Source organism: Mauremys reevesii, linkage group 25 (genome assembly GCF_016161935.1).
Source record: "Mauremys reevesii isolate NIE-2019 linkage group 25, ASM1616193v1, whole genome shotgun sequence".
Taxonomy (NCBI): Eukaryota; Metazoa; Chordata; order Testudines; family Geoemydidae; genus Mauremys; species Mauremys reevesii.
Genome location: NC_052647.1, coordinates 9221974 through 9345718, shown reverse-complemented (window position 1 = coordinate 9345718; position 123745 = coordinate 9221974). Strand labels below are relative to the sequence as shown.

Below are 123745 nucleotides of genomic sequence, written 5' to 3'. Positions count from 1 at the left end.
TCCAGCTGAGTCACACACAGTCTGTATGTGAAATAACAAAGCAAACCCCTTCCGGGGTACAAGTCCAACAGGGGCCTCTTTCAAGTTGTCCCTGCCACTTTATAGAACAGTGGCCCAGGGCTCCCTCCCTGGAGGCAATGTCTTCACCCTCTCAGGGTCTTTCAGGCCACAGCTCTTCAACTGGGCCACTACAGTTCAGTTTCCTTTCTGGGGTGCCTCAAAGTCCAGGCCTCTTTCCCAGTGGCTGGTGGGGGAACCTAGGCCTGTCCACCCTCTACTCTGGGTCCCAGCCGAGGGACCCTATAGATTGCAGTCATCCACTATGTCCCTTTAAATAAACTGTGTTGCTGTGACAGTTCCCTGGATCACTTCCCCTTGGTTCCTGCACACTCTTCACCCTTACCTCAGTGCCTTGTCTTGGTGGAGTCCAAGCAGCCGGCCTGGAGCACCGTCCATTCTCCTCCATCTCTACCAAGGAACTGATCTCAGGCTGGCCCTGCAGCTCTTCTTATACTAACCTGCTGGGCCCTGATTGGTTACTTCCCACACAGCCACTTTAGACCTCTCTACTGCCATTTTCTGGGGGAGGGTGTGGCAGGGCCACAAGGCCTCCAGCAGGGAGCCTCAGGGCCTAGTCCACCCTGTCACAATCATTATACCCATTTTACAGATGTATAATTATAAATAAAATTCTGGCACCATTTGTTTTTAATTGTAAGTTTGTCCTGCATGTATGTGGTGTGTATCACATGACTAGTTTTTAATTTGTTTGTTTTTATTTTGTTGCAACACAAGTCAATTTTATACTTTAATTTGAGTGGTACCACACTATTTTAATATTGTGATTGGGGTATAACCATCATAATATTTTTAATACCAATTTTTTTGCAAAGTTCTAAAAGGCATCAATTATAAATATATGTACATATATTTTTTGCCTACACAAATAATGCAATTGCAAACAATTTTTTTTTATTCAAAGAAAAAAATGTAAGGGAAAACCACAACATTAAGGTAAAGGTAATATTAACAAAACATCAGTTTCTTGTGTGGATTTTAATAAACTTATTTGCACTTTCAAATGAGGTTATAAGAATGTTATAGCAAAAATGATTTTAAAAAAACAACAACAGTTTATGCTATGTCTGGTTATGCTGCAAAATGTTAAAGCTAACCAAACAATTTCAGCAGGTTTCCACCTTTGTCTCCCAAACAGATTGAAGTATCATGAAAGTTTAATACATCAAAGTATTTGCATACCTGTATTTAAAATTCATTTTGGTTTATTTTTTGTTCTCTTTTATTTTATGTTCAATGGAAGTAGTGGTTGTTAAAGTTTATGCGTCTAAACAGTTAACAAAAGTGGAATTGGTATCACAAGCAAATTAACAATTGTGATAGACCCAGGCCAGGTGGGTACAGCAGACTAGCAGAAGGCAGATATACTGGCCACTGGATTAACAGTTTTCTGTTCCCTGACTGACCAGAGCAGGGGCTGCTCCAGGCTAATGAGAACACCTGACTCTAATTAACCTGTAAAGAGCCAGGTGAGGCCATTCAGTTAATGTGACCACCTGACTCTAATTAAGGCCCTGCTGATACTATAAAAAGGGCTCACTCCAGTCAGGCAGGGGAGCCAGAGGAGAGGAAGTGCAGCTGAAGGGCTGGTTACTGAAGACACCCTCAAACCATTGTTAAAGAAGCCCTAAGGTAAGGGTGAAGAGGAGAGAAGCAGGAGAGCTGTGGGGAAGTGGCCCAGGGAAATGTAGCAACTCTGGCAGTGAAAGGTTGGCTGCCAACAACTGCTACCATTAGGGTCCCTGGGCTGGAACCCGGAGTAGAGGGCGGGCCAGGGTTCCCCCCAACCCACCACTACAGGAACTGCTCCTGGAAGGGGAAGTCAGGTCCCTGTCAGGACAGGAGGCTGAACAGAGACTGTGGGAGTTCTCTCACCAACCTCCTTGCAGGCCTATGATGAAAAGGGCTCAGTAGACTGTAACCCTGGCCCTAGAGAGGGAAGGGCTGCGTGGAGGGTCACAGTGAGCTACTGAGGCTGGCATAAACCGTCTAGAAGCGCAGGACCCATGGGAGCAAGGTCAGAGCTCTGCCACTGTCATGGGATCTCACCCCCACTTTGAGCTTGTGGGTTCAAATATTCTCCCCACCCTAAGCCACCAGTCAGGTTAACGCTGACGCACGGCCTGTCCCCCAAGCTTGGGAACCCAGATTCAAATCCCTTGAATCTCCACTTCCCCTCCCTCTCCTGCTCTCTCTCTGCTTGGAGACAACCCTTGTCTCCACCGAGTGGCGCCTAGCTTCCTTCCCCTGAATCCACAGGTAAGGAACTTAACCAAGTCCTGAACTTAAAGAGTTTATTAAAAGAATAAAAGAAAGAAGAGAAAAAATACACAATCTCTATGAATCCAAGATAGACATTCATAGGGTCTAATCTTATTAATCCTGAGAAATTCTCCTTTTCCTCAGTACAACAATACAGGCAAAATTACGAATAATCAATGCAAACACACAGAATTGCAGACACAGGATTCTTATATGCAATTACCCAGTTCTTCTAATACTCACTAGCTTGAATAGAAGAAATTAGTTCAGAAAGATGAGCAGACTTGGTTAAGCGTCTGGGCTGGTGTAGGTCCAGACGGCTAAGAACTCAGAACAAAGAACACAGAGACCCAAGTTCCCGCTCTCTGGGATTTTCAAATTCTCTTTCCTGATTGGTCCTTTGGTCAGGTGTTTCACCAGGTCTGTGTTAACCCTTTACAGGTAGACCTTAACCCTTAACTAACTACTTATGACAGCCACACAATATAAAGCTTGGGTAATATTTCTTTTACTAACTCTTTTGCTAAAACAGAGTGCTCAGCAGGGGAAAGCAACACACCTTCTCAGAGAAGACTGTGAGCATCTATTTGAGCAGTTAAGCGTTATATTTAATATAAAATATTAGTAATGCACCTCAAGTGAAAATAAGTGTCTATATAACAATTGCAAAAGCATGGTTTGTGTTATAAAAGATGTGGTCCCCATTACAAACTAAGTTAATCTGTGTATTAAATTTGGATTACTGAAAACAAGAGAAATTTAAACAAACAAGCAAAAAAATTATCATCTTAACTAACTTGAAGCTGTTGAAGGTTGCATCCCACAGACCGAAGACACCAAAAGATATTACACCCCGTAGACACCAGAAGATAGCAGTATACAGTCAAGATACCCTCAAGCATCAAAAAAAGAAAAATGAATTGCTTTATAAATAACAGAGTGGTCAACTACACCTCATTCTACCATATATGGACAATTAAGTAGACAATCAGCTAAAAACCATTAGCTGGACCAGGTCTAATTGTCATTTAAATTGTGTACTATTAAGCAAAGTGAATTCGTGTGCCTTTGGTTTTAAATCTTTAGCATCAAAATATGGATGAATTTGACTACTGTGTAAAAGCAACTGGCTTATGGCTGTATTACTGCGTTATTGCTGTACACATTTACAAAGTTCATAACATTGTTAAACCGTTTCACCAACACCACAGGCAGGGCTGGCTCCAGGCACCAGCCGACCAAGCACGTGCTTGGAGCGGCACCTTGTAAGGGGCGACCAATCTTCGGGTGGCGAGGCAGTGCTCGGGGGTGGGGAGGTTGGTTTTTTTTGGTTCGGTGGGGCAGTGCTCGAGGGGTTTTTGGTTTGTTTCGGCAGGGCGGCACTTGGGGGTGTTGTTTCGGTGGGGCAGGGTGGTGCTCGAGGGGGGTTGTTACAGCAGGGTGGCGCAGCGCTCGGGGGGGCTGTTACAGCGGCGCGGTGCTTCGGGGGGTGTTTCGCCAGGACAGTGTTGGGAGGGTCATTACAGCGTGGAGGGGCAGCACTCAGGGGGTGTTTCGGCAGGGTGGCACTGGGGGGGTTGTTACAATGTGGCGGGGCGGTGCTTGGGGGGTTGTTACAGTGGGGCGGCACGGTGCTTGTGGGGGCTGTTATGGTGGCGTGGTGCTTGGGGGGAGGTTGTTTCGGCGGGATGGGCGGTGCTGGGGGGGTTGTTACAGTGCGGTGGGGCGGCGCTTTGGGGAGGTTGTTTCAGTGGAGCGGTGCTTTTTTTTTTTTTTTTGCTTGGGGCAGCAAAAAAGTTAGAGTGGGCCCTGACCACAGGTAAAAATTAACAAACGACTGACAGCAAACAACATGAAGGCAAGAGAAACAAAAATCAAATTGGCAAAGAAATTATTATTAAGTTACACAATAACTACGATTTGGATAAACAAATTCCCTGTTAGTACCAATCATAATTTAAGTCAATGACACTGCATCCTAACTGAGCACCTGTTACTCAGAACAATCTGGTTCAATGTCTGGGTATCAATACTAAATCTCGACAAAGCAATATTTGATCAATTGGTTACTGTCCATTCAGTAGGTTATCTGGAAGACGGCATCCATAAGAAACAACTGGATCTACGTCAGAGCAATGCAACCAGTGGAACAGAGAAGCTAGCCGACTTCCTGTTTCCTGTCCAGCAAAGCTTACCAGAGGGGTTGGACAGTATTGTGCAGTAACTAATAACAAGAATTTACACGTTAAGGCCTCATTTGTAATGTCACTACTCCAAATTTCTGTTTTACTTCTTTATATACATAGCACTGTGGGGACACTGTAATAATGCCTGTCAAAACACTCGCCTACTGTTAATTACAGCCCTGCCAAATTGTTGGGGAAGGTACACACCCAGTTGGATTTTAGGGCATTGTTTATTAGGTGGCCATCTTGGTCTGGATAAGAACAAGGTGACCTCCATGTTGTGAGAGTTTCTAGTTCCTCTATTCTGGGCAAAAGGCGGGAAACTGAAAACAGCGTGAATCAGTTGTTGCTAAGTAATCGGTTTCTATATAAACAAATGAAGGGAGGGGCCAGGGGCTCTTGAGCGCTGGAATCTTGGGGGCTCAGGCGTCTAAAAGCTCTCCCTCCGTGGTGTGGTACACCTTCCACATTGGTTACTGGCCTGCAGTAGCCACGCACTGAACGAAGCTGTCATCTTGGGGTTTATTTGTTATTTTCTTTTGGGAAGCAGACGTGCACTCTCGGACTAGTTCCAGCTAGTTAGATCTGACAGTCACCCATAGATGACGCAAAGAGGGAGAGAGTGGGTCTGAGATAGGGTTACTTACCTGTCTTCAACACCTGTGATTCACCGTTGGTGTCTATCGCTGATCTCACCAGTCCCGATTCTGCAGCTTCACCCCTAGCAGTACCTGAAGGAGGTAGAAAAACACCTTTGCTTTACTGAGTGTGTGTGTGCATGTGTATGCTTGTATTCCAAATCTCCAGTGTCCTTAATCCACCCCCCCTTCTCCTTTAGTAAATAAAGTGTTGTTGTGAGTTCATATCTGTGAAGTGGTTTCTTTTGTTATGGCTCTGATAGATGGGCTTAAGGGGGGGACCCAGCAGGAGGCATATTTTAAGCTCCCCAAAATCTTCTGGTTAGATAGGCTCCTTAAAAATCCTTACACTACTACTAATGATAATACAGGTGGTAACTGTAATTGCCCTACTAGGGGTATGTTGCTATCTGCACCACCAAAGTAAAGGGCCAGACTACCACAGCAGACTGGAAAAACATTGTTATGCTTGGCTATAAGGTGGTGTCATATGTACACACACATGCTATATCTATATATACTACACATATAAATCCCATATCCATATTATTCACATATATTAATGATTTGGGAGTGCCCCCAAGGTTCAATCATAAAACCACATTCCTCAATCAAAGTCCTGGGCCTAACATTTCCAGGCTCACCGTAAGAGACTATAAACCATGGGAAAATAAAATCTGTCCATCAGTTGTAAGAGGGAACGTACAGACTAAGGGACAGATGGAGCATGAATGTATGGATGGTAAAGTAAGGTGACAAAAAACAGTGTTTAGCCCACTGGGTCATTTTCCATCCGTGCATTATGCTTTTCCAGGATGATGGGTAAATGTCCTCCCCATAAAAAGACAAAAAGTGGAGGAAAGGTTGCCAACTTTCTAACTGCAGAAAACCAAACACCCTTGCCCTGCCTCCTGCCCCACCCCTTCTCCGAGGCTCCATCCCCACTCACTCCATTGCTTGCTCTCCCCCACCCTCGCTCATTTTCACCATGCAGGGTGTTGGGGTGCGGGAGGGAGTGAGAGCTCTGGATGGGGGGGTGGGCTTTGGGGAGAGGGCTCTGGTCAGGGGCGGCTCTAGGCACCAGCAAAACAAGCTGGTGCCTAGGGCGGCAAAATCTAGGGGGCGTCCCCTGCCGCCGGGGGGGGCGGGAGGCTGGGCCGGCGGACCTGCCGCAGTCATGCCTGCGGGAGGTCCACCGGAGCCCCAGGACGACTGGACCTGCCACAGGCATGACTGCGGACGGGGCGCTTGTCCCGCTGCTCGGCTGGACCTCCCGCAGGCATGACTGCGGCAGCTCAAGGGGAGCCGCCGGACCCGCGAACCGTCCGCAGCCGCGGGAGGTCCAGCCGAGCCACGCGGGACCAGCGATCCCTCTGCAGTCATGCCCGCGGGAGGTCCGCTGCTCCCGCGGCTCCGGGGCGCCTCCCGCGCATGACTGCTTGGGGCGGCCAAAAACGTAGAGCCGCCCCTGGCTCTGGTAGGGAGTTTGGGTGTGGGAGGGAATTCTGAGCTGGGGCAGGGGGTTGGGGCACGGGAGGGGGTTTGGGGTGCGGGCTTCATGCAGCGCTGACCTCAGGCAGCCCAGGCATTTTCCAGGGATGGAGGAAGTCCAGGCAGCTCCCGGGAAGCTGCGGTATGGCCCTCTGGCTCCTAGGCAGAGGGGTGGCCAGGGGGCTCCGGGCTCTGCCTCCGCCTGAAGGCACCACCCCCACAGCTCCCATTGGCCGCAGTTCCCAATCCCGGCGGGGCAGCACGTGGCATCTCCCTGGCTGCCCCTCCAAATAGGAGCAGGAGGGACATGCCAGCCACTTCCTGGGAGTCGCATGGAGCCGGGCACAGAGCCTGCCTGCCCCGCCGGTGCTGCAGCCAACTAGACTTTTAGTGGCCTTGTACAGGGTCCCTTTTTGACTGGACATTCCTAAAGAGAGCCTGAGACATGAGGCCTTGTATCAGAGGCCTGGTGTGAGGCCTGAACTAAAGTAGTGGTCAAACCTTGCTAATATAAAGCAAAGTTAGCAAGAGGCAGGCTGTGAGCAGAAGTCAGACTCTGCCTGTGTGCAGGCTCACAGAAACTGGCAAACACAGGGCCGGTACTGCAAAAACACACACATTCCTGAGAAGTGCTAGGCACAGGACACTCCCACAAACACATTTCAGAAGGGTGGTACCAGAACATCCCGATGCCAAATATGGTATGAACACACTCCCCAAAGATAATACAAGGATACAATGACCCCCTCGGAAAGATAAAGTCAGATGACAGTGTGATGGACAGAGATGTTTTGATTGAACCAACATGTACAAGGTAAAGGGTGGTAACGAACCATGTTGGAGGAGCAATGTGTAATTTCTTTGTATTGGTGTGTAAAAAGGAGTCTCAGACGGAGTGTCTTTGTCTGGCTGGGAGCAGTGGAAAGTACCACCACTGACTGAGCTGGTCCATTGTCATGGGCCTATGTGTGCTAGTGAACCTGTAGACATTGATCCCTCTCAGCCACACCTCCTCCCCCATTTTCATGTGCTCCTGAACCCCCACTCAGCCAGCCCCCTCCCTCACATCTCTGCACCCACCCCCTGTCCTATATGGCCCAGCACCCCCACTCAGCTACCCCACCCTGTTTTCCTGCACCCCTCTCCCTCCTGTACCCATGTGTTCATGCACCCCCACTTCCATTTAGCACCAGCCTGTCCTCCCACTAGCCCTTCTGAATGCTTGTCTGTAATCCGCTCCCTCGGCAGCCTCATGTGCCCCATGCTGTCTGAGCCCCCATATCCTGTGCCTCATGACCTGGCCCCACAGGCAGAGTGCTGTGAGGAACAGCTTCTTCTCTTCCCTATCTGCAGTTAGGGCTGCTCCCACTCTGGAGCATTCGCGCTCTCTTCTGGCAACACAGCAGCCTCTGGTGGGCAAAGGGGACCATAACACTCAGGTGGAGACATCTCCACTCAGAGTCCCAATGCTGCTGACACTTGCCGCTAGCCCTGTCCTCTTTGGGGGTTTCTCTCCCCTTTCTTCTTATTGTTTTTAGATATATAAAGGGCTGATTTCTTACCCTGGCCTGCTGTGTGACTTTTTACCAATCTTTACATAGTCTGCAATATAGCTTTATACGTAACCAACTACTAGGATCATGGGTGCATGAGAAACACCTTAAATTAGCTTAGGATGGACAAGCATGAATGAGTCGCTAGATATGCATAGATGGATATTTGAAAGTGAGTCTTTTGTACCTATGTGTGCCTAGGGTGACCACACATCCCCTTTTGGCTGGGACAGTCCCTTTTTTCAGCCCTGTCCCGGCCAGCTTGACTTTTTGTCAAAAAACATGGGGGGTGCAAAGGAATGTGCAGGGAGGGGGGGGAGTGACGATGCCAGCCCTGCACAGGGTGTGTGTGTGTGAGGCACGACTTGCACAGGGGGAAAGCAGGGCTTGGGCCCTCCCCAAATACAATAATCTGCTGTCAGTGGGAGTCCTGCTTTTGACTTCAAGGGGAACAGAATTAATCTCTTAGTCCCTGTCAGGGTTCCCTCCCCACTCTGAACTCTGGGGTACATATGTGGGGACCTGCATGAAAGACCCCCTACGCTTATTTCTATCAGCTTAAGTTAAAAACTTCCCCAAGGCACACATCCTTTCCTTGGACCGTATTGCTGCTGCTACCAAGTGATTTAGACAAAGATTCAGGAAAAGGACCACTTGGAGTTCCTATTTCCCCAAAATATCCCCCCCAAGTCTCTTCAGCCCCTTTCCTGGGGAGGCTTGAGAATAATATACCAACCAATTGCCTTTAATACAAGTACAGGCCAGACCCTTTATTTTTAGGATACTAAAATCAATCAGGTTAGTAAAAGAAGAACTTTATTATAAAGAAAAAAGTAAAAGAAGCACGTCTGTAAAATCAGGATGGAAGGTAATTTTACAGGGTGATAAAAAGATTTAAAACACAGAGGAGTCCTCTCTAGGCTCAACTTCAAAGTTACAAAAACAGGAATAAACCTCCCTCTGAGCATAGGGAAAATTCACAAGTGAAAACAAAAAATAATCTAACACATTTCCTTGCCTTTACTTACAATTTCTGTAATTTTATATGTATCATTTCGAGGTATCTTTTCAAGAGATGGTTTACTTGCTTGGTGTCTCTCTCTCTCTCTCTCTCTCTCCAGAGTGAACAACAAAGAGAGCACAAACAAAACCTCCACACCTCCCACCCCCCCAGATTTGAAAGTATCTTCTTTTCCCATTGGTCCTTCTGGTCAGGTGTTAACTATGTTAATTGAACTGTTTAACCTCTTACAGGTAAAATGATTCTGCACCTCTGCATCTCTGGCCAGGAGGGATTTTATGTTACTGGATATATAAAGGTTGTTACCCTGCCCTTTCTATTTATGACAAAGGTGTTTAGGCACCTAACTCCTATTGAAACCAATAGGAATTAGGCTCCTCAAAGCCTATGAGAATCTGGGCCTCAGTGCAACTCTGGAAGCACTAGCACAAACGTGAGGTGGAAACAAGAAGTTGCACAAAGTGGCAGATCTCAGAAGCTTGAAACACTTGGCAAATTTTTCACATGGATCCCTTTTATTATTTTTTATTGTGGCAGCACCTAAAACCCCCAGTCACAGACCATAGACCCTGTGCTAGGAGCTGTATGAACCAAGAACAAAACCACAGCCCTGGCCCCAAAGAGTTTCCAGTCTAAACATGTTTCAAACCATGCAGTTTGAACAGAGGATCTAAGGGGGGGCTGAGACTTTGATGCTTGGAAAGCTCAGTCCGTAGCTAACCAAGAGGCAGCTCCCCCACCTCATGACCACATAAGTCCTGAGGAGCAAGCTGATACCAGCCCGGCTGGATACGTTACAGAATTCTGTCTAAGCAGCTGCTCGGTTCGCACAAAGCACTAGGTGGCAGCGAGTATGACATCATGATGGCTCTTGACCATGGGTTCCCATATCCAGTAGCTGTTTTAAGCTAAGACAAATCCCTCTTACTGGAGTCAAATTGAATCCTTGTGGATGAAAACCCTTGAGAGGCAGGTAACAGGTTTTTGAGGAGACCAATTATGTAACAAGCACGGCCAGGAGCCCAGCAGAATCTCAGAATTATGGACTCCTCAGGATTGGAGGCTGTTCGTAACTCTGAAATGTTTGTAACTGTGAACAAGCCATTATAGGCTGCTCCTCAAGGATGACTGCTCGGAGCGGGGGCGCACAGCTCTGCAGGGTCTGCCTGGCAAGTGGGGGTGGGGACAGGCAGCTGGTTCTAGCCCCCCGGCTGCAAGGGTGGTGAGTGAGGCACCCTGGGGCACCGCCGTGTCAGTGGGTGCACAATGCAGGCTGTGGCCCTTTAAAACAGAGCTGCTCCTCCAGAGTGCAGGGTCCAGGCAGGAGCTCCAGCTCTGGCTCTAGCAGCAAAACACTCCAGGCCAGGTTTCGGTAGCAGCTTGGGAAGTTTCTTTCCTGGGCTCAGAGCCTGCAAGCTTGTCCCCTCCCAGCCAGGAGAAGCCTAGAAGATCACCGGTCTAGATAACATCAGATTGGAATGTCACACTAGGACTCCTGGGTTCTCTGCTCTAAACACTGGACAATATTCCCTCACTGTTCTGAGAAGAGAACCCAGGAGTCCTGACCCCTAGTTCCCTTTTTCAACCAGTAGACATCCCACGTACATGGACATAGCTTCCCACACTCAGGAGCATAACCCAGAGACCTTTGTCTCCTGCTTTAATTATCCAAATAAATCAGACAATTTGCACTTCTTATGTTTATATAATTTTTTTTGGCCTATATGTTTTGCTTTTCTTTCTCATTCTTTGCGTCTGTATTTTTATGTCTAGCCTGTTTGTCAGAGCTGTTTTAGTTATGTTCACAGGCAAGAAAGAGGCTACAATGTATCTTCTTTCTTTTTTTGCAACCGGAGAAGACAGCATCACATTGCAGCAATCTGCAAGTTCAGATTATGTATTAGGTATATTACAGTGGCTCGTAGGAGTTGGCCCCCCTTCATTGTGCTAGGCGCTGTACAAACAAAAACCAAAAAGTCCCTGCCCCAAAGATCTTACAGTCTGATTATTTATTCTGTGTATCAGGGGAGCACCTAGAGGCCCTGATCAAAAATGGGAGGTACCTGGTTGTAGGTGCTGTACACCCATATAACAAAGAGACAATCCTTGCCCCGGAGAGCAACGTAACTCTGGGAGAGGGACGTGTCAGAGTTGGAAAGTTAAGCACATGAGTGTTTGCCGATCCAGGGCCTGAGTATTAGGGCTGTTTACCTGGGCTTCAGCTTTGGCTTTGAATTTCTTGTCAATTTCAGGGGTAAATTTGGGGCAGCTGGTGCTGTATCCCCCAGACACAAAACTGTGGTTACCTTCTTTCCACCTTGCAAACATTCAGTGCTTAGAACGGTCCCATTGCAACAGCCCTTTTGTGGGGCGGCTTACTCCCATGCACCCCCTCATGGCCTCAAGCCAGTCCAGCAGGCAGCCCCCTGCCCCAGTTTCCCCCCACCTGCAAGACTGTAGCTTAGCAATTTTAGGCCTTGGAGACAAGAAATGAATGTGCAAGTCCATGACCAAGAAATAACCTGAAAACTTATGGGAAAGAGGTACCAACTGGTAATATTGCAAAAGTATAAGGTCTTAAATTTAAATAATAAAATGCTGTAACAACAGATATCGTCTCTAACACGTGCCTTAATCGCAAGGTAAAGGTGGTATGCCAATGTTAATGAGAACCTACACAGCCTATAGAATTCGGGGTCCTGTTGGTTATGGACTGTTGTATTGTTCTCTGGTTCATTACACATGGTTTATTAAATTACGTGTGGGTATCAGACCCAATGATCAGTGATTTTAAGGACACTGTGGCAATCCAAGATGGAGCCTGAAAACTGTCATCTTGTGACTCCATCTTGTGACCTTCTGTTCACTGTCAGCCCGGTCTGGATAAAACTAGTCTGAACTGGTTTTTCCCGCCACTGGGCGCTCCCCAAGGTTCCATCACCTCAGCCTGTTTCCCGCCTTTTTGCGGATCGTACCATGTTTTCCCGTCGTAGAGTCTGTAAAAGAGCTGGACGGTGCCATCAACCTGTGACCCCAACACAGCGACCGTGTGTGCGGTGTCGGGGCTCCGTGGCACTCGTGCGTCAGGGAAGATCACCATTCGTGCCTGGAGTGAAAGGGAAAGAAGACGACACGTTACCCTCTCACCTGTCCTGTGCCTGGGGAACGTCACCATCCAGCGGGTTCCTGGTCTGCGGGTTCCTGGTCCGCATCTTCCGCCCTGACGTCACCGAGGGACTCCCCAGTGCTCCTCCTCCCGGGGTTTCAATGACCGGCGGAGTAGAGGTCCTGGACGTCACCCTGCCGCGCCAGGGCTGGGAATGGAGTGAGAAAGCAATGGGGGTTTCTACGCTGGGGGTCAGATTTCCTGAACGCCAGGTGGGTTTAGTTTCGTTCTTGGGCCTGAGCCTCACGCTGGCAGGGCAGAGCTGCTGTGTCACTGGGCTGGTTTGTTATTTAGCTCTGAGTCATTTACATTTACCCCTTCGCGATCTGTGTAATTCTCTCCCCTCAGACATTTACCTCTTTGTTCTGAACCTTCTCTCTTGTCAGTTCGATTTATTGTGCCCCACGCCGGGGAGAGGGCGGATCTGCTCTTTTGAGAAACAGGAGCTTGTTTCTATGCGAGGAGGGGAGGGATAGCTCAGTGGTTTGAGCATTAGTCTACTAAACCTAGGGTTGTGAGTTCAATCCTTGAGGAGGCCACTTAGGGATCTGGGGCAAAAATTGGTCCTGCTAGTGAAGACAGGGGGTTGGACTCAATGACCTTTCAAGGTCCCTTCCAGTTCTAGGAGATTGGTACATCTCCAATTATTACCTACAGCACTTTCCACATTCAGAGTTATCTTGGCTCCCCTTTGAGATAACAGTCCCTTGTGTTTCCAGGGGACACAGACCAGTAATAAAGAGCGGGTTGGGATTTCAGGGTGCCCAGAGCAGGAAATTGAGCTTCCTATGGGAAACCCCCACAGGAACCACTCCCATATTGATCAATCCATGAGCCAACAGACTCTAACACCATCTTGGACAGGGGTGGGCAAACATTTTGACCTGAGGCCCACATCAGGTTTCCGAAATTGTATGGAGGGCCAGTTAGGGGAGGCTGTGCCTTCACGAACAGCCAGGTGTGGCCAGGTCTCCGCCCCTATCTGACCCCACCCCATTTCTCATCCCCTGACGGCCCCTCGGACTCCTGCCCCATCCATTCCTCTGTGTCCCCTGACCGACCCTGGACCCCCTGCCCCTGACTGCCCCCTGCTGTCCCATCCAACCCCCCCTCTCCTTCCTGACTGCTCCCCTGGGACCTCTGCCCCATCCAACCCCCGCCACCCCATTCTCTGTCCCCTGACAGCCCCCCTGGGACACTGCCCCATCCAGTGCTTCCCTGTCCCCTGACTGCTCCCCGGAACCCCTGCTCCTGACTGCCCCTTGCCACCCCATCCAACCCCACTCTCCTTCCTGACTGCCCCCCCAGTACCCCTGTCCCATCTAACCACCCCTTCTCCCTGTCCCCTGACTGCTCCCGGAACCCCTGTCCCTGACTGTCCCCCTTTGCCCCATCCAACCTCACCCTCCTTCCTGACTGGCCCCCCAGGACTCTGTCCCCATTCAATCCCCTGTTCCCACCCCAATCGCCCTGACCCCTGTCCACACCCCTGCCTCCTGACCACTACCCCAAACTCCCCTGCCCTCTATCCAACCCCCCCCGCCCCCTTACTGCGCTGCCTGGAGCACCAGTGACTACAGCTGTGCCGCCCAGAGCACCAGGACAGGAGCCAGCCATGCCACTGTGCAGCACAGAGCACTGAGTCAAGCCGTGACTCTGCAGCTGCGCTGCCCAGCAAGACCTCGCAGCCTCACGGCCCACAGCATTGCATTGGTGGCACAGTGAGCTGAGGGTGCGGGGGAAGGGGAACAACAGTGGAAGGGCCAGGGGCTAGCATCCTGGGCCAGGAGCTCTGGGGCCGGGCAGGAGGGTCCCATGGACTGGATGAGGCTTGCGAGCTGTAGTTTGCCCACCTCTGATCTAGGAGGATGTGAGTATGTCAGTAGGTATAACTAGTACATGGTACTTATCTCTAGGAATTGTATACGCTGTGACATTTATAACTTTGTTGGTAACTTTAATAAAACTACTAAAAGATAGACACTCTTGTAAGAGTCGGTGCTATTTACCTATGATTTCATGTGTTCCTATGAACTCTAGATCCAGAACAAACAGAGATAACTCTGTTGAACTTGAACTCTCATGATTTTCCTGCAAGGCTCACAAGATTTGTGGTTGGCCTTGAAGCTCCAGCTTCCCTGAGTCCTGTGAATGGTGAGGATCTCAACTTTAATTGACATCAAATGCAAGTTTCTAGCAGCACTGATCAGTGACGAAAGCTTGAAAACGCAGCCTGAGCATGACCCTAAAAGGCTCAGAAACCCAAAGATAAATAAAAAGAACCCCCAGCTTGTTTTTATAAAAATCTTGTGAGTGTCCAACCAATCCCGTGATTTTGGAGGCCTGACTGGTCTTTTGAAGGCTTGGTGTGGGCACTGCTGTGCCATGTCCAGGGACCAGATTTTTCAGCAGAGACTAAGCACCTTTATAAGGGGTCTTGGGTTTTTGAGCACCCGCCCCTCTGAAAATCAGGCCTCGAAGGTGCGTGAAGTTGGGCACTTAAAAAATGCAGCCCCCAAACTCTCCATTGTGGATTTTGGCCAGGGTCTTTTCAGGGGAATGCCCCATTCCCACAAATATGTAAGGGGTCCCCTTACTAAAACTCAGTGGGGGTCTTTTGGTTGGCTAGCTCCCAGTAGCAAAAGAAAGAGGAAGGGTTGATGGGAAATGAGGACCCTGAGACTGACAGTCCCCAGGAACAATGGGGAGAGGCCAATGCTCCCGGTCAGCCCGATTGATGGGGGCCAGGCTAGTCAGGGAGTCAGGAGGCCAGGGAGGTCCCGTCCTCCCTGTTAGCTGGAATTGCCTGGGTCAGTCAGAGTGAGGCCGAGCTAAGGAGAAAGCAGGGGCCCAAGCTGAGCTGGGAAGCAGAGCCGTGCCAGCCAGAGGGGCCAGAAAATCAACCCAGGAAGCAGGTCAGAGCTGGGAGCAGAGTCACAGAAGCAGCCCAGGGAGCTGGAGGCAGAGCAGCCTGGAGTGGCCAGTATTATTTTTTAGAATCCTTGTGGGTCCCCATCTTCTGCACTCAAAGTGCCAGAGTGGGAAATCAGCCTTAACAGGTGTGTACACTGGGACTCGGAATTCCTAAGTTCTATCTCTGGCACTGGGAGGAGAGTGGGGTCTGGTGGTTAGAGTGGAGATCTTAACAACGGTTTCCTATAAAAAGTTGATTTAACAACGGTTTCCTATAAAAAAAAAGTTCTTTAAAGGATGTGCGACGCATGTGAGTATATATTAATACTTGGAACGCCCAGTTTCTATCCCCAGCACAGGGAGGAAAATCATGTCCAGTGGTTAAAGCAGTGTGAATACTGGGACTCAGGACTCCTGGGTTCTATCCCCAGCACTGAGAGGATAATGTGGTCTAATGGTTACATCAGTGTATATACTGGGATTCAGATCTCCTGGGTTGTATGCTCAGTAATGAGAGGAGAGTGCAGTCTAGTGATTAGGGTGGTGTGTATACTGGGACTGAGAACTGCTGGGTTTTCTCCCCAGCACTAGGAGGAGAATGGGGTCTAATGGTTAGAGCAGTGTTTATACTGGGACTCAGGACTCCTGGGTTCTATCTCCAGCACAGGGAGGAGAGTGGGGTCTAGTGGTTAGAATAGGGACATGAGAGTCAGGACTCCTGGGTTCTAATCCTGGCTCTTGATTTGGAGTGGTTCCTACTTTACTTTTCACCCACATAGCTCAGAAGATACTTTGCATGTTCAGTGCCCTTTACAAACAGGGTCACTGCCCTGGGAGGAAGATGGGGTGGGGAAATTGTATGCAGGGCTGGGGCAAGGGGTTGGGGTGTGGGACAGGGTGCAGTGTGCAGGAAGGGGCTCAGAGCAAGAGATTGGGGCAGAGGATGGGTGTGGGGAGTATGAGGGGGCTCAGGGAAGCAGGTTAGGGTACAGGAGAGGTGTGTGGTGTACGAAGGGGGTCAGGGCAGGAGTGCAGGAGGGGTGCAGACTGCAGAAGGGGCCTCAGGGCAGGGGTTTGGGGTGCAGCAGGGGGCTCAGGGCAGGGGTTTGGGGTGCAGCAGGGGTGCGGGGTGCAGCAGGGGGCTCAGGGCAAGGTGTTGGGGTGCCAGAGGGGTGCAGGGTGTATGAGGGGGCTCAGGGCAGGGAGCTGGGTGACAGGGTGCAGGCAGGGTTTGGGCTCTGGCCTGGTGCCGCTTACCTAAAGCAGCTCTGGGGTGGCAGCGGAGGGCACTGGGGCCAGGGCAGGCTTCCTGCATGCCTACCCTGTCTCCAGCCCTGCACCACTCCAGGAAGCACTACGGCCCCTGGGACAAGGGGGTTGGAAGACTCCCCATGCGCTGCCCTTGTTGCGCCTCCAAGTACCTCCCCCGAAGCACCCATTGGCCGCGGTTCCCCCTTCCCAGCCAATGGGAGCTGCAGGGGGCGGTGCCTGGAGGCAAGGGCAATGCAACGGAGCCCTCTGCCCCCCCGCCTGGCCACATCTGAGAGCAGCATGGGGCCCATGGCCCCACAATGAGGGGGTGGATCCAAAGCCCTGAGGGGCTGGATCTGGCCCGCGGGCCGTAGTTTGCCCATCCCTGCTCTAGTTGCAGCCCCCCAGGACTACTACAATCGCTTGCTCATTACTCATTGCTAAGGTTAGACCAAGTAGCAGGAGATGTTGTGTGACACAGCTACGAGAGCGGGTGAGCTGTAAGGCCGTCCAGATGCTAGCAAACTGGCATGTAAATAATCCGATCTGCAAATAATGGGGCATGCAGTTAAACACAGTGGTATGACATGCCAATAAACCAATATGCAAAAAAAATTGGTATGCAAATCAGCAGCATGCAGCAAAGCTAATGGGATTCTTCCAGCTTTACTCTGAGCACAGTAACAGCAGTTTTTAGCCCCTGGTACTAAGGCACTGCCTTTCACTGAAAATCCCCACGGGTTTCCCTTTCTCATGTTCCCCTTTGTTTGCAAATTGCAGCAGGGGCCTGTTGCCCAATAAATCCTTCCTCGGTCGAGTATTGAACCTAGTTCTTTATCCAACCGAGATCACAGTCCATCCATGTGTTTGTTCAATAACTTGCGCAGGTTATCTGTGGGTTGGAGGGTCAGGGCCATGTTCATCTGAATCTATCTAGTATTAAATTATTCAATGTTAAAGATGGCATTTTCCAGAAGCCTGTGTCTGAAATTCAGCAAGTGTGCCTAGACGTGTGCCTAGTGGGGAGGGATAGCTCAGTGGTTTGAGCATTGGCCTGCTAAACCCAGGGTTGTGAGCTCAATCCTTGAGGGGTCCACTTAGGAATCTGAGGCAAAAATCAGTCTTTGGTCCTGCTAGTGAAGGCAGGGGGCTGGACTCAATGACTTTTCAGGGTCCTTTCCAGTTCTAGGAGATAGGTATATCTCCAATTATTAAAAAGCATGCAGTTCCTGGATATTTCACACAGCAGCTACAAGGTGGCTCACTAATCCTGTAAATCACATGTCTTGGGCACACTGCATTTCTTTTATGTTCTTTCTGTAGCAACTTGTGGCAAATAGTATAAAGTGCAGATCTTAAACTACAGTTCCTGGAGGTCGCCTCAGGCTAAACTTACTGTTATGACATTTCTTTCTATTTCCCAAGTTGCACTGTTTGGCTTTTGTGTTTTCGTGTTTCACTTTTCATCATCGCTCTGATTTCACTGAGAGCATTGTTTTCATGTGTTGTCGAGCAGCGATTTAGTGTGCACTTGAGTGCAGGCTTTGCGAAATGGGGCCCAGAAATAGTTTTTGGGAAATACCTGGACTCCTCCTACCTAATCCCCTGATTTCCAATTACATTTTTCAGGAGTTCCTTTCCTGACCTTTCAGAAGTATGCGCTGAAATGAACCAAATACTTTATTTCATAAATTGAAATACACCCCTTGAATTCTGCTTGCAGCTCTGGTCACCCCATCTCAAAAAAGGTGTATTAGAAATGGCATAGGAATAGAGAAAGGCAACAAAAATGATTAAGAGTTTAAGCTTCCATATGCGAAGAGATTAAAAAGTCTGGAGCTCTTCAGCTTGCGGAAGAGATGGCTAATGAGCAATAGACAGAGGTGTGTAGAATCAGGACTGGTTTGGAGAAAGTGACTAAGGAAGTGTTATTTACCCCTTCACATAACACAAGAACCAGGGGGTCACCGGATGAAATTAATAGGCAGCGGGTGTGAAACAACCAAAAGGAAGCACTTCACACATCATGCAGTCAACCTGTGGAGCTCATTGTCAGGGGATGTTGTGAAGGCCAAAACTATAACAGGGTTCAGAAAAAGAACTACATAAATTCATGGAAGATAGATCCATCAATGGCTATCAACCAAGATGGCCAGGAATGCAACCCCATGCTGTGGGTGTCCCTAAGCCTCTGACTGCCAGATGCTGGAACTGGATGACAGGGGATGGATCACTTGATTATTGCCCTGTTTTGTTCATAACTTTTGAAACACCTGGTGTTGGCCACTCCCAGAAGACAGGATACTGGGCTAGGACCATTGGTCTGACCCAGTATGGCCGTTCTTACCTTCTTATCTTAATAATCCTCTTTCCACTGCTGGGAAGTCATCGTTAGGACAGAAAGGGCAAGATTAACCCTTTCATTGCAGGGCCACTTATCCCCCACCAGTCCTAGAATAGTCAGAGAATTACTGTATAGGACAGCCTGGCAGAGTGGTCACGGTCCAGCCTTTGTCTGGCTTCCTTATTCAGATTGTAAACAGTCTCTCTTAATAAATCCGTGCAGCACCTGGCACAATGGGCCCTGATCTCAGCTGGGGCTGGGGCTGTCCCTCACTAAGCTACTGTGCAGCGGGGCCTTGATCTCAGCTGGGGCCTCCAGGCACTGCTGTGATACAAATAATAACAAATATTCATTAATGAGGGCACAAAATCTACTTGCCCATTGATAGTGGGACAACTAATGCCATTTTACCTTCCCGTTAAAATAAATGTGCAAGGCTGGTGTGTGGATTATGGATTAGATCTTGTATACTCACCCCCAAATCAAGACTTTCTGGAAGGTATATACTTTAGTGGGTCACCAGTTATTGGGCTCAATACAGGGGGAACTGAGTGCAATACAATAGCCTGTGCTTTGCAGGAGGTCAGACTCCATGATCAAATGGTCTCTTGAAAATCTGTGCGTTTTGGACCAGATGTTGCCTCCGCCAGTGTAAACAGGTGTCGTTCCACTGACATGAGTGGGGGTAAATGGCTTGACATCAGCTGAGGGTCTGTTCCATTCAATACTCACTACTCATTCAATACAGTAACTCCACTGAGACCAGCCTGTGACCTGACCCTGAGTGTATAAATTAACCCTTTGGGGCAGGGACTGCATCTTGCTGAGTGTAGGTACAGTGCCAAGGACACTGGGCCCCCAATCTCAGCTGGCGTTTCCATAATACCAGGCCACAAACACGACTTGCTCCCTGTCACCCTGATGGAAAAATTAAAATCTTGCTTGTAAAACAAAGGGCGAGGCTGATTATTACAGTAGATGCAAGTCTTAGGCCTTGGGCTCACACACGGATTTGGGGCCAGCGCCTCGGCTGGTGCAAACCAGCATTGCTCTAACGAAGTCAGTGGCAGTAGGGCCGTTTACGCCAGCTGAGGAGTCGCCCTTGGGTTTAAAATGGAGCTAATGATGGAGCATCTGCCCAGCTCTGTATTTATTATTCATACGGCATTAGCACCTCGAGGGCCCAGCATGCTAGGCACTGGTCATACATAGGAAGAGGCAGTGGCTCTGTCCCAGAGATTCATCATCCAGAGGCAATGCTGCAGGTCACACCGCAGGTCAGGGGCAGAGCCTGGAAGAGAATTCAGATCTCCTGGATCCCAGGCGACTGCTTTAGCCATGACACCATGTTGCTTTTACTTTCACCGCTCCCATTCTATTGGTTCCTCCTTGGCCCCGCTAGCCATATGGCATTGTCACCGCTCAGACTTGTGAGACCGTTGTTAGGTAAGCCCACTCAGCTTTTTAGCCATAAGTAAATATGTTGCAACTGGATGTCTTTGCATACTGTCCAGACTGAAGCCCTGTCCAAATACCACTGCCAGGAAAAAAAACCTGTTACTGGAAGCCAGCTGATAACCTGCCTTCCCCCATTAACCCTTCCCTGGTTTACAGTGGTTTGCTTTTACCCAGAGGAAGGAAAAAACAGACTCTGTGCTAGCTGCTGTGCAAACATAGAGAGCAGGTGTAGATGATGGATGGTTGAACATGCTGGTGCCCTGTCTTTATTAGTACTCCCACCATTGTTACCAGCAGTGTAGATTCCCTAATAGAGTGTAGAGGAGTCCTAGCCTAAGAGACAGTTTCTGCCCCAAAGGTTTTACAATCCAAATGAGTGGGATAGACAGAGAGATCCACCCTTCTGGGGCTCCCTTCACAACTGGGACCGCTTTCCCTACTGAAACATCCCAGGACTTGCCCAAGGTAAAACAGAGTCAAAAGGCAGATCCAGAACCCAGGAGTCCTGATTCTCAGCCTGCACTCTTGTTGTAACTCAGTAGGTCCCACCCAAGCATCCTGACTCCTAGCCCTCCCTTCTTTAACCCACTTGATTCTATTCCTCCACAGCTGGGAGCAGAACTCAGGAGTCCTGACTTCCAGCCCTCTCCCGCCCTCCATGCAAAACTGAACTGCAGTATTTATCAGCACCTCAGCATTCTGATCAGTGGCTATCAGCTGGGCATGGAGTAAACACAACCACAGCATCAGGTCCCTAATTCCAACTCCCCCGCTTGGAAAGACTAATAAACTCTTGTGTCAAGGGAGTGAAGAAAATATCATTTGTTCTGAAATTTTCAGGTTTCCTGGGCTCCTCCTGGTCACTGACCAGCCCACCCAGCTGTTTGCACAAGGGCTCACCTTACAGGCAACTCTGAGGATAAATAGCCCAGGAGGAGCTACTTCTCCTGACTCTCCTGTCCTCACCATGGGGGGCTCTGCTCTCTACCTGGTGGCCGTGTTTGCTTTCTACTTCCCGGCTGTTTCTCACAGCCAACTGTAAGTACCCCCCGCGCTTCTGCCATGGTGATGAGGATATTAACCTGGGTTGGTTACATGGCTGCCAATGGAAACCAAGCTCAATTTTCCTCTCTTCTCTGCTACTGTGTGTGAGTGGGAACAAGCTGCAGAAATTCTCTTCCTCACCTGGTCCAACCCTCTTCTCCCTTGCTCAGTTCTGAGGTTAATTTTGGGGTTTGGAAGATGGAATTTTTTAAAGAATAAACTGGATTTTGAGCCTCACTTGGTCTAAATGAACCAGGTGTAGACTGGGAGTAACTCTATTGAAAACAATGGGGTTGCACCCTCCTGAAATGCACTGAAATCAGTGGGGTTGTCTTTTCCTTGGTTTCAGTGGGCTTTGATTCAGGCCCTAAAAGGAGACCAGAATCAGGTTCTATAGGCCACATCTTGAACTCCTTGCTCAGTTTCTACGTCTGCAAGACACCCAGTGGGGCTAAATTCTATTTTCAGTGTAAACTGGTGCAAACCTGGAGTAACTCCACTGACTTCAACAGGTAGTTACTCTGGTAGTTAGTTACACTGGAATAACTCCATAACTGCGGGGAGGGGGCTTCTTAAAGTTTCATCCTACCTCAGGGGCCTGCTGAGCCAGTGAGAAGCCAGAAGCTGCATGAGAGATGCATTGATCTGTCAGGATGATCCAACTCACCTACGGAGCCTGGCTCGGGTCCCCACCCTCCCCATGGGGCTGCCGTCCGGGTGCCAGACTTCGGGATGATAGACAGATGTCCGGATGTGGGGCTGGGTTTTGCAGCTTGACCCCACTGGGAATGCACCATGGTGGGCTGCAGGCCAGACACGCAGACCTCGGTGCAGCTTTCCCCGAAGGGTTCCAGAGATTTATTAAACCTGTTTCTGAGCCTGGGCCAACTTTCAGGAAAGGAGGAGTGAGCGTTCCCCCAGGAGGGAGAGAGGAGATTTGGTAGCCACCGTGCAGCGCTCACTTCAGGTGTCAACCCTGACCTGCGTCTCTAGGATTTCTAGGAGAAACATTAGGAGCCTACCTGGTCCATTTTGACAGCGCTCTGGTGGGCGGCTGGTACCAAGCACACGCCCTGCATAGGTGCTCCTGGTATTGCCTGCGGAGCAGATGAGCAGTAAACATGGCCCATGCTAGACGACTCCCCAGCACAGCATGCTCCTCTCTAGGCAGGGTCAGGCCGTGTAAAGGGCAGCACATTCCAGAGGGCTCCGTAACAGGGTCACACACGTTGGCTGCTGACCGTACGATCGCAGTTGGTGGAATGCAGGAGGACACAGTATCTCCCTCTCCAAGGGGCGCTGGGGTCAGCACTGGCTCAGATGGGAGAGCTCCTTCTACTGAGCCCCCTACCCTGCTCCCTGCAGCACAGCACCCCCTAGCACCACACTGGGGCATTGGGGTTAGCACTGACTGCTGGGGGGATAGTGCCCCCTTCTGAGCCCCACACCCTGCTCCCTGCTGCACAGCACCCCTAGCACCACACTGGGGCATTGGGGCCAGCACTAACTGCCAGGGGACAGCGCCCCTGCTGAGCCCTCATCCCCCACAGTGCCAGATTAAAGAATTTTGTGGCCCTGTGTTCACTATGGCAGTGGTTCTCAAACTTTTTTTTTCACGGACCACTTGCAAATCACTGAGGGTCTCGGCAAACCACTTAATGATCTTGCCAAATGTTGTTTGTACTGTTAGATAAATATTGTAAAGCACTTTGGATAAAAGCTCTCTATAAAAAAAACCCTCATATTTTAACATCAGTAGTATTACCTTCCTAATGTGATGGATGTGCCCTCTCTCCCCCGCCACGGCTGCCCCCGAGCTGGGCCTGGGAAGGAGTGGGGTCTCTCCCTCTCTTCCCTGCCACAGAGCTGAGACTGGGAAGGAGGAGGGTCTCTCCCACCGTGGCAGCGTCTGAGCTGGGGCTGTGAAGAAGCGGGGTGAGACGTTGCACTCCATATACTTTATAAAAATATGTTTATAAGTGTGGATATGATGTAATTGGAATATGCTTTATGCAAAAGGTCTCTTGTAAGGTATCATTACAAAGCTTCTAATCCACTGAGTGTGGTTATCCTATTTGTATGAATGTATCATTCTTGTATCTGAAACTAGGAATATGAAATATCACTCTGAGGTCCTATTGTAATTATGCAAAGTGTGGGCCATTAATGGTGGTTTGGAATCTTGATGGCTCCCATGAAGTCTTACAGTGACGTGATCATGTCACCTGAACTGGAATCCATCTTAAACCTGGTGCTTTTCCATTGAGAAGGAGAGGTAGGGACCCAGAGAGACAAAGGATTCCCGCCATGGACCAAAGCTATAAAAAGGCATTGAACAGAACAAAGGGGGCTGCCAGTCATGAAAAATCCCTGAGTTACCATTGAGCTGAAACTAACAAGAGCTCTACCAGGGGAAAGGATTGGACCCAGACTAGGAAGGAGTCTAGTCTGTGTAAGAAGCTCATTGAAACATCTCTAAGGGTGAAATTTACCTGTATTCAGTTTCTTAATGTATTAGGCTTAGACTTGCGTGTTTTGTTTTATTTTGCTTGGTAACCAGGGGTGGCTCTAGCTTTTTTGCTGCCCCAAGCATGGCAGGCAGGCTGCCTTTGGTGGCATGCCTGCGGGAGGTCCGCCGGTCCTACAAGTTTGGTGTACCTGCTGCCACCGAGGGGACCGGCGGACCTCCCGCAGAAATGCCGCCGAAGGCTGCCTGACTGCTGCCCTCGCAGGGGGCGACCCTCGTGGCTTGCCGCCCTAGGAACGCGCTTGCTGTGCTGGTGGCTGGAGCCACCACTGTTGGTAACTTACTTTGTTCTGTCTGTAATTACTTGGAACCACTTAAATCCTACTTTTTATATTTTTGTTTATTAATTAACCCAGAGTAAGTGATTGATACCTGGGGGAGCAAACAGCTGTGCATATCTCTCTATCAGCATTATAGAGGGCAGACAATTTATGAGTTTACCCTGTATAAGCTTTATACAGAGTAAAATGGATTTATTTGGGGTTTGGATCTCATTGGGAGCTGGGGGTCTGATCAATCAGAGCTAGCACCTTTGTGCCCTAGTCTACATTTAACATTTAGGTCAACCTAGCTACATTGCCCAGGTGTTTAAGCAACACTGTAGTTAAGCCAACCTAACTGCTGGTGTAGATGAGGCTAGGCTGATGGAGGAACAGATGGTGCATTATCTACACCGACAGAAAAACCCCTTCCATGTAGGAAGCGTCTATGCTACTGTCGCACATTGTGTAGACAAGCCCTATGTCTATCCAAATTGGGAGTCACGCCTCCCAGTGGCTGTGTACACATAACCGTAGGGGCAGGAACTATTTCTTACTCAATGTTTGTACTGTGCCTCAGTCGCTGTTGGGATTTCGAGATGCTGCTGTAAAGCAAATAATAAATTGTAAACCGTGGCAACAAGCTTGGTATAAAACCTCGCTGAGGATGTGGGAATCGCAGTCAGTGGGGTTTTAAATACTGACTGAATTAATCACATTGACCTTTTACCATTCACAGCTACTCCCTGATCACACCCAACGTCCTGCGGGTGGAGAGTGAAGAGAAGGTCGTGGTGGAAGCCCATGGCCTCAGTGCCCCAATTGTGGTTACAGTCACCGTGCTTGACTTCCCATTTAAGAAAAACATCTTATACCAGGTCCAAACCAACCTCAACCCTGCGAATGGGATGATGGGCACAGCCGTAATAAAGGTGAGTAAAACTCCAGTCTCAGGTCATCCAGTGAAACAAACGGTATCGTTTTCAATAGGAGCCTCCAATATTTTGGCTCCCCAACTCTGCAATACCGAGACGTTCAGACCCTGTCCAGGTTGGATGTCGTTCTAAAAGACACTCTAGCCCAGCATGAAGTTATGAGCTGGAATTGCTGGGTGAAAGTCTATGGCCTGTGTTATACATAGGGCCCTACCAAATTCACAGCCATGAAAAACACATCATGGGCCATGAAATCAGGCCTTGTCTGTGAAATCTAGCTATTGGAGGGGAGGAGAAGGGGCAGGGCTGGGGGCGCCCCAGCCGGGGGCTCCTACCATGCCCCTGGCTCCAGCTGTTAGTCCCCTCAAGGCTGGGGAGGGACAGGACTTACTGTTACCCTGCACAGCTGCTCTCTGGGGGAGATCAGACCCACCTCTGGGGACCTCCCCTGGCTGCAGGAAGCTCTAGTGCTGGGCAGGAGCCCCAGAGCTTCGTGTAGCCACAGGAGGTTGCCAGAGGTGGAGGTGGGTCTGATCTCCCCCAGCCAGGGGAAGTACACAGAGGTGGGTCTGATCTCCCCCCAAGGATTGTGCAGGGGAAAAGGAAGTCCTGTCCCTCACCAGCCCGGCCAGGACTAGCAGCTAGGAGCCCCTGGCTGGGGCGCTCCCAGAAGCACGGGGAAGATCAGACCCACCTCCACCTCTGGGAAGCTCCTGCTGCTGCAGGAAGCTGAAGGCAGTGCAGAAGTGAGGATGGCAATCCTATGACCCCTCTATAACAGATTTGCGATCCCCCCCCCCATGAATCCCTTTTGGGTCAGGATCCTCACGGTTACAACATTCTAAAATTCAGATGTAAACAGCTGAGAACATGAAATTGACTAATTTTCAAATCCTATGGCCATGAAATTGACCAGAATGGACTATGAATTTGGTTGGGCTGTAGGTATACAGGAGGTCAGACTAGCTGATCACATTGGTCCCTTCGGTCCATAACATCTAGGAATCTATTAGTGATGGGGGCATAGAGCTAACTAGTCAGATGAGCACTGGGGGGGGGGGTCTCTTGTTGGGGACATAAAAACTGAGGTGCCCCAAATTTGGAGGTAGAAGAAAAAGTTGAGAGGAAGGGTGGTCTGGTGGTTAGGGTGCTAGATTGGGACTTAGAAGACCTGGATTTGATTTCCAGCTCTGTCACAGACTCTCTCTGCATCCTTGGATAAGTTGTTCTGTGCCTCAGGGTTTCCCCATCTCTGAAATATAGATAATAGCACTTCTTCTTCGAGTGATTGCTCCTATGCATTCCAGTTAGGTGTGCGCGCACCACGTGCACGGTTCGTCGGAAGATTTTTACCCTAGCAACACTCGGTGGGTCGGCTGGGCGCCCCCTGGAGTGGCGCCGCCATAGCACTAGATATATACCCCAGCCGACCCGTCCGCTCCTCAGTTCCTTCTTACCGCCCGTGACGGTCGTTGGAACAGTGGAGTGCTTAGTTGACCTCCACAGCCCTAGCTTTCACTGTTTTCTATTTCATACTTGCTGTATATAGTTCTTAAATAGTTAGATTAGTTTAAACAGTTTGTTGTATTTAGTGTTAGTTAGTTAGGGGAAATCGAGGGGCTTAGCCCTTCTTTTTCCCAACCTGGTGCGGGCTTATGCCCAAGGCACCGGGATTTAAGCCGTGCTCGGCCTGCCAGCGGCCTATGCCAATTGGAGACCCTCACGACTCCTGCCTGCGGTGCTTAGGAGAGTCTCATCTTACCAATAAGTGCCGCATTTGCAAGTCCTTTAAGCCAAGGACAAAGAAGGAGCGGGACTTTCGTTTAAAGCAGCTCCTGATGGAGTCGGCACTTAGCCCTGCGGTGCCGACACCAGCCGCTCCACAGACCTCTTCGGTGCGGAGTGCTCCAGCAGTTCCTGGCCGTTCCAGTACCAAGGCCATGAAGAAGCAGCAGCCGGCACCGGCACCCCGGCACCGTTCCCTCTCTCCCTCGAGGAAACGTAAGCCAGCGCAGACGTCCTCCAAGGTCTCTGCACCAGGACCTATCGCCCAACCACCGGCTCCGGCACCGGCGCCCCCGGCACCGACTCCGGCAGCACATAAACCATGCGCTGTACCGTTGACTCCGGCACCGCAAGGGCCGTCGAGTCCGGTACCTCCTGGCTCCCCGGTGCATACTGCGGTCGAGCTCGCTCTCCCGTCGACTCCGGAAACCTTTTCAATGGCGAGAGAGCCGATAGCGTTGACGGAGCCAACACATACTCAACCCCCCGGCACCGCCGGTGCGGATTGTTAAGTCAGTGGGCAAGCCGGCTATCATGCGGCCTCCTTCCCTTGACAGGCAGGACAGATGCTACTCCAGGTCCCGGTCCCGGTCCCGGAGGCGTTCCAGATCTCGGCACCGCTCGCAGTCCCGGTACCGCTCTCCATCGTGGTACTGGTCGTACTTGCGGAGACGATCCCGGTCCCGGTCTCCTGACAGACGCTATCAGCACCAATCCGGCTCTCGGTACCATTCCCGGCACCGGTCCTTCCGTAGCCGCTCCCACCGTCGGGACTCGAGATCCCGGTCGACCTCCCGGCACCGGCACGGTAGATGGTCCCGGTCTCATTCCCGGCACCGCGAAGACCGGCACCGCGAAGACCAGCACCGTTCCCCGGCACCGTCCAGAGACCGACCAGCGGCATCGACGGCACAGTCACAAAGTCTCTCGGCACCACTGTGGCCTTCGAGACAGCCGTCCGTCTCCTTTCAGGCAGACAGCGCAGTTGATCAGTGCACAGAGCCTCAAGGGCAAGACCAGGGTCCTCCTCAATGGGGCTTCTGGACTCCATGGGCCTACCATGAGACTCAAGGAGTGCCCCTTTCCACTCAGCGCTCCAGGGCATCCGACCACAGAGCGCCTTAGGCTACGGTCAGCAGGCCTCCTTCCACGGCTGTGGTAGAGGAGCTGCTGGCATCCACGGATGCGGAGCATCCCCCTGTCACTGAGGCCCCGCAGCAGCTCGATGAGCCCCCACCGGACACGTTGCTCCTGGGCCTATCATCCTCTTCCTCGCCGGATGAGGCCGTGGCTGGGGCGTCCTCCTCGGGCCCTCCACCAATCGATCTCCGGGCCCATCAGGACTTGTTACGACGGGTGGCCCAAAACATAAACCTGCCTGTGGAGGAGGTAGCAGAGGATGATGATCCCGTCGTCAGCATAATCGGAGCAGATGCGCCTCTTCGTGTGGCCCTGCCCTTCATCCGCACTATCCAGCGGAATGCGGACACTGTCTGGCAGTCCCCAGCATCCATCCCGCCCACCGCTCAGGGAGTAGAGAGAAAATACTCGGTCCCATCCAAGGGATACGAGTATCTCTACATGCACCCAGCTCCATGCTCATTGGTGGTCCAGTCCGTTAACGACCGTGAGCGACATGGCCAGCTGGCGCCAGCGCCCAAGTCCAAAGAAGCGCGGCGTATGGACCTTTTGGGCCGTAAAGTCTATTCGGCCGGAGGCCTCCAGTTGAGAGTCGCCAACCAGCTGGCTCTCCTCAGTAGGTACACCTATAACACCCTGGTGTCTCTCTCGAAGTTCTCTGAGCTTGTGCCATCCGACTCCTGGCCTGAGTTCACGGCCCTTGTTGAGGAGGGTAAAAGGGCGTCCCGCTTGGCCCTCCAAGCCTCTCTGGACTCTGCAGATTCAGGAGCCAGGACTTTGGCCTCTGGAGTGACCATGCGGAGAATTTCGTGGCTTCAGGCCTCCACGCTGCCCCCGGAGGTCCAACACACCATCCAGGACTTGCCGTTTGATGGCCAGGGTCTTTTTTCTGAAAAGACAGACTCACGACTGCAGACCCTCAAGGATGGTCGGATCACCATTTGCTCCCTGGGCATGCACACGCCTGTTACCCAGCAGAGATCCTTCTGGCCACAGCCGTACCGCCCGTTCAACCAGCCCAGACCGCGGCCTGATAATAGGCGCAGGGGCAGAGTGAACCGGCGCAGGCAGTCGGGCAACCAGGGAAACCAGTCCCAACAGCCCTCTAAGCCTACCTCGGGACCCAAACAAAACTTCTGATGGGACGCCTGAGGACGGCCCACCAGTTTCTTTACCGGATCCTTCCCCATTGTTTTTCAACCGTCTCTCCCAATTCCTACCGGCGTGGTCCCAGATAACAACCGACGACTGGGTACTTCGCACGGTGGAGTCTGGTTACCGCCTCCAGTTTATTTTGCCCCCTCCCTCCCACCCACCCTACCCGTCCCTCTTCAGGGACCCCTCTCACGAGCAATTCCTCTTGCAAGAGGTCAAGACTCTGTTGAGTTTGGGTGCCATAGAGGAGGTGCCGGAAGGCATGCAGGGCAGGGGATTTTATTCCCGATATTTCCTAATCCCCAAGGCGAAGGGAGGTCTGCGACCAATCCTCGACCTCCGAGAGCTCAACAGATTTCTGGTCAAGTTCAAGTTCCGCATGGTAACCCTGGGGACCATTATTCCCTCCCTGGATCCGGGAGACTGGTTTGCTGCCCTCGACATGAAGGACGCGTATTTCCATATTTCCATTTACCCTCCTCATCGTCGCTACCTGCGCTTTGTCGTCAACCACGAGCACTACCAGTTTACGGTGCTCCCCTTCGGTCTCTCCACAGCACCGAGGGTCTTCACCAAGTGCATGGCGGTGGTCGCCACGACCCTTCGGTGTCGCCGGATACATGTTTACCCGTATCTCGATGACTGGCTGGTCCGCGGAACGTCCCAGCAGCTCGTAGCGCAGCAAATGGCCGAGATCCTAGGTCTGTTCCAACACCTAGGCCTTATGATCAATGCCGAGAAGTCTACCTTGACTCCAACGCGGAGGATAGAATTCATCGGCGCGGTCCTGGACTCCAATCTTGCCAGGGCCTGCCTCCCTTTGCCTCGACACCAGGCCATGGCTTCCATCATCCAAAGCCTGCGGTCCTTCCCGACGACAACGGTGCGCACCTGCCTCAGCCTCCTAGGCCACATGGCAGCGTGCACTTTCGTGACCCCATATGCGAAACTCCACCTTCGCACCTTTCAAACGTGGTTGGTGTCGGTTTACCGCCCACACAGGGACTCGATAGACACGGTGGTCACGATTCCGCAACCAGTCCTCGTATCGCTCAACTGGTGGTTGGACCCAGGGGTGGTGTGTGCCGGGGTTCCGTTCCGCACCCCTCCATCACTTTAACTACGGACGCCTCGGCCATGGGGTGGAGTGTGCACCTCGGCGGCCTACACACCCAGGGCCTTTGGTCACCCCGCGAGCTGACCCTCCACATCAACGTCCGGGAACTGCGAGCGGTTCGCTTGGCATGCCAGACCTTTCACTCCCAACTCCAAGGTTGCTGCGTGTCCGTCCTCACAGACAACACGACAGCGATGTTCTACATCAACAAGCAGGGCGGAGCACGTTCCTCCCGGCTTTGCACGGAAGTGATGCAACTGTGGGACTTTTTCATAGCCCACTCCATCCATCTAGTAGCATCGTTTCTCCCGGGAGTGCAGAACACACTGGCAGACCGCCTCAGCCGGTCTTTCCTCTCCCACGAGTGGTCGCTTCATCCCAATGTGGTGCATTCAATTTTCCAGAGGTGGGGTTTTCCCTGGACAGACCTTTTTGCCTCCAGGGAGAACAGGAAATGCCATCTGTTCTGCTCTTACCAGGGCAGCTCCCAGGGCTCCCTCTCGGATGCATTCCTCCTCCCGTGGAAGGATCGCCTGCTGTATGCCTTCCCTCGGTTCCCCCTCGTACACCGGGTACTGCTCAAGCTCCGGAGGGACAGGGCCCACCTCATTCTCATTGCTCCGGCGTGGCCGAGACAGCACTGATACACCCTGCTGTTCGACCTCTCAGTAGCGGATCCTATTCCCCTCCCGTTATGGCCAGACCTCATAACGCAGGACTTCGGCAGGCTTCGCCACCCGGACCTGCAGTCCCTCCACCTGACGGCTTGGCTCCTGCATGGCTAACCCGAGCAGAGCGGGACTGTTCTGCTGCAGTGCAGCAGGTGCTGCTAGAGAGCAGAAAACCTTCCACTCGGTCGACCTACCTCGCTAAGTGGAAGTGTTTCACGCTCTGGTGCAGTCAGAAAGATCTCAACCCTCTCCTGATCCCTATTCCCAAGATCCTGGACTATCTCTGGTCCCTCAAGGAGCAAGGCCTCGCAATCTCCTCCTTGAAAGTGCACCTGGCGGCAATTTCCGCCTTTAGGCCCAGCATAGGGGAACGTTCCATCTTCTCCAATCACATGGTTTCCCATTTTCTAAAGGGACTAGAACGCTTATTCCCCCCGGTACGGCGCCCAACTCCTACCTGGGATTTGAACTTGGTCTTAGCCAAGCTTATGGGAGCCCCCTTTGAGCCCTTGGCCACGTGTTCCCTTCTCTACTTGTCCTGGAAAACGGCCTTCCTCGTTGCGATTACTTCGGCGCGACGGGTCTCTGAGCTTCGTGCCCTAACGGCTGACCCGCCGTATACTATCTTCCATAAGGACAAGGTGCAGCTTCGGCCACACCCCGCCTTCTTACCTAAGGTGGTGTCGGCTTTCCATGTGAACCAGGACATCTTCCTCCCTGTCTTCTTCCCGAAGCCGCATGCATCTTGTAGGGAGCAGCAGCTTCATAGCCTCGACGTGTGTAGGGCCCTCGCTTTTTACATAGAGCGTACGAAGCCTTTCCGCCGGTCGCCTCAGCTCTTTGTGGCGGTAGCAGATCGCATGAAGGGCATGCCAGTCTCTTCCCAGCGGATTTCGGCCTGGGTGATGTCATGTATCAAGACATGCTACGAGCTCGCTCAGATTCTGGCTGGTCATCTCTCCGCTCACTCTACAAGAGCGCAAGCCTCTTCTGCCGCCTTCTTGGCCCATGTCCCCATTCAGGACATCTGTCGGGCGGCGACCTGGTCTTCCGTTCACACCTTTGCTTCCCACTACGCACTGGTGCAACAGTCCAGAGACGATGCAGCCTTTGGCTCAGCAGTCTTACACTCTGCCACGTCTCACTCCGACCCCACCGCCTAGGTAAGGCTTGGGAATCACCTAACTGGAATGCATAGGAGCAATCACTCGAAGAAGAAAAGAAGGTTACTCACCGTTGTAACTGTTGTTCTTCAAGATGTGTTGCTCCTATCCATTCCAGACCCGCCCTCCTTCCCCACTGTTGAAGTAGCCGGCAAGAAGGAACTGAGGAGCGGATGGGTCGGCTGGGGTATATATCTAGCGCTATAGCGGCGCCACTCCAGGGGGCGCCCAGCCGACCCACCGAGTGTTGCTAGGGTAAAAATCTTCCGACGAGCCGTGCACGCGGCGCGTGCACACCTAACTGGAATGGATATAAGCAACACATCTTGAAGAACAACAGTTACAACGGTGAGTAACCGTCTTTTCTTTATTCTGGGCGCAGGGGGAGGGCATGCTGTGAGGGAAAATGCATTAAAATTGAGGCACTTGGGTAATAATATACTGACATGGTAATAGGGCCATATAATAACTTAAATAGATAAACTGAATCACAGTGAGATCTAACATCAAACCACATTGGACAGATATTAGTTCCGTTGCTTAATGCCGACTAGGAGATACTCAGGTATTGCAGTGGTGGGGGTAGTACAAGAACCTGTACTGAACAAAACATGCAAATGACATGATTTTGTTCATTTTTTGACATTTTCCATTGCAAATTAAAACAAAAGATGACTATGAAATGTTTAAAGTCACAAGCGTTTTGGTGGATACCTTGGTCTTAATTCCTGTTAACCCTTCAAAGCAAATTATTTGTGTCTCAGCTGACTGGGAGCTTTTTCATTCAATGCACCGAGGTTCTGTGGTCAGGTACATAACCATATGCCCTGTGGCTCATGTTTGCACTGCCTGGGAAACTTGCTCAGAGCTTGCCAAGTCCTGTCCCTCATCAGCACTGGGCACAGCATCATTTCTGGGTGGGGTTCCCTGGTGGAGCAGGATTCTCGTTTTGAGTTGATCCAAAGTCCTGGCCAGGAATGGAGAATTGGGGGCACAGATGGAAGGTCTCCAAGATATTACAGTCTTAGGGGAGCACAGTAGGAATAGTTGGGAGCACATCAGTGCAGTAGAATTGACCTCAGCAGGGCACCCATGTGATGCCCTTTGGTTAACAAACATTCCATATAACAGGAGGTGACCTGACAATGGGTACAGGGCCATCCAAAGGGCCTGGCCTGACTCACTGGTGGTGACCTACGCTGACTGTGCCATGCTGGGAATCCCCCTCCACCTGGGGTATTCCCCAGTGAGGAGACCCACCATCTTATGGCAGCTGTGTAAGCTGCTGGAGGAACTGCATGTAGAGTGGGTTAGTAAAAGGCCATCATTTCTTATGGATTCTTTCCATGTATAACTTAAGTGTTGTTAACACTGCAAAGGTCTTTTGCGTAGAGCATCCCTTGTGGCAGTGAGTAAAAACAGGAAGCACTCATCCATGTTCTTCTTCTCATGCAGGTTTCCACCAAAGACATAAAGAAAGATTCCAAACGAAACCAGTATGTTGTGGTCAAGGCTAAGTTCCCTCAGCAAACCCTGGAGAAAGTGGTTCTGGTCCATTTCCACAGTGGATACATCTTTATCCAGACGGATAAAACCATCTATACCCCCGGGTCTAGAGGTACTGCCTTCCCCTGGTCTCTTCTAATGGGAAGGGGTGGGAACTGCTGATGTCATGCCATATCTACAGCAGGGCTGCGGGGTCCATCCTGTGCATATTGCTTTGCTTGTTGTCTGCCTGAAGATGGAGGACAGTTGGAGCAGAGACTCTGCCACCACCAATTTGCAATACTTCATCCTTCACCATCGTCCTAGCTGTGATGTCCCATTGAGTGTTAGATACCGAAAGATTGGGTGGGCCATTGGATTGAGAATGGGAGGTGGAACTTTTCAAATCCCAGTGACTGGTTCTGCTCCATCTTGTACCAAGATACATGTCCCCATCTGACGGCCATCCCGAAGCCTGTGTGAAATAGGGGCAGCTAATCCCAGCCCATTCAGAGCAGGACAGGTCCCTGCAATGACAAAGCCCTCCCACCTGGTACTTAGCGACAGGGGAGAAGAGCAAGACAATGCCCTAAAGAAAAAAAGCCATGGAGATCTCCAACTGTAGAAAGAGGCTATCGTGAAACAACCCCTCTGTGGGGTCAGGCTTTGAGGATCTGGGCCAAGGTGTCTATCAGTTAACCACGTCCCTCTCGTCTCTCTTTATTTTCTCAGTCTTCTCCCGGATCTTCACTGTGGGACACAGACTGGAACCGGTGTCTAAGAGAGTGATCGTGGAGTTTGAGGTGAGGTCACTGTTCTGAGTGAGCCCGTGGGGGGATAGATGGGTTTAGCCACTTCTCTGGGTAATGTGCAGCAATTTATTGTGACTGAGGAGGCTGCATAGAACCCCTGCATGTAGCAGCAACATGGTACAGCTGGGAGCAAAGCAAATGATTGTCTGAGATCCCCCCTTGCAAATCCTCCTCCAGTTATTAGGGAGGTTACAACGTTTGCAGGGGCAGCAGCCAGGCAGCTCTCAGTGGAAGTCCCGTGGTTCTGCAATGGTGTTAACGCTTGAGGAAAGTTGCATGGAGTTCTTCAGGAAGAGCCAGGTTGTCTGGGAGGGCTGAAGACAAGGAGCCACTGCAAGGAGCCCTTTGAAGGACGTGTAAACTGGTGGCAGGAACAGGGATTATAGCTCCAGGCATCAGTTCTGTTAAGGCCCTTTCCACTGGGCTTTATAATCCATAAAATAAAGTAAATCAGCTGAAAAACCCTGGGCAATAATCCTCCGGGGTTTTCCTCACCTCAGCCAGCTGGGAGGGGAGAGAACACATCTGTCCCTTCAGTTCCTCTTTGACTCAGTTCCCCTTTCTTTGACTCTCTGCCCTGAGCAGCAGCATAACCAGCTTGAACCTTGCGATGGGGAGTAGCTGTGGTTAGCAGAGCGATGCAGCCCTTTGGGCAGCTCCAAGGTTTGCAGATAGCTCAGGGTTAAGTCTGGCATCTGCAGTTCTGCCGTGGAGGCTCTTTAGTCTTTCAAGCTGCTTCCTTGAGTTTTTTGCTGGCCTTGCTGAGCCAGGTCAGGAGAGATTTGTCGTTTTTTCCAGTGTCTCTGGCTAGTTAAGAAATTCAAACCAATCAGTGGAGTCCAGATTGTTACATGCTATTGTTGGAAGTATGGAGAACCCTCCACTGGCCCAGGAATGTAAACGTGGCAGATGATGTTGTGAAGAGCAATTGGAAGCATTTTTCTCCCTAAACTCTTAGCTTGTTTCCTTTCCAGACCCCTGAGTCCATTATTGTCAAGCAGATTTCCATCTCCGCCCCCTTGATATCAGGCATCGTGTCTCTGAACTACAGCTTGCCGGAGATTGTCAGGTAGATTGCCCGGATATTACTATGCCTGAACGGAGCAGAGCTTTGCAGGAGTTGGGCAGGGAAGCAGAAGAGATGATGTGGAACTAGTTTCTGTGTGTGGCCCACCAGCTAGATCGTCTCCTACAGGCATTTCCAAGTGACGTGGAGAAAACACACTCTCCTGCCACATACCCAGTATTGGCATAATTTGATTTGTATTTGTTATAGTTTGGATGGATAATCATGTTTATTTGTAAGCCTTTTTTTCCAGTTTCGATCACGTCAAATGCTCAGCTGGGCAAAATTAAATTATGGGTTTTTATCGTCCCCCATTCTGATTTTTAGCACTTTACATTTTCACAGGTGGGGGAAAACATGGGGACCAGGCAATAGTGGCGGAATCTGACAATAATTATTTAATGACTGTAGACACTGAGATTCAAAAAAGGGAAAGCTTTATAGCCATTAAAACACAAATTGTCAACATGGTATGTCCAAATACACAAAGTATAAAGCCTTAAATCAAATTGTAGTAAGTTCTCAAGCAGCATTTTTCTTGCTTTGCCTATCTGTAAATTTCGATATTATTGATGGAAATGTGTTTTTGTCGGTATACAGTGAAATCAATGACACGTATCGATAAAAAACTAATCTTTCCTAGTCTACATAGACACCAGAATGAAGCTGCACTGACTTCCTTGCCATTACTCCTGATTATTTCCAGAGTATGTGAAGGCAGGATTAGGCCCTGCTGGCCTGTTTTTCAAAAGTGCTGAGCACCCTACCTCCCATTCAGTAGGATTTATGAATATTTAACTACTCCGAAAATTACATCAGTGAGCTGGTGAGCGAGGGGCCAGATTTTTGTATGGATCGGAGTTTCCTTACATTTGAGGGTGTTTGGATTGAGGGTTTTGGTCCACGCAGACTGTAGAAACAAGTGCTGGCCACAAAGTTTAGATCCAAACTTCCCAAACCTTGCTGGCCAAAGGTTGAGGGGGTTGTGGATCAAATGTTTTGTTCCAAGTCCCTACCTCTAGTTCTGGTTCATGAAAACATCAAGGTGCAGCAAAAAATGACTTGTCTGAGGTTCCCTGTGGTTCCCTGAAGATGGCTTGAGTTCCATGTATGGCTCAGATTTACCTTCAGGAGCCGATAAAATTACCGGAGAAACAAGTGAGCCAGGTGGGCCTTGTGAAATGTGTGTGTTAAGTGCATTCAGTGTTCCTTCTTATTTCCTTCCTCCAGTCTGGGAACCTGGAAGATCATGGCCAGGTATGAAGACTCCCCTCAGCAGACCTTCAGTGCACAATTTGATGTTAAGGAGTACGGTAAGAATCCGGCACCCACCAGGCCCAGGCTCAGGGCGTGGGTCTGTCTCTACTCTCCTGACACCATCTTGGAACAGTCTCTCCATTTGGCTTGGCTTTGCTGGCAACCCACCCACCCTCTCCTACAAGCTCAATGTTCTCCTCTTCCCCTCTTGTTTCTACAGTGTTGCCGAGTTTCGAAGTCATATTGGAACCATCTGAGAAGTTTTTATACATCGATAGCAATGAAGACTTCAGGGTTTCTATCACTGCAAGGTGGGTCTGTGAGCGGATGGAAGGGATCAGCTGAGTGGGGTAGCAACCACAGGTTTTAGTGCAGAAGGAAACCTAAGATTTGCATCACTTTGGGAATGTTTTCCACTCAATGTTTTTTTCATGAAGAGCATCCATTTTCCAAGGAAAATTCTGATTTTTTTTTTCATCCAAAAACCAATGTCCAAAAATGGAGAAAAAAAAATTGGCTGAAAACCTCGTGATTCAGAAATGCTGGCGTGGTGTCTCAGGGGAGCTGGCATTCGGGTGTCTCATTCTTCCATTCTTCTCCATGGGCTGGGCTTGTCAGCTGGACTTAAACTCCTATGATGCACCATAGCCATGATGGTCCCCTTCTCCTTACCATGGTGGATCATGAGAGATATAGACCGACCAAGGAGCTGGGCCTATAGAGGAGAATGGTGGCATGAGGCCATAATATTCAGCGATAGGCAGGGGTGGAAGTAATTTAAAGGACTTACCGGTACGCTGGAGTCCTGAGCAGGGGCCGGGGCCTCAAGATTTAAAGGGCCCGGGGCTCTGGCTGTGGTAGTGGCGGCTGGGAGCCCGGGGCCCTTTAAATCACCACCAGAGCTATCAGCTGCAGTGGCTGCTGGGAGACACAGGGCTTCGGGGAAATTTAAAGGGCCGGGGCTCTGGCCGCCATGACTGCAGTGGAACCTCGGGCCCTTTAAATTGCTGACGGAGCCCTGGGGGCTCCCAGCTGCTGCCACTACCTCAGAGCTCAGGGATCTGGCAGAGATTTAAAGGGCCTGGGGCTCCACTGCAGTAGCAGTGGCTGGGAGCCCCAGGCCCTTTAAATCACCGCTGGAGCTCCGCTGCTGCTACCCTTGGGCTCTGGCAGCGGGGCTCCAGCAGCGATTTAAAGGGCCTGGGGTTCCTGGCAGCAGCTGGAGCCCTGGGCCCTTTAAATTGCCACCCAAGCTCTGCTGTTGGAGCCCCTGGTGTTGTGGTGGGAGCCGGGGCTCTGTGGTGATTTAAAGGGCTCTGGGCTCCCAGCCACCTCTACCACAGCGAAGCCCTGGGCCTTTAAATCGCTGCCCAAGCCCCAGGGCTCCCAGCCACCTCCGCTACCCGGGGGGTCTGATAGCAATTTTAAGGGCTCAGGGCTCCAGCTGCTGCTGGGAACCCCAGGCCCTTTAAATTGCCTGTCTGGGGAAGCTGGTCTGGTACAGAGTACCTTACCGGACTGTACCGGCTTACTTTCACCTCTGGAAATAGGTTTTCTTGTGGCTTCTCTTACCCATCCCTATCTCCTCCAGGTATCTATATGGGAAAAAACTAGATGGCCATGCCTTTGTCCTTTTTGGGGTGAAGATGGATGATGAGAAGAGGAGTATCCCACAGTCTCTCAGGAGAATCTCGGTAATTCCTGTTCTCAGCTAGAGGATGGGGGGGATTGGATTCATGCTTCCTGGGGAACTGTGTGGGTGAGATAATGAAACTTTCTCTCCCTTTCTAGATAGAAGACGGAGATGGGGAAGCAACGCTGACCAGAGCGATGCTGCAGGCTCGGTTCGTCAACCTGAACGAACTGGTTGGCCACTCGCTCTATGTCTCTGTCACCGTTTTGACAGAATCTGGTGAGCATCAGCAATAAGTGCACAGCCAAGTGCTTTATTTGAGGTGTTCCAAACTGGTGCCGAGTGCAGTTCAAGGTGTTGATTTAGATGCATAAGGCCCTATCTGCTTAGGGTTCTGCAGATCTTAAAGGCTGCAGGCCAGATTCTTACCTCATTCACTCTGAGGTAAACCTGGTGTGACGGGTTCCTCTCCCCCGCTGGGGTACCACTGAGCCTGCCCTTTCCACCAGCCTGGGCTCCCTTACACTGTCCTGCTGATCCAGGCCCTCTCAAGCCTCCTCCAGCACAGACACAGGTAGGGGGACACCCAGTTGCAGAAAGACACAGACACTGAAATCAGTTCTGCACGGGAAGGCTTCAGCTAAGGAATTTCCCAGCACTCAAGTGCACACCCCCTCTGGAGTGTAAACCCAAAATTGTACTGTCTTGTACTGCACAGAGAACTGTACAACGTAAGCTCATGAAATTCACCCCCTCCCTCAATGTGGAGGATGATATGCACAGCTTTTTGCTCCCCAGTTATGAATTCCACAAACTGGTTTTAGAAAAAAACAAAAACAAGTTTATTAACTACAAAAGATAGATATTAAGTGATTATAAGGCATAGCAAACAGATCAAAGCAGGTTATCCAGCAAACAAAACAAAAATACAATATAAACGTAGACGCTAAAGGCACTGGTTACAAGCAGTAATTTCTCACCTTAAATGTTGTTTTAGGCAGATTGCAGAGTGTTTTGAAGGCAAGCTGCTCTTGCTTGCAGCTTCAAACTCCAGGGATTTCTTTCATAGGCTAGACACCCTCTAGCCTGGTCAGTCCTTTCTTTCCAAGATCAGTCTTAAGTGTTTAAAGCAGTCATTTTGGGCGAAGATTCAGTGAAGAACCGACCCTGATTATCTCACTTCCCTGCCTTAAATAGGTTTTACATATGGTAGGAATCCTTTGTCTTCCAGTGTGATTCCCATCCCTGGCCAGTGGAAAAGTACTAATTTTATTATGGAGTCTAGTATTAGGTGACTTTATCACATGACCCTGCAGCCATAACTCAAAGTCCATTTGCAGCGTTCTAGGAAGGTGGGAGATTACCCTCTTCAAAGTCCTATTGTTCTCCCTAATAGTCTATTGACTTGTATCCAGCCAGCCAGACTGATGGCATTTTGTCAGGTGAGCATTCTCCAGGTGCAAATACTTTTGTAGTACAGTTATATAGTCAATATTCCTAATTTAAGAGACAATGATACATGCATACAAATGAGATTATCATATTCAGTAAATCATAATCTTTCCAATGATATCTCACAAGACCCTTTTTGCATAAAACACATCTTAGTTATGCTATAATCCTATAATAACAATATTTCTCTGAAGAATATGGGGTGTAGTGTCACACCTGGAGTAATTCCAGATTTACACCAGCGAAAGTAGCTTGAAACTGTTGCACCTTTGTTTTCTGTCCATTGCACCTTTTCATTTCTAAGAGCTCTGGGTCAGCTCTTAGGGAGGGTCTTGGCATACTTACTCCTGCCTCAGTGTGTGGGATAGACTAGATGACTTCTTGAGGTCCCTTCCAGCTCTACATAGCTATGATTTCTAAACTTTCCCTGCAGAGGGAGCAGCCATTCTGTTCCGAGCAGCTGTAAGCTCATTACAGATGAAACTAGTAGCTGAAAGCCTGTGCCATTGCACGGGTGTGGCAATTGGACCAAGTAATCCAAACAACCAATGACATTACTGCATGCAAATTTAGTTGTAGAGTAAAGGTGGTGATTGGTTGAGTTTTGTGTGATATCACAATGGTCTAGGACTCTTGGCATGGCATATGCCTTACTGGAGCTGTACACCAGGCTGGTAAAGTCAGAATGGCTGGGGACTTAAAAGTTGGCCTGTAACAGACTTCAAATCCCAGTGACAATTGAACCTGGTGATATTGTAATTAAGAAGAGCCCTTCTCTTGCTTATAGAGCTGCTTCCATCACTTCACACAGATGCAACAGATGTTCTAGGCTTCAGAGTGGTACATGGACAGAGTGACAGTCCTGGAATCTTATTATATAGATAGATACACACACACTGTGCGCTCTCTCTCTCTCTCTCCCTCCCCCAGAGACTTTGTTTTTGTTCTTTCTTGTTGCTTATTTAAAAGCTAAAATAAGTTGTTTTAGCATGAAAGGGACTGATTCTGTTTTCATTGCTACAGTGCCACTGACTATAGGGGAGTTATTCCTGATTTATGCTGGTGCGAGAACAGAATCAGGCTCAATGGCCTGCAGTAATGCCAACCCCAAACATGCAAAAATCACAAGTCATTCCCCCTGCTCCCAAAATCAAGAGATCATATTAAAAATCATGAGGATTTTTTTTTAAAATAGTAAACTTTGGGTGTTTTTTATTTCCCTCCTGGCTTTTGAGGCATTAGATCGCACTTGGGACATGTTTTCAAGCTTTTCTCTGCAACCAGGAGGGTTAGAAACTTATTTCTTCTTTTAAATGACAGCTGAGATTCTCATGCCATATGGTGATTCTAGCAGCTGGGGCTTGAAGACAAGGAATTTAAACAGGAGACTCATGATAAAATCACAAGAACCAGGAGCACTCAATCAACATTTGACCATGGCCTATTCCTTGTGTTTTACCCTTAAGGACAAAATCTGTATTGCCTCGCTCAGTTTTAATTGACCTATGGCTTTTCTCTGTAGGCAGCGACATGGTGGAAGTGGAGAAAACTGGAATTAACATTGTGACATCTCCCTATCAGATCCACTTCACAAAAACACCCAAGTACTTCAAGCCGGGGATGCCATTTGAACTCATGGTAATATCTCTTCTTCTGGATCATGCCTACTGTTGCCTGAGGTGTATAAAGAAGAGAGAACTATGGGTACTAGGGTGATCACGGTGGTATAAGAACTTGGAATAGAACAGAAGCAAAGGGCCACATTCCGATCTCAGTTACACCACCCTAATTCCAGTGACTCCACTAAATGCAATGGAATCACTCTAGGTTTGCACCAGCATAAAAAGAGCAGAGTCTGGCCCAAAAGCTGACAGCAAATACAAGGTGTGGAATGGCACCTAACTAGAGGCTTGGCCCAAAATGTGCCCTGGGGTCACTCGTGTACTGGGGGATAATATTCCCTGGACTGTGTGTTAGTTGCCGGTGCTTCAAGCTTTTCTGACTGTAGAGGGGAATTGGGCACAGGTGACGAGTTGCAAAGGGGGGGGGCATTTGCAGAAATAGGGGGCAGAGGGATCATTGCGGATAGGAGGATGTGGGGGAATTTCAAAATTGACACTGACAGAATGATTCTTCTCCCAGCGAGTTGGGCTGCATTACAGTGGGAGAAATATTATGCTCCTAAAATTCTGAACCAATCAGCCTCAGTCCTCTTGTTCACAGAGAATGTTTTTGTGGTCCCACGCTTTTCTGGGGCTGAAGAGTTTGGGAAGGGAATTTAGTAGTTTTCTGTCAGTAGGCGCATAGGACTATAAATTAGCAGAGAACTGAAGCAATTCTTTTTGACTGCAGACCAAAGGTTCATGAACAAATAATCTGTGACCACAGTAATGAGCAGGTTAAGTCTACTTCTTATCTGGATATTTGCGTTATGTACAGTGGTGAATGGGATAAACATAAAAAGGAGTCGAAGGGCTGAACCATAAGATCCATGCAAGTTGCTGTCTGTTTTTCTTGGGTGCCTGGGGGTAATTTAATTGCACCGGCTCTCTGAATGCTTAGGGCTATGGTGGGTGCTCAAATTTTATACCGTGTGGAAATTTGGGGCTGGAAAGATCTTAGGTCAGAGTTGCTGACTTTCTGATTTCCTGGGGGATAGGGTGCTCGACCCCTGCTCCATCCCAGGCCCCGCCCCCACTCCACTCCATGCCCCAAGGCCCCATCCTGCCTCTTCTCACCCCCACTCTGCCCTGTCTGCTCCTCCCACTTCCCCCTCCCAGCACCTCCTGCCCACTGCTGAACTGATCCTTGGTGGGCGGGAAGCGCTGGGACGGAGGGGGTGGAGCTGATCAGCAGGGACTGCCAGTGGGTGCTGAGCACCCTGTGACGGGTTGGGTCCCAGAAACTGCCTCAAGAGTGTCACTAGATGGGCTGGGATACCACTGAGATCAAACCCCCCTGCCAGAAAAGGCTTTCCTCCACTCCCGTCTTGTTGAACTAGGCACACCAGTCTGCTCCTGCACAGACCAAGAGGTTGGACCATGCCTCCCTGAAATTAAGGTTCACTTAGCCCAGGGGCTTCTCAATTAACAGGGACTTTCCCAGAACCCAGTATTCAGTCTTTCTGGGAGCCTAAACCCGAAATAAATCAGTTTTACTCTGTATAAAGCTTATACAGGGTAAACTCATAAGTTATCTGCCCTCTATAACACTGATAGAGAGATATGCACAGCTGTTTGCTCCCCCAGGTATTAATTACTTACTCTGGGTTAATTAATAAACAAAAGTGATTTTATTAAGTATAAAAGGTAGGATTTAAGTGGTTTCAAGTAATAACAGACAGAACAAGGTAAGTTATCAAGCCAAATAAAACAAAACACACAAGTCTGAGCCTAATACATTAAGAAACTGATCACAGATGAAATCTCACCCTCAGAGATGTTCCAATAAGCTTCCTTGACAGACTGGACTCCGTCATAGTCTGAGCCCAATCCTTTTCAGACCGATGTTGTAGTTTATGGTCTGGGTCCAGCAATCACTCACGCCCCCATAGTTACTGTCCTTTGTTCCAGTTTCTTTCAGGCATCTCTTTGGGGTTGAGAGGCCATTTCTTGAGCTAGCTGAAGACAAAATGGAGGGGCTTCCAGGACCTTTTATATTCTCTCTCTTGTGGGCGGAAACTCCTTTGTTCTTCTGTGCAAAATCATAGCAACAAGATGGAGTTTGTAGCCACCTGAGCAAGTCACATGGCCATGAAGATTCTGCTTTTTGCAGGCTGATGCCATTGTTTACATATTAGTTTGACTATTCCCAGGAAAGCTCAGATGTGGACTGGCATCTTCCAAAATCCATTGTTAGTTAAGTACTCTCAATTACTTGAGTAATCCCTTCAGTGTCCCTACAGCAAACACTTTAAATACAAGCATAGAGCCAACACTCATAACTTCAAATATAAAAATGATGCACGCATACAAATAGGATGAATATATTCAGTAGATCATAACCTTTTCAAAGATATGTTACATGGCATATCTAGCATAAAACATATTCCAGTCATGTCATATTTACATTCATCAGCATATTTCTATAAAACATTATGGAGTGCAACATCACACTCCCATTTTCCCCCCCATGGGTACTCCAGCCCTGGAGCACCCACAGAGTCGACGTCTATGCTTAGGTCGTTAGAGGTAGTGCAAAATACATTCTTGAGGAGAATACTTGATCTTCTTAATTAAACCCCAGCTGATTTATATAGGACAGAGGTGGGTGAATATTCTATTTCAGCCAAAGCCCAATATGTAAGGGTTGGTTTCAGAGTAGGAATGAATTTACATCGGCTACCAAGGTTCTGTCTGGAGCAACAGCATAATAAATTTAAAACTTTAAAATGCCCTTGACTTTTGTAAGGCCATTGATCTCTGCAGTCTTGAGGGTTTTCAGACCCAGGTCTAGTCAGCACTCAAAGGGTACGTCTAGACTGCAGTCATGGCCTGCGCCTGGAGCTCTAGCTGACATTGCTGAACTAGCTTCTGTCACCTAGCTTGGGTCCAGGAACAGTGAAATAGAGGCAGCACTAGCTATACAAGCCCACCCTGGCCCCTGGATAATTACTCACGGGGCTAGCCCGCGCTGATGCTCACGCTGCCTTGGCTTCACCGTTCCAGGACCCAAGATAGTGAGATTAAAGCTACAGTGGGTATGTCAGCTCAAGCTGCATTCACACCCTGTGGTCTGTTGGAAATATTTGGAAGTCTTGACTAACTGGCTTGACTACGCAGATCAACTCTACTCCCATCCACTTCCTCTGTGTTAATTGCCACTTGAGAGAAAAAATGCCTATTTCCAATCTTGGTTCAGAAGCCTTTTGTCTCATTAGCTCAAAAAGAATATTTGTTAGGCACTGATTGTGTTTTGGTTAAATGGGCAGTTGCCTTATTTGCCTGGGGTCAAAACAAGAAAAGACTAGCGTGAAATTAATTTCCTTTCTGGCCTACATGAATCAGTCTATTCTTAATTTTTGTATATTGTTTTGTTGGGTATATAAAGGTGTAAACTGAATTTAGGAGAAGGGTTGAAGTTGTGGTTTTATATTTTTGTATGCTTGTAGTTTTTAAAATGTGTGTGCATTTTGTGGTGTGATACAGCATATCATTAAGGCCCCATCCCTCAGAGTTATTTAGGTGCCTAATTCCCATTGAAATCCATGGAAGTTAGGCACCTAAATACCTTTGAGGCTACGGACCTGAGATGCAGATTGTGGAAGAAAACAGAGTCTTCACTCTCAGGTTGGTTGCAACAAGCCAGAGTCAGCTTTATTTTCAAACAATTGCAAATGCTCGGGAGAGTACACAGGGGCAGGTCTCCATTAAATAAACAATTAGAGCAAACTTTTATACCTTTTGTGACAGGCAATAATGAGCAACATTGGTTATACATATTTCTTCCTGATATCTCACTTTTCTCATTAATTTCTGCTACAGTCTACATTCCATTCTTATCTAACACTAGGTCAAAACAGTATCTCTTACTGTCTGTTCCCATTCGCTTTCTCGCTTTCTACCCACCAAGGCCTTCAGGTCTCGTGTAATTAGAATCAGTGTTGGCCTGACTCTTGCTCAGAGACAAACTAAGATCTCTATGTTCAGTTCCCTTTATCTCTTTCTCCCTTCCACAATACGTGACTTTGATTTGAAGTTAGGATGCAGGGAGCGCTGCACCCCTTATTTGATGCATCCCTTTTTGATCGTGCCCCTCAGGTCTACGTCACAAACCCTGATGGCTCTCCAGCCCCCCATGTCCCAGTACAGGCCGAAGGATTCCAGTCGGCTGGGTCGACCCAGGGAGATGGAACTGCCAAGCTGATTATAAACATGCCCGGGGAGAGGCAACAGGTTCCCATCACGGTGAGTAACCTTCTAACGCTGAGTCTGGGCTAAGTACTATATGCACCCTGAGGGCAATGCCCTGTTGGTGGCATTCACTCCCCTCTCATGCACTGAGCAGGGGGATAACTGAACTCTGTGCGTTCCATCTGTGCCTGGGGTCAGTTTCATATATACCAGGGGTCAGCAACCAATGGCACACATGCCAAAGACAGCACACAAGCCGATTTTTAATGGGACGCTGCTGCCTGCTGGGGTCCCGGCAGGCAGCAGCGTAACATTAAAAATCCTGCCCAGCCCGGCCCGGCCCGCTCTTCTCTGCCCTCCGCCCCCCCTGCCCTCCTTGTGGGCAGGGGGCAGAAGCTTGGTCCTGCCAGCTCCCCTGCCTCTTCCTGTAGCGTGCTGGGTTCTTGTCCCTCCTCCTCCTCTCCGTCCCTCCCTGCCAGCCGATCAGCTGATAGCCCTTGCGAGGGAGGCACTGAGGGAGGAGAGGGGTCAGCGTGCTCGGAGCTCCCGGTGGAGGCAGAGAAGTAGCAGGGGCAGGGCCTTGGGAAAGGGGTGTGCGGAATGGGGCATATCCCTTCCAGCCCCATGCCGTGAGCACCCCACGACCCCAGCCCTCTGCCCTGAACCTCCCTCACACACACCCAGCTCTCCGCCCTGCAGCTTTGCACACCCCGCAGGCCCCTGCCCTGAGCCCTACAGCCCCACACACACCGCAGGCCGCTGCCCTGAGCCTTGTACCCACCTCACACACACCCAGACCTCAGCTTGACTCCTTCCCCAATGACCCCAACCTTGACTCTGGCACCCCCACACATACCCAGGCCCCCCGCACCCCATGCCCTGACACCTGCACCCCTCACATGCCCCCAGCCCTCTGCCATGACTCGTGCATCCCCCCCCATACCCAGCCCCCCACACTCCATGCACCCCTCACACCCTGACTCTTGCACCCCCACATCCCCAACCTCACCCTGAGCACCAAACAGAAACTCCTGCACCCCCCCACACATTCTCACCTGCACTCGCACCAAATGGGAGCTGCCCAGGTAAGTGCTCCACACCCAAACCTTCTGCCCCAATCCTGAGCCCCCTCCCTCATTTTGGCTCCTGCCCAGACCCTACACCCCAACCCTCAGCCTGCTCCTTCACCCACAGCCCTGTATTCAGTGCACTCCCACCCTCAACTCAGTGCAGAGAGAGAGGAAGAGAATGGGCCAGAACCAGGGAGAAGGTAGGTACCCACTGTATGTGGGCAGGGCCGGGACCCCAGACCGGCAGCGGGCTGAGCGGGCCGGCAGCCAGGATCCCAGCTGGCTGGAGCCGGCAGATGGAACCCCTGAGCAGCAGCGGGCTGAGCCGCTCAGCCCACTGCCGGTCTGGGGTCCTGGCCACCGGCTCCGCACAGTCTGTTGCCAGTCTGGGGTCTAAATGAAGACTCGGCACACCACCTCTGAAAAGTTGCCGGCCTGATGTATGCCACTGGGTTTTGGAGATGCTCCGATCACTATGTAACCAATGCTTCATTGTGGGGCCAGAAGAGATCCCAGAAAACATTGACATAGGCATAAGCAGGTCCAGATTAGTCCCCTTGCCACACTGAAGGTACCCACCATGCAGCAAAGGAGGCCTGCAGACAGCACATGGCTGCTTAGTGTGAAGACCCTGTGAGGTGACACCAGGCTCAAGCTACAAAGCCTGAGAGAACACTGGATCTATCTGTGTCCAGCCGCTTCAGGAGAGAGTCCCTCTGTATTCATCTCACCCCTCCTGCAAGGGGCAAGGCTGATCCTCTGTTCAGGGACATGTTCTCTGACAGTCCAGAAATCTGGAGTTCCAGCTGAAGTGACAGGCCAATTAAAAGTGGCATTTGGTGTTTCTCTGAGGTATCATGCTTAGAATGGCTGCTAGCAGCAGAATCCACCAACAATGGCATCTCAGGGAAGCTTCCTTTGCTATTGCTCATGGTGTGACCCAGCGTGAGGGTCTAGAGACCCTAAGCTGTCTCCCAGATTCAACTAGGATTTCATCTCCATCTCCCCTGCAGGTAAAAACTGCCCATCCCAACCTCCCAGCAAACCGCCAAGCCTCTAAGTCCATGGTGGCTGAAGCCTATCAGTCCCAAGGAGGGTCTCAGAACTATCTCCGTCTGGCGGTGATGGCTTCTGAGCTCAAACCCGGAGACAACTTACTTGTGAATTTCCACCTGATGTGCAACAATCCAGCTTTTCTGAACCAGATCCAGTATTTCACCTACATAGTAAGTGCTGCGTCCCTGGGTACTGGGATCTCCTGGAATTTAGGCATCATCTGAGTTTCTACCTGTCCTTTAATAGTCCCACTGCATATAAGGAGAACCTGTAGCAGAGACTTATTCCCAGTCGGGCAGTATATTGATTTTGTGTGTAGCAGAGTGTGGCAGGGGCCCCTTGGCTTTTGCCTCTACTAGGTTCACAAAGTCACTCTGAGACCCTGGGTTTGGTAACCACCGGTGCACTTTATTCTCAGGCTTGTTCCCGCCACCATTTCATCACATACAGGTAACCCTTCACCGTCTGCAGGTGGGAGGGAGGGAGAAGCTACCTCCCTGCTTTCATTCCCTGCCTTTCTCCTTTTCTCCTGCTCTCCCTGGCTTCCTTCTCCTGAGATTTTTATGCAGCCACAGTCTAATTAGGTAGCAGCTGTCTCTGCCTCTCCAATTAGGGCCAGATTACCTCCAGCCTGCTCTAATTTGTTCCCCTAACGAGGAGCAGGCGTGACAGAGGGCTGAAACTGCAACCCTTTGCCCAGCACCCTGTCACAGTGTGAATGAAATGAAGTCAGTCATGGAGATGACCCCTTATCCACTTCTGGTTACTGACTCTGGGCCCTGTGATAATCAATAGCGCCCACTTCCTCCAGGAGCTGGAGACAGAACTCATAGTGTTAACAACCATCCCTCTGCACTCGCTACTAAACCATACTTCCTCTTCGATCTGCAGATGGAACCAGGAGTCCTGACTCCTCCCCGTGCACTCACTAGAGCATATTTCCTCTTTGAGCTGGGGATGGAACCCAGGAGACCCTGCTCTCAGTTCCCTGTTCTAAACACCGGACTTCACTGCGACTTTTTCAGTGCAGAGTAGTAGGTCCACTGTGTTATTTTTAGAGCTGGATAATGAAATAATAATGTTGCCATATAGCATGGATATGAAGTATATTTGGGATGGGGCAAAGGGGGGGTGGTCTCTGTTGGTGAAGCATAAACAGTGCTCAGATTTGGAAATCAGATTTGGTGAATATTAGCACCACCGCATCTAGAGCCTATTCCTGCAACACATGGATTTTAGCTTATTTTCCTCTCTCTGCTCAGATGTAAATGCCCATCTGAAAAGTTGCAAGTGACCGTCTCTTACTTGTAGAAAACAGGTGGATGGAATCTGAGTCATCAATTGTGCTAACCTTTGTGGCCTTTAACAATCCACGTCTCGTGTTTCCCTGTTAGATCCTGAATAAAGGGAAGATCATTCGTGTAGGGAGACAGGCCAGGCAGGCAGGACAAAATCTGGTGACCATGTCCCTGCCCATCACTCCAGACCTCATCCCTTCATTCCGCATCGTGGCTTACTACCAAGTAGGAAATTCGGAGATTGTAGCAGACTCGGTCTGGCTGGACATCCAGGACACTTGCATGGGAACGGTATGTTGATATTCTAGTTGGCCTTCTATATGTTAATTCCTATGAAGGTATCGTTACGGGGGAGTTTTTCCTAGCCTGAAAGTGCCCACTGACTCTCAAAAGGGACTCTAAAAATGGCACCGTGGAATTGCTCATTGATTGTCTCCCAGCAAATTCTGGATCAGATTTGATTGGTTTATATGTACAAAGATGTTCCCCAGTCCCCACAAGCCAATGCTGTCAACCCACTCTAGGATCCGCGAGTTAAGCTGTGGTTCCTTCTAGCTCAGCAATAAAGACTCTGTGGATTGAAGTGGATGTAGCTGTACTGACTTGCACCAGCTGAGATCAGTGATCAGGCCCACAGAGCAGATCCATTACAGTTCACATTTCTTTGTAGATTTCCCAGGGCTGCCTGAGGGACAAATTCCCCTGAATCAGGCTCCGTGAATAAGAGGGCCCCGTGCTCAGTGGCCTTTTTAATTTTTACTCACCTGGTGGCGCACCGGATCTTCAGTGGCACTTCAGTGGCAGGTCCTTCACTCACTCCGGGTCTTCGGAGTGGCACTTTCCTAGCCAGAGCACTACAAGCCCCCGGCCCCACTTCACTGGCCGGAGCACAGGGCGGAGTGTGGCAATCCCCGCAGCCCCGCTACCCCGGCTGGAGCCAAGCAATCCCCGCAGCCCTGCTTCCCCGGCGGAGTGCCGCAATCCGAAGTGCCGCCGAAGACTCGGTGTGCCGCCAGGTGAGTACAAGCCCCACGAATCGGGCCCCACACTTGCTAAATCCGGCCCTGGTCACCTTTCCATGATGGCTGGAACAAAGTGACCTCATGGACATTGGGTCCGATTCTGCTCTTAGTTACACCAGCATGAATATGGAGTAACAGCACTAAAGTCAGTGGAGCCACTCCAGATTTACACAGCTGCCCCTGAGATCAGAACTAGGCTTTCGGATGCTCAAGAAACATGAGGTCTGACGTCTTTTTCTCCTATGTTTTGCAAAGGAGGGTTCTTAGCTGCTCCCTCTGCTTTAAAACAAAACCTCTTCCTTCTCTCTCTTTCATACAGCTAGTGGTGAATGGAGCTACTGAAAGAGACAGGAGAATCCATGAGCCGGGAACTCAAATGAAACTCAAGCTGAAAGGAGACCACAAAGCTTATGTCGGCCTGGTGGCTGTGGACAAAGGAGTCTATGTTCTGAACAAAAACCACAAAATTACACAATCTAAGGTGGAGCATGAAAGATGTTGGTTGTAACTTGTGATGTTTATAGCGGGAAATGCAGCTGGACTCTTACCCTTGCTTGACGCTCCAGGGATGGCAAAAAGGGAAGTGAGTCTTTTGTTTGCAGACCTGCCGTTGGGGTGTGAGCTCGACTGTACTTTAACTGAGCTGGGCCGGGCCAGGTCAGTACTTGGCTGGGAGACACCCAGTGAAACCCAGGGTACTGCAGGGAGTGCTGTTCTGGACACACTAAAGGACACCCTGCCCTTTGGACAGTGTTGACCCAGATGGTGCTGGGTTGTAGGGGACTGTGTGGATGATGCAGTAGGGGGCACTCTCCCTTCAGAGGCAGTTTTCACCTCAGTGCCCATGGTGGTGCTGTACATCAGGGAGTGGGGGTGTGCTCAGTAGGGGGCGCTCTCCCTCCCCCAGTCAGAGCTGCACCCAATGCCCCCAGTGTGGCACTAGGGGGCACTGTGCTGCAGGGAAAAGTGTTAGTGACTCAACAGAGGGTGCGCTTTCTTCTGAGTCAGCACTGATCCCCGGGCCCTATCAAGGTTCTAGGGGACGCAATTCTACTGAATGTGCCATTTCTCAGCTGACATATCAAACCGAGGTTCTGGTCATTAAATGTCCTGTGACCCTTTCCCGTGGGTGCTCTGGCTGAATTCTAACTTGGGTATTTAATTTCTCTCTGCCTAACATCCTCCTCTGTCTGGGTTCAACTGGCTGCGCAATTCTTTCTTTCTTCTCCTAAAATCGGTTGTGTTGCTGGTGCAGAATGGCTGGTGTGTTCCATCCCAGAGGTGGACGCATTTCAGTGGGGATTGAATTGCAATAAATCCTTTACTTACAGCTCAGATTTTGCTTTCTTTTACACTGCTGCAAACACAGAGCTACTCAAAGGAAGTCAGTGGAGTTACTGCAGATTGCACGGTTATACCTGAGACCAGAATCTGGCTCACAGCCTGTATAATGCTTTGGGATCATGCTGGATGGCACCGTATAAATGGGAAGTGTCATTGTTAACAATAATCTCTCAACCACTGTGTTTGGGTTGCACAGATCTGGGACTCGGTGGAGAAGAGTGACATTGGCTGTACGGCTGGCAGTGGAAAGAACAATCTGGGGGTTTTTACGGATGCTGGACTGGCCCTGGAGACAAGCAGTAGGATTTCCACCCCCCAGAGAACAGGTATCACTCTGAATGGTCGCCATGAGCGATGGAGGAAGGGAGGAAAGAGTCAGCAAAGCAAGGCACAGTGACCTACACCACAAGCCCAGAGTAGGGACATCGGTCTAGCAGGGCAAATCCCACTGGAACGGCTTAGGAATGGAAATGTTGGGGTTACAGTGGGGGATGAGAATAAAGTCCTGAATTCCCACTGGCCCCCACCTATTAAAAGGGGGATTAATTTTAAGAATAGGATGGTTCCGAGGAGGGGATTCAAAGACCTTCTCTTCTAGTCCATTGGGTTTCTCCCACTTCCAAAGTATCTTTCTTCCCCCTGGCCTGGAGGAGATGGGCAGATGGTTGGTTCTTCTCTCTGACTCTCTCTACCCCAGGCTGCAGGCTTTTGGTGGCACCGCACGAGGAGGGAGGAAAGAATGAAGCCTCCTTCCTTCACTCTCCTCTCTTTCCGGTTGCTCTGGCTGGCTGAGCATCTGCCCAACAGCTCTTATGTGGCTCCCAGCTGGGACAGGAAGGAGCAATATGTTAAGTGCCAAAACAGCTTTTCTGGTTTTCTGATTTCCCCCTAAATCAACAGGGTTCTGCTCATTGAGGCCTGGACACATCTAGGAAATTTGGGAACTGACCAGATGAGGTGTTCAAAAGTTACCCTGTTACATCCAGACAGAGAAATGGCAGCAAGTTCAGTGTAGGGCCTCACTCAGTGGGTGGATTTTTATTTTCTGTTTCTCACTTCCTTCTGCAGATCCAGAGTGTCCCCAACCAGCAAAACGCCGGCGTCGCTCCGTTCAGCTCATTGAGTATAAGGGAAACAAAGGTAGGTACTAATCAGGGGATTCCCTAGCGTGCCCAGTTTCACCCTGCTACAGTCTCCTGCCAGCTGCATTTTCTGTAGCAGGAGACGGGGGAGTCTGGATAGAATTCCACATGGGGAGAGATTGGAACTGGTCAGTTTATAGAGGGGATGCGAGAGAGGTATAGAAAACAATGAATGGTAACTTGCTCTTTGGGGCACGGACCGTCTCTGTTCTGTGTTGGTTCAGCCCCCAGCACTGTGGGGTTCTGGGCCATGACTGGGGACCCAAAGTGCTACACAACTGAAATAACAACAACAGCTACATTGTTACATTACCCATATTAGCACAAGGAGACACTCAACCCAACTGAATGGTTTCTAATTAAGAATTTATAAAAGGAACTATTTTCATACACGATGCATAACTAACCCATAGTACTTACCACCACAGGATTGTATTGAGGCCAAGAGCCTAGCAGGATTCAAAAGAGGATGAGCCATTTACATGGAAAAGGAGGATGTTCACCATTCCATAGGATAGGATTTTTTAAGAAGACCTATACATCCCCATGCTTCAGGGCATGAGCCAACCTCTAATTGGAGTCAGGAAGAAACTTCTCTGTGGGCAGGTTATTCCAATATGGGGTTTCTTGCACCTTTCTCTGAAGCTGCTGGTGCTAGTCACTGTTAGAGACAAGATACTGGATTAGGCAGAGCAGAGTGCTCGTTCCTATGTTCCTTCTTTGGCCATGTCTACTAGTAAATGAGAGAGAGCAAGCGAGAGAGAGAGAGCGTGAGGACTAGAAGAAGCTTGTAGGAATGACCTTCTGGCTTGTACATTTCAGCGGCAGATTACCAGGACCAGATGCTGAAGAAATGCTGTGAAGACGGGATGCATGAGAACCCCATGGGGCACAGCTGCGAGAAGCGAGTTGGGTACATCCTGGGTACAGCCGAGTGCAAGAAGACCTTCCTCGACTGCTGCAATTATATCAAGACCATACGGGACAAGCTGCAGCGGGAGCTCCACCTGCAACTTGCAAGAAGCAAGTACCAGGGTTTCAATATCACTCAGAGGAGCAAGGCTGAGGGGATTGTTAGAGAATTAAGACCACACCACATGAACCAACCCTGCTCATGTTCACAGATCCCCCTGGGGGGAGATGGGCATGAATGCAGTGGCAGCAATCCTGTTAGTCTTGCACCATGTTGATATGGGGACCAAGATGAGTCAGGGTAATAACCTCTTCACAGGTTGCCCCTGAAGTTTAACCTTTGTTTCTAAAGCACAGTCCTCTACCACTTGAGCTGAACGGGTAACTCCCCTAGCTAGAAGTAGTAGTAGGCTCTTACCCTTTGCAGAATACCCACTAGAGGGCACACATGTAGCACTGAGCCAGAGGCTTATACCAGTGTTATAGGAGCCCAGAAAAGGCTAGCTCATGAGGGAACAGCAAGGCAGGCATGGAGAGAAGAAGAAGCCTGTGGCTTCCCCTCCAGCCGTTCAACCACATTCTAATTCATGCTCTTCTGGGCTGGCAGCATCAAAACTTGGCAATGTAGGTCAAACCAGGGATGCTTTCAGGTCAATTCTAGAGTAGGCCAACCACCAAGTCCTTTCAGATTTGCCCTATCCCAATCAGTGTTACAGCAAAGCCAGACTGTCTGTGATTTAACTTCCCAGGTGACTTGGATGAAGATTTCTTGTCCGAAGAAGATATCACCTCAAGGAGCCAGTTTCCAAAGAGCTGGCTGTGGCAAGTGGAGCAGCTGACTGAGCGACCAAATGAACTGGGGTAAGAGCATGTGGCCGTGCCACTCCCATTCATTAAAGGGCCACATTCAGACGTGGCATGGTGTAGCTCCCACTGAAGTCAGTGTCTCTGCACCAACAAAATCCACAGTGGAGCTGGCTGGATTATTTGTCATGAATTATGGCTGGAATTCAGCAGCTGATCCATATTCATAGAGTCACTCCTAGATTTTTAAGGCCAGAAGGGGCCATTAGATCATCTAGTCTCACCTTCTGTATAACAGAGACCAGAGAATTTAATTCAGTTACTCCAGTTTTGAGCCCATATTTAGGTACCTAAAAGAACTGGCCCAACTTCCAGAGGTGCTGAGCAGCCAGTGCTATCCCCTGGCTTCAGCCCTAATGAAAAACCAGGCTGCTGATTTAGGTGCCAAAATATGGATGTAGGTGTCTGGCTGTTTAGCTTTGGCCTTTTATCCTGTTCGGGAACCGTTCCTCATTTCCGTTTGTTATTCAGGGTGTGTTATTGGGTTGCTGAGTCATGAGATATTGATGTTGCTTTCTAACTGGATGGCTGAACCTCTTTTTAAAAAAAATGGTAAATGAGACTCAGGGCCAGGCCCCTCTCTACTGGAATGGGATATAATTCCCCTGCTTGGATAGCTCAGTAGTTTAAGCATTGGCCTGCTAAACCCTGCGTTGTGAGTTTAATCCTTGAGGGGGCCATTTAGGGAACTGGGATAAAAACCTGTCTGGGGATTTGCCCTGTTTTGAACAGGGGGTTGGACTAGATGACCTCTTGAGGTCCATTCCAACCCTGATATTCTATGATTCATTGAATTAGACTTGGACACTACAATTAATGTCCTTACCCTTAAGACCTTTAAAGGAGGATCTAGATCCTTAGCAGGGGAGTGTCCATGAGTCCTAGCTCCTTCCTTCTGTAACAGGCTCTGTCTTTCTCTTTCCATGTAGAATTTCTTCCAAGACGGTGCTTTTTTTCCTGAAGGATTCCATCACCACTTGGGAAGTCCTGGCTGTGAGCCTTTCAGAGACCAAAGGTGAAGAACACCACAAGCTCTTCGGAGAACAGGCAGAAAAGCTAATGGGGAAAAGACCCCAGGCCACAATGGGCCTTGGAAAGGTCACAGTGAGATGGAACAATTGAGGAGACAGCAGACACATTTCAGGAATAAAGTAAAAGCCCCCCTGTCTCTGACCCTGGGTCTTTCCCCATTGCAGGGATCTGTGTGGCTGACCCCTATGAGATAAAAGTAATGAAAGATTTTTTCATTGACCTCCATCTGCCCTACTCTGTAGTGAGAAATGAGCAGGTGCAAATCCAGGCTATTCTCTACAACTATCGAGAACAAACAATTAAGGTAAGCTCACCGCCTCATGGGGCTCTGCAATGGACCTGAGGTGTCAATGCTTTGACAGACAGCCAAACCAAAACAAAATGGTGGAAGGCTTGTTCTTCTAGGGCCTGATCCCTTTGGGCTGGACACCTCCCATTGACCTTGTTGAGTGCTCAGCACCTTGCAGGATCAGGGCTGTGGAATCTACCCATTAAGAACATAAGAATGGCCATACTGGGTCAGACCAGTGGTCGATCTACCCCAGTATCCTGTCTTCCGACAGTGACCAGTGCCAGGTGCTTCAGAGGGAATGAACAGAACAGAACAGAATGATCCATCACCTGTTGCCTATTCCCAGCTTCTGGCAAGATTGCATGATATAGAGGGAGGTAAATAAATACTCTTCTGGCTGCCATTCTTATAGAATCATAGAATCATAGAATCTCAGGGTTGGAAGGGACCTCAGGAGGTCATCTAGTCCAACCCCCTGCTCAAAGCAGGACCAAACCCAACTAAATCATCCCAGCCTGGGCTTTGTCAAACCTGACCTTAAAAACCTCTAAGGAAGGAGATTCCACCACCTCCCTAGGTAACCCATTCCAGTTCTTCACCATCCCGATTGAACTGCAAATGCCAGGAGTTTTGCTCCTTTCAAGGCCTGGCGCCGGGCTCTCTGTCGGATGGGTTTCTCCTTCCATGGACTCGTCACCTGTTCTACGCTTTTCCTCCGTTTCCCCTCATACACAAGGTCCTGCTGAAGCTCCGACGGGACAAGGCACATCTCATCTTAATTGCGCCAGCGTGGCCCAGGCAACACTGGTTCACCACGCTGCTCCGTCTATCGGTAGCCAGCCCAATTCCTCTGCCGCTTCACCCAGACCTTATAACACAAGATCACGGCACTCTCCATCACCCGGACCTGCCGGCCCTCCACCTCACGGCGTGGCTCCTCAGTGGCTAGACCAGACGGAGTTGCGCTGCTCTGCTTCCGTGCAGCACGTTCTATTGAGCAGCAGAAAGCCTTCCACTCGATCTACCTACCTGGCCAAGTGGAAGCGCTTCGCTTGCTGGGCTCAAACGCGTGACGCTATTCCTTCGGAACTCCCGCTTCGCATGGTCCTTGACTATCTCTGGTCGCTAAAACAGCAAGGTCTTGCACTATCCTCCATCAAAGTGCACTTAGCGGCCATCTCCGCTTTCCACCCCGGTGAGGGGGGATATACGCTGTTCTCTCACCCGCTGACTACTCGTTTCAGAAAGGGCCTTGATCGTCTCTACCCCAGGTCCATCATCCGACTCCCACCTGGGACCTCAATCTGGTCCTCAACAGGCTCATGTCTCCGCCCTTTGAGCCACTCGCCACCTGCTCCTTGCTGTACCTCTCATGGAAGACGGGTTTCAGAGTAGCAGCCGTGTTAGTCTGTATCCGCAAAAAAAACAGGAGTACTTGTGGCACCTTCTTTAAGGTGCCACAAGTACTCCTGTTTTTTTTCATGGAAGACGGTTTTTCTCGTGGCTATCACATCCGCCAGGCGGGTCTCTGAGCTCAAAGCGCTCATGGTGGACCCGCCGTACGCAGTTTTTCATAAGGACAAGGTGCAGCTACGTCCACATCTGGCGTTTCTCCCGAAGGTAGTGTCCGCGTTCCACAATAACCAGGATATCTTCCTTCCAGTTTTCTTTCCGAAGCCTCACGCATCTCCGCGAGAGCAATGACTTCACTCCCTCAATGTTCGCAGGGCGTTGGCTTTCTATGTTGATCGAACAAGACCGTTCCGCAAATCCCCGCAACTGTTTATGGCAATTGCTGACCGGATGCGAGGTCTTCCTGTCTCGTCACAGCGAATCTCCTCGTGGCTCACAGAGTGCATTCGCACCTGCTATAACTTGCCTAATGTCCCTTTGGGCCATCTCACCGCCCACTCTACCAGGGCCCAGGCGTCCTCCGCTGCCTTTCTGGCGCAAGTACCTATACAAGAGATATGCCGAGCGGCGACCTGGTCGTCCGTCCATACTTTCGCCTCACACTACGCCCTGGTCCAACAATCGAGAGATGACGCAGCCTTTGGCTCTGCGGTCCTGCATACCGCCACGTCTCACTCCGACCCCACCACCTAGGTAAGGCTTGGGAATCACCTAACTGGAATGGATATGAGCAATCACTTGAAGAAGAAAAAACGGTTACTTACCTTTGTAACTGTTGTTCTTCGAGATGTGTTGCTCATATCCATTCCACACCCACCCTCCTTCCCCACTGTCGGAGTAGCCGGCAAGAAGGAACTGAGGGTCGGGTGGGTCGGCTGAGGTATATATGCGGTGCCGTTATGGCGCCACTCCAGGGGGCGCTCAGCCGACCCACTGGGGTTGCTAGGGTAAAAGTCTTCCGACGAAAGTGCACGCGGCGCGCACACACCTAACTGGAATGGATATGAGCATCACATCTCGAAGAACAACAGTTACAAAGGTAAGTAACCGTTTTTTTCTTCCTTGTGTCAGGATCCTGAACTTGACCATCTCATGGTCACTGCCTCCCAGGTTCCCATCCACTATTGCTTCCTCTACTATTTCTTCCCTGTTTGTGAGCAGCAGGTCAAGAAGAGCTTTTCCCCTAGTTGGTTTCTCCAGCACTTGCACCAGGAAATTGTCCCCTATACTTTCCAGAAAATTCCTGGATTGTCTGTGCACTGCTGTATTGCTCTCCCAGCAGATATCGGGGTGATTAAAGTCACCCATGAGAACCAGGGCCTGCGATCTAGCAACTTCTGTTAGTTGCTGGAAGAAAGCCTCGTCCACCTCATCCCCCTGGTCTGGTGGTCTGTAGCAGACTCCCACCACGACATTACCCTTGTTGTTCATACTTCTAAATTTAATCCAGAGACTCTCAGGTTTTTCTGCAGTTTCATACTGGAGCTCTGAGCAGTCATACTGCTCCCTTACATACAATGCAACTCCCCCACCTTTTCTGCCCTGCCTGTCCTTCCTGAACAGTTTATATCCATCCATGACAGTACTCCAATCATGTGAGTCATCCCACCAAGTCTCTGTTATTCCAATTACATCATAATTCCTTGACTGTGCCAGGACTTCTAGTTCTCCCTGCTTGTTCCCCAGGCTTCTTGCATTTGTGTATAGACATGTAAGATAATTCACTGATCATCCTGGTGTCCCAGAATGGGGCAGGAGCCCTCCCCTCTTGCACTCACCTACTTGTGCTTTCTCCCGATATCCCACTTCCCCACTTACCTCGGGGCTTTGGTCTCCTTCCCCCGGTGAACCTAGTTTAAAGCCCTCCTCACTAGGTTAGCCAGCCTGCTTGCAAAGATGCTCTTCCCTCTCTTCGTGAGGTGGAGCCCATCTCTGCCTAGCAACCCTTCTCCTTGGAAGACCATCCCATGGTCAAAGAATCCAAACCCTTCTCTCCGACACCATCTGTGTAGCCATTCGTTGATTTCCATGATTCGACGATCTCTACCCTGGCCTTTTCCTGCCACAGGGAGGATAGACGAGAACACCACTTGCGCCTCAAACTCCTTTATCCTTCTTAACAGAGCCACATAGTCTGCAGTGATACACTCAAGGTCATTCTTGGCAGTATCATTGGTGCCCACGTGGAGAAGCAGGAAGGGGTAGCGATCCGAGGGCTTGATGAGTCTCGGCAGTCTCTCCGTCACATCCTGAATCCTAGCCCCTGGCAAGCAGCACACCTCTCGGTTTACCCGGTCAGGGCGGCAGATAGATGACTCAGTCCCCCTGAGGAGAGAGTCCCTGACCACCACCCTCCTCCTCCTCCTCCTCCTCCTCCTCTTGGGAGTGGTGGTCGTGGAAACCCCATCCCTAGGACGGTGCATCTCATGCCTTCCAATCAGTGGAGTCTTCTTCTGCTCTGTTCCCTCAGATGTATCATTCACTCCACTCTCTGCACTAGTACCTGCGGAGAGAACATGAAAACGGTTGCTCACCTGTATCTGTGTTTCTGGTACATGGACGTTTCTGGTACTCTTTCCTCTTCTGGAAGCCACATGCCGCCAATTATCCTCGCTGGCCTTCTGTCCCCGCTGCGTAGCCTGCTCTGAATCTTCAGAACATTGTGCCCGCTGAAGCTGATCCTGACGTCTATCCAGGAAATCCTCATTTTCTTTAATGGAACGCAGGGTTGATATTCGTTTCTCCAGACCTTGAATCTTCTCTTCCAATATGGAGATCAGCTTGCACTTTGTACAGACAAAGTCGCTTCTATCCTGTGGAAGGAAGACAAACATGGCACATCCTGTGCAGGTCACAACAGTGGATTGCTCAGCATCCATAGTCTCTTCCTTCTAAGAGCTTCCTTACTTGTGGCAGAAGCTACTCAGGGAAACCTGCGAGAGGGGAGCCTCAGTAGGCTCTCTCCAGGCGAACTCCCAGGCAAATTCCTTCTGTTTGCCTCTCTGCTGTTCACTGCTCAGCTGGTTTGCAGCTGACTGCCTTTTTATAACAGTCAGGCCCAGCTGGAACAAAGCACTCCCAAATCACACTGGTCAAACAAGCAATCAAACAATCAAGCACAGGATCAAACTGCCAAACTTTCCCCCAACAGACATCCAGATACTCACCAGCGCAGTCCCCCTAATGCAGCACTTAGCGTACCTCTGCTCAGTCAGCTCCCAGTCAGTCTCTTCTCTGGCTGGGCCTCAAATCTGTGAGTGGGTATCAGGTTCGGAGCTTTCTGCTGACTCACACCGGTAGCCAGACCAGGTGGGTCTCATTACTTCCACTCAGGAACACCACAGGCTGTGGGTCTCTCTGAGGCAAGACAGAACTGGGGGTGGTCCTGAAGGGCCTCTCAGGAAGGAGGTCAGGATACAGTCACATGCTTTGTAAGTACAGTCCTGTCTGTTATTTATTAAGATTAAAGGCAAACTCCAGTCAGAGGGTATGATTTGGATCAATGCCCTACAGTGTCATGGTGTGCAGACTGCCTGCTCATGAATCTCTGTTCTCTTCTCAGGTCCGGCTGGAGCTGATGCACAACCCAGTTTTCTGCGGTGCATCCACTTCCAAGGCTAAATACCAGCAGATCCTTGACATCAAAGCCAAGTCCTCCCTGGCCGTGCCATTAGTGATTGTCCCATTACAGCTGGGATGTCACTACATTGAGGTCAAGGCAGCGATATGGGGCAGTTTTGTGTCTGATGGCGTGAGAAAGAAACTGAAGGTTGTGGTAGGTATCAAGTGACAGGGGCATGATATCTGCTGGAGAGCAAGAGGCTGGAGGCCAGATTGGCTGGGTTCTGGAATTGGTGCTGTACTTTAACCTGTTACATTAATACCCTGCATCTCCATCCTCGTCTCACTTCCTCCCCTCCCCTGTGGCAACTACAGCAGGGCTGGGGCTGGCCTGGTTATCTTGCACTCGATCCTCTGAGTCATCATATAAGAGACCTAAGTTCAGTTCCTCAGGCCCAGGGTCTTGCTCCTTGGACCAGTGGGTGCTGGAATCAGCGCACCCAGGGAGAACCTCATATCACTCGGCAGAGAGAGCTGAGCAAATGAGCAGCATTGGTGGGTTGTGAAGGGCGTCCCATTGGCCTGTCCCAGGAGATCACTGCAATGCTGGGTGAGAGAAAGATCCTCCACTGAAGATCAGGGCATAGAAAAGTCCTTCAGGGAGGTCACAGAGCAATGATGGAATTAATTGAGCTTCTCACTTCCTCGCCCTGCCAGACTCTGTTGTCCAGATTCATAAGAATGGCCATATGGGGTCAGACCAAAGTCCATCTAGCCCAGTATCCTGTTAAGGCTAAATTCCACTCTGGTACTTCTAGTGTAGAAGGTGGGGGCCCGCAAGGATTCTAAAAATTAATACTGGCTACTCCAGGCTTGTATTAAACTCCCAAAGTTACAGCTTTTCTCTGACCTTGGCTTGGTAAACGCTGCCACCACCCAAATGCAAAAAAAAGCTTATGGAGGGCATGAGAAAAAAAAACAAAGGAAATTAGTTGTAGTCACCAGCTAATCAAACAGCAGATGCACAAACCTCTTAGCACACAAAAATCCAAATCCTTCTTAAAAATGGTAAATTTTATTAAAAACAAAAAGGAAGAAAGTACATCTGGAATTTAGGTTTTTGCTAGATTTTAAAAGAGCAATTCCAAAAATCAAGCACCCAAACTAGCTTTCTTGGGGGTTCAGCTTAAAGGTTACACGCAAACAAAAGCATCAGGGGTTAGCACAGAGGAGATCCACAAGCCAGAATAAGAAATAAACCTGATTGTGTCTAACTAAACATTCCCTATCCAAATAATTTCTTCTATGTATGGAAGATACTTTTTCATACCTGGTTCAAACCTTCTACAGCATTCCTGCTCATAGCATTGCTGCTCTGTGTCCCTGCAGCCCAGAGAACAACAGACAAAGGGAAAGTTTCTTTTCCAATTTTTAAAAGTTCTAGCCTTCCCATTGGCTCTTTTAGTCAGGTGCCCACTTTTTTTTTCTTTACTGGGGCGACTTTTTAACCCTTACAGGTAAAGCAAGTAGGAAACAGCTACCAAGAGGGATTTTACAGCTAACTGGCTGGCTAGTGTCCATCAAAGGGAGTTACCCTCCCCCCCTTCATTTATCACACCTGTCTTCCAACAATGGCCAATGCCAGGTGCCCCAGAGGGAATGACCAGAACAGGCAGTCGTTAAGTGATCCTTTCCCTGTCGCCCATTCCCAGCTTCTGGCAAAAATTCCTCCCGTTCATCTGTGGTGGAATCAGTGGTGTTACGCTTGGGATGAATTTGGCCTAGGGACTTCTTCTTGGATGCATCCTAACCACGATCCAAAACAAAAGAGGATGCTGCCTGAGGTTGAGGTCAGATTCCAGACTCATTGGGACGGAGCCTGATCTCAGTTTCACTTGACCACGGACTTCCAGTGGAGTCACTCCTGATTCACGCTGATCACAAGATCAGCAAGTTGCTCACCTTTTCCTACTGCTCTTCATTGTCTCTGGATGCTACTGTGCTTACTATGCTCTTGTCGTTCCTTTCTAGCCTGAAGGGATGAGGACGACCAAAACAATTATGTCTGTGGTACTGGATCCATCTGTGAAAGGAGCAGGTGAGTAGCCGCACTGCTTTGCCTTTATGTGGTGCCTCTCATCCTGAAGGTCTCAAAGAATTGCACAATCTATATCTATGTGAGAGCATCTCTGTTTTTGGAGTCCTTGTATCCAACCCAAACCCTTAATCGAATCTGCAGCAAACTTCCCTGAAAAAATCTGCCCTGGCATAGAAAAAATCATAGAAAACTCATAGAATTCAAGATCAGAAGGGACCATTATGATCATCTAGTCTGACCTCCTGCAAGATGCAGGCCACATAAGCTGATCCACCCACTCCTGAAATAATTCTCTCCCTTGACTCTGCTGTTGAATGCTCCAAATCATGATTTAAAGACTTCTAGTAGCAGATAATCCACCAGCAAGCGACCCCTGCCCATGCTTCGGAGGAAGGCGAAAAACCTCCAGGGCCACTGCCAATCTACCCTGGAGGAAAATTCCTTCCCGACCCCAAATATGGCGATCAGCTGAACCCCGAGCATGCGAGCAAGACTCTCCAGCCAGACCCTCTGGAAAAAGGCTAACAATATCCTATCATTGACCCTTTGTACTAATTACCCTTGTGGCATGTTATTGATCTATTGACTAAACCCGTTATCCTATCATACCATCCCCTCCATAAACTTATCTAGCTTAATCTTAAAGTCATGGAGGTCCTTCGCCCCCACTGTTTCCCTCGGTAGGCTGTTCCAGAATTGCACTCCTCTGATGGTTAGAAACCTTCGTCTAATTTCAAGCCTAAATTTCCTGACTGACACGTGCGAGATTTCAGAGGGATTGGTTTAGTGTTGGCTGAGATGGAGGTCAAAATCAGGCTCATCACAGAAGACTAGAATCAGCAATATGCAGAGCAATTCAGCTGCCACTGAAATGCAGCCACCTCTGCCTGCCCCGTATTCATAGCTTCCTGATTCCTATCTCAGCTGCCCCCTCCCTCCCTTTGCCCTAGCACGTCAGTGGATTGTGCAGGGCTCTCTATGAACAAAGCTCAGCCGGCTGGACAGATTGCATTTCACTATCTCTTCTCCTCATCCTTCCTTTTCAGGGGGAGTCCAGGAAGTGAAGGTGAAAGCGGCAGATATAGATGACATGGTTCCAGACACAGAATCGGAGACCAAAGTCAGCATCCAAGGCAAGGGCCTCTGATTTGAAAGTGTTTTATGCTTTAGAAACAGAGTGAAGGGAGCAATGAATTCTTCTCTGGTAGCCACACTCGCAGGAGGTGGACCGATTACCCACTTGGTTCTGTTACAACTGTCTACGTGCACTATAGAGCATTAGTGGCCAAGATAGAGAAAGGTCATTGTCAGCGTGTGGCTAAACAAGGTGCTGACAGGAGAGACAGGTGCACAGAAATAAGGAGCACCCAGGGGGCAGCCTATGTCACTGGACAGGATGGCCTAGTGGTTTGGGCCCTAGCTTAGTATTTCAGAAGCCTGAGTTCAAGATCTTGCTCTTCCACAGACGTCCCTGGTAACTTTGGGCAGCTCCCTTAGCCTGTCTGTGCTTCAGTGCCCCCATCTGTAAAATGTGGATAATACCCTTTCCTTTGTCCCCATTCAGCTCAACCAGCAAGGGCTGGTGCTTTCAGAGTGGGGGTGTCCAGGTTCTATCCCCACCGCTGGCAGAGCTGGAGTGAAGTACCTAGGAGGGCTTGGTGAGAAATGCTCAGAGCATTGTAGGAACTTTGTCAGCACACAGGGCTGAGATCAATTTTTGCTGGGATAGGATCTGACTTTCATGAGGTTTGGGTGTGCTCAGCACCATGCAGGATTGAGCTCTCAATCTGCCCCTGCCCGCAGAGAGGTCTGTCTGTCTCTCTGTCCCCACCAGTGCCTGCTCTCCCTGCTTGAATTCACACTGCGTTATTTCCTTGGCCAGGAAACCCTGTGACAATCATTGTCGAAAATTCCATTGATGGGGCCAACCTGAAGCACCTCATTGTGACGCCATCTGGCTCTGGGGAAGAGAACATGATCGGCATGACCCCCCCGGTCATCGCCACCATCTACCTGGACAGCACCGAGCAGTGGGAAAGGATCGGGGTGGAACGCAGGGCGGAAGCCATCAAGTTGATCATGCAAGGTAAGTACTTCTCATGCCAGACAGCAAATCCCTCTTCAGGCTCGTGTTGGGGACACAGGACTGGCCCCGAGGTCCATCTAGCCCAGTAGCCTGTGTCGGAGAGTGGCCGGTACCAAATGCTTCAGAAACCTCACGTTAAGCACATTGGGCAGTAGATAGAGAGCCCAGGGATCAGGCAGCTGGCCTGGCACTCAGGGGACCCCAGTTCAGTTCCCTGCTCTGCCACAGACTCCTGGTGTGATGTTGGGCAAGTCACTTAATCTCTCTGTGACTCCATTTCCCCCTCTGCAAATGGGGAGAGTCTCAGTGCCCTGCTGGCAGGGGGGTTGTGAGGGTAGATGGCAGGAGCTCCGCAAGCTCCCACTGGCACCAGATTGTGGCCCCTTCCCCATGAAGCCCTGCCCCCTCTCTGCCCCTCCCCCTGTGGGCCACCCACGCTCCGCCCCGAGGCCCTGCCCCACTAGGCTTCTCCCCCCCGAGGCCTTGCCCTTGCTCCACCTCTTCCCGCCTCCATTCTGCTGCTCACTCCCCTCCGCCCCCCATCACTCACCCATGAGGCAGGAAAAAAGCAGGAGAGGCCATGTCCCCCTGGTACCCCCCATTCCGGCACCCCTGGTAGATACATTGAAGAATGTGAGTCACCCGGGTACTATGGGAATGGGGGCTAGATAAGCCCCTGAAATAGAGAGAGAATCTGCCTCCCACTTTAGGTCTCCTACTCCCTTTAGAGGTTGGTTTAAGACCTGAGGCATGAGGTTTAATATCCCTCCCCCAGTGTACACCAGCATTAGTCATGATAACTCGGAATAGACCTTCCTATGCAGAGAAACACCCAACCCCATTTTCAGTCCTGCTGGGCTTTTGGGCTCCTGTTCATTGCTAGCCCATGGCTGTTGTGCAGGGGATGGGATGGTCGTGGGGTGGAGGCCATTCACCCACAGTTCAAATCCATGTCAGGTAGCGAGGAAGGATAGAAAATCTCATGACCATCGAGAGAACTTGGTAGGTTTCAGCCTAGCTCCTGAAGGAACAGGTGTCCCTTTCCCTACACCGCGGGCCCCTTTGTGGGCTGCCTACATTAGGCGCGGAGTTTAAACTACAAACATCCCATCCCTTAAGCTTTTACAATATGGGGAAACTGAGGCAGGCAGCGACTTGCCCAACAGCACATCACACAGTGAGTGACAGAACTGAGAACTGAACCCAGGAGTCCTGACTCACAGCATCTTGCTCCAAATATTAACCCACCCTCCCCTCCCCGAGCCTGGCATAGAACCCAGGCAACCCGTCTCCCAGGTCCCCATACACTGTAATCACTTGGCCCCACTCCCACCCCGAAGGGAGGATTCATGCTGGTGAGGAACAGGGCAGTGCCCATGCCAATTGGCTTCCCCACCTGACAGCTTTCTGCCTTTGCTTCCCTTGAGTTGCTGTGTCCCTCCTGAGAGACACCTGCAGAAAAAGGGAGAGCCTCCCAACTCAGACAGCAGCGGCAGGGGTCACAGCTCTTACTTCATTTGCCTTATGCATGTAAAGTCCTCATTAGACACTCGCCAGACATGACACAGCTCCTTCGTACTCTTCCTGTTTCAGGTTATACACAACAGATGGTTTACAAAAAACCTGACTTCTCATACGCTGCTTTCAAAGACCGGCCATCAAGCACTTGGTGAGGACAGTGGGTTTTCTAATGCACCCTCTTGCTCAGCGTTAGCCTGATCCTACACATGTAATTTGTGAGCCAGAGCAAGTCAGTCTCCAGCCCAAAACCAGAGGGCAAAGGTCAACATACACAATGGGAAAAAAATACCCAATCCAACTCCCACAGATGGCAATGGAACGACACCCAAAGATGAGACAGGCACCTGGCAGGATTTACAAAAGCACCTAAGCAGAGTAGGGGCTTAATTCCCTTTGAAAGTCAATGGGACTGGGGTGCCTAACTCACTTAGGCACTTTGGAAAATCCCGCTAGATGCCTATTTGCATTTTTAGGTGCCTAAATACGTTGTAAATGTGGCCCCAGTGATTTCAGTGACAGGTCAGTGTGGGTGAGCAGATGGCTTGAGAGATTGGGAATGAATAAAGCGAAGATTTAGTCATGGGTATTTTTAGTAAAAGTCATGGACAGGCCACAGGCAATAAACAAAAATTCACGGCCCATGACCTGTCCATGACTTTTACCAGAAATACCCCATCAGGGTGTCACACCCCTGACTAATTCTTAGCTGCTCCTAGGGCGCCCCTGCTCTGGGGGTCCCCAGGGAGCTGCTGCTCTGGGGGTCTCCTTGATGCTGCTGCTCTGGACGTCCCTGAGTGCTGGGGGATTCCCGGGGGCTGACAGCTGGCTCCTGCTCCAGCGGCAGGGTCTGATGGCCTCCAGGGCTGCTCCCAGGACCGCTGCTCCAGACCCTGCTCAGACTGTCCCCAGGGTGGCCCCTGGCACTGCTGCTGCTCAGGCGGTCCCTGGGGACGCCCCCAGGACTGATGCTCAGGCGGTCCCGGGGCCAGCCACACCAGCTGCTGCAGCTGTGGAAGCCATGGAAAGTCACGGAATCCATGACTTCCACAACCTCCATGACAGACTTGCAGCCTTAGTAATGAACTCCAGGTCCTTTCACTTTTAGGTGGCTAGTTTGTAGCTGGCTCAGACTAACCGTTACCATCTTGACGACTGTTCACTGGCTTGTGTGAAGTTGAGTTTGGTGACTCTCTGGTCCAGTTCCCAGTGGCCAGCGGTCCACAGAGCGCCCCCAACCCCACCATCCTGGTCATACCACTGCAGGCAGGGAGAGTTCAGCTGGCTTAAGTAGAGCCAGCCGTAATGGGGAGCAGTGTCTGGATGCGCTTTCCCAGACAAGTGGTGACATTTTCCCTAGCTCCCGCTCACTCAGATTACCATAAACTGGCCTACATGAGCCTCCCTCCATTTACTGCTGTGAAATGTCTCAACTCATACCTGAGTGCAGACGGTCCAGCTTTCACACTAAGGGCAATTCCAGGAAGGCAGGAGTGACCGTGATGTGATTGATTCTGCCCTCAGGCTGACGGCATATGTGACAAAGGTCTTTGCCATGGCTAAGAAACTGATGCCCATTGAAAACCAAGTTATCTGTGGGGCGGTGAAATGGCTGACCCTGGAAAAGCAGAAACTGGATGGAGTCTTCCAAGAAGATGCCCCCGTAATCCACGGAGAGATGGTTGTACGTGTTTCCTTTGACTTTTACACACACTTTTACACACCAATCACTACCCACCTCAATCATACAGTCTCCCACAGTATTCTTGCCAGCAAGTTAAAGAAGTATGGGCTGGATGAATGTGGATAGAAAACTGGCTAGATGGTTGGGCTCAACGGGTAATGATCAATGGTTCCATGTCTAGTTGGCAGCCGGTATCAAGTGGAGTGGAGTGGTTCCATGTCTAGTTGGCAGCCGGTATCAAGTGGAGTGCCCCAAGGGTCGGTGCTGGGGCCGGTTTTGTTCAATATCTTCATTAACGATCTGGAGGATGGTGTGGACTGCACCCTTAGCAAGTTTGCAGATGACACTAAACTGAGAGGAGTGGTTGATACACTGGAGGGTATGGATAGGATACAGAGGGACCTAGACAAATTAGAGGATTGGTCCAAAAGAAATCTGATGAGGTTCAACAAGGACAAGTGCAGAGTCCTGCACTTAGGACGGAAGAATCCCATGCACTGCTACAGACTAGGGACCGAATGGCTGGGCAGCAGTTCTGCAGAAAAGGACCTAGGGGTTACGGTGGACGAAAAGCTGAATATGAGTCAACAGTGTGCCCTTGTTGCCAAGAAGGCTAATGGCATTTTGGGTTGTATAAGTAGGGGCATTTCCAGCAGATCGAGGGATGTGATCATTCCCCTCTATTCAGCACTGGTGAAGCCTCATCTGGAGTACTGTGTCTAGTTTTGGGCCCCATACTACAAGAAGGATGTGGATAAATTGGAGAGAGTCCAGCGGAGGGCAACAAAAATGATTAGGGGGCTGGAGCACATGACTTATGAGGAGAGGCTGAGGGAACTGGGATTGTTTAGCCTGCAGAAGAGAAGAATGAGGAGGGATTTGATAGCCGCTTTCAACTACCTGAAAGGGGGTTCCAAAGAGGATGGATCTAGACTGTTCTCAGTGGTAGAATATGACAGAACAAGGAGTAATGGTCTCAAGTTGCAGAGGGGGAGGTTTAGGTTGGACATTAGGAAAAACTTTTTCACTAGTAGGGTGGTGAAGAACTGGAATGGGTTACCTAGGGAGGTGGTGGAATCTCCTTCCTTAGAGGTTTTTAAGGTCAGGCTTGACAAAGCCCAGGCTGGGATGATTTAGTTGGGTTTGGTCCTGCTTTGAGCAGGGGGTTGGACTAGATGACCTCCTGAGGTCCCTTCCAACCCTGAGATTCTATGATTCTATGATCACAGCAACTTGTTGGTTCATAATTCAAAGGGACGTCTTACTGGGCTACATCCCAAAGTCTGTGCTCACGCAGACTGATCTCTCTCTCCCGGTGCAGTTACATGGGCAGCAGTGAATGGAGATTCAGGCCCAATGGACCAGAATGTATCTATTTAGTCCTTAGTGGGCTTCCTGGAGTCTTTGGCACTTCTCCCTTGTTGGGGGTAAACATTCTGTTGTGGGTAGATCAATTTGGGTTTTGTTGTTGTTCGAAGTTTAGGAGTGAAAGGGGGAGTCATTGTTGGAGCTAGGGGTGTTAGGGTTGGGATTTAGGGGTGCCAGGGTTTAGGGCATGTCAGTGTTAGGGTTTATTAGGTAAAAGCGGGTGTCAGTTTCAGGCTTTTGGGGGTGTCAGTGTTAGCGTTTAGGGTAGAAGGGGTTGTCAGAGGCGAGGTTTGGGGGTTTCAGTGTCGGTTTAAGGTGTAGAAGGGGGTATCGGTGTCTGGATTTAGGTTTTTGGGGTGTTAGTAGTGGGGTTTAGGGTTTGAAGTGTTAGGGTTTAGGGATTGAAGGGGTGTCAGGGTTTAGCAGAGGTGCTGGAACTAGGGGTGTGCGGAGTGCTGCAACAATCCCTGGCTTGAAGTGGTTTCCATTATATACAGCAGGGGTGGCCAACTGGCAGCTCCAGAACTGCATGTGGCTCAAAAGAAAATATGCGGCTTCTTCCAGAAGTCAACTGTGGGGGCAGCACCCACCGGCAGCCCTGTCAGTCCCTCACCCCTCCCACCTGTCGGCGCCCCCCCCATCAGCACCTGCCCCTCCCACCTGTCCACCCGCCGCCACGATCAGCTTTTTCACAGCGTTGTGGCTCTGGGAGGGAGGAGGAGGAGCGGGGAGTGCCCATCCCTCCCCCAACCCCTCCTGCTGCCAGGGGCGGCTCTAGGAATTGCGCCGCCTCAAGCAGGGCGGCACGCCGCGGGGGGTGCTCTGGCGGTCGCCGGTCCCACGGCTCCAGTGGACCTCCTGCAGACGTGCCTGCGAAGGGTCTGCTGGTCCTGCGGCTTCGGTGGACCTCCCACAGGCATGCCTGCGGATGCTCCACCGGAGCCGTGGGACCAACGGACCGTCCGCAGGCATGCCTGCGGGGGGTCTACCAGAGCCGCCTGCTGCCCTCCCGCGGCACGCCGCCCCAAGTGCACGCTTGGCGCGCTGGGGTCTGGAGCCGGCCCTGCCTGCTGCGATCAGCTGTTTCGCTGCATTGAGGTGGCTTGGGGGGGAGGCAGGGGGGCTGGGTGCTGCGTCCTTGCTCCTCCCCCTCCCTTCCTGAACGCCGAGAAGCAGCTGATCGCAGCAGGAAGTGTTGGGGGAGGGAGGAGCGAGGACCCAGTGCACATCCTCCCCCCCCCAGTCCCCTTGCCTGCTGCCCCTGTTTCGCACCAGGAGGCTCTGGGAGGGAGAGGGGGAGGAGCAAGGACATGGCTCACTGGGGGAGGAGGTGGAATGGGGCAGGAAGAGGCGGAGGTGGGGCAGGGTGGGGGTGGGGACTTGATGAAAGGGGTGGAGTGGGAGGCGGGGCCTGGGTCAGAACCAGGTGTCCAGCAACCCCTGGTCAGAGCCTGGTCTCCTTCAATAAAGTGCACAGTGACTGCTGGTGTGGAAATTTGTAATCAAAATTTTTCTTACACCATCTAACAATGGAAGGCAAGTGCAAATGGAAAAGAAAATACACAGATGAAAATCGATGCTTCCAACAGGAGTGGGAGCAGAAGTACTTTTTCGTTGAACGTAATGGTAAGGCCATGTGTCTTCTTTGCCAGACGTGCGTCTCTCCGTTCAAATCTTCAAACTTGCAGAATCATTTCGCTTCTAGCCATGTACATATGGATCAAGAATTCCCACAAGGTTCTGAAAACTGAACATTTTGAAAAAACAAACAGATGTAGAAGCCCGGTTTGCCAACCGATCACGGACTGTAACGTTAGCCTTCTATTATGTGGCCTGGCATGTAGCCCATGCAAAAAAGCCCTACTCTGAAGGCGAGTTTATAAAAATGTGCCTCACTGATGTGATTTCAATCCTGTCATCAGAGAACGAGAATCTACAGAAGAGAATTTCTGGCCTGCAGCTTTCATGCCACACAACAGAACGCAGAATCTCCGATCTGAACAGAGACATCGAATCACAACTGCACTTGTAACTTCAGCAGTGTGAGTGTTTGAGCATCGCTTTGGATGAGTCGTGCGATGTACAGGATAAACCTCAATTATCAATATTTGTCCGGATTGTGTTTGACCACTGTGTTGTAAAGGAAGAACTCCTGGATATCGTCCCACTAAAGGACAGAACTCGTGGACGAGATCTAAAGGAGTCACTGATGTTGTTGGCTGCGAAACACCACTTCCCTTTACAGAAGCTCACTGCCATTGCAACAGATGGGGCTCAGTCCATGTGGGGATCTGTGAATGGATTAATAGGGCTTTGTAAGTCTGATGAGAGCTTTCCTGAATTTTGGATATTTCACTGTATTATTCATCGGGAGCAATTGGTATGTAAAAATCTCAAATTTGATCACGTCATGAAACCAGTCTTGCACATTGTGAATTTCATTTGCTCAAATGCATTCAATCACAAACAATTTCAAAATCTAATCCAAGAACTGGATGAAGACGACTTCCCTGCCGATTTGTCTTTTCACGCGCAGTTCGATGGCTCTCAAGAGATAAAGTTATTTCCCGTTTTTTTGAGCTCTTGTGAACCAGTAAAATTGTTTATGGAGGAGAAGCAAAGAATACATCCTGAGCTTACAGATCCTGGGTGGGTTCTAGACTTGGCATTTCTTGCAGACATGCTGCTGCATTTGGATAAACTAAACATGGACCTAGAAGGAAAATTCCGGTTGCTGTCTCGTCTAGTGCAAAGTGTATTTGTGTTCATGAACAAACTGCAGTTGTTTCACAGACAAATGCTTGAGGGAGAGCTGACACACTTTCCCTCAATGTCACAACTTCCAGACAGATCAAAAGCAGATGCAGCAGAACCCCTAAAACGGAGCACAACTAGATATGCGAGCGTGATTAAAGATCTTAAGGACAGTTTTGAGGAAAGATTCCAAGATTTGCAGCAGAAAAGACCGCAAATCAGATTTGTGATTGACCCTTTTAGTGCTAAAGCCGATTGTCTGAAGCCCCCTTTAGTTACTGGCGAAGCAACATCCCAGATGGAAATAATAGAACTTTTGGAAGATGACAGATTGAAATCTGTTCAGAAGACAGAGGGGACCCTCACTTTCTGGAAACCTGTACCAGAGGATAAATACCCCAACATCAGTGGTGCAGCCCTAAAATTAATCTCAGTGTTTGCCTCGACTGATCTTTGAGTCTCTTTTCTCAACACTCAAACACGTGAAATACAAGCACCAATCCGTTTTGACAGACAGCCACTTAAGAGAACTGCTGCGTGTGAACACAACTGAACACAAACCAGACTTCAAGGGAATTGTTGAAAGCAAAGATTGCCAGAAGTCCCACTAAGTAAAACGTTAAGACAAGTTATTGTTATTATCATTAACTATATATTATAAATGCATAATAAATATACATTATCAAATTATATAATGATTGTGTGTGAATATATATTATAATCATTACATAATACTGTGGCTCTTTGGCAATGTACATTGGTAAATTCTGGCTCCTTCTCAGGCTCAGGTTGGCCACCCCGATATACAGGGTTACAGTTTGGTTCAATGGCTCTCAGCACCCCACTATAAACATTGTTCCAGCACCCTTGGGGTTTAGGGCTGTTGGGGTTTAGGGCTGTCAGTATCTAGGTTTAAGGGGTCTCAGTGTTAGGGTTTAGGGTAGAAGAGGGGTTATCCGTGTCTGGGTTTATTAGATAGAAGGGAGTGGGGTTAGTGCTGCGAGTGTTGTTCTGGTGGTGGAAAGACATCTCCAAAGGGGATAGTTTTGCAGTGTTTACTAAAAATGCTTAGGCTCTGGCCTGGCCTGATCTCCCCAGGCACTGGTTCCCCAGCCAGCTCCCCTCAACTGAGAATGCCTTGTCCTCGCCTCTCATGCACTTCATCCTGGGCTTAGTGATTTGCATTGCCCCAGAGGAGTGCAGCTGTCTTGGTGCTTCACAGGACAAACTTTGGGGCTTGATCCATTAACTGCACTGGAAGCTGCCTGGGAGCTAGTGACGGGACCTGAGCACTGGCCTGGTGAGCTAAATTCTCTCAAGCTGGTTTAATACGAAGCATCTCTATTGACTTGGATGGAGTTCCTCCACACTGACAAAGGAGTAACTGAGATCAGAACCTGGCCCATTGCAGGACAGGTGTCTGTTAGCCAAAGGGAGGTTCAGCGATAGGTCTGGCCTTGACTGAGAGTCCAGTCTTGGGTAGCTTTCTAGGAAGCATGTGTTCTGCTATAATTTCCTATGCTGAGGGCCTGGGATTAATTCTTTCTTTTCATGGTACTCGGGAGACTTTCTTATCCCAAATCTGTCCTTTGCTCCCCTTTAGGGAGGGTACAAGGGTGCTGAGCCTGATGTCTCTTTAACGGCTTTTGTGCTGATTGCATTGGAAGAGGCCAAGGACATCTGCAAGGATCAAGTCAACGTGAGTATCTCTGCACCATAGAGTCACTTCTACGTTCATACCCAGGTTTTCCCATCTTTCCATCCCCTATCAACCATGCCCTGTGGCGTGCGGAATTTGCTGGGCCAGGAGTTAGTGGGTTGCCAGATAGTCTTCTCTTCCTTGCACACCCGTTGAGGAGCTCAGGTCTCGAATGCCTGAGACGCAGCCTTCGGAGTCCTCCAACGATCTTGCAAGAGACTGCCAGGAAAACGAGAGAAGCTGGGCTTGGATATTTATCAGATAAAAAAACCAAGCAGAAAAAAACGATTTAAAATAACATAGAGACCATCTTCAAAAGAAGCAATGAGTCCTTATTTGGGTTTGGCTTTATGCTATGGTTTCACGGCCTCTCCATCTACAAAAGGAGAGAATATTAGAATACAAGGCTTTCAGAATTACAAGCTGGGTGGGTTTAAGTTTCCTGTTATTATTATAATTATTATTTATATTGAGGTAATCCCTTGGAGCGGCAGTCCATGACCAGAGATCCCGTTGTGCCAGGTGCTGTACAAACACAGAACCAGAAGACAGTCTCTGCTCCAGAAAGTTTGCAATCTAAGCATGCAGGAATATTAAGGGGAACTGGACGGGTCACGGGATTAGTTATGGGACATTGATTTACTTATTTAGATTTAAAATAATTTTTAAAAGATGCATATGCAATGCTCTAGCACAGGGTGGGCAAACTACGGCCCATGGCCCACGTCTGGCCTATCAGACCTTTTAATCTGGCCCTCGAACTCCTGCTGGGGAGTGAGGTCAGGGTCTGCTCTGTGTGGCTCCCGGAAACAACGGCATGTCCCCCTTCTTGTTCCTACATGTAGAGGCAGCCAGGAGCTCCGCACGCTGCCCCCCACTCCAAGCACCACGCCTGCAGCTCCCATTGGCCAGGGAGTGCAGCCAATAGGAGCTGCAGGGGTGACGCCTGTGGATGGGACAGCACACAGAGCTGCCTGGCAGGCACTGCGCCTCCATGTAGGAGCCAGAGTGGGGACATGCCACTGCTGAGCCACACCTGCAGACGGGGAAGCGCACAGAGCCACCTCGCCATGCCTCTGCGTAGGAGTCAGAAAGGGGACATGCTGCTGCTTCCAGGAGCTGCTTGAGGTTAACACTGCTTGGATCCTGCATCCCTATCCCCCTCCCAGGACCCAGCCCCCTGCCCCAGCCCTAATCCCCCTCCTGCCCTCCGAACCCCTCGGTCCCAGCCCAGAGCATCCTCCTACACTCCAAACCCCTCATCCCGAGGTCCATCCTAGAGCCCTCACCCCTCCCTCCCCCCAGTACCCCAACCCCAGCCCAGAGCCTCCTGTACCCTGAACTTCTCATTTCTGGGCCCACCCCAGAGCCCAAACCCCCAGCTGGAGCCCTTACCCCATCCCACACCCCAGCCCTCAATTTAGTGAGCATTCATATTCCATACCCAGATGTGGCCCTCAGGCCAAAAAGTTTGCCCATCCCAGCTCTAGCACCCTGCCACGTCATTAACCACACAGTTATATCCCCCAGGGTTAAAGTGATCATTTCAGTAGGAACTCAGCTGGCCAGACAGCAACAGAACCTCCTTTCTACCCCCTCATCTTTAGGAGAAGCAAACCCTCAGCCCTTTCCAAGAACCCTATCAAAGAGGTGTCTTTTGCAGCATGCTCAGGTCACCACATTTGAGCTATTTCAGGCTAAGCTGGGGAACAACTTCCAGAGTTTTGGAGCCCTTGTAGAGAACAGCCTGGCAGCTGCTCCCTCTCTTTTATAGTGCGGGGGAGCCAGCTGACTGCAGCTGTAGCAGTACGGCATGACGGCATCTGTAGGATGAAGACAGCGTGGCCTAGTGGATAGTGCACTGGACTAGGCTTCAGGAGACTTGAGTTCTCATCCCACACCTGCTGGGAGACCTCAGGCAAATAACTTTCCTGCTCTGTACCTCAGTTTCCCTTTCTGTAATATGGGGTTAATAAGACTGACCTCCTTTATAAAGAGCTTGGAGATCTGCTGAGAAGTGTTATATAGGAGCTTGGTATTATTAGATCCTAGGACCTGGTGAAACCGGGACAGGGGGACGACACTATCCTCTCATCTCGCGGAGACTGGCTCGGCCACTACTGTTCGTGAGGCTAAACAGAGGACATCCTCCTCCAGAATTGCCTCCATCTTTCTTCTTCAGGCTTGCCAGTCCTACCTTTGCTCCATATGCGCTTTGTCCTCCTGTCCACTGTCTGTCCACTATTTTCTTGGCCATCCTCTTGTTTTCCACCTGTAAACGTGACTCTCAAACGCCTCCCTAACAGGATTCCCTTCACAAGCACTGACTTTTATTTTTCCCAGTGGGTGCTCCCCCTTCGCTCCGCCCTGAGGCCCCATCCCCACTTCACCCCTTCCCCGCCCTTGCTCCACCTCTTCCTGCCCCCGCTCCTACCCGTCCCTGCCAGCCCGCCGCTCCCTCTTCTCTGTCCCCTCTCTTGAGAGCTTCCGGCCAGCCGCTTGCTGAAGTGGCCAGCCCCTAGGAACCTGCTAAACAGCTGATCGGTGGCCAGCTGGGGCGGAACCACTGTGGCTGGTGGGGGCTGAGCGCCCCCTATTTTTTTCCATGGGTGCTTGAGCTGCAGAGCACCTATGGAGTCAGAACCTGTGATTCTCGACATCCCTTCTTTGTACGTGCCCATCACATCATCTCATCCTCCTCTCTTGCAGCTTCTGTCTGATACCACAGACCAGGGCCAGATTTAGGGGCAGGCAATCCAGGCAACCGCCTCGGGTGCTGGGCTGGGAGGTGGGGGAGGGACGATGGGCTCAGGGTGCTGTTTTTGTTGTTAGAGACAAAAGGGAAAATCGAATGTTTGAAGTAAAATGTTTCTGGTATTCCGTATGTGGATTCATTTCTCACTAACCTAGAACGTTCTGGACCTATAAGCTTTGTTTCTATAAGCTTAGAGGAAACAAATGTTTTTTTATTTGCTTATATATGGTATGAATAAATGCAGATTTACAGCTCCTAGTGTGCAAATTTATCATCTTATATGACCGGGATAAATTATTATGCATGTGAATCGTGCATCAAAGTCATGAAATGGGCTACAAATGCAATAGAAAATAAGGTATTCAAAAATTTAACAAATAGAGGAGGGGGGGGACGCCAAAGACGCTCTAGGGTGCCATTTGGGCTAGGGTTGGCCCTGCCACAGACTTTGGTCTCACTCCTGATGGCATTCTGCGTGTGACTCATAGACTCATAGAATATCAGGGTTGGAAGGGACCTCAGGAAGTATCTAGTCCAACCCCCTGCTCAAAGCAGGACCAATTCCCAACTAAATCATCCCAGCCAGGGCTTTGTCAAGCCTGACCTTAAAAACCTCTAAGGAAGGAGATTCCACCACCTCCCTAGGTAACCCATTCCAGTGCTTCACCACCCTCCTAGTGAAAAAGTTTTTCTTAATATCCAACCTAAATCTGCCCCACTGCAACTTGAGACCATTACTCCTTGTTCTGTCATCTGGTACCACCAAGAACAGTCTAGATCTGTCCTCTTTGGAACTGCCTTTCAGGTAGTTGAAAGCAGCTATCAAATCCCCCCTCATTCTTCTCTTCTGCAGACTAAACAATCCCAGTTCCCTCAGCCTCTCCAGAAATGTCCTCGTTCGCCGCCTTCAAATATCTCACTTCCATGCTTTCCTACCTCCTCCATCTTTCACCAGCACAAAATTCACTGTGAAATTAAATAAAGCTGGAAGCCACATAAATTTGTAATGTCTTAATGTAACCCACACACCTCCTGGGTGTGGTGTTCTGTCCCATCTAGTAGCACTGAGACCACTTAGAGAGAGATTAATGAGTCTGCTCTAGAACCTTATGACTTTTAGTTCATGCAGTAGAGGCTCATGCATGTAGCTCCACAGGTCCCATTCCACCCTCTGACCACCAGAGTCTGTCAGTGTTACATTAACACCACCCAAAACCTCAGCCTAACCCACGAGTTTGATTTTCTTTTGTTTTCTTTGTCACCTCATAGAGTTTTGAAAGCAGCATCTCCAAAGCCGCTGACTACTTAGCCCAAAGGTACCAGTCTCTAGTCAGACCTTACACTGTGGCTGTTGCATCCTATGCCTTAGCCATGGTAGGGAAACTGAACACCGAGAAGACGCTCATGAAAGCTTCGACAGGTAAATCATGGCATCTAATCAAGTACTGAAAAGATGTGGCCAAGTCAGGATGGGGTTCAGGGAAGAGAAGCAAAGGAGTTTGGAGAGGGATTAACCAATGAGGAATGAATAACAGGCATAGACTTGTTCCTTTTGGCCAGATTCGAGCTTTTAGAGTCTGTCTGGGCAAAAATCACATTGGGGAAGAAAGCTACTATCCCTCCCCTGGGATAGTCCTTGGGATGTGCTATAGACCACCAGGATCCGACTTGGATATGGATAGAGACCCAATAATGTTTTTAATGAAGTAAATACTAATGGGAATTGTGTGATCATGGGAGACTTTAACTTCCCAGATATAGACTGGAGGACAAGTGCTAGTAATAATAATAGGGCTCAGATTTTCCTGGATGCGATAGCTGATGGATTCCTTCACCAAGTAGTTGCTGAACCAACAAGAAGGGATGCCATTTTAGATTTGGTTTTGGTGAGTAGTGAGGACCTCATAGAAGAAATGGTTGTAGGGGACAACCTTGGTTCAAGTGATCATGAGCTCATTCAGTTCAAACTAAATGGAAGGATAAACAAAAGTAGATCTGTGACTAGGGTTTATGATTTCAAAAGGGATAACTTAAAAAAATTAAGGAAATTAGTTAGGGAAGTGGATTGGACTGAAGAACTTGTGGATCTAAAGGTGGAGGAGGCCAGGATTTACTTCAAGTCAAGGTTGCAGAAACTATCAGAAGCCTGCATCCCAAGAAAGGGGAAAAAACTCATAGGCAGGAGTTGTAGACCAAGCTGGATGAGCAAGCATCTCAGAAAGGTGATTAAGAAAAAGCAGAAAGCCTATACGGAGTGGAAGATGGGAGGGATCAGCAAGGAAAGCTACTTTATTAAGGTCAGAACAGGTAGGGATAAAGTGAGTTAGGCCAAAAGCCATGTAGAGTTGGACCTTGCAAAGGGAATTAAAACCAATAGTAAAAGGTTCTATAGCCATATAAATAAGAAGAAAACAAAGAAAGAAGAAGTGGGACCACTAAACACTGAGGATGGAGTGGAGGTTAAGGATAATCTAGGCATGGTCCAATATCTAAACAAATACTTTGCCTCAGTCTTTAATGAGGCTAATCAGGAGCTTAGGGATAATGGTAGGATGACAAATGAGGAAAAATGAGGATATGGAGGTAGATATTCCCACAGCCAAACTTGAACAGCTTAATGGGACTAAATCGCGGGGCCCAGATAATCTTGATCCAAGAATATTAAAGGAACTGGCACATGAAATTGCAAGCCCATTAGCAAGAATTTTTAATGAATCTGTAAACTCAGGGGTTGTACCGTATGACTGGAGAATTGCTAACGTAGTTCCTATTTTTAAGAAAGGATTAAAAAAAGTGATCTTTCAGACTCAGTGGAAGGAGCAATCAAGACTCTTTCTGTAGTAGATACAGCTAAAAACAATGTAGGGACTGCCCAAGGCACACAGCAGGTCAAGAGCTAAGGCATGTGGGCTGAGGGGTTTCCCTGATTGCAAACATAGGGGCTAGTATGTTGGTTTTGCACCCTGTGCGTTAGAGGCAGAAACCAGCTGAAAGCCTGGAGAAGTGTTATGAAACAAGCAGAGAGACATTGCTTGTTAGGCCTAGAACTCACTTCAGGGGCAGACTTGGGGATTTCTCAGCAAAGAATTTGCGTGCTGTTGGGTTCTCTTATGCTCAGGGAAGTGGGACTTTCTGTGCATTTTTGTAAGCAATCCAGTTTACACCAGAGAAAATACCTGAGGCCTATCACCAATTCCTCATCCTAATTGAAACAATCCTCCAAGGCCCCACATATTGGGTAGCTGCTCGTCCCGAAAGGGGCAACAATCAGTTCGACTTACTGATCCTCCATGCGGAAAGTTGGGGAAGGAGTCAGGTGATGGTATGGTCCAGTCAGGTTTGATCAGAATGAGTGGATGTCCTTGGGAAAAGTCCTTTAGCTCGCCTTCTTTGATGCTGCCTAGATGGAAATCGCTGGGAAGAGCCAAACACCCGCACCTTCAACATTGAGGGCACCTCGTACGCCTTGCTGGCCTTGCTGAAAATGAAGAAGTATGAGTTGACTGGTCCCATAGTCAGATGGCTGAGAGAGCAGAACTACTATGGAGGAGGATATGGATCTACCCAAGTGAGTATGATCCTTATAGTCCCGGGTATCCTTCCAAAACTGTGTTTTGTGGGCAGGTCTCCCATCGGAAGGGATGGGATTCTGATCACTTGAGTCATTGTAGAAAGCCCTGGAGAATGCCCAGTAGAGAACAGTCCTGCATTGCCTGGGAGATGGGCAACGTGACCTATCAGGTCTTTGCCATTGTTAACCTAAGGCAGAGACCAGCACAGGAGCATGACTGAATCTTCTCACTAGAGGCTGCATCCTGCCAAGGTAATGGGTGTGAGCACATGCTTCTCTTTAAGACAGCAAGTTGTCCCGGGGAGTGAATGGGCCTTCTCTTCCCATGGGCAGAAACTCACATGCATCTGGACTCATTCTGGCATTTGTTTGGTTTTTGGCCATTGGTCTGGAGACAGGCTACCAGGCGTGTACGACCAATGGTCTGAGTCCATATGACAAAGCCATGGTGGATCATGACTAATCTGAATCAATTTGGGTTTTATCCATCTCTGAGTAGAACTGTAAACATTATTTTTGGATTTTTTTAAAACTGCTTATACAAGGTACTGGAGAGGATAAAATCCCTTCTGGTAGTGACAGCTAAATAAAGATCACTATGGAGTGTCCTCAGATATCCCTCCCTTCCCTGGAGTACGGGGGCCACTAGAAACTATAGGGTCTGTCTGTGTCCAGCAGCCTCAGTAGAGAAGCCCCTTTACATTCCTTACTACTGAGTCTTGTATTTTCTCTACTTAAATGGATGCTACAAGCTCGGGTGGGAGTGATCTATATTTTTGGAGACACGGGCCATGTGTTCTATCCCTAACACTGTACTGTGTGTGGCATAGATGTCTCTATATATGTAACCTACACACCTCCTGGGTGTGGTGCCTGTCCCTTCCAGTGACACTAAGACCACTTAGAGAGAGAGATTAACGTGTCTGCTACAGCCTTAGCTAAGGGACGCAGGGCTTTTAGGTTATGCAATAGAGGCTCATACATTTAGCAAGAAGTCCTGTGTTCGAGTCCTGGACAAGCCCCCACTTGTAATATCGATAGACCCTGGTCGTCAGTGGGCGGGATCAAACTTGGGACCTCTGGAGCTAAATGCATGAGCCTCTCTTGTATGAGCTAAAAGCCACAGGGCTAAGGCTGTAGAACGCTCATTAATCTCTCTCTCTAAGTGGTCTTGGTTCCACTAGAGGGGACAGAGCACCACACCCTGTGGAGGTGTGTGGGTTACATATACATAGAAGGAGCCACTATCTTGTTGCACTGTGTCCAGCTGACAGTCAGCCCTTGTTAATAGCTGGGGTGATGGGAAGCTAATTGACCATGCACAATATATTTATTGACTGTGGGTTCTATTCCTGGCTTGGCCACTGGCTTCCTGAGTAACCCTGGGAAAGTTACTTTCCTGCCTTGTGCCTCCGTTTCCCTATCTGCAAAATGTGGATAAAGATCTTGTACTGATTTGTAAAGTGTATGGAGATCTCCTGATGAAACACACTACAGAGGGGCCAGGTAATATTATTATATAACCCTTTGCCTGCGTGACACCCAGTGGAACCCTGGTGTTCTTCTTTGAGTGCTTGTTCATGTTGATTCCAATCAGGTGTGTGTGCGTGCACGTTCACATTGGCCGGAAGATTTTTCCCTTAGCAGCATCCATCGGGTCAGCCTGGGCACCCCCTGGAGTCACGCCCTCATGGCTCCTAATATATAGCCCTGCCGACCCGCCACCCCTTCAGTTTCTTCTTACCGCCAGTGACAGTGGCTGGAACTTCCCTTAGCTCTTGCTCAGCAAGTTTCTTCTCTATTCCATTGTATATAGTTAGTTCTTCGTGTTGTTTGAGTTAACAGTTTACTATAGTATGGTGTTTATTGGGGTTCCCCCCCCACTCCGGCCCCGGTGCCATAATATGCCACGGTTCCCAGGTTTCAAGAAGTGTGTGGCCTGCACTAAGCGCATGCCGAAAAGTGACCCGCACTCATCGTGTCTACGGTGCCTGGGGCAGACCCATCAGAATGATTGCTGTAATATCTGCCGCGAGTTCCATCAGAGAACAGTTAAAGAAAGGGAACAATGGCTCAAGGTGATCTTCATGGAGGCAGCCCTACGCCCCCACTCTGACCCGGGCTCGAGAGATCCAACCCCTATGGTGTCATCCTCAATGCAGAGCATCCCAGCGCCGTCGGCGAGTTCGGCACCAAGGAAGGACTCCTCCAGGGACGTTCAGCACTGCCATGGCTCCTCACGGAGCCCGTCTGACAGTATGCACCACCCCCACTCACCGGTGTCTCAAAAGAAGAAAAAGCCAGATGACCGTTCTCCTCTGGCTAAGCCAGGAGACATCGAACCTCAGGCGGGCCACTCCTCGGCATCTCCTTCTGGGGCCATGTTGACTCCTGCCCAGGTGTGGCAGTCGAGTCCAGCCCCATCTCGATCACTGGTGCCTACGCAGCAGCTGCAGCTCCTGTCCATGGCAGAAGCGTACCAGGCTGCTTGGCACCTCCTCCACCTGATGGCACCGTTCTCTCCTGCCAGGGAAGAACCCTCAGCACCGACATAGCTGCATCCTCCGGTGCACTCTAAAGGGAAGCTGGCTATGATGTCGAGGTGCTCCCCTTTGCCTTGTCCATCAGTGCCTACCCGTCCAACAGAGAGCTTACCCACTCCCTGAGCTCTCAACATTTGAGGCATCGAGGATCAGCTCTTCCGTGGTCTTCAGTGTCTGAGACCTTGGAGTCTGAGTCTGACTCCTATCGCTCGGGAAGGAGCAGAAGTCGTAGAGTGAGATTGGATAGAGACAGAAGAGAGCATCAGGCGTGGCCTCCACAGTGGCAGAACCCACCTCAGTGGCCCTTCTGGACCCCCTGGGCTTTTCAACCAGGGCCAGGAAGGAACCCAGGGCCCATGCTCAGCAACATCTTCACCCCTTTCGTACTGCCTTCCATGGTGCATCTGCCCTGTGCCTCCGGCCCAGTCGTTGACTCTGGCACCATGTTCGGCTCCGACTTTGGCAGCAGCCTTCATGGAGTCGATGCACCCATCTCCCACGCCTGCACCATTGTTGACGTTGACCTTGATGCAGACACCTATGGCCCTGGTACTGATGTCGGCACCAGGCCCCCCTGCCACCCACTGCCAAATGCAGTGAGCGGTGGTATTTCATGTCCTCCAGAGGCTTTGAGCATCTGTATTCCCACCCGCTGCCGGACTCACTGGTGGTGTATGCAGCTAACCAGTGGGGGAGACAGGATTTCCAAGGTCCTTCCCCAAAGAATAGGGATGCTAAATGCCTAGATCTTGTGGGTAGAAAGCTCTACTCGACTAGTGGTTTGCAGCTCCATATTGCTAATCAACAGGCCATTGTGAGCAGGTACCTTTGTAACACCTGTGCAGCAATGGTGAAGTTCATGGAGCTTGTCCCTTCAGATTCCCAATTGGAGTTCACCATCTTGGTGGAAGAAGGGAAATTAGTCTCCTGGGCCTCCTTGCAGGCAGCTTTAGATGCTGCAGATGCTGCCACTAGAGTGATGACAACGGGGGTGGCTATGTGGAAGAGGGGGGCGCTGACTGCAAGTCTCAGGGTTACCCTATAAGGTCCAGCAAACCATTCAGGACCTTCCGTTTGAGGGTGAGACTGTTTTCAGAGAAGACAGACAAATGGCTCCACAGCCTAAAAGATTCCTGAGCCACCCTCAGATCCTTGGGCTTGCATACCCCTGCCACACAGTGGAGACACTTCCGCCCGCAACCTCCTCAAAGGTTCCAGCAGCAGAACCGCCAGGACAATTCTCGGAGGAGGAACCGGAGTGGCAGGAGGAGGCAACATCCCTCTGCTAATCAAGGCTCTGGCCGGCCCTAAAGCGGCCTTTTGAGGGTGTGATCGAGGATGGCGTTCCAGACCAGAGACTGGATCTATCCCATCTTACCTTTTTTCCTCCCAATTATCCCCTTTCCACCATGCATGGTTCCATATCACATCGGTCCACTGGGTGCTCTGCATGGTAGAGAGGGGATACTCCATCCAGTTCTCACCCTCCCACCCCCCTTCCCCATCCCTCTTCAGGGACCCTTCTCATGAGCAACTTCTCATTCAGGAGGTGCAGTTGTTCCTAGCACTAGGGGCGGTGGAGGAGGTTCCACTGGAACACAGGGGTAAGGGTTTCTATTCCCACTATTTCCTAATACCGAAGGCCAGGCCTATGCTGGACCTGTGGGACCTCAATAAGTTTGTGAGGAAACTCAGGTTCCACATGGTCTCCCTGGCCTCCATCATCCCTTCACTGGATCCAGCAGACTAGTATGCCACCCTCGACTTGAAGGGTGCATATTTTCACATAACAATCGCGTACAACCCCAGAAAGTTCCTCAGGTTTCTGGTCAATGGTTCCCATTACCAATTTACTGTCCTCCCATTCGGCCTGTCAGCAGCACCTTGAGTATTCACCAAGAGTATGGCAGCCGTCACCGCCTTTCTGTGGAGACATCAGGTGCAGGTGTTTCTGTACCTCGACGGCTGGCTGGTCAAAGGCCGCTCCAGGGCTCAGGTGGAAGCGCCGGTGGCATTTATCAGAGCCACCTTCAAGAATCTGGGCCTGTTACTGAATGAAGCCAAATCGACTCTGTCCCCAGTCCAGAGATAGAGTTCATAGGGTCAGTACTGGACTCAACACAAGCCAGAGCATTCCTCCCACAGGTGAGATTCCAGGCCCTCAACACCATGATCCAGGGACTCATGCAGTTCCCCACCACCACCGCGAGAAATTGCCGGAAGCTTCTCGGGCACATGGCAGCCTGTACATATGTGGTACGACATGCCAAACTCAGGCTTCATCCGCTTCAGTCATGGCTTGTGTCAATGCACAGACCTGCCAGGGACAGCTTGGACAGGATCGTGACCCTGCCTCGCCCTATCCTCGACTCGCTCCCGTAGTGGACGGACATTCAGCAGGTGTGCTCAGGAGTTCCCTTCGCTGCCCCACAGCCATCCCTAGTGCTGGTGATGGACGCATCAGATTTCGGTTGGGGAGCTCATCTGGGGGACCACAGGACTCAGAGCCTCTGGTTGCAGACAGATCTCCGTCTTCATATCAATGTCAGGGAGGTCAGAATGGTGCACCTAGCGTGTCAGTCATTCCACCCTTATCTAACAGGTCGATGTGTATCGGTCACTACGGACAATATGACTGGGATGATCTATATCAACAAATGGGGGTGCACGCTCCTCTCCCCTGTGCCAGGAAGCCCTCAGGCTATGGGACTTCTGTATAGAACACTCAATCTATAGGCGTCATACCTTCCTGGGGTCCAGAACGAGCTGGCGGACCACCTCAGCAGGTCGTTCCACAGCCACGAGTGGTCCCTTCACCTGGACGTCACATGTTCACTCTTCCAGAGGTGGGACTGTCCCCTGATCAACCTCTTCACCACGTGACGCAACAGGAAGTGTCAGCAGTTCTGCTCCTTCCAGAATCATAATCTGGTTTCCACAGCGGACGCGTTCTTCTTCCATTGTGGGGGACCTCTTCTATACACCTTGCCACCTATACCGCTTGTCCACAAGGTCCTGCTCAAGATCTGCAGAGACGGGGCTTGGGTCATTCTCATAGCACCAGCCTGGCCCCATCAGTATTGGTACACGTCTCTCCTAGACATGTCTGTGGGAGCCCTGATTACCTTGCCGCTCTTCCCAGGCCTTCTCAGTCGGGATCATGGGCGTCTCCAACACCTGAACCTGAAGTCACTCCATCTCACAGCATGGAAGCTCAGTGGCTGAATCCATTCAAGCTTTCCTATTCAGAACAAGTCAGACAGGTCTTTCTCGGCGTAGGAAACCCTCCACTCCACATACCTGGCCAAGTGGAAGAGATTTTCAATCTGGTCAGCACAGTGCAACTTGCCTCCGGCACTAGCCTCAGTGCCCCACATTTTGGATTATCTTCTCCACTTGAAGCAGGAGGGTCTCTCCTTGTCTTCTATAAGAGTGCACCTGGCTGCCATCTCGGCTTTCCATCTGGGGGTACAGGGCCGTTCAATTTTCGCTAGCCCTTTGGTCAGCCACTTCCTGAAGGGCCTTGACAGGTTATACCTGCACATCTGCCAACTGGTTCCTGCTTGGGACCTCAACTTGGTCCTCTCTCTAGCTCATGGGGCATCCCTTTGACCCTTTAGCAACATACTCCCTGCTCTTTCTTACATGGTCGCGTTCCTGGTGGCGATAACTTCAGCCCGGAGAGTGTCTGAGCTCAGGGCCCTAATGTCAGAGCCTCCCTACACCGTATTTTATAAGGACAAGGTTCAGCTCACGCCCAATCCGGCCTTCCTCCCAAATGTTGTGTCGCAGTTCCACATCAACCAGGACAGTTTCCTCCCAGTTTTCTACCCTAAACTCATTTGAGTAGCAGGGAGCAGAGGCTCCACACTCTAGACGTCCGCAGAGCACTGGTCTTTTACATTGAGAGGACGAAACCATTCAGGAAGTCAGTACAGCTCTTGTGGCAGTAGCGGACAGGATGAAGGGTCAGCCGATTTCGACCCAGCACATTTCATGATGGATTGTGACCTGCATTACTGAGTGCTACAATCTAGCAGGGATCCCAGGGCCACCGATAACGGCACACTCCACAAGGGCGCAAGCTTCATCAACAGCATTCCTGGCTCAAGTCCCCACCCAAGAAATCTGCAGGGTGGCAACGTGGTCATCCATACACATTTTCACTGCGCCTTTTGCGATTACTAGGTAGGCCAGAGATGATGCGGCCTTTGATAGAGCAGTACTCCAATCAGTGGACAGCTCCGACCCCACCTCCTAGATTTGGCTTGGGAGTCACCTGATTGGAATTGACATGAACAAGCACTCGAAGAAGAAAAAAAGGTTACTCACCTTTTGTAACTGTTGTTCTTTGAGATGTAGTGTTCATGTCCATTCCAATACCCATCCTCTACCCCTCTGTCGGAGTAGCCGGCAAGAAGGAACTGAAGGGGTGGCGGGTCAGCAGAGCTATATATTAGGTGCCATGAGGGCGTGACTCCAAGGGGCACCCAGGCAGACCCGACAGATGCTGCTAAGGGAAAAATCTTCCGGCCAACGTGCACATGCGTGCGCACACTATTGGAATGGACATGAACAACACATCTTGAAGAACAACAGTTACAAAAGGTGAGTAATTGTTTTTTTCTTTCATTGTACTTTTGGTTCCTCTTCATTAAAAAGTCTGTTTAGAAGCTGTCAGATTTTCAGCGCAATAGGACAATACGGTGGAACCCTCTTGTCTTTCTTCTGGTGTTCTAGGCGACCATCATGGTGTTCCAGGCTCTTGCGCAGTACCAGATAGACATTCCGCAGCACAAAGACCTGAATTTGAATGTTACTATTCTCCTGCCACGCCGTGCTAGTCCAATAAAGTACAACATCTTAAATCACAACGCTCTGGTGGCCCGAACAGCAGAGGTATCGTGCTTCTCTGTGTGATTAGTACAGATCACTAATTATAGATAAAGGGGATTTGACTAGAACCTCCTATCCAAACCCTTTTGGGAGGGGGAGGGGAATTCATATTCCCGGCACCAGATCCAAATGCATCCACACTTTTGACTCAGATTTTTAAGACCATTATGATCATCTCGTCTGACCTTCGGCATGACATAGTCCAGAGAACCTCACCTACTAATTTCTGCATCAAGCCTGTAACTTCTAGCGGAGTTGTGAGATGTCTCTTAGGTAGATATCCAGTCTTGACGTAAAGACTTGAAGTGATGGAGAATCCACCACATCCTGTCAGGCCCTAGGTTCTAGGCAGTCAGGCCTGGTGGTTGGAGCTGGCTGTAGACTCTGTACTGGGCCAAGGGCAATGCTGAAATCAGGGTCTGGGGACAGGCCGTGGGTCAGAATCCACAGACAAGCCAAATCAGGATTGAAGTCAGAGTTCGGATGCAGGCCAACGGTCAAAGCCAGGTTGGAATCAGTCCGAGGGCCTGGGGGGCCAGGAGGCGGATGCAGGCTGGAGCGGGACTGGAGCAAGGTCAGAGCAGGGCACAGAGGAGGCTGAAGTGGGCTGGAACAAGGCTCAGGCATGGCTGGGGCAGGAACAGGAACTGGATCAAGGGCAGGTCAGAAGCCTGGGGGTCTGTAACACTGCAAGGCCGGAGGAAGGTCCCTGGCCGACTAGTGCTGTTGTGCAGAGTAACTCTCAGCTCTGATGGGGACAGTGAAATACTTGTGCCTGGGGGTCATCTGGCTTGGGCCCTGACCAGGGATAGTCACTGCAGGCTCCATTGGAGAGGTGAGTCACTGCAGCTGAGTGAGCAGCCCTGGGCTGGGTGGGGTTTGCCTCACACATCCCAAGGTAAATTGTTCCAGGGTTAGTGACCTGGAGTGTGTGGTTTTGAGCTGAATCCAGAAGTAGGAGGGGATGGGTTGCTGTTTAGGCTTGGCTCCGGAGAAGCAATACGTCTGGAGATCAAAGAGTTACTGCCTGGGAAGTAACCTTTTTTCTCCTTCATGCTATTGTCTCTGCAGAGTCCCCCCAGCCCCTCCGGGTGAGTGAGTGTCAATCTCACCAGCTTCATTAGCTTCATTTGCCCTATCTTTAAATAATAATAATAATGAAATACAAAAGAAAATTAACCTTGGATCAACATTACAGACTAAATTGAATGAAGACTTCACTGTGAAGGCAGAAGGAACTGGACAAGGGACCTTAACCGTAATGACGATTTATAATGCAAAGCTACGGGAGGATGAATCTCGGTGTAAGAAGTTTGACCTGAGGGTATCGGTTGAAGAAGCCCGGGGCGGTAAGTAACCACTTGTCTTTTCTTTTCTGAAGCTTGCTGTCAATCCTCAGATCTGGACAAATTTGGCTCAGTTACACCAGTTTAACTCCATGGACAGCAGCAGATTTACACCGATGTGTAAACCAACCACCTTCTCTGCAGTCACAGTCTTAACTTTGGAAAGTATTTTTGTGAAGCTTCTTCAAACTCTCTCAGTTCCCAAGTCCTACAAAATTATACCCATAGGGCAGGCACTAAATAATATTTCCAGCTACTACATGTTCTAGGTTGCAACCAATGCAGGGTCATTCCTGATGAGGGAGCAGATGCTGCCTTCTTTCATTGTAGCACTTGTTAGCAGCACAGTTGGAGCATCGAATGTGGATGGGAACACGGGCCAGCTACTCTGGGTATTGTCTCCCTCTAAAGCAGAGATGAGCCCATGCCAGGAAGTCTGGTTACAGACCCAAACTTCCAGTGTACACATTTCCAGACAGCATGGGTGTGAAATCAGCATGGGACAGAGGTCAGGATCTTCAGCACCCAAAACACAAACTTCTGCTGCTTGGGCTAAAGGAGTAAAGGACTGGCCACTAGAGGGAGACATAACCACACATGAGGTCCGCATATGATAGAGGGATCCAGGATTTTGGCACCGCTTGTTACAGAAACAGAAGTCACCCGTAAATTGTTCTTAACTTTCTCAGCTGTCCAAGGAGTTCACACCCATGGGTTCTCTCTGTTTCAGTCTCCTCTTTCTGCCAACCCTAGACTATATTTCATTTGTGCCACTCAGCTGGGAGAGGCTTTTTAATTTGCGTGCCAATGACAGGAAGAGTTATTTATGGATTGCTGGAGGGGAGGGGAGGTTTATTGAGGGATTTTTCACACCTACTCTAGGACCTGTTTGATTACTAAGCCATGTTTATACACCTAAAAAACAAAAGAGGGTTTTTCTGGCATGAAATTTACACTGAGATGAATTAATTTTTTTCTTCTGCAATGTTTCCAGTTAAGAAGCCAGAAGGAGCCTTGCGTTCAGTCTATATTAAAATCTGCATCAGGTGAGAGCAATCCCCTTTAATGATAGATGATAAATAGATGGACAGATGCAGGGGGTAGATGGAGACTCCTGGGCTATGAATTTTTCTATGGAATGGCCAAAAAAATTATGATAAAGCAACAGCAGCTGGTGGAGCGATCACAAAATCAATGTTCAAGTGATGAATTCTGATTAAAAGGGTATTTTCTCTTCTCCTCGTTAGGTTCCTCGGTGTGGTTGATGCCACAATGTCCATCATCGATGTCTCCATGCTCACGGGCTTCTCACCGGACATGGAGGATCTTAAGAGAGTACGTCAGTGTAATCTGAGAACAGGGAACATAATACAAAATGCAATGGCTTGGCTGGGGCTTTCAGATGAGAAAATCCAATGCAGCAAGTGAATAGTCAGGCTCCAGGGTTAAACCTGGAGGGAGACCAGAAGGTTCTAAGAATTGGTAACAGCTTTAGGAAACAGCAACCAGGTCTCTCCAGGTTGGTGATGAAATGTCATCTCCATCGGGCAGTTTTTGGGGGCCTTTTTGGGATTCAGCTCAGTTTCCTTGGGGATGGGTGTTCACATCTCCATAACCAGCTTGGCAGTTCATAGCCCCGGCACCTCTGGGCTTGGTGCTTCAGTTATGAAAGAAAAAAAAATTGCTTAAGCCCCGGCACCTCTTTCATTACACACTTAAGCACTGTGCATACGTACACCGTGGTCACTGAACCTGGGACCTTTATCATGAAAAGCACAACTGTTTCAGTGAGAGTACCAGCTCCATTAGGTGTGGATAGGGTTGCCAACTTTCTAATCACACAAAACTGAACACCCTTGCCCCACCTCTTCCCTGAGACCCCGCCCCTGCCTCACCCCTGCTCCAGCATCCGGCCCCCTGCTCACTCCATCGCTCATCGCTCACTCTCCCCAACCCTCACTCACTTTCACCGGGCTGGGAAAGGTGGTTGTGGTGCGGGAGGGGACGAGGGCTCTGGCTGGGGGTGTGAGCTCCAGAGTGGGGTAACAAATGAGGCATTCAGAGTGCAGGAGGAGGTTCCGGGCTGGGGCATGAGGTTGAGGTGTAGGGAGCAGGTTAGAGCTCCGGGTGGGGATGCAGGCTCTAGGGTGAGGCCAGGGATGAGGGGGTTGGGTGCAGGAGGGGGCTCCAGGCTGGGGTAAGGTGTTGATTTGCGGGTGTGTGTGTGCAGGCTATGGGAGGGCATTAGGGTGGGGGTTTTGACCTGGGGCAGGCATTGAGGTGCGGAAGGGGGTTCATGGTGCAGGCTCCAGCCAGGCAGCACTTACCTCAGACAGCTCCTGGAAGCAGTGACATGTCCCTCCAGCTCCTAAGCAAAGGGGCCAGGGGGCTCTGTGTGCTGCAGTTCCCATTAGCTGCAGTTCCTGGACAATGGGAGCTGCGGAGCTGGTGCTTGGGGCAGGGTCAGTGTGCTGAGCCCCTGTGGCCGCTCCTGCGCCTAGGAGCTGGACACGCTGGCCATTTCTGGGAGCTGTGCGGAGCCAGGACAGGCAGGGAGCCTGCCTTAGCCGCACTGTGCTGCTGACTGGAGCTGCCAGGGTCCCTTTTCAACCAGATGTTCCGCTCAAAAACCAATCTCCTGGCAACCCTAGGTGTGGAGTAAGTAGCAGACTAGTATACTCCATGCAGATCCTATCGTGGGAGACGTGATCACAAGCACGACACCACTGAGCCATGTAGTGAGATGGTGGGTTTTTTTCACCCAGCTGCAGGACTTTTACAGAGACGCTGCCTTACCCACAATGCCTCTTGCTTTTCCTTATTCACATTTAGCTTTCCCAAGGGGTCGACAGATACATTTCCAAGTTTGAAATCGACAAAGCCCCATCCGACAGAAGCAACCTCATGATCTACCTGGACAAGGTAAAGACTCAACAAGGGGCTTCTCTGATCCTGTGTTAATTTCATGGGCTCCTGCTGAGCCAAACTGCACTCTCAGATACATCCCCACAGACGTCAGCAAGTTGACAAACTTTAACCCAGGCCGAATTTGATTCACTGGCCCAGATACAGGCTTTCCACTAGGATCAACTGAAAGGGCCAGACCCTCAGCTGGTGTATGTGGATGTAGGTCCATTGACTTTAACGGGAAATGCAGCATCTGATATTAAGGCTGAATTTTCTTCTGTGTCATTCACTTCTCTAGTTCTTCTTTCCTCCACCTCCCTCACTTTCTCTTTCCCCTCTTCTTTCCCCAACATCTCCCCTTCTTTTATTCTTTTTCATTCTCTCTCTTCCATCCAGCCACCCTTCAGCCTAAACAATCCTGTTATTTCCACCCCACCCAGGTTTCTCACACAGAGGATGAATGCCTGCAGTTTAAAGCTCACCAGTTTTTCGAAGTTGGTCTCATTCAGCCGGCATCCGTCACAGTCTATGATTATTACACTATAGGTAACAGATTGCAGCTCTCCTCACCATTCAAGGCACCTGGCTTCAAATTCTGCTCTGGGTCACATTGGTATCATTACCTCTTGAAGTCTTTTGCTGCAGTACTTAGGCATCATTATCCCCCTGTAACAGAGGGGATGCACTGAGATGGTAAGAGACTTGCCCTCAGGTAAGGCCTAGACAGCTAGTAGCACAGCTGGGAGCAGATTGCCAGTTCAGAGCTCTAAGTACAGCTTCCGCACACGCAGTCCCCTCCCACCATTGGAAATAGAACCTAGGCGTCCTGAATCCCCATGTCCTGCTCTACACTACTCCTGCTCTACTTGTCGTGCGTACCCCAAGTTTACCTCATTTAAAAACGACTTGCTTACAAAATCAGACATAGAAATACAAGTGTCCCAGCCACACTAGTACTGACAAATTGCCGACTTCCTCATTTTTTAACCATGTAATTATAAAATAAATCAATTGGAAGATAAATATTATATTTGCATTTCAGTGTGAGATGTGAGCCTGTTTTCACTTGTGAACCTTGTCATTTGGTGCTGGAGAGCGGCAGCTGCTGGCCAGGTTCCCAGCTCTCAAGATAATGCTGCCGCCAGTAGCCGCACAGATATTAGGGGACTTGAGCTGCTGCTGGTGGGAGCGCTGCCTTCAGAGCTGTGTGGCCAGAGAGAGGCAGCTGCTCGCCGTGGAGTTGGTATTGTTGGAGGTGAATGAGGACTATTTTTTCAATCCTGCTCTCATCCCGCCCCATAAGATCTACTCCCACTCCTGCGCTGTTTGTTTGTTGAATTTTTATCCTGCTTCCACTATTATGGTAGCAGGCCCTGCGGGATCCCAGTCCTGCTGCAGGGCTCTAGATCCTGTTGTAAAACTAGGCAAATATCTAGATAAGTTAACATACTCCCTGGGATACCACTAGGGTATGTGTCCCCCTGGTTGAGAACTACTGGATTAGAACACGGGGTTTAGACTCAGACTTTAAGGCCAGACGGGACCATCCTGATCATCTAGTCTGGTTTACTGCCCACCTCCCAGTTCCTCCTGTTCCAACATTACCCCATTTTGGAATTATATGGTCACACTCATCACCTTAACACACCCATGCAAAGGTAGACAAATAATAAGGGGAAACTCTGACTACAGGCAATAATTATCCTACTTGCCCTCTCCCACCATTTTACCTCCAGAGGTAAATTTGCTGCTAGCGTGATTAAGAGGGTGTCTCCAATAAGCACCAGCCCATCATTTCAAGCTGATGGTTTCCTATAGCTAAGAAAGTCATTCCCACAGACTGCTGCTCCCTTCCCCAGGGTCACCCAGTGGGACTTCTGCTTGAGTAAGGGCTTCAGGGTTGTCTCCTAGGTGCTGTAGACTGTGGCCGTTGTTCTGCGGGAGGGGGAATGATCTGTGTCTCTGATCTTTCTCTAGATGACCGGTGCACCAAGTTCTACCACCCATCTAACCAGAGCGGGCTCTTCAGGAAGATCTGTCATGGGGACGTCTGCCGTTGTGCAGAAGGTAAGGAGAGTCCTCTCTCTGTTTACATCTCTGGTGAGGGCTCCCGTGTCAGCTTTATCAGCAAACATGAAGTCCAAGGGCCCCCCAGCATCAGCCCCCTCCCTCGCTGATCAGGGCCCTCCTTCCCTGTGGGATCTGCCAGTGATGAGCTGCCAAAATCTTAACAACGGGTTCCCTATAAAAAGTTCTGATTTAAGGGATGTGCGACAGGATGTATTTTTTGTACCAATAGGGTTACCATACGTCCATATTTTCCCAGGAGGTGATTAAGAACCGAAAAGCCTGACATGTCCAGGAAAATACAGATGTATTTTAACCCTACCTAAAGTTCTTTTTTAAAAAGATGGGGCTGAACTAGAAATGAGCTCCGTTTCACATGTGTGGGTGGTGATCAGGGACAGTCTCAAGTATTGGGTCTTTATATAATATAGGCTCCTATAACCCCTCACCCCCGTCCCGATTTTTAACACTTGCTGTCTGGTCACTCTCGGGTGTGCACATGTGTGGGTCCCAGCTGCTCCCTGCCCCCCCCCCCTCATTGAAGCAGGTGTGCAGGGTTACTGCCCTGGGAACTGCAGGGCACCAGTGGATGTGGGGCTGGCTGCAGATAGGGGCGTGGGGCAGGGCTAGCTGGAGGCAGGGAGTGACACGGGCTGGCTGTGGGCAGGTGATGCAGATGGGCGGGCAGGGGGTGGCTGCGGGCAGGGGGTGGCTGCGGGCAGGGGGTGCAGGCATAGGCTGGCTGCAGGCAGAGGGTGGCTGTGGCAAGGGCGGGCTGCGGGCAGAGGGCGGCTGTGGGCAGGGGCTGGCTGCGGGCAGAGGGCGGCTGTGGGCAGGGGCTGGCTGCGGGTGGCTGTAGGCAGGGGTGGGGCTGTGGGGGGCTGGGGGCTGGGGCTGGCTGCGGGTGGCTGGGGGCTGGGGCTGGCTGGGGGCAGAGGCGGCTGTGGGCAGGGGTGGGGCAGAGGCGGCTGTGGGCAGGGGCTGGCTGGGGCAGGGGCTGGCTGGGGTGGCTGGGGGCAGGGGCTGGCTGCGGGCAGAGGCGGCTGTGGGCAGAGGCTGGCTGCGGGTGGCTGGGGCAGGGGTGGGGCAGAGGCGGCTGGGGGCAGTGGCTGGCTGGGGGCTGGGGGTGGCTGCTGGTGGCTGTGGGCTGGGGGTGGGGCAGAGGCGGCTGTGGGCAGGGGCTGGCTGTGGGCAGGGGCTGGCTGTGGGCGGCTGTGGGCAGGGGCTGGCTGGGCAGGGGTGGGGCAGGGGCGGCTGTGGGCAGGGGTGGCTGGGAGCAGGGGCTGGCTGGGGCGGCTGGGAGCAGGGGTGGCTGGGAGGCTGTGGGCAGGGGCTGGCTGGGGGCAGGGGCTGGCTGGGGCAGGGGCTGGCTGGGGCTGGCTGTGGGCAGGGGCTGGCTGGGGGCAGGGGTGGCTGGTCCTGGCTGGGGCAGGGGCTGGCTGGGGCTGGCTGGGGGCAGGGGCTGGCTGGGGCTGGCTGGGGCTGGCTGGGGCGGCTGGGGCTGGCTGGGGGCGGGGGTGGCAGGGGGCAGGGGGCTGGCTGGGGCTGGCTGTGGGCAGGGGCTGGCTGGGGGCAGGGGGTGGCTGGGGCTGGCTGGGGGCAGGGGGTGGCTGGGGCAGGGGTGGCTGGGACTGGCTGTGGGCAGGGGCTGGCTGTGGGCAGGGGCTGGCTGGGGCTGGCTGTGGGCAGGGGCTGGCTGTGGGCAGGGGCAGGGGCTGGGGCTGGCTGTGGGCAGGGGCTGGGGCTGGCTGTGGGCAGGGGTGGCTGGGGCTGGCTGGGGCAGGGGTGGCTGGGGCTGGCTGGGGGCAGGGGTGGCTGTGGCAGGGGTGGGGCAAGGGGCGGCTGTGGGCAGGGGCTGGCTGGGAGCAGGGGTGACTGGGGCGGCTGTGGGCAGGGGCTGGCTGTGGGCAGGGGCTGGCTGGGGCTGGCTGGGGCGCAGGGGTGGCTGGGGCTGGCTGTGGGCAGGGGCTGGCTGGGGCAGGGGTGGCTGGGGCTGGCTGGGGCAGGGGTGGCTGGGGCGCAGGGGTGGCTGGGGCTGGGGCTGGCTGTGGGCAGGGGCTGGCTGTGGGCAGGGGTGGCTGCGGCTGGCTGGGGGCAGAGGGTGGCTGGGGCTGGCTGGGGGCAGGGGTGGCTGGGGGCAGGGGTGGCTGGGACTGGCTGTGGGCAGGGGCTGGCTGTGGGCAGGGGCTGGCTGGGGCTGGCTGTGGGCAGGGGTGGCTGTGGGCAGGGGTGGCTGGGGCTGGCTGGGGCAGGGGCTGGCTGGGGCTGGCTGGGGCGCAGGGGTGGCTGGGGCTGGCTGTGGGCAGGGGCTGGCTGGGGGCAGGGGTGGCTGGAGCTGGCTGGGGGCAGGGGTGGCTGGGGCGCAGGGGTGGCTGGGACTGGCTGTGGGCAGGGGCTGGCTGTGGGCAGGGGCTGGCTGGGGCTGGCTGTGGGCAGGGGTGGCTGTGGGCAGGGGTGGCTGGGGCTGGCCGGGGCTGGCTGGGGGCAGGGGGTGGCTGGGGCTGGGTGGGGGCAGGGGCTGGCTGGGGGCAGGGGTGGCTGGAGCTGGCTGGGGGCAGGGGTGGCTGGGGCGCAGGGGTGGCTGGGACTGGCTGTGGGCAGGGGCGGGCGGGGGGCAGGGGCTGGCTGGGGGCAGGGGGGTGGCGGGGGCGGGCTGGGGGCAGGGGTGGCTGGGGCTGGCTGCGGGCAGGGGTGGCTGTGGCAGGGGCTGGCTGCGGGCAGGGGCGGCTGTGGGCAGGGGCTGGCTGGGAGCAGGGGGTGGCTGGGGGCAGAGGGGGGCTGTGGCAGGGAAGGCGGGGGAGGGGCGCAGACACTCACACGGGGGGGAGGGGCTGGGAGCAGCTGGACACAGCCGGGGACTCACCAGGCAGCAGCAGGAGCCCCAGGGCCAGAGGTCCAAAGAGCAGGAGCAGCAACAGGGCCAGGAGGCAGCTCACATGGCTCTCGCAGCACAGCGCAGCGCCCCCTGGCGGCCGGGAGGAGGAATTACAGGCTTTCCAGGCAGAGCCCATCAAAGCTTCCCTCTAGGGAAGCTAGTTAACAAGCGGTTCTAAAACCGCTTCTAAATTTAACAACGGGTTCGCGCGAATCGGTGCGAACCGGCTCCAGCTCACCCCTGGATCTGGGTGATTGTCACGTGCGATACAGGCTCACGGCAGCCACAGGCAGGACGGTCCCTGGGTCTGTCCCCGAGCCTGGAGCTCTGACTCTTGGCCAGCTGTGTCCCTGCTACACATCACCACATACAGGAATGGTGGGACCAGGGTTGGGGTGAGGGCACCCTCAGTGGAAACACGTGGGGGATGCACCCCCACATGAACTCATGCACGCCTGGGGAGCAGAGGCAAGAGAGGACTCAGAAGGGTCTGCAGGGCCTGGGATCGGGCCAGGGAGCAGAACAGGCCTTGGAGGCTCTAGGACCCACCTTCCCAACCTGAATCCTGCCCCTCACGCCCACAGAGTTTCAATAGCTTCCTTCACTCCCTCTCCTATCCCCTCTCCCCCACATTTGCAGATGGTTTCCACCCTCCCTGACCACCTACCCTCACCTGTGGTCTCTCCTTCTCTTCTCCAATGGCAACCCCACCTGCCAATTGCAGGAGAGCTGGCAGCAGGACGTAGAAGCAGAATTTCTCTAGCTAGCTGGGTGACCTAGGAGGGACCGGGTATTGCAGACGTCAGTTCCTCCTCTCTGCCCATCAGGGCCTTGGGGGCTGGGTGAAGCCAGCTGATCCATGTGTGATGTTGCACTCCATATGTTTTATGAAAATATACTTTGAATGTGAATAGAATGTAACTGGAATATGCTTTTATGCAAAAGGTCTCTTCTAAGGTATCCTTACAAAGCTTATAATCTACTGAGTGTGTTCATCCTGTCGAAGAAAAACTCAGTTCTCCTGTTTGTATGAATGTATCATTCTTGTATCTGAAACTAGCAATATGAAATATAACTCTGAGGTCCTATTGTAGTTATGCAAAGTGTGGGCCATTAATGGTGGTTTAGAATCTTGATGGCTCCCATTGACTAGGACAATTGGTTGTAAATGGCTCTGTTTACTTGTAAGCCTTCCTGTATACCTGTGTGCCAGCCAGCGGGTAATGAAGTCTCACAGAACATGTGAACATGTCAAATGATACTGAAATCCATCTTAAACCTGGTGCTTCTCCATTGAGAAGGAGGGGTGGGAACCCAGAGAGAGGCAAAGGATTCCCGCCTTGTGCCAAAGATATAAAAGGGGGTGGAACAGAACAAAGGGGGCTGCCAGTCATGAGAAATCCCCTAGCTACCACCTGAGCTGGAACTAAAAAGGATTGTACCGGGGAAAGGATGGGGCCCAGATTAGGAAGAAGTCTAGTCTATGAAAGAAGCTTAGTGAGATTTACCTGTATTCAGTTTCTTAATGTATTAGGCTTAAACTTGCATGTTTTGTTTTATTTTGCCTGGTAACTTACTTTGTTCTGTCTGTTATTACTTGGAACCACTTCAATCCTACTTTTTATGCTTAATAAGAACACTTTTGCTTATTAATTAACCAAGAGTAAGTAATTAATACCTGGGGGAGCAAACAGTGGTGCATCACTCTATCAGTGTTATAGAGGGCGGACAATTTATGAGTTTATCCTGTATAAGCTTTATACAGAGTAAAATGGATTTATTTGGTGTTTGGATCCCATTGGGTGCTGGAGACAGGAGTACTTGCTAAGCTCCTTTCAGCTTAAACTGCAGCTTTGGGGGTGTGGTTCAGACTCTGGGTCTGTGTTGCAGCAGGCTGCCTGTCTTGCTCAACAAGACAGGGTTCTAAAGTCCCAAGGTGGCAAATAAAATGGGCTCAAAGGTAGTTTCAGCACATCAGGTGACAGTCCCAAGGGGGTCTCCGTGACTGAACCCGTCACACCATGAAGTGGGGCTGCACACATGGAAGCAGGGCAGTCTGGGATGCAGGAGTTGCTGGGTTTCCAGCCATTCCAACAGGGATGCTCCTCCCTGGTTCTGAAACTTCAGTGGAAACCTACCAGCTGTTTCAATGGTTGGAATCCAGTGTGGGGGTGGGGGTGGTGACATGAAGTCAGGTATTCTTTAAAATATCTGGGTCATCTCATTCCAGGATGCCCACAGCTAGCATCCCTCAGCCCCCCACTGTCAGTTTGAATGATCCATGGAGGCTCCACTCCCTGCTGACTCTTAGGAAGGGATCCTCTAGAAGAGGGTGGAGACCCATTGGTGGGGCCGTTGTTCAGTGGGGAACTTGCTGTAGCCCTGCTGTCTGCCGGGCATACAGAGAGGCGCTCAGTCTCCGGATCTGTCCTTCCCATCACCTTTGATTCCGCATCTGCAGCTCCACTAAGTCCTGTGGCCAGGCTCCTCCTGGCGCTGACCCAGGCAGAGATCCATCAGTGCAGAGAGGGAAGTTAGCTGGGATTGCCAGGCCTGTTTATGGTCCTTGGTTATTTCATACACCCAGGCAGAGTTCCTCTGGGCAACACCTACTGATTCCTTTGCAGAGCTGTCTGAGTCTGTCTGCTCAGGATCGCCTCATTTGGATCCTGCAACCTACCCCTCCATCACTTGTTTCTTCTTTTACCGTGCCCCATAACCCAGGCACTGACTTTTATTTTTCCTGGTGGCTGCTCCACCCCCACTCCGCTGCTTCCCCTGAGACCTCACCCTTGTTCTGCCACTTCCTGGCCCAGCTCTGCCCCCTCCCCAGAGGCCCCCGCCAGCTGCTCTCTGCCAAGTGCCTCCTGCCACCCACCAAACAGCTGATCGGCAGCCCCGCCGAATGGCTGTGGCTGGTGGGTGCTGAGCACTCCCTATTTTTTTTCCATGGCCATTCTCTTGTCGGAGGAGGTGGGCCTGTCACTGGTCACTGTGTGGGTTAGTGCAGCTCACCCAGGATTCAAATAGGTAGGCACCTGTAGATCACTAATAACAGAGCTGAAACTATGGTCTCCCTTGGTGATTCTCTCCCCATCTTCCTTCCCCACAGAAAGCTGCTTCATGCAGCAGAAGACAGAGGATCCCATCACTCTGAACAAGCGAGTGGAGGAAGCCTGTGAACCTGGAGTGGATTATGGTAAATGTGTGATTTGGATCTGCTGCATCTTTTTCCATGAGGAGAGCACAGAGACAGGGTTTGGAATTCGATTTGGATTGTAAAGTTTGCCTTTGAGGCTGAATCAGAGGTAAGGTCTGGATCTGCTGGGGCAGAAACCTGATGAGATTTTGGGGCCTTAAGCTCCCAGAAATGAACAAAATCAGATGACAGTTTAAGATTCAATCTAACCCTAAGTATTTATCTGCCCCCTATTTCCCTAGTATCTGAGCACTTCCCAGTCTTTAATATGCTTATCCTCACAACTGCCCGTGCTGTGATCTTTTTCAGGGGAAAGGGCAATACGCCGCCTTTATTGAAGATACAACAATTAACATATGCATTCAGTTACACCACACACACACACACACTGTCCTGCCAGTCAATGTTATAGTTACCAGTCCAGAGTCCGAATCAATCTAGTGGCCAGCCAGGTGGATCATGAGTATGGAGGCGCTGGGTTCCATCGGTTGCGACATGATGCTCTGGGGAAGTCTTGGCAGGATGAACCCAGGGTTTCATGGCAAGACACTCTGTTTAAAGAGTGACTTTCCTTCACTGGAACCAATGAGTTTTATTCAATTATTGTCTGAGTGCTTGTTTTCTTAAATAGTCCTTCTCATTCTTTATCACAGCTATCTTGTCCCCATGGATAGGTGCCTGTCTCATCTTTAGAGTTGTCAATCTGCCCTCCTCAGACATTTCAACAGGGGCGTGTTCAGCCTCCTGGTGCCCTTGCGTCTGTCTCTGGTTCCTCCCCTGTACATATCATTCAGCAATGGCCTTCACACGTATCCCTTAACACATAAGTTCCTCATTCACACGTGAAATGGAATCAATTTACACAGAACATTGGAACAAGAATATCAAGTTACAATGCAAAAGAAAACAATCATGGCACTCTTTTACTTATTTTAAAATGCTAAGCCTACAACAAAGTAGTGAGCTTAAAACATTTTTTACTACCTTGAAATCAGCCCAGACACAGGTTCCGGCTGATGCATCTTTGCCAATTGGCCTATTAGGCCATTCCTTTCTCCTACTCCAAAAGGGTGGCTGGCAGCATTTGATCAAATCATACAGCAATACATTTAATACATGCTACATTATTATCTCATTATTCTTTATCCCTCATTCTAAATCATACAAAATAAAAATATAAAATCCTACTACTACATATGAGGCAGGGCAGTGCAAATATCCCCATTGTACAAAAGGGGAAACTGAGGCATGGAGCGACTAAGTGACTTGCCCAAGGTCATGCAGTAGGTCTGTGGTGGAGCAGGGAAATGAACCCCAGTCTCCAGCTAATGCCCTCACCATGGCACCAGCTTTCTCACAGCCAGTTTGGGGAGTCAGTTACACAGTGAATTCTCTACAGAAAAATACTGCAGACCTTCAACTAGTGTTTTGTATGTCTTCCTCTTTTATTTAAGTGTATAAGACCAGGCTTGTTAGCAGTGAAGAAGCGGGCAGTTCTGACTATTACACCATGAAAATTTTGGAAATCATTAAAGCAGGTAAGAGCTCCCCTTCTACAATCAGGGTGCAATTTCTTTGAATGGCCTTTGGGATAAAGGCCGGCATAAGAGCTATTTCTCTTAGCCAGAGAAAATGCTAAAGCCCCAAGGTTAATCTAGTCTCATGCTCCAAGGCATTAACCTGTCGCCACAAGGGACAAGAAAGAATTTGCTCAACCCACCTAGGCAAACAAAATAACAGGGGGAACCTTTCCCTGTGGTCAGCTTGGCACAACTGACCAGTCTCATTATGGGCTTTTTCAACCTTCCTCTGAAGCAATTGGTATTGGCCACTGCGGGAGTCAAGATCCCAGACTTGGTGGCCCTTTGGCCCAAGTGGCTATAGGGGACATGGAGTCTCTCTTCCTCAGTGCTGACTTTTATAAATCAATATAAAGGCAAAGGAAGCAGGGATCTAACTGAGCTCAAAGCAGCTTCACTCGCTGGGAGCTGATTTGACTTCTCTAATTATTTGTATTACCTGAGATTAGGGGCCCCTTGTGCTAAGCACTGGACATATCCAGATACAACCCCTGCCTTGACGAGGTTACAGTCTAAATCGACACTGGGTGGATTTATTAGCCCCATTTCACAGGTGGGGAATTGAGTCCCAGGGAGATCGAGTGACTTGTGCAAGGTCACAACAGGAGTCTGTGGCAGAAACAGGAGCTGAGGCCTGACCTCTTGAGGCCCAGCCCAGTGCCACAACCACAAGATGGTCCTTCCTGTCTCTAGTGACTGCTGGAGCTTCAGTGATTGGTTATTGTTGCAGTCACTCTGGGGCTGAATTTGTACTGAAACCTCAAGAGAACACCTAGGAGTCTCCTCTCCTCTGTTCCTTTCATCTCCATCCCCCTCCACCCCGTATTATCTCATCCTCACTCTGCTCTTATATGTGACATCTTTTTTCACAGGGACTGATGAAAATCCGCAAGGAAAAACCCGCCAATTCATCAGTCACATAAAATGCAGGGAGTCTCTGAGGCTGGAGCGTAACAAAGACTACTTGATCTGGGGACGCAGCACCGACTTGTGGCCCAGGGAAGCTGAGTAAGTAGCCTCCTGTGGTTACCCTGCGTTAGTCAGTTTCAAGCAGACACACCCTTAACTAATTGCCCTATCCATTTTAGGTACAGTAACTCCTCACTTTAAGTCGTCCCGGTTAACGTTGTTATGTTGCTGATCACTTAGGGAACCTGCTCCTTTTAAGTTGTGCAATGCTTTACCCTTACGTTGTTTGGCTGCCTCCCTGCGCTCCCCCACCCCACAGCGCAGACCCCACAGATCAGCGCCTTCCTCCTCCTCCTCTGCCTCCGGCCTCTGGCAATCAGCTGACTTGCTGCGTTTTGGGGGCAAGAGGAAGGGGGAAGGAGTGAGGATTCGGCATGCAGGCTCCCCTCCCTCCTGCCCTGGGCAATCAGGTGGCTTGTGGCATTTAGAAGGGAGGGGGGAAGGGAGGGAGGAGAAGCGAGGATGCAGCGTGGGAAGTAAAGGGGGAGGAGGTTTGGGGGAGAAGAGGCAGGTTAAGGGTGGGGGTTTGGAGGAAGGGGGGAAAGTGGGAGGGCTGAGGGTTGAGCCTCCTCACCCTTGGTGCTTGCAGAGTAGAGGAAGCTGCCGCTGCTGTGCAAGGTGCTTCTCCTAACCTACAGCACCTTCAGCCTCCTTGCCTGCCTCCTCTCCAGTGCCAGTGGGCTGTGCCTGGGTGGGGTACGGCAGGGGCGCCTCCCAACTCTAGTATAGTACCTGTATTAAACTGCCTGTTTAAAATGTATATACGCCTTTTGTCTGGCAAAAATGTTTTTCCCTGGAAATTAATATTAATTCTTATGGGGAAATTGGATTTGCTTAACATTGTTTCACTTAAAGTCGCATTTTTCAGGAACATAACTACAGGGTTAAGTGAAGAGTTACTGTACCTATCAGGCTCCCATTACTGTACTTTCTGAGGGCCTCACAAGAGCAAATGTATTTATTCTCACTATGGGAAGCAGGGCAGCGTTATTACCCTCATTTAACAGATGGGGAAACTGAGGCACAGACAGCCTACGGTACAGGTCCTCAATGGTATTGAGGCACCTAACTCCCACTGACTGGCCTTAGGTGACCTCTCCAAAGTACTAAAAGGAAGTATCTCAAGATGCTGGGAATTGAATCCAGGTTCGCGTCGTAGTCTAACCCTGGACCCAGGGGCGGCTCTAGACACCAGCGCGCCAAGCAGGCGCTTGGGGCGGCCGTTTCCCGGGGGGGCGGCATTTGGCTCCGGTGGAGCTCCCGCCGGCATGCCTGCGGCAGGTCCACCGAGCCCAGGACGGCGGACCTGCGCGCAGGCATGACTGCGGCGGGTCCCCTCTTCCCGCGGCTCGGTTGAGCTCCGCGAGCGCGGCAGGTCCGCTCGTCCCGGGCTCCGGTGGACCTGCCGCAGGCATGCCGGCAGGAGCTCAACCGGAGCCGCGGGAAGAGGGGACCCACCGCGGGACCGGGGAAGGGCGGCGCAGCGCTCCGCGCTGCTTGGGGCAGCGTCATTTCTAGAGCCGCCCCTGCCTGGACCACCATTCCTCACAGGGGCTACCCAACTATTTCACCAGAACAGATCATACTGTCAGTGCAATTTCATGGTCCTGGATCCAGCCACAGTTGTTCCTAAATCACTTAGGTTTCAACTGGGTGGAAATGTAATTAATTAGGGTAAAAACTGCACCTAAAAATGAGTTTCACCAACAAAGATGCAGCTCACAGAGGCTGAAAGTTCCATCCTCATGCTGTATAAGGAGCATTGCATGCTGGGATCTGTAGTCCGTCCGTACTCCATGGGCTGGACCTATGAGAGGGGAGGCAACCCCCTGTTTCTCTGCAAGTCAGATGTGACCCTTAGGCCTGGGTGGAGTGTGAGCTGCCTGTTTGGGAAGGCTAGACCCCGACACCACCCCTCCTCCGCCCTTTCCTCCCACCGGAGGTCCAGCACGACCCCTGTGGCTACCAGCCCCCTGCCCCTGCCCCAGGCCCCTCCGGCCAGCTAACCTGAGCACCCCCAGCTCTGAAGCGTTGGGCGCTGTAGCCCCAGCATCCCCAGCCCCAGAGGCCGGGGCCCCAGTGCCACCAGCCCAGGAGCACCATATGCTGTGGCCCCAGTGCCTCAAGCGCCGCCAGCCCCAGAGCTGGGGGGCCCCAGCACCGGGGGCACCCAGCCACTTCAAGTCCCGAGCTGCAGGCCAGCCCGTGCTAGCCCCAGCCCCCTTGGGGAAGAGGAGCAGCCTGCATGGGCTGTGGCTGGGGGAAGCGGTGGGAAGCAGGACGGGGTTCAGGACGGAGAATGAGTGGGGCCACGCCTGGCTGTTTGAGGACGCTCAGCCTCCCCTGGCCTGCCATACCCACTGCCCATGCCCTTAGGCAAACCCGGATACCCTTAAGGAACTGAGCAAACAAATTGAACACATTTTGTGCTTCATTGCTCACCCTCCTGCCTGTCTGTCCCAGGCTATCCTACATCATTGGCAAGGACACCTGGATCGAGAAGTGGCCCAACGAGGACGAATGCCAGGAGCCGGATTTCCAGAACCTCTGCCAGGAATTCCTTGAGTTCTCTGAAGCCATAACCATGTTTGGCTGCCCAACCTAAACTTGGACCCAGCTTTCCCAGCAGCCCCAAGGGGACAGTTTGAGCTGAGATGGAGCATAACCCTCAGGTGGAGACAGCTCCACTCAGAGTCCCAATGCTGCTGACACTCGCCGCTAGCCCTGTCCTCTTTGGGAGTTTCACTCTTTTCTTCTTATTGTTTCTCTCTATATAAAAGGCTGAATTCTTACCCTGCCCTGCTGTGTGACTTTTTACATAGTCTGCAATAGAGCTTTATAAGTAACCAGCTACTAGGATCATGAGTGCACAAGAAACACCTTAAATTAGATGGACAAGCATGAATGGGTGGCTAGATAAGCATGGATGGATATTTAGGAGAGAGTCTTCTGTACCTATCTGTGCCTAAGGTGACCACACATCCCTTTTTGGCTGGGACAGTCCCTTTTTTCAGACCTGTCTTGGCTGTCCCAACTTTTTGTAAAAAATGTGGGGTATTGAGGAATGTGCAAGGAGGGGGGACAGGCGATGTCAGCCCTGCACGGGGGGCAGGCAGGGCTTGTACAGGGGGCAGGCAGGGCTCAGGCCCTCTCCCAAATACAATAGTCTGCTGTCAGTGGGAGTCCTGCTATTGACTTCAAGGGGAGAAGGTTTAATCTTAGTCCCAGACTGCCAAAGGTACTTAGGCACCTAACGCTATTGAAATCAATGGGAATTAGGCACCTAAATGCCTGTGAGAATCAGTGCATTTACTGTTGTAACTTTGGAAGCACTAGCACAAAGCTTGTGAGGTGGCAACGAGAAGTTGCACAAAGTGGCAGATCTTGGAAGCTTGAAATAATTTGATTCCCCCTCCTCTCGCCTCCTTTCACTTGGCGAATTTTTCACATGGATCCCTTTGATTATTTTTATTGTGGTAGCACCTAAAACCCCCAGTCACAGACCATAGACCCTGTGCTAGGAGCTGTATGAACAAAGAACAAAACCACAGCCCTGGCCCCAAAGAGTTTCCAGTCTAAACATGTTTCAAACCGTGCAGCTTGAACAGAGGATCTAAGGGGGGGCTGAGACTTTGATGCTTGGAAAGCTCAGTCCGTAGCTAACCAAGAGGCAGCTCCCCCACCTCATGACCACATAAGTCCTGAGGAGCAAGCTGATACCAGCCCGGCTGGATACGTTACAGAATTCTGTCTAAGCAGCTGCCCGGTTCGCACAAAGCACTAGGTGGCAGCGAGTATGACATCCTGATGGCTCTTGACCATGGGTTCCCATATCCAGTAGCTGTTTTAAGCTAAGACGAATCCCTCATACTGGAGTCAAATTGAATCCTTGTGGATGAAACCCCTTGAGAAGCAGGTAACAGCTTTTTGAGGAGACCAATTATGTAACAAGCATGGCCAGGAGTCCAGCAGAACCTCTGTTGGCCTTAGGCCCATGCTCTGCAGCATGCCCTGCCGAGGCGACAGTTTCTGAATCAGGCCATTGTGGAGCCTTGCCCTTGGCCTGCTTCTTCTGGGCAACTGGCGAGTGGGAGCGGTGCTGAGCGGAACGCTTCTGGGCCCTGGGGAGACCGCCGACCCCTGGGAGTGCTGCTGACGGCACCGCTGGAGGGGTGCTCTGCACCGAAGCACTCGGGGCCGGGTCCTGCTGCAGACAGAGGGCTGACTCCATGAGGAGTTGTTTTAAATGAGTGTTCCTCTCTTTTCTAGCGTGAGGTTTGAAGGCCTTGCAGATCTTGCACTTATCTGGCTGATTGGCTTCTCCCAGACACCAGAGACAGGAGTCATGGGGGTTGCCCGTAGGCATAGGCTTGGCAGGAGCTATAGGGTTTGAAGCCCTGGGACTGCATGCCCTGGAGCCCCAAGGGGCACTCATTGAAGGGGACCCCCCCAACCACTAAAGACTACAATTAACAACTAGAAGAGAACAATTAACTAACAATGGGTAACTATATACAAAGATAAGCAGAAGAGCCAGGGATTAGTGGACCACTTGCAAGCAAGAAACCACTGTTCGAACAACCATCACAGGCAGTAAGAGGGAACTGAAGGGGGGGTCGGGCTGCCAGGGTCGTATATAGAGCGCCATACCGGTGCCACTCCAGGGGGCTCCCCAACTGGTCTGATAGGTAGCTGCTAGGGAAAAGTTTCCGACAGCCGTGCACACAGCGCATGCACACACCTAACTGAAATTGATATCAGCAAGCACCCAAAGAATAACTCATTGGTCCCAAAGAAGAAAATAACTATATAAATGGGGTGCCATAAAACTTTGGGTTCGTTCTTCCAAGACTTCCCCAGAGCATCATGTTGCAACCGACAGAACCCGGCTCCTACTTACCTGTGATCAACCTAGCTGGCCACTAGATTGATCCGGAGTCTGGACTGATAACTATAACATTGACTGGTGGGACAGTGTGTGTGTGGTGTGTGATTGAATGCGTATGTTAATTGTTGTATCTTCAATAAACGTGGCGTATTGCCTTTTCCCCTGAAAAAGATCTCATGTGCTTCTTATAAGCATAACACCACGGGGCGTGGTTCATAGAAGATGGGAAAACCTGGGTATGAACGTAGAAGTGACTCTACGGTGCAGAGATACTCACGTTGACTTGATCCTTGCAGATGTCCTTGGCCACTTCCAATGCAATCAGCACAAACGCTGTTAAAGAGACATCAGGCTCAGCCCCCTTGTACCCTCCCTAAAGGGGAGCAAAGGACAGATTTGGGATAAGAAAGTCCCCCGCGTACCATGAAAAGGAAGAATTAATCCTAGGACCTCAGCATAGGAAAGTATAGCAGAACACATGCTTCCTAGAAAGCTACCCAAGAATGGACTCTCAGTCATGGCCAGACCTATCGCTGGGCCAGGTTCTGATCTCAGTTACTGTTACTCCTTTGTCAGTGTGGAGGAACTCCATCCAAGTCAATAGAGATGCTTCGTATTAAACCAGTGTGAGAGAATTTAGCTCACCAGGCCGGTGCTCAGGTCCTGCCACTAGCTCCCAGGCAGCTTCCCGTGCGTTAATGGATCAAGCCCCAGTGACATCAAAAACCAAACTTTGGCCTGTGAAGCACCAAGACAGCTGCGCTCCTCTGAGGCAATGCAAGTCACTAAGCTCAGGACGAAGTGCATGAGAGGTGTGGACAAGGCATTCTCAGTTGAGGGGAGCTGGCTGGGGAACCAATGCCCAGGGGAGATCAGGCCAGGCCAGAGTCTAAGCATCTTTAGTAAATGCTGCAAAACTATCCCCTTTGGAGATGTCTTTCAACCGTGAGAACAACAGTCATGGCACTAACCCCACCCCCTTCTATCTAATAAACCCTGATATAGACACCTCCTAAACCCAGACATGGACACCCCCTTCTGCCCTAAACCCTAACACAGAGACCCCTTAAACCCAGACACTGACATCCCTAAATCCCAGGGGTGCTGGAACAATTTTTATAGTGGGGATGCTGAGAGCCATTGAACCAAACTGTAACCCTGTATATAATGGAAACCACTTAAAGCCAGGGGTTGTTGCAGCACCCCACGCACCCCTAGTTCCAGCACCTCTGCTAAACTCTGACACCCCTTCAATCCCTAAACCCTAACACTGAGATCCCTAAACCCCACCCTCAGACCCCTAAAATCTAACACTGATGCCTCCTAAATCCTGACACCAACACCCCCTTCTACACCTTAAACCCTGACACTGAAACCCCCAAGCCTTGACACTGACAACCCCTTCTACCCTAAACCCTAACACTGAGACCCCTAAATCCTGACACTGACACCCCCTTTTACCTAATAAACCCTAACACTGACATGCCCTAAACCCTGGCACCCCTAATCCCAACCCTGACACCCCTAACTCCAACAATGACCCCCCTTTCAGTCCTAAACCCCGAACAACAAAACCCAAAATGATCTACCCCCAGCAGAATGTTTACCCCCAAAAAGGGAGAAGTGCCAAAGACTCCATGAAGTCCACTAAGGACTAAATAGATACATTCTGGCCCATTGGGCCTGAATCTCCATTCACTGCTGCCCATGTAACTGCACCGGGAGAGAAAGAGGAGATCAGGCTGCGTGAGCAGACTTTGGGATGTAGCCCAGTAAGACGTCCCTTTGAATTATGAACCAACAAGTTGCTGTGATGATTGAGGTGGGTAGTGACTGGTGTGTAAAAGTCAAAGGAAACACGTACAACCATCTCTCCGCGGATTACGGGGGCATCTTCTTGGAAGACCCCATCCAGTTTCTGCTTTTCCAGGATCAGGATTTTTCCAGGATTCTATCTCCTGACTGATCGTGCTGGGGGCTCTGCCTGTCTCCAGCACTCAGGACCCTGAGCTACCACCATCATCCGGGAACCCCAACCAGTTCAAGCCTCATGGAGTGGGTGAGATCCATCTCTCTCTCTGTTTTCTTTCCTACCTCAGGTATTAACCTTTAAAATGTAACTGTTATGTTTGTTTAGCCCTCCTGGTGTGGTTATCACTATGATTCAATAAATGACTTTTATGGTTCAGCTGGTTGCTTTTCTCTCTGAATTTTACTCTTTTGTATTTTAGCTTCCCCCATTTACTGTGCAGCGACGCTCCTTGTACCTAAGCTAAAGATCCCTGTAGTGCCCCAAAATACTGTGGGGTTTGCTCATCAAGTGGGTTACTACCAGTACAATTGTAATGTGAATGTGTGATAGGGATGTGTTAAACTTGGGGAACATGGGTGGGGGGGGAGCAGCTGAAGTGCGGCTCAATCCAGCCTATTGAGACCAGGAGCACATAAGGGTACCAGCTTGAAAGTGCTGCTTAACCCAGCCCATTGAGTACAGGAACACATGAGGGGATCAGCTGGAGAGTGCTGATTGACCTGGTCCTCTCAGACTTGCTCTGCTAGTGTGTGTGTGCACATGTTCATCTAGTTCTAGGGCTGGAGGAACCCAGCCCTGGGGAACCGAGGTCCTGCAGGAGAGCTCCATTGGGAGGGGACTTGCAGAAGGAAGGAGTAGAGCTCCATGTGAACACACAAGTGACTTTCACAGCACGTTAATTGAATTACAGAAGCCCCTCCCCCAGAAGAGTAACCCTGATAAATGAGCCTACCCCCAAAGTAATGGGCACATCTGGGAACAGTGTGCAAAAAGCCCTTTTCCTTCCTCAGGAAAGTTGGATCCCAGATATGTTGGTTAATGCTGCTGGGAGATTGCTTTAGGTGAAAAACTGCCGTAATAATTGATTTTAGACTCTAAGGCCTGGTCTACACTTGGACTTTAAGACGAATTTAGCAGCGTTATTTCGAACTAACCGCTCAACCGTCCACACCAGGAAGCCATTTAATTCGAACTAGAGGGCTCTTTAGTTCGAATTTGGTACTCCATCCCGACAGGTGGAGTAACGCTAAATTCGACATGGCTAGCTCGAATTAGGCTTGGTGTGGATGCTAATCGAACTTAGTAGCTCCGGGAGCTATCCCACACTGCACCACTCCGTTGACGCTCTGGACAGCAGTCCGAGCTTGGATTCTCTGGCCAGCCACACAGGAAATGACTCGGGAAAATTTGAATTCATTTTCCTGTCTGGGCACTTTGAATCTGACGTCCTGGTTGCACATCGGGGCGAGCTCCGCAGCACCTGCAACGATGCAGAGCTCTCCAGCAGAGGAGTCCGGGCAATCCCAGAATAGAAAGAGGTCCCCAGCATGGACTGACCGGGAAGTCATGGATCTGATCGCTGTGTGGGGCGAGGAGTCTGTGCTCTCGGAGCTGCACTCCAGCAAGCGGAATGCGAAGACCTTCGAGAAGGTCTCGAAAGCCATGAAAGACAAAGGATACAGCCGGGATGCGATGCAGTGCCGCGTGAAAGTCAAGGACCTAAGACAAGGGTATCAAAAAGTCAGAGCGGCAAACGGACGCTCCGGAGCCAAGCCCCAGACATGCCGCTTCTACGAGGCACTGCATGCCATTCTAGGTGGGTCTGCCACCACTGCCCCACCAGTGACGGTGGACTCCGAGGACGGAATAGTGTACCGGGACAGTTCCTCCTCGATGTTCGCCGATGGGGAAGATGAGGAATGGTCTTTGGAGGACGGCGCAGGCGACAGCGAACCCACTCCCGCTTTCCCTGACAGCCAGGATCTCTTCATCACCTCACAGAGATCCCCTACCAACCGTCCCCGCCCGTTAACCCGGACTCAGAATCAGGGGAAGGATCAGGCGGTAAGTGCTACAAACAGGGAAACATTTATTTTTTAAGAAACAGGTATATAAAAAATAGAAATACTATATAAGAAATTTTAAATCTCAAACTATACAAAAAGTAGGTCCACACATATAGGAATAGAGCAATAATCCTCTTGGGACAGTTCAAAAAAGCTCTCAGAGAGCATCTCGAAAAGCCTCAGCAGGAGGTTCCTGGGGAGAGGTGCCTTATTGGGTGCTCCGTGGAAGCACACTCTTCCGCGCCAGGCCATCCTAATGTAAAGGGGGATCATCGCCTCGACAAGCATGGCAGCATATGGTCCTGGTCTGTGCAGGGCTTCTCTTAGCATCCGCTCTCTCTGACTCCTAGTGACACGCCTCAGGGTAATGTCGTTCTGGAAGTGCTGCATCTAATTAGGGCAATTAGTGTACTGTTACTATTGTGCATGGTAGACTTTTACTTTGCATAAGAATGACCCTCGCTTAACAGCCACGTGTTGGAGGCCACAGAGGAAAAGCATACAGTGATCTTTCCCGTGCACTGCCGGGAGGGGCTGGAAAAGGCTCAGACTTTATGCTTTCCAGATTGCCTTTAGCGGGAGGGCACAGCTATCCATTAACTGTTAAGCAGACTCTACTGTAAGGCTTACCAGGACTGGCTGCTAGACGGATTCAGCTGTCCCTCCCCGCTTGGCGTCTCTCCTGTGCAAGACCGCAACCACTGAAAGCGTATTCCGAAATCTCGAACTTGTCCTGAGATCTCGTGAGACTAGGTGCCCTGTATGGTCTTCTTCACAGAAACTGACTAGACTGTGTTCACTGTTCGCAAACATGTATCTGTTCAAGGAAATCACTTACTTTTTCCCATCACACAGCTTCGGCTCTTTCCCGGACTGCCCCGTCATCCACCTCGCAGAGGCTGGCTAACATTAGGCGGCGAAAGAAAAAGACTAGGGACGAGATGTTGCAGGAACTGATGGCCTGCTCCAGAGCAGAGGCGGCAGAGCAGAGACAGTGGAGGGAGACCCTGTGTCAGCAGCATCGCACACACATCGAACGGGAGGATAGGTGGCGGCAGGAAGACCAGCAGGCGACTCAAATGCTGCTTGGTCTAATGAGGGAGCAAACGGACACGCTCCGGTGCCTTGTAGATGTTCTGCAGGACCGCAGGCAGGAGGAGAGAGCCCCCCTGCACTGCATCTGCAACCGCCCTCCAACGCCAAGAAGTCCTGTCCCCCCCTCACCCAAAGTTACAAGAAGGAGGGGCGGTAGGGGCCGTGAGAACTGTCACTGCACCGCAGCAGAGCGCTAATGTACAAGACACCTCTCGCGCTCTAAATTTGTACAAGTTCTTCCCTTACAGGATCACCCAGTCCCAAATCCAAGTTTCAACCCCCCACTGTGTATAACATTATTAAAAGCGGTTTGCTGTTACTCTCTGTTTCCGTCACGTTTCTCGTGTCAGAAGACTTTGTGTGGGGGGGGGGGATTTTTAATTGCAGTGCATAGCCCACATTACCAGGGTACAGACTTGGGGGCAGGGTCAACTGCAGGGCACACACAGACTGCAGTCACTAGGCACCAGGGTCAGTCTGTGTGGTGTATGCTGCCCCGGGTCATTCGTTGATGTGTATGCTTGTCCAGGGTCCTGGCGCCTGCCATCCCCGAATGTAAAGGCAGGCTTCCCTTACCATGCACTTCGACCGTAGCCACGAGCCTCTCCGCTGCCCTGAGCCCCAAAAAGAGCCCTCATCCAGGGACAGATACTCACCCTCCCCACACCCGCACCCCTTCCAATGCCCAAACCCACAGCCCACAGCCATCATGCAAACCCCTATCCAAAGACGGCATCCCTCGCCCCCTTCCTGCAAACCCACCCATTCCTGCAAACCCACCCCTACATGCACAATCACTGTAAACCGTCCCCCACCCCACAGACCTATGTAGGCGCAGGAGGCTGTCCGTCCTGTATTGGACAAGCGGTCTGTACATCAGTGCACACCGAACCCAGCACAGTATGCTTCCATGTTTCAACCCAGGAACAGAAATGCAAAGTCAATGAAAGATTTATTATTAATTACTGTTACATTTCATTAGTTTTAAAACGTGCTTTGGAAGTGGGGGCAACTTGGAGAACCGGGTTTGTGAGCTCAGATCTAACTCGACACATACAGACACAGGCCCATGATCAGGCTCTCTTAAAATCAAGTGGACAGTCACAGGTTACCCTGCTCTGCGAGGAAACTAGCTTTCAAAGCCTCCCGGATGCACAGCGCTTCCCGCTGGGATAGTCTCTCGGCACGGGTTTCTGGCTGATCGTAAACAGCAGCCAGGCGATTTGCCTCAACCTCCCATCCGGCCAAAAAGGTCTCGCCCTTGCTCTCACACAGATTGTGGAGCACACAGCAAGCAGCAATAACTACGGGGATATTCTTTTTGCTGATGTCTGAGCGAGTCAGTAAGCTCCGCCATCTCCCCTTGAGACGTCTGAAAGCACACTCCACGACCATTCTGCACTTGCTCAGCCGGTAGTTGAAGAGTTCCTTCTCACTGTCCAAGGCGCCTGTATAGGGTTTCATGAGCCAGGGCAGTAGCGGGTAGGCCGGGTCCATGAGGATCACTGTAGGCATCTGCACATCCCCAACCGTTATTTTGTGGTCCGGGAAGAAAGTACCTGCCTGGAGGCGTTTGAAGAGACCAGAGTTCCTGAACACACGCGCGTCATGAACCTTGCCCGCCCACCCGACGAAGATGTTGGTAAAACGTCCCCTATGGTCCACCAGTGCTTGCAGCACCATTGAAAAGTAGCCCTTTCGGTTAATGTACTCGGTGGCCTGGTGGGCTGGTGCCAGGATAGGGATGTGAGTCCCATCTATAGCCCCACCGCAGTTTGGGAATCCCATCGCGGCGAAGCCATCTATGATGACCTGGACGTTTCCGAGAGTCACTACCTTTGAGAGCAGTTGCTCAACGATTGCGTGGGCTACTTGAATCACAGCAACCCCCACGGGAGATTTGCCCACGCCAAAGTGGTTCGCTACTGACCGGTATCTGTCTGGCGTGGCAAGTTTCCAGAGGGCTATGGCCACTCGCTTCTGCACACTCAGGGCTGCTCGCATCCGGGTGTCCTGGCGCTTCAGGGCAGGGGCCAGCAAGTCACAGAGTTCAAGGAAAGTGCCCTTACGCATCCTGAAGTTTCGCAGCCACTCTGTTTCATCCCAGACCTGCAGCACTATGCGGTCCCACCAGTCCGTGCTTGTTTCCCGGGCCCAGAATCGCCGTTCCAGATCATGAACTTGACCCATTGCCACCATGATCTCCACGGCGCGGCGTACCCTGCTTTCTGAGAGGTCTGTGCCACTCTGACACTTCATGTCCTCACCGCGCTGCCGGAGCCTCCTCGCCCGATTTCTCAGCAGCTGACTGTGGAAGAGGTGGACGATAAGGTGCGAGGAGTTGACAACGGCCATAAGTGCAGCGATGATCGCAGCGGGCTCCATGCTCGCAGTGCTGTGGCGTCCGCGCTGTCACTGACCAGAGAAGGGCGCAATCAGATTTCCCGCCGGCGCTTTCAGGGAGGGAGGGCGTGATTGACGGTTCAATGACGACAGTATCCCAAAACCGCCCTCGACACATTTTTTCCCCCAGCAGGCATTGCGAGCTCTACCCAGCATTCCAATGGGCAGCGGGGACTGCGGGAACTGTGGGATAGCTTCCCACAGTGCACCGCTTCGAAAGTCGATGCCGGCCCTGTTAATGTGGACTCAGAAGTTCGAATTAGTGTATTTAGTGTGGATACACAAATTCGACTTCATAAGGTCGAATCCACAAATTCGACTTAAGTAGATTCGAAATAGTCTTGTAGTGTAGACAAGGCCTAAGAAGCATGTTATGATTTTCATTTTATATGTAACCAGTTCTGTTTCCATGATCTTGACTCACTACCTCTTAAATCTTAATCTTTGGTAATGAATTTAGGATTATTCCACTATACATATGTCTCAGTGCTGTGAGGTTATAAAGATCTGATCCTGAGTTGTACCAATCAAGCTGTTTAGATTCTGTTCCCTGGTAATTTCTGTGAGTGGCCTGTGACAGTAATCTGATGCTTCTGGGGGACACTTTCAGAGGGACTTCGTGGCCGCGGTGCAACTACTGTTACCATGCAAGGTGGAGCAAGGGCTGGCAGAGCCCTGTGCAGATTGGTAGGCTGGCTAACAGACCGGTGGTGTTATGCTTGACTAGATATCAGCTCCCTGAGAAAATCTTCCTCTCGCCAGATGAGTAACAAGGTGACTCAGAGCCTGGGCACCCCAAGAAAGCTGCACACATACCCCTGTGACCTGCTTTCTCTCCTCCAGGGGCCTCTTTATCTTAGCCAACCCTCAAATATGTTCAAACCATGTTCAAATATGTTAAGGACTGTTATAAAAAGGACCCCGCTCAACTGTTCTCCATGTGCACTGGACGTAGGAGAAGTAGGAATCAGCTTAATCTGCAGCAAGGGAGATTTAGGTTAGATATTAGGAAAAACTTTCTCACTATAAAGATAGTTAAGTTCTGGAATAGGCTTCAAAGGGAGGTTGTGGAATCTCATTACTGGAGGTTTTTAAGAACCCATTGGACAATGAGCTGTCAGGGACGGTCTAAGTATAGTGCTGGATGGGATGATATTTCTAGGACCCTCCCAGCCCTACATTTCTAGGATTCTCTGAACTGTGGAGTTTAACTGGTGAGCCCCTCAGTGAACTGCCCCATCAGCCTTCACCCAGCTCTAGTCCAATGTGAATTATTAACAAAATGAGCTGGTCCCCGATATGGAGACATCACAAGACCAGTGAGCGCAGCAGGACATACCCTGTCAGAGATACCCAATGACAGTCATTTCCTTGTAGTGCAGTGGGGGAAGCTAGGGAATCCAATGGTTCCTCTCGGCTAAAGTCTTGCAGTTCACAAACAGGGACTTGGCTTAGAAAAGCAGAGATGCCTTCCCTCACACACTATTACAGGCACCGAGCCTAAGGCTGTAAGTAAACAGACGCAGTTCACAGATAGCCTTCTGACCCACAAATAGGCTAGACAGGAGGGAGGATAACTCGCCAGAACACAGTCCATCCCACTTACAACCCAGAATTCATCAGCAACACTGAATTCCCAGAAAAACAAAGATGAGAATATGATTAAGAACCAGACCCCAGGGATTAGTTCTAGCTTTGTGGGGACTGCGGAAGAGTGGTTAGAGACCCTAGAGAGGCGCTGAGCTGAGGTCTTCGTCCAGCTCCACCGAGAAAGGGCAAGGGAGGAAGCCCCCACATGATGGTTACAGTGGACATTGAGGAAGCCCCAATTCTCTGAAAGACAAAATCAGGCCTCTGAGCAATTGAAACAGATACTTCAAAAACAGTTTAATAGGAAATATGTACACAGTATATACAAAATCTGGAGCTGGGTTATTTACATATGATCTTGTTTGTGAGATACATGGCCAGCACCTGAAAAAGAAATGTGAAGAGTCATCAGTATTTGTCCAGTGCCCCTTAATACACATAAACAGAGTGGAGATTACTAGGGAATAACAATAGGAGAACATGAACTGGGAATAAGCTGCTGGATACGGTATAGAAAACAATCACCAAAACAGGAAACACTACAAGATTAGGGGAACCCATATTACTTAATAGAGTCGCTTTTGAATTAGTGGAATGTGTCAATTCAACAGGGGTCTCTATTGATTTCCTTCCAATATTCAACTGTTACAGGAACGTTGTCTCCCCCTTGAGAACTATAAGCAATTACACCCCAGACTCCCTCTGCCTTTCGCCCTCCTCTACTAACTGCTGCCTGGTGAATCCTCGCAAGCCCTGCACCCAAGGGGACAGTAAACTGGAGAATGAGGTGGTGATGGAGACTAGAAACCTGACCATTCAGTGACCTTTTGATATGAGGTGAAGGATCATAGTAGCTAACTTTGGAGGATGAGTTATATCTGCTGAGCGCCTTCTCTGAAGGGCAGAGCATCCTTATCTCCCAATAACATCAGTGGGAGTTTGAGAACACTCAGCAACTCATAGGCTTGGGCAAGACAAAAACAAAGGCCTTGGGTGACTAAAGTTAAGCACTAAAATCTGCAGGTAGATGCCTAAATACCCATTGTAGCCACCTGCAGAGGTGCTGATTAGGGCACTTAAATCTCTATCAGCTTTGTGGTGTTTCAAATAGATATTTGAAAAACAAGGGGACTGATGTTTAAAGGCATATTTGGCCTTTGCTTGACAGACACCTTTATGCCAGGCGAGTGGGTTTTCCAAACCCGGATACCTGAACTCAGACTCCTAACAACCACAGGTAGGTGCATCAATAGGGGTGGGATTAGTTGTAAAGTCACCCTTTTGCTGCCCTATGTTGCAGTGGAGCAGGGCAAAGTAGCCATAAAGCTGCCCTAAGAGGCAGCTAGGAATTCCCCAGCATGTGCAAATCCCCAACACCCAGAGAACCAGCATAGAGAGTGTACAGCCAGTGTAGCTGGCTGTATGTCACCAACTCCTAGCTTCCCACCCAAGTATATGGGGTGTGAGCTGGGAACAGAAGATGGCACACACAGTGTGCGTTGTGCTACAGCTATCTCCAGTGCAGCAATGGCTGTTACAAGACAGCGTAATTTAGAACAGCCCAGAGTCTAGAGCTCAGGTGTATTTGAGGATCTGGGCCGGTACTTGACTGTTACTATAATAATGACCTCTGAGCAAGCAGTATAATGTACATGCTTATCAATGAGCTTGTCCAGAGGCTGCATGTCCATCAGAATGACTAGATGTCCTGATGTGTAATAAAAACGCTTTGAGTAATAAAAATCAACCCAGGCTACTTTACAGGGCCTGATCCTTCTCTCACTTACAGCATCTGAGCAGTAGGACAACAGCGACTACTGCCCAGTATTAAAGTTGCCTCGGTCTTCTTCCAATTTTGGGTAGAGGCAGCGAGAAGTATAAGGGCCCTACTGTCAATCAAAACTTAACCCCACCCCTTGACCCAATAAGCCCTGCCCGCCGGTCATCAGAAGCTCCACCCCATGGGGGTATTACTTCTGGGGTCAAGGCAGACACATGACTGGAAGCAAGGTGTGTCATGTGACCCCTTTAAGAACTCCTTCCACTATACCAATCAGGATAGATTTTGCCCCGATAGGAATGCCCTGAGAGGATTTAACCAACTAGGGGGAGTTCTGGGGTTTGTGTGACCCCTCTAAGAACTCCTCCCACTGCCCTCTACCAATCAGGAGGGGCTTCAGCCACTAGAGAGCACCCTGAGAGGAGATTAGACCAACTGGGGGGAATTCTGGGGTTGGGTGACCATCCAGAAGTGGTTCGTGTGACCCCTTCTAGGAACTCGTCCCACCACCCTCTACCAGTCGCGATGGGTTTCGGCTGCAGAGGACTGCCCCGAAAGGAGATTTGACCAAAACAGGGCAGGTTCAGGGATGGGGTGACCACCCAGAAGAGGGTTGTGTGACCCCTCTAAGAACTCCTCCCAATGCCCTCTGCCAATCAGAGTGCAGCACCATCACCGCACAAGTCCCAGAGCTGGGCAGAGGAGGCGATCTCTTACCAAGAAGACATGTTTCAGAAATTGTGGAAAGGCTGAGAGGAAACGTGGACTCCTTTCCCACCCCGCTGAGAACTTCAGAGTTTGTTTTAGCCCCGCGGACCTTTGGACTCATGCGGAGAAAGTGCTACAGCAGCAACAGTTCCGAAGAAGTTAAGGGAAGAGCCGAGGGGATTCCTTTGGCCCAGCCATTGATGGATACGCCAGAACCTGAACCCAAAGCCCAACCATTCATGAGACACACCAATGAGCATGGTGGCCTCTCGTTGTCCACCACCCTGGAAGAGGAAGGCGATCATTGCTTGGGGGAGTTACCGGCGGACAAGCTGAACGGAAAAGACGTCGCTCAGGTAAATGAATGATTAAGAAGCGACAGTTGATGATGAGGTGTAATGAGGTTAGGAACCTGGGGTTGTGTAAATCTAAATAACAAGCAGTGAGAACTTACACTTGTTTCTTGTCTGAGACAGCTCGATGATGCCTTTCTAGAGGACCCGGAGGCCCTGGACAACGTTGCATCAAGCAGCAAAGATGAACCGGGCCCGCCTTGTTTTTGCTGAACGCCGCTAAAAATTGTTGAAGAGGACTTCGAGGATGAAGGTTATAAGGAGTTTAGGAGAAGGTTTGGCATGGAACTCGCTGAGCCAGTGCCACATTGTGAGCGTAAAAATTTATGTGGACTATTGTATGCATTGCTATTTATGCTGTTCTTAATCACTGTCTTAGGGAAAAGCTTTTTGAAGATTGTGAGGGCTATGTCATAGATGCCCCAGCCCAACGGCACCATGACTGTGAGATTTGGACTTCAACTTTATATGTAAATTTGTAAATTAAAACAACATCTATTGAAAAGGGCTTTGTGACTATATGCATTTATGTTAGAAGGTCTCTGGCCCTTAAGTGAGCTAAAAGTTTTAATGGAGCCTCTTGGTTTGTTTTCAAGGAGCTGTATGTCTTTTAAATTAAAAAAATGGTTTGTGAGAATCTAACTTTTGTGGTTTTGTGTAAAAAAGACCCATTTACAGCAAAAAGCTGAAATGTATGTTGTGGGAGGAGAAAAATCCTAAAAAATGTGTTTACAGTGTAACCATTCTGCCCATCAGAGTTGGCAGCAACAAGAGCTGCGTTCAGTTGCTAGGAACTCCATTCCAATAACACAATGCAAAACTGGCTCAAGCCCTCAGCTAGTGGGGCACTGAAGCTCCCCTACTACAAGCTAAAATCACCACTTACTGTGTTAAGTAGTAGGGAGGACTCAGTGCTGGTTCACCATTAGCCCAAAGTGAATTCAGCTCTGCAGTCTGTAATCAGACTCTTCATGGAATCAAAATTAGCACTAACATTTCACAGTGGAGACAGGAAGAAGAGATGGAATTAGTGTCTGGGGCCCACCAGGTACAAATACCTGTCCCCAGCCTCTCTCAATTTGCTGAGTTTTGGAACCCATGTCCCTTGCCTAGTGAGTGCTACTTAGTTGATGGCGAGTCCCTCCATTATAAAAGGCGAGTCCCTCCATTATAAAAGGCCAAAGGACAGTTCCACTGTCCTTGATTCACATAATCAGGATAACAAGACTTTATTCTTCCTGCCTCAATAACAGAGAAACTGGGGATCCCACAGCAGCCAAAGTGACCATTTGGGCTACTGTGGGCTCATGCTAGGCGGGGTGGGTGTGCCTGTGCAAACGAGATCAACCCCTGACGTTCTTTTCCACAACTCACCACCAAATGTCAGGGTAGATCTCATCCTGACTCTGCTTACAACAGTAAAACAAACAGGGATGGTTCAGACATGTGTTTGAGTACAATAGAGTTGACTCATCCTGTTGAACTGAATGGTTTTAACCACACCCCCACTGAATAGCGAAGGTAACTGTGACTACTTATCCTTGTTGCCATAGGGATAAATTTGATTGGTGTGCACCCATAGTAAAGGAGGTGGGTGGGTGAGTTTTGATTAATATGAAATGAAATAAAACAAAACCTCAGGAATTTGCAGATGTTATTGGACAGTTTAAATATAACCCCTGGAGTTGACAGAGTGCTATTGGACAGTTTAAATATGACCCGGGAGTTGGTTGGATGCTATGGGTCAATTCAAAGCCATTAAAAGTTTAAATTAATATATTTACAACAAACAAACAAACAAACAACGCCCCCCACAAGGGTCTAAACCAAAACTGAAATGTTTCAAGGGGTCACAAACCTGCACCATGCTTTAGAAGAAGCATTTGCTCTAAAGACAATCAAACTTTTAAAAGCTCTGGGGGGCTTATTATGGCTGTGATACAACCATTTTATTTCAACCCCCACCCCAAACTTTATGCATGAAAGAAACGTTTTAAAAAACAAGCCCCAAAGAGATGTACTGATATCTGCAAAAGGTCCCCACTTGGGATGGGGGGGGCAGTTACATTAAGGATTGGGGATTTATGTTTAATACTGTAAGAAGGCCCTACAGAAAAATGTATTTTAACTAAAAGAAAAAATGTAGCCGAAAGCAGCTCAGTTGTGCAGCCAGCTTAATTCCCCCACCCCAGCTCACAAAAGGGAATGTTAGGAAGGGGCCTAAAGTCCTTAAATCTCTAGTATTTCAGAGCTGTAGCCATCAAATCAACCTGCTAGCTACTATTTTGAAGTCCTTTTGAAACAAAGAGTTTGGATTGTATGAAAACCTCAGGTATTTTGGAGACTGTTTTTTTCCAACAGAAACTCTTGAATGGCTGCTGGGCTGCAAGAGGAGGTATGCTCCCTGTTTTAAACTCTGAAAATATATATTGTATAATATCACTCGTTGGCTGTGCTGTCTTAGTAAATAATGGTGCCTATGTTTATTGCAGTGTGATCTGTTTAGCACAGAACTAGTAACTTTAAATTGCATTTCATCACCAGGCCAAGGTAAAAACCATTTTAACTGTAGTTTTGCTTAATAACTTCAGGTACTACACACTATCCCTGTTGTATAGGGATTTGGGGCTAATACTAACTAACAGTTTTTGCTTGTTCTTTAATCCAAAGGCCCAAACACACATTGAGGGGGACAGAACAAGCATGTGCCTGCAACACTTTATCCTGTAGTAGAAGGTAACTTTCTGAAATTGGCTTTTAAATGCGTGTGGGTTTTAAACACTCTCTCTCTGTAAAACATAGGTGGGATTTTTTTTTAAAGTATATGGCTGCAAACTGATGGTAATGGTGTGTTTCAAACTAACAGGGTGTTGTTTTTTTAGTGTGCAAAATGTGTTTTAACCTGACTTTTAAAAGTTGATTTTAAAAGCCATTTGGTTTTTATTTTGCAAAATGAGGTGTATTTAAAAAAACGTTTGTAGGTTTGTTGTTTTAAAATGGTAGAAAAACTCAAAACTCCTGTTTGTTATACAGCCTGAAATGGATTATTTTGTTTTAAAGCTATGACTTTTTAAATAGAAAAATACCCTAATGAATATTTTATTTTTAAGTTTACAAGACAGTTTCATGTGATGTATAATAAATAATAATAATATCATCTGCTCCACAAACCTACCCAATACCAGCAGTGTTGAGAGACCCTGATGAACTCTTTCAGTACCTGTTTTCCCGCAACTATAAGGTTTCATCCTGCAAGTTTATCGACGATGAAACAGCATGAGTGTCTTGAAAGGACCCAAAAGACCGGTACTCTGTCTCTGGAAATACCAGTGTTTTCATAGCCTGTTTCACCACTGCTTATGCCTGCATAGAACTATACAACCTGCTAGACAGGTTGCAAAAGCAGTGCCTGTACCATGACACTGACTTGGTGATATTTGTGAAAAGGGAGGGTGACTGGAATCCTCCTCTGTGGAATTATTTAGGCAAGCTCCCGCCAGATCAACACATCACCGAGTTTGTGTCGGCAGGATCGAAAACATACGGGTAAAAGCTGCCGGGAAGAAAGACCTGCATGAAAGTCAAAAGATATTACCCTGAACGTAGCAAATTGTGAAAAGATCAACTTGGACAGTTTGAAAGATCTAGTTCTGGACTATTGCATGGGCCTGTGAGAAAACACCTCCAAAAAGATAGAGGTTCAGCAGCCCTCTATCGTAAGGAACAAAAATCAGTGGCAAATAAAGACAAAAACCCTTAAGAAAACACAGAAAGTCGTTTCCACCAAGAAGGTCCTAGGAGAAGGGTTTAAAACCCTGCCCTATGGCTTTAAAAATGGACCTGAGGTGGAAACACCCCTTTTCTGCAATTCTTGCGGGGCCTAGCAACTGTGGGAAAATGTGTTGGATAATACCAAACAAACATTGTCTGTTATGGCTGAGAGTATTGGATAACATGGCTATAAAAATCATTGCAAGATACACGTCTGGGCTTGTTGAAACATGTTTTAAGCAAGGCTAGATATGCCCAAGAATTTAAATTTAGTTTTTACAAAATTCATCACCATCCGGTCGTTTTGCACTAAGTCGTTAGAATACAATTTTAAAATCCAGTCAAAAGATAAACCCTTGCTACGATGATGTAAGAAAAACACGCAGTGATCGCTGCAGGCGACAGAGTGGGGGTCTTGTAATTGTCTATTGTGAAACACATTATCTGTGGCATTTTTGTTTAAAAATTTCATAATGCTTTTAGGAAACAACACGCTATTCGGGGGGGTGCCCGAATGAGTCAAAAAACTCTCCATGGTTACACCTCACCAGATACAACGTGAGCCAACGTTCACCAGGTTGGTTATGTGGATGCGTGTTGACCACCAAACCTAAGGGTCTCTGAGACAGCTTGCTGCCAGGG

The 123745-nt window shown here is 50.3% G+C and overlaps 1 protein-coding gene across 1 annotated transcript; it reads left to right on the top strand.

Annotated features, from left to right (window-relative positions):
* Positions 1-21287: 21287 nt before the first annotated feature.
* LOC120391057 (complement C3-like) lies at positions 21288-105428 on the top strand. Its single transcript, XM_039514316.1, has 40 exons — positions 21288-21399; positions 24932-25124; positions 33614-33776; positions 34376-34446; positions 35430-35524; positions 36752-36834; positions 36999-37089; positions 38370-38472; positions 38570-38690; positions 41386-41501; positions 45623-45769; positions 47799-48011; positions 49236-49430; positions 50481-50642; positions 51702-51831; positions 52574-52645; positions 53470-53670; positions 54309-54420; positions 55353-55438; positions 55620-55759; positions 60723-60935; positions 62753-62819; positions 63866-63952; positions 64702-64905; positions 66499-66574; positions 67948-68107; positions 73833-73928; positions 77953-78103; positions 80088-80251; positions 87538-87696; positions 88892-89042; positions 90034-90085; positions 90287-90374; positions 91872-91961; positions 92387-92492; positions 93924-94013; positions 100001-100087; positions 101542-101625; positions 102540-102675; positions 105100-105428. Exons 1-40 carry the CDS (start codon positions 21329-21331, stop codon positions 105239-105241), a joined length of 4968 nt encoding a protein of 1655 aa, XP_039370250.1. The 5' UTR covers positions 21288-21328; the 3' UTR covers positions 105242-105428.
* Positions 105429-123745: the final 18317 nt, after the last annotated feature.

Coding starts and splice junctions, on each gene's coding strand:
- LOC120391057 (XM_039514316.1), top strand. CDS start 21,329: ATGGGGGGCTCTGCTCTCTACCTGGTGGCCGTGTTTGCTTTCTACTTC. Junction 33,777..34,375: donor CTATACCCCCGGGTCTAGAG/GTACTGCCTTCC, acceptor TTATTTTCTCAG/TCTTCTCCCGGATCTTCACT. Junction 90,375..91,871: donor ACATGGAGGATCTTAAGAGA/GTACGTCAGTGT, acceptor ATTCACATTTAG/CTTTCCCAAGGGGTCGACAG.